Genomic DNA, 144,179 nt, shown 5'->3' on the forward strand with positions numbered 1-144,179 from the left:
TAATTGTTTTTGCCATTACATTATCCTTATGAGTCCTGAATGTTTAGTTGTTAGTTTGAGCATTAAACTTTAACTTGTAATTTTACCTAACTCTTTTGTTTTGAACCTGGAACTTTGCGGGACAGTTTTCTCTGTTCCGTAACATACATTTGGCGACCTCTTATCAGGATATTCAGGATATTATCATAAGGATATTGCTTGATATTTTGTGACTGTGATTTATTCATGATGTCTACTATTACTACGCTTGATGAAGCCAAAGATTTTTTTTGTCAAATATGCAAACAGTGTGTGATGTAGAAAACAGAACAAAGAATGAACTTAAGCTTGTTGCTCAACAATTGGGAATTGTTGTTCGCTCTCATCAGTCTAAAGATCAAATTGTTGACATGATTAATGAAAGCTTGTTTAATGTAACTCCTCCAAATGAGCAAACGCAGATTGAATTAGCTAAGTTACAGCTAGCCCTGCAGGAGGCTCGTGTTAAGGAGGCTGAGGCACAAGTTGAACTTGATAGGATTCAGGCAGACCATGAGTATCGCATGAAACAATGTGGAACTGGATCATCTAGCTCTGATGATTTTGATGTGGCTAAAAATGTTAAACTTGTCCCTCCTTTTAATGAATCTGATTTAACAAAGTATTTTCAGTTGTTTGAGAGGGTAGCTACAGGTTTTAATTGGCCCAAAAAGTATTGGCCAGTACTCCTTCAAACTGTTCTCACCGGTAAAGCTCAAGTAACTTATGCATCTTTGCCTCAGGATCAATCTGATAATTATGATGTAGTTAAGAGCTTGATTCTTAAGGCCTATGAGCTTGTTCCTGAAGCCTATAGAGTAACATTTAGGACAACTTATAAGCAAGATAAGCAATCCCATGTTGAGTATGCAAAAATCAAAGAAGATCTGTTAGAGCAGTGGTTAAATTCTAAGAATGTGGATTCTGATTTTGATAAATTTAAGCAGATGATTTTGCTGGAGGACTTCAAAAGGTGTATTAATAAAGATGTAAGCCTATATCTTGATGAGAGAAGAATAGATAATTTGTCTGATGCTGCAGTTTTAGCTGATGAATATGTTCTCACTCACAAGAGATATTCTAAAGAAAAAAGGAAAGCTGAGAGTGAGTACGTTGCCTCTCCTCAGAGTGCAGGTAACAGGAAAGAGAATAAAGATGATGTTTCTCAGGAAGTAAATACCAGCTTCACCTCTAGATTTCAGAAAAGTAAATGTACTTATTGTAGTAAGCTTGGTCATACTACGGAGAAATGTTTCCTGAGACAGCGTGATGTGAATAAAAAGGAGTCTTTAAATATTCAGTCAATTGGTCTAGTGTCCACCCTTGAGAGTTCCCAGAATTCTTTAACTGAGTTAACTGAACCTGCTTTGAGGGGTAAATTAAATTCTCATGAAGCTCCTCTTTTGAGCAGTAACGTGGGTGACACTCTCAAGAGTTCATGTGCTAATATCCTGTCTGATGGTTTTGTCAGTCCTCTGGACAGTAATGACAGGAAATCAGTTAAAATATATCGTGATACAGGTGCTTGCCAATCCCTTATGCTGACCAGTGTTCTAGGCTCTAATGTTAATTCCTCTGATGAAACTGTAATCTTAAAAGGTGTAGGGAATAATTACTTCTCTGTCCCTCTGTGCAGAGTGAATTTAGAGTCTGGTTTTGTTAATGGTTCCGTTATGGTTGGGTTGGTTGAGACACTCCCAATGTCAGGTGTAACTTTCTTACTTGGAAATGATATTGGTGGAAGTCAAGTGTGTCCAGCTCCTCAGTTGTCTAGTGAGCCAGTGGCTGCGACCCGGGATTGTGATGTCCCTGATGTGTTCTCTGCATATGCTGTCACTAGGGCTAAGTCTAAAGTTACTGGTGACTTAGAGGATAATGATGATGATGATGTTATCCTAGCTGACACTTTTCTTGCTAATTTGGACCACTCACCAGATGAGGCAGTACCCCGTAGTGTTGATAATTTGTCTCGTCAATAGTTGGTTGAGTTGCAGGTTGCTGACCCTGAGTTGAAAGGTCTAGCTAACTCTGCTTGCAGTGAGGAAGAGTCAGCTGGTGCTTCTACTTGTTATTATATAAAGTCAGGAGTACTTATGAGAAAGTGGAGACCCCCAACAGCATCAGCCGACTGTGAATGGGAGGTTGTACATCAAGCTGTCATCCCTCGTGTTTGTTGGCAGGAAATCATTAGAGTGGCTCATGATTCCAGTTTGGCAGGACACCTTGGAGTGAGGAAGACTGTGGCACGCATTTTGAAACACTTCTACTGGCCAGGCATCTTCAGAAATGTTTCCTGGTATTGTAAGTCTTGTCACACCTGTCAAGTTGTGGGGAAGTGTAATCATACTGAAAAGGTTGCACCTCAAGTTCTCATTCCTCCTTTTGAGGCGCCATTCACCCGTGTGTTGGTGGATATTGTGGGCCCTCTTCCTAAGACTTCTTCAGGATTTTCTTATGTGTTGACCCTGATTGATATGGCTACTCATTATCCTGAAGCCATTCCACTTAAAAATATCTCAGCAAAGAACGTGGTTAAGGAAATGCTAGGGTTCTTCACCAAGTTTGGTCTGCCCAAGGAGGTACAGTCAGACCGGGAAGTAATTTCATGTCAAATGTTTTCAAGCAGTCTCTGAAAGAGTTGGCCATCACCCAGATCACGTCTTCAGCTTACCATCCCCAGACCCAAGGAGCGTTGGAGAGATATCATCAAACACTCAAATCGATGCTCAAGAAATACTGTTTGGAACATCAGAAAGACTGGGATAAAGATCTTCCATTCGTTGTATTTGCCGGAAGAGAATCTCCAAATGAATCAGTGGGCTTCTCACCCTTTGAACTACTGTTTGGCCATGAAGTAAGAGGACCCCTTAAGCTACTCAAGGAATGCTGGCTGTCGGAGGAAGATGACGTCAACCTGCTGGAGTATGTGATGAAGTTCAAAGAACGGCTGTCCACTGCTTTACAGCTGGCGAGAGAGAATTTAGGAGCTGCTCAGGAGAAGATGAAGACTTGGTATGATAAGAAGTCCAGGTTACGCCACTTTCAGCCAGAAGATCAGGTTTTGATTCTGCTACCGGTGCATGGGCAACCTCTTCAAGCCAAGTTTAGTGGTCCTTATTTCGTGGAGAAGAAACTCAGTGATGTCAACTATGTCATCGCCACACCAGATCGTAGAAAGAACAAGCAACTTTGTCACATCAACATGCTAAAGTTATATCACAGGCGGGACGAAAATAACCCAGTCTGCACTGTAGCTGTTCCACCCGAGTCTGCAAGTGAAGTTCTCCCATGCAGCATGAGCCTGAGTGATAGTTTGGGGAAGAATCTTGATGTCATGAATGATCTCCAGACTAAGCTTTCTCATCTAGCTCCCGAGGAAAGGCAGGAGTTTTCGGCATTGCTGCAGGAGTACCCGCAAGTGTTCCGTGCCACTCCAGGAAGAACCACTGTGTTGATGCATGATGTCGATGTTGGAGACGCAAAGCCAATTAAACTGCCTCCTTACCGTGTGAACCCAGTGAAAGTTCCTCTCATCCAGAAGGAGCTTGGCTACCTGTTGGACCACAAGATGATTGAGCCCTGTCAGAGCGAGTGGAGTTCTCCTGTCACTCTAGTCCCTAAGCCAGGTGGGTCACAGCGGCTTTGCATCGACTACAGACGTGTTAATCAGATAACCAAAACAGACACTTACTCTCTCCCTCGCGTGGAAGATTGCATAGACAAGATCAGAAAGGCTAGGTACATAAGTAAGTTTGATTTGTTAAAGGGATACTGGCAAGTACCTATGACTGAACGTGCTAGGGAGATCTCATGTTTTGTAACACTATGAAAGACTTTTGCAAGTTCTGTAATGCCATATGGTATGAAGAATGCACCAGCCACTTTTCAGAAGCTCATGAATGTTGTAACAGAGGGTTTGGCAGGGTGTGTTGTTTATATTGATGATGTATTAATCTTCAGTGACAACTGGAAAGATCACTTATGCCATGTCACTAAATTTCTTGAGCGTATGGTTCAGGCTAATCTTGTAGCTAATTTATCAAAGTGTGAGTTTGGTCAAGCTAAAGTTCAGTACCTTGGGTACGTAATTGGTGATGGACATGTTGCACCACCAGGAGCTAAGGTTCAGGTTATAAGTGATCTTCCCAGACCTAAAAGTAGGAAAGAGCTACAAAGATTTTTGGGAATGGTAGGTTATTACAGGAGATTTGTTCTTAACTTTTCAATTCTTGTATCACCACTTACAGACCTACTGAAAAAGGGAGTTAAATTTGTCTGGACCGATGACTGTGAATCCTCTTTCAGCAAACTTAAAGCTATCCTATTAAGTCAGCCAGTGCTCGCTACTCCAAATTTTGCTAAGCCTTTTAAGATGGCTGTTGACGCAAGTGATACAGGAGCTGGGGCTGTTTTGCTGCAAGAGGATGATCAGGGTAATGAACACCCTTTATCTTACTACAGTAAGAAGTTCACTCCACCTCAAAAGAACTACTCAACTATTGAGAAAGAGCTTTTGGCCTTGATTTTGGGTTTACAGCATTTTTCATTTTATTTGTGTTCTGGTTTTGACCCCATAGTCATTTATACCGAGCATAACCCACTGAAATTCCTTAGTAAGTTTAAAGATAAAAATCAGAGATTGACAAGATGGAGTCTACTTCTTCAGGAGTATTCATTAGACATACAACATGTCAAGGGGAAAGAAAATGTTATTGTAGATTGCTTATCTAGACTTTAGACAGATTGTTTTAGAGTAATAAGAAATTTCCTTTGTAAATTTCTTTTTCTTTGTGGGGAGGTGTTACATAGCCTATGATTTCATCATCCTTTGTATAATTCTAACGTACAGTATGCTGTATGTTTGATCACGAGCGTGTTCTACCTCACTCCCCCCTTCTCCCCTTATAGTAGAGTAAGTCTTTCTTTCTGTTGTTCAGAGCAGGATTGTCAACTCTTTGTCCCCTATAGCTTCATTTGCGCGTCCTTCTTACAAGTTGTATCAAGCTCTGCCGGCGCCTATATAATGAGCTCAGTCTCTGCATTAATTGCCACTTAGATCTACTCCTCATTTTGTTCACATCTCTGTCCTCCCCTGTACAGTTGTTATTATTTTTGTGAGTGCTCAGGAAGTCTCCAACCATCTAGCTGCTGTGTAATTTGAGTATAAGTGTTATTACATTTTTTCTTGTACTGTATAACATAATGTGTTAATTCGTAGGCCTGGTGAGGTTTTTGTGATTAATGTGAAGTTTTTATGTCAGTCATTATTGATAATATTTTGTATCTGTAATAATATATCTTGCATTAACTGAGCATTATCCGGTTTTCTCATTTTATCAGGGCTGACTTAGATAAATTTACTCTTGCTAATTTCGTGTTAATAGAGGCTATTGCAGTTAACCATATTTAATTGTTTTTGCCATTACATTATCCTTATGAGTCCTGAATGTTTAGTTGTTAGTTTGAGCATTAAACTTTAACTTGTAATTTTACCTAACTCTTTTGTTTTGAACCTGGAACTTTGCGGGACAGTTTTCTCTGTTCCGTAACATACATTTGGCGACCTCTTATCAGGATATTCAGGATATTATCATAAGGATATTGCTTGATATTTTGTGACTGTGATTTATTCATGATGTCTACTATTACTACGCTTGATGAAGCCAAAGATTTTTTTGTCAAATATGCAAACAGTGTGTGATGTAGAAAACAGAACAAAGAATGAACTTAAGCTTGTTGCTCAACAATTGGGAATTGTTGTTCGCTCTCATCAGTCTAAAGATCAAATTGTTGACATGATTAATGAAAGCTTGTTTAATGTAACTCCTCCAAATGAGCAAACGCAGATTGAATTAGCTAAGTTACAGCTAGCCCTGCAGGAGGCTCGTGTTTAGGAGGCTGAGGCACAAGTTGAACTTGATAGGATTCAGGCAGACCATGAGTATCGCATGAAACAATGTGGAACTGGATCATCTAGCTCTGATGAATTTGATGTGGCTAAAAATGTTAAACTTGTCCCTCCTTTTAATGAATTTGATTTAACAAAGTATTTTCAGTTGTTTGAGAGGGTAGCTACAGGTTTTAATTGGCCCAAAAAGTATTGGCCAGTACTCCTTCAAACTGTTCTCACCGGTAAAGCTCAAGTAACTTATGCATCTTTGCCTCAGGATCAATCTGATAATTATGATGTAGTTAAGAGCTTGATTCTTAAGGCCTATGAGCTTGTTCCTGAAGCCTATAGAGTAACATTTAGGACAACTTATAAGCAAGATAAGCAATCCCATGTTGAGTATGCAAAAATCAAAGAAGATCTGTTAGAGCAGTGGTTAAATTCTAAGAATGTGGATTCTGATTTTGATAAATTTAAGCAGATGATTTTGCTGGAGGACTTCAAAAGGTGTATTAATAAAGATGTAAGCCTATATCTTGATGAGAGAAGAATAGATAATTTGTCTGATGCTGCAGTTTTAGCTGATGAATATGTTCTCACTCACAAGAGATATTCTAAAGAAAAAAGGAAAGCTGAGAGTGAGTACGTTGCCTCTCCTCAGAGTGCAGGTAACAGGAAAGAGAATAAAGATGATGTTTCTCAGGAAGTAAATACCAGCTTCACCTCTAGATTTCAGAAAAGTAAATGTACTTATTGTAGTAAGCTTGGTCATACTACGGAGAAATGTTTCCTGAGACAGCGTGATGTGAATAAAAAGGAGTCTTTAAATATTCAGTCAATTGGTCTAGTGTCCACCCTTGAGAGTTCCCAGAATTCTTTAACTGAGTTAACTGAACCTGCTTTGAGGGGTAAATTAAATTCTCATGAAGCTCCTCTTTTGAGCAGTAACGTGGGTGACACTCTCAAGAGTTCATGTGCTAATATCCTGTCTGATGGTTTTGTCAGTCCTCTGGACAGTAATGACAGGAAATCAGTTAAAATATATCGTGATACAGGTGCTTGCCAATCCCTTATGCTGACCAGTGTTCTAGGCTCTAATGTTAATTCCTCTGATGAAACTGTAATCTTAAAAGGTGTAGGGAATAATTACTTCTCTGTCCCTCTGTGCAGAGTGAATTTAGAGTCTGGTTTTGTTAATGGTTCCGTTATGGTTGGGTTGGTTGAGACACTCCCAATGTCAGGTGTAACTTTCTTACTTGGAAATGATATTGGTGGAAGTCAAGTGTGTCCAGCTCCTCAGTTGTCTAGTGAGCCAGTGGCTGCGACCCGGGATTGTGATGTCCCTGATGTGTTCTCTGCATATGCTGTCACTAGGGCTAAGTCTAAAGTTACTGGTGACTTAGAGGATAATGATGATGATGATGTTATCCTAGCTGACACTTTTCTTGCTAAATTGGACCACTCACCAGATGAGGCAGTACCCCGTAGTGTTGATAATTTGTCTCGTCAATAGTTGGTTGAGTTGCAGGTTGCTGACCCTGAGTTGAAAGGTCTAGCTAACTCTGCTTGCAGTGAGGAAGAGTCAGCTGGTGCTTCTACTTGTTATTATATAAAGTCAGGAGTACTTATGAGAAAGTGGAGACCCCCAACAGCATCAGCCGACTGTGAATGGGAGGATGTACATCAAGCTGTCATCCCTCGTGTTTGTAGGCAGGATATCATTAGAGTGGCTCATGATTCCGGTTTGGCAGGACACCTTGGAGTGAGGAAGACTGTGGCACGCATTTTGAAATACTTCTACTGGCCAGGCATCTTCAGAAATGTTTCCTGGTATTGTAAGTCTTGTCACACCTGTCAAGTTGTGGGGAAGTGTAATCATACTGAAAAGGTTGCACCTCAAGTTCTCATTCCTCCTTTTGAGGCGCCATTCACCCGTGTGTTGGTGGATATTGTGGGCCCTCTTCCTAAGACTTCTTCAGGATTTTCTTATGTGTTGACCCTGATTGATATGGCTACTCATTATCCTGAAGCCATTCCACTTAAAAATATCTCAGCAAAGAACGTGGTTAAGGAAATGCTAGGGTTCTTCACCAAGTTTGGTCTGCCCAAGGAGGTACAGTCAGACCGGGGAAGTAATTTCATGTCAAATGTTTTCAAGCAGTCTCTGAAAGAGTTGGCCATCACCCAGATCACGTCTTCAGCTTACCATCCCCAGACCCAAGGAGCGTTGGAGAGATATCATCAAACACTCAAATCGATGCTCAAGAAATACTGTTTGGAACATCAGAAAGACTGGGATAAAGATCTTCCATTCGTTGTATTTGCCGGAAGAGAATCTCCAAATGAATCAGTGGGCTTCTCACCCTTTGAACTACTGTTTGGCCATGAAGTAAGAGGACCCCTTAAGCTACTCAAGGAATGCTGGCTGTCGGAGGAAGATGACGTCAACCTGCTGGAGTATGTGATGAAGTTCAAAGAACGGCTGTCCACTGCTTTACAGCTGGCGAGAGAGAATTTAGGAGCTGCTCAGGAGAAGATGAAGACTTGGTATGATAAGAAGTCCAGGTTACGCCACTTTCAGCCAGAAGATCAGGTTTTGATTCTGCTACCGGTGCATGGGCAACCTCTTCAAGCCAAGTTTAGTGGTCCTTATTTCGTGGAGAAGAAACTCAGTGATGTCAACTATGTCATCGCCACACCAGATCGTAGAAAGAACAAGCAACTTTGTCACATCAACATGCTAAAGTTATATCACAGGCGGGACGAAAATAACCCAGTCTGCACTGTAGCTGTTCCACCCGAGTCTGCAAGTGAAGTTCTCCCATGCAGCATGAGCCTGAGTGATAGTTTGGGGAAGAATCTTGATGTCATGAATGATCTCCAGACTAAGCTTTCTCATCTAGCTCCCGAGGAAAGGCAGGAGTTTTCGGCATTGCTGCAGGAGTACCCGCAAGTGTTCCGTGCCACTCCAGGAAGAACCACTGTGTTGATGCATGATGTCGATGTTGGAGACGCAAAGCCAATTAAACTGCTTCCTTACCGTGTGAACCCAGTGAAAGTTCCTCTCATCCAGAAGGAGCTTGGCTACCTGTTGGACCACAAGATGATTGAGCCCTGTCAGAGCGAGTGGAGTTCTCCTGTCACTCTAGTCCCTAAGCCAGGTGGGTCACAGCGGCTTTGCATCGACTACAGACGTGTTAATCAGATAACCAAAACAGACACTTACTCTCTCCCTCGCGTGGAAGATTGCATAGACAAGATCGGAACGGCTAGGTACATAAGTAAGTTTGATTTGTTAAAGGGATACTGGCAAGTACCTATGACTGAACGTGCTAGGGAGATCTCATGTTTTGTAACACTATGAAAGACTTTTGCAAGTTCTGTAATGCCATATGGTATGAAGAATGCACCAGCCACTTTTCAGAAGCTCATGAATGTTGTAACAGAGGGTTTGGCAGGGTGTGTTGTTTATATTGATGATGTATTAATCTTCAGTGACAACTGGAAAGATCACTTATGCCATGTCACTAAATTTCTTGAGCGTATGGTTCAGGCTAATCTTGTAGCTAATTTATCAAAGTGTGAGTTTGGTCAAGCTAAAGTTCAGTACCTTGGGTACGTAATTGGTGATGGACATGTTGCACCACCAGAAGCTAAGGTTCAGGTTATAAGTGATCTTCCCAGACCTAAAAGTAGGAAAGAGCTACAAAGATTTTTGGGAATGGTAGGTTATTACAGGAGATTTGTTCTTAACTTTTCAATTCTTGTATCACCACTTACAGACCTACTGAAAAAGGGAGTTAAATTTGTCTGGACCGATGACTGTGAATCCTCTTTCAGCAAACTTAAAGCTATCCTATTAAGTCAGCCAGTGCTCGCTACTCCAAATTTTGCTAAGCCTTTTAAGATGGCTGTTGACGCAAGTGATACAGGAGCTGGGGCTGTTTTGCTGCAAGAGGATGATCAGGGTAATGAACACCCTTTATCTTACTACAGTAAGAAGTTCACTCCACCTCAAAAGAACTACTCAACTATTGAGAAAGAGCTTTTGGCCTTGATTTTGGGTTTACAGCATTTTTCATTTTATTTGTGTTCTGGTTTTGACCCCATAGTCATTTATACCGAGCATAACCCACTGAAATTCCTTAGTAAGTTTAAAGATAAAAATCAGAGATTGACAAGATGGAGTCTACTTCTTCAGGAGTATTCATTAGACATACAACATGTCAAGGGGAAAGAAAATGTTATTGTAGATTGCTTATCTAGACTTTAGACAGATTGTTTTAGAGTAATAAGAAATTTCCTTTGTAAATTTCTTTTTCTTTGTGGGGAGGTGTTACATAGCCTATGATTTCATCATCCTTTGTATAATTCTAACGTACAGTATGCTGTATGTTTGATCACGAGCGTGTTCTACCTCACTCCCCCCTTCTCCCCTTATAGTAGAGTAAGTCTTTCTTTCTGTTGTTCAGAGCAGGATTGTCAACTCTTTGTCCCCTATAGCTTCATTTGCGCGTCCTTCTTACAAGTTGTATCAAGCTCTGCCGGCGCCTATATAATGAGCTCAGTCTCTGCATTAATTGCCACTTAGATCTACTCCTCATTTTGTTCACATCTCTGTCCTCCCCTGTACAGTTGTTATTATTTTTGTGAGTGCTCAGGAAGTCTCCAACCATCTAGCTGCTGTGTAATTTGAGTATAAGTGTTATTACATTTTTTCTTGTACTGTATAACATAATGTGTTAATTCGTAGGCCTGGTGAGGTTTTTGTGATTAATGTGAAGTTTTTATGTCAGTCATTATTGATAATATTTTGTATCTGTAATAATATATCTTGCATTAACTGAGCATTATCCGGTTTTCTCATTTTATCAGGGCTGACTTAGATAAATTTACTCTTGCTAATTTCGTGTTAATAGAGGCTATTGCAGTTAACCATATATTTAACCTGTTTTTTGCCATTACATTATCCTTATGAGTCCTGAATGTTTAGTTGTTAGTTTGAGCATTAAACTTTAACTTGTTAATTTTACCTAACTCTTTTGTTTTGAACCTGGAACTTTGCGGGATAGTTTTCTCTGTTCCGTAACAATAGATATATACGTATATTCATGTGCATATGTTCCTCTCTGCATACGTATGTGTGTATCAATGAGTCCCTTAGCTCTTTCCTAACATTGTAATACTAATTACTGCAACAACTTTGTCCGATGTATATAATTGAATCACTTTGCTCATTACTGTGCTCGTAAAGATAATTGCTTCTATCCCATTTATACCATATATGTGTCAATGTAACCCTTGTTTTCACGCACCCTTCCCTATTGGGCCTTCAGCGACAATGTTTCCCATAATGTTGGGACTTGTACTGAATGGGAAACAAAAGAACATAAAAAAAATCTATTCATAAATATATTTACGCATAGTAATGGTTTGCTTCCTAGCATTTGTGTATATACTTGTGAATAGTAATAGCTTGTACATATTATTCGTGTCACCAAATCTATATTCCTCTACGCGTTTTACAATTTGTGTGTTGTCTTATATATATATATATATATATATATATATATATATATATATATATATATAATTGTGGCAGGTGGGAGCGCTCACCATCCACTCACTCAATGTAGTGCTGCTCTCGGGTGTCTGCCCTTTCCTCTCCTCCCTCCTTTCCTTAATTCCTCATGTATCTTCACGCCATTCTTTCCTCGTCCTGCTGCCTACGAGTGACTCTACCCTCCCTCCTTTGTCTTCCTCTCCTTCATTCTTTCCTGTTCCTTTTGCCTATGAGTGACTCTGCACTGACTGATAAGCCGAATGGTTTCCTGTACACCAGGAATCCATTTAGACCTTCCACGATGTGTGATAACCATATAACCAAATTATGGAGCCTGGTGATTTAGTGGGTAATAAACACGTTCCAGTCGGATTGAGCCGGTGAAGGTTTGTATCCAAGGGGTGATACGGGTTATTGCTCATGTAATGCAATTTAGGGATGAGTGAGGCTGGCCACTCTCATCTTAAATGTCAGGACCAACTTGCCAGGCCCCTGGCTCCTACGCTCATCATTGGGCGGCGTGGGATTGAATGATGGCTGGAGGGAATATATATATATATATATATATATATATATATATATATATATATATATATATATATATATATTGTTATGGGGCAGAGAGAGATAATGAACACTTCAAGTGAGAATACTAAAATCACTACTGTCCCGCAAAGTTCCAGGTTCAAAACAAAAGACTTAGGTAAAATTACAAGTTAAAGTTTAATGCACAAACTAACAACTAAACATTCAGGACTCATGAGGATAATGTAATGGCAAAAAAGGTTACATATATGGTTAACTGCAATAGCCTCTATTAACATGAATTTAGCAAGAGCAAATTTATCTAAGTCAGCCCTGATAAATGAGTAAACCGGATAATGCTCAGTTAAAGCAAGATATATTATTACAGATACAAAATATTATTAATATTGGCTGACATCAAAACTCTACACGAATCACAAAAACCTCACCAGGCCCACGAATTAACATCTTAGGCCATACAGTACAAGAAAAATGGTAACAACACTTATACTCAAATTATACAGCAACTAAATGGCTGCAGACTTCCTGAACACTCACAAAAATAATAATACACTATACAGGGGAGGACAGAGATGTGAACAAAATGAGAAGTAGATCTAAGTGGCAATTAATGCAGAGACTGAGCTCATTATATAGGGGCCGGCAGAGCTTGATACAACTTGTAAGAAGGACGCGCAAATGAAGCCATAGGGGACAAAGAGTTGACACTCCTGCTCTGAACAACAGAAAGAAAGACTTACTCTACCATAAGGGAGGAGAAGGGGGGAGTGAGGTAGAACACGCAAGCCTGGTCACTATGGAAGCCACGAGGCGAATCGAGATCAAACATGCAGCATACTGTACGTTAGAATTATACAATGGATGATGAAATCATAGGCTATGTAACACCTCCCCACAAAAAAAAAAGAAATTTACAAAGGAAATTTCTTATTACTCTCAAACAATCTGTCTAAAGTCCAGATAAGCAATCTGCAATAACATTTTCTTTCCCCTTGACATGTTCTATGTCTAATGAATACTCCTGAAGAAGTAGACTCCATCTTGCCAATCTCTGATTTTTATCTTTAAACTTAATAAGGAATTTCAGTGGGTTATGATCGGTGTAAATGACTATGGGGTCAAAACCAGAACACAAATAAAATGAAAAATGCTGTAAACCCAAAATCAAGGCCAAAAGCTCTTTCTCAATAGTTGAGTAGTTCTTTTGTGGAGTGAACTTCTTACTGTAATAAGATACAGGGTGTTCAATACCCTGATCATCCTCTTGCAGCAAAACAGCCCCAGCTCCTGTATCACTTGCGTCAACAACCATCTTAAAAGGCTTAGCAAAATTTGGAGTAGCGAGCACTGGCTGACTTAATAGGATAACTTTAAGTTTACTGAAAGAGGATTCACAGTTATCGGTCCAGACAAATTTAACTCCCTTTTTCAGTAGGTCTGTAAGTGATGATACAAGAAATGAAAAGTTAAGAACAAATCTCCTGTAATAACCTACCATTCCCAAAAATCTTTGTAGCTCTTTCCTACTTTTAGGTCTGGGAAGATCACTTATAACCTGAACCTTAGCTCCTGGTGGTGCAACGTGTCCATCACCAATTACGTACCCAAGGTACTGAACTTTAGCTTGACCAAATTCACACTTTGATAAATTAGCTACAAGATTAGCCTGAACCAAACGCTCAAGAAATTTACTGACATGGCATAGGTGATCTTTCAAGTTGTCACTGAAGATTAATACATCATCAATATAAACAACACACCCTGCCAAACCCTCTGTTACAACATTCATGAGCTTCTGAAAAGTGGTTGGTGCATTCTTCATACCATATGGTATTACATAACATGTGAAAGTCTCTCCTAGTGTTACAAAACATGAGATCTCCCTAGCACGTTCAGTCATAGGTACTTGCCAGTATCCCTCTAACAAATCAAACTTACTTATGTACCTAGCCTTTCCGATCTTGTCTATGCAATCTTCCACGCGAGGGAGAGAGTAAGTGTCTGTTTTGGTTATCTGATTAACACGTCTGTAGTCGATGCAAAGCCGCTGTGACCCACCTGGCTTAGGGACTAGAGTGACAGGAGAACTCCACTCGCTCTGACAGGGCTCAATCATCTTGTGGTCCAACAGGTAGCCAAGCTCCTTCTGGATGAGAGGAACTTTCACTGGGTTCACACGGTAAGGAGGCAGTTTAATTGGCTTTGCGTCTCCAAAATCGACATCATGCATCAACACAGTGGTTCTTCTTGGAGTGTCACGGAACACTTGCGGGTACTACTGCAGTAATGCCGAAAACTCCTGCCTTTCCTCGGGAGCTAGATGAGAAAGCTTAGTCTGGAGATCATTCATGATATCAGGATTCTTCCCCAAACTATCACTCAGGCTCATACTGCATGGGAGAACTTCACTTGCAGACTCGGGTGGAACAGCTACAGTGCAAACTGGGTTATTTTCGTCCCGCCTGTGATATAACTTTAGCTTGTTCTTTCTACGATCTGGTGTGGCGATGACATAGTTGACATCACTGAGTTTCTTCTCCACGAAATAAGGACCACTAAACTTGGCTTGAAGCGGTTGTCCATGCACCGGTAGCAGAATCAAAACTTGATCTCATGGCTGAAAGTGGCGTAACCTGGACTTCTTATCATACCAAGTCTTCATCTTTTCCTGAGCAGCTCCTAAATTCTCTCTCACCAGCTGTAAAGCAGTGGACAGCCGTTCTTTGAACTTCATCACATACTCCAGCAGGTTGACGTCATCTTCCTCCGACAGCCAGCATTCCTTGAGTAGCTTAAGGGGTCCTCTTACTTCATGGCCAAATAGTAGTTCAAAGAGTGAGAAGCCCAGTGATTCATTTGGAGATTCTCTTGCAGCAAATACAACGAATGGAAGACCTTTATCCCAGTCTTTCTGATGTTCGAAACAGTATTTCCTGAGCATCGATTTGAGTATTTGACGATATCTCTCCAACACTCCTTGGGTCTGGTGATGGTAAGCTGAAGACGTGATCTGGGTGATGCCCAACTCTTTCAGAGACTGCTTGAAAACATTTGACGTGAAAGTACTTCCCCGGTCTGACTGTACCTCCTTCGGCAGACCAAACTTGGTGAAGAACCCTAGCATTTCCTTAACCATGTTCTTTGCTGAGATATATCAAAGTGGAATGGCTTCTGGATAAGGAGTAGCCATATCAATCTGGGTCAATACATAAGAAAATCTTGAAGAAGTCATAGAAAGAGGGCCCACAATATCCACCAACACACGGGTGAATGGCGCCTCAAAAGGAGGAATGGGAACTAGAGGTGCAACCTTTTCGGTCTGATTACACTTCCCCACAACTTGACAGGTGTGACAAGACTTACAATACCAGGAAACATTTCTGAAGATACCTGGCCAGTAGAAGTGTTTCAAAATGCGTGCCACAGTCTCTTTTACTCCAAGGTGTCCTGCCAAACTGGAATCATGAGCCACTCTAATGATATCCTGCCTACAAACATGAGGGATGACAACTTGATGTACAACTTCCCATTCACAGTCGGCTGATGCTGTTGGGGGTCTCCACTTTCTCATAAGTACTCCTGACTTTATATGATAACAATTAGAAGCACTAGCTCACTGTTCCTCACTCCAAACAGAGTTAGTTAGACCTTTCAACTCAGGGTCAGCAACCTGCAACTCAACCAACTCTTGATGAGACAAATTATCAACACTACGCGGTACTGCCTCATCTGGTGAGTGGTCCAAATTAGCAAGAAAAGTGTCAGCTAGGATAACATCATCATCATCATTATCCTCTAAGTCACCAGTACCCTTAGACTTAGCCCTAGTGACAGCACATGCAACGAACACCTCAAGCACATCACAATCCTGGGTCGCAGTCACTGGATCACTAAACAACTGAGGAGCTGGACACACTTGACTTCCACCAATATCATTTCCAAGTAAGAAAGTTACACCTGACATTGGGAGTGTCTCAACCAACCCAACCATAACGGAACCATTAACAAAACCAGACTCTAAATTCACTCTGCACAGAGGGACAGAGAAGTAATTATTCCCTACACCTTTTAAGATTACAGTTTCATCAGAGGAATTAACATTAGAGCCTAGAACACTGGTCAGCATAAGGGATTGGCAAGCACCTGTATCACGATTTATTTTAACTGATTTCCTGTCATTACTGTCCACAGGACTGACAAAACCATCAGACAGGAAATTAGCACATGAACTCTTGAGAGTGTCACCCACGTTACTGCTCAAAAGAGGAGCTTCATCATGAGAATTTAATTTACCCCTCAAACAGATTCAGATAACTCGGTTAAAGAATTCTGGGAACTCTCAAGGGTGGACACTAGACCAATTGACTGAATATTTAAAGACTCCTTTTTGTTCACATCACGCTGTCTCCGGAAACATTTCTCCGTAGTATGAACAAGCTTACTACAATAAGTACATTTACTTTTCTGAAATCTAGAGGTGAAGCTGGTATTTACTTCCTGAGAAACATCATCTTTAGTCTCTTTCCTGTTACCTGTACTCTGAGTAGAGGCAACGTACTTAATCGCGGCTTTCCTTTTTTCTTTAGAATATCTCTTGTGAGTGAGAACATATTCATCAGCTAAAACTGCAGCATCAGACAAATTATCTATTCTTCTCTCATGAAGATATAGGCTTACATCTTTATTAATACACCTTTTGAAGTCCTCCAGCAACATCATCTGCTTAAATTTATCAAAATCAGAATTTACATTCTTAGAATTTAACCACTGCTCTAACAGATCTTCTTTGATTTTTGCATACTCAACATGGGATTGCTTATCTTGCTTATAAGTTGTCCTAAATTTTACTCTATAGGCTTCAGAAACAAGCTCACAGGCCTTAAGAATCAAGCTCTTAACTACATCATAACTATCAGATTGATCCTGAGGCAAAGATGCATAAGTTACTTGAGCTTTACCGGTGAGAACACTTTGTAGGAGTACTGGCCAATACTTTTTGGGCCAATTAAAACCTGTAGCTACCCTCTCAAACAACTGAAAATTCTTTGTTAAATCAGATTCATTAAAAGGAGGGACAAGTTTAACATTTTTAGCCACATCAAAATCATCAGAGCTAGATGATCTAGTTCCACCTTGTTTCATGCGATACTCATGGTCTGCCTGAATTCTAGCAATTTCAATTTGTGCCTGTGCCTCCTGAATACGAGCCTGAGACTCAGCCTCCTTAGCACGAGCCTCCTGCAGGGCTAGCTGTAACTTAGCTAATTCAATCTGCGTTTGCTCATCTGGAGGAGTTACATTAAACAAGCTTTTATTAATCATGTCAACAATTTGATCTTTAGACTGATGAGAGCGAACAACAATTCCCAATTGTTGAGCAACAAGCTTAAGTTCATTTTTTGTTCTGTTTTCTACATCACACACTGTTTGCACATTTGACAAAAAATCTTTGGCTTCATCAAGAGTAGTAATAGTAGACATCATGAATAAATCACAGTCACAAAATATCAAGCAATATCTTTATGATAATATCCTGAATATCCTGATAAGAGGTCGCCAAATTTATGTTACGGTAGAGAGAGAGATGATGAACACTTCAAGTGAGAATACTAAAATCACTACTGTCCCGCAAAGTTACAGATTCAAAACAAAAGACTTAGGTAAAATTACAAGTTAAATTTAATGCACAAACTAACAACTAAACATTGAGAACTCATAAGGATAATATAATGGCAAAACAGGTTACATATATGGTTAACTGAATAGCCTCTACTAACATGAATTTAGCAAGAGCAAATTTATCTAAGTCAGCCCTGATAAATGAGAAAACTGGATAATGCTCAGTTAAAGCAAGATATAATATTCCAGATATAAAATATTATTAATATTGGCTGACATCAAAACTCTACACGAATCACAAGAACCTCACCAGGTCCACGAATGAACACCTTGGGCCATGCAATACAAGAAAAATGGTAACAACACTTATACTCAAATTATACGGCTGCTAAATGGCTGAAGACTTCCTGAACACTCACAAATATAATAACTGTACAGGGGAGGACAGAGATGTGAACAAAATGAGGAGTAGATCTAAGTGGCAATTAATGCAGAGACTGAGCTCATTATATAGGGGTCGGCAGAGCTTGATACAACTTGTAAGAAGGACGAGCAAATGAAGCCATAGGGGACAAAGAGTTGACACTCCTGCTCTGAACAACAGAAAGAACGACTTACTCTACTATAAGGGGGAGAAGGGGGGAGTGAGGTATAACATGCAAGCCTGGTCACTATGGAAGCCACGAGGCGAATCGTGATCAAACATGCAGCATACTGTACATTACTGTAGAATTATACAAAGGATGATGAAATCATAGGCTATGTAACAATATCATAGGCTATGTAACAATATATATATATATATATATATATATATATATATATATATATATATATATATATATATATATTGCCAGACGCCTTAATCCCGTTTGGGATGGCCACAAACAAATCGCCTCGAAGTCGCCCTGTCCCCCATCATTTCACTGCCCTGCTCCCAACTCACACCCCCTTCTCTCATATACCTCTCCACCCCATCCCTCCATCTCATCCTCGGCCTCCCCCTCCCTCTTCCCTCCTCCACCTCACTCACATACACTCTCTTCGTCAGTCTTTCACCCTCCATCCTCTCTACATGGCCAAACAACCTCAGTGTGTTCCTCATAACGCTTCGTATCACATCCACATCCACACCACAACGCTCGTTTATATCCTCATTCGTCAGCCTGTCTCTCCATGTGACTCCACAGGCTCCTCTTAAATAACTCATTTCCACTGCTCTCACTCTTGACTTGTGTCTTTCCAACAACGTTCAAGCTTCACTTCCATACGTTAGAGTTGGTATCACATTACTGTCATGTAGTAACTTTTTCACTTCCATGCTCATTTCCCTGTTTCTTATCACTGCTTTCAAAGAACCAGCAACCTTTCATCCCTGCTGTACCCTTTCAAGCACTTCACCCTCCAAACCTCCATCCTTACTCATCACACTACCCAACTACTTAAACGTACTCACATTTTCCAATTCCTCACCATCCAACCTCGCTGTACATTCACTGACTTCACCTCTCTTAAAGATCATCATTTTACTCTTCCTTACATTCACCTTTAGATTCCGTTTCTTACACACTCTCCCAAACTCATCCACCAAGCCTTACAGCTCCCCTTCGTCTTCACTCAACAACACAGTATCATCTGCAAACAACAGTACAGGGAGTTTCCAAACACTATCCTCTCTCACCAGGGCCACTCCAACATTCACTACTCTACCTTGTATCTCTTTTATTACCCCATCCATGTACAGATTGAACAACCATGGGGACATGACACATCCCTGTTTCAACCCAACTTTCAAAGAGAAAAATTCACTTAGTTCACCATCCACACACACTGCAGCCTTCGCACCATCGTACATACTCTTCACAGCATTCAACAACTTCCCATCTACTCCATATATTTTTAACACTTTCCACAATCCTTGTCTATCCACCCTGTCATATGCTTTCTCCAAATCCATGAAAGCCGCATACAACTTCTTTCCTTTCTCTAGAAACTTTTCCACTAAAGATCTAAGAATGAATATCTGATCTACACAACCTCTTCCCTTCCTAAAGCCTCCCTGTTCTTCTCCAACTAATTCCTCTGTTCTTTCTCTAACTCTGTCAATAAGTATCCTACCATACACTTTTCCTATTATACTAAGAAGACAAATATATATATATATATATATATATATATATATATATATATATATATATATATATATATATATATATATACCCCTTGGGGGTAGGGGGGTTTCAAGAATACTCCCCCAGTATCCCAGCTTGTCGTATGAGGTGACTGAAAGGGTTGGTGGTGGGTTAGTGCCTCACCCCGTAAAAAGAACTAACCAAAAAAACGCACAAAGTGTCTCTGACCAGGACGGACTATACGTTGACGACTAAGGAACGGACAAAGGACATTCTAAGGGTGGGAACATGGAATGTGAGAGGAGTGAATGATGAAAGAGACAGAGATTGTTCAGGTGCTTGAGGATGCAAGAGAGGATTTATGTGGATTGACTGAAACCAAATGGCAAGGTGAGAGGGTGAGAGAATGGGAATACGGTTTAGGAATATGTGCGGGAGTTAATGAGAATGAGAGGGCAAGAAAGGGAGTATGTCTGATGATAAGCAAGAAGTGGAAGGAGAATATAAGAGAGTATGGAACAGTGGGTGCAAGGACTGTATGGGTAGGGATGAAAGTAGGTATACAAGCTTGGGCGATTGTATGTGCATATGCGCCGATAGAGGACCGAGTGGCACGAGTGAAAGATGAGTTTTGGGCAAGGGTAGAAGCATGTATGGACAAGTTTGAGAGGAGCGAGAGAGTGTTTTTGATTGGAGACATGAATGACAAAGTTGGGAATGCACGAGTGGATGGAGTGGTTGGTCAGTGGGATGTGCCAGCTGAAGTAGATGGGAATGGTAGTGTTTTGGTGGACATCTGTGCAGGTAAGAGGTTGGCAATAGCCAACACCTTCTTTCGGCTTGAGATGATCCACAGGTATACATGGAGAGCCATGAGGAAGATGGACGGTGAACCTGTTGAACGAAAGACAATGATAGATTACGTGTGTGTGGATGAGCAAACGAGAAGACAAGTGTTGGATGGAAGAGTGTGGAGAGGGTGGGGGAATGGAATCTCTGACCATCACTTAGTGATGGCCAAGGTAAAGCTGCAAAGGAAATGGGTGAAGAGACGAAGGGGAAGACAGGAGGAAACAGCTCCTGTGAAAAGAGTGAAGTTGCAGGAGAGTGAGAAAATGACAGAGTATAAGAGCATAATGGAAGAAAAATTGGGAAGGTATGAGTTAGAGCACATGGAAGGGGTGGAAGAAATATGAAAGATATTCATGGAAGAGATAGGTGCAGCATGTTAGGTGGTTTGTGGAGTGAGGAGGAGATGCAGGGGTGTGCAAGGGACAGCATGGTGGAATGATGAGGTGAAACGAGCTGTGGAACAAAAGAAAAAGGCACATAGTGAATGGCTAGCGAGTAGAGGTAAGGGAGAAGATGAGAGAGAGAAGAGAGGGGTATATGTGAGCAGGAGAAGGGAAGTGAAGCGCACTCCTAGCTCAGACTCTGTCGGGTGAGGAGGTCTGGCCGATTTCTCTCGAGCTCTGAACTCTGGTTCGTTTACTCATGGAGAGTTTCGCCTGTTTTCCTCGCTTTTTTGCCTGTTTGGACTTAGTCTCTGGCATAGAGGAAGAATTTTTTGCTGCTTTTCAGGTTTTTTCTGAGACTTAGTCTCCGATTGCCTGCGTGTGAGTGGGAGTGTGCGTGTGTTTGTGACTGTGTGTGTGTGTGTTTTTTTTTTTGGCCTGCCATTAGTGTCCCTCACCGTAGTACGACGCCGAACCCTGAAGGGGTGCCGTTAAGGCACTTCCATGAAGGGGGGCCTTTAGGGCCTGGTTATAGGAGGCTGTGAGGGCGGTTCTGTTAGAGTAGGGAAGACCCGAAAGGGGCAGTGGCGGGGCCTCCCATCGCCCTTTAGAGGGTGGGAAGCATAGGTTGCCCGTCACTGTAGGGACCTGGCCACTTTTGCTGTTTTTTGTTTGTTTGTGCTTTTTGAGTGGTTGTGTGTGTGAGGTGTATGTGTGTGTGTGTGTGTGTGTTTTGACTGAGTTCTTTGGCCTGCTTCGGTGAGCAGGATGAAGGGATCCAGCATCCCTAGGCCCCAGGGGCATTCCCGCCTCCCGCTTCCTCAGTCGAGGCCCTCCATCCCGTGTCCTGCCACAGGCACGAAACGGGAGCATCACTGCTCTGACTCGAGCTCCCACTCGTCAGCTCATGAGGTCGCTTGTGCTAACCCCTCTACACCTAAATCTACGGGAGTGGTACCTCGCTTGCGTGGTGACTCTACCCGCTCTGCTAAGGCAGCCCGCCGACATGAGGCTATGGAGGAGGTTGCACCTGCTCCACCATCTCTCTCTTCTACCAAGGACGCTTCAGCTTCCCTACGTGCAGATGCCAGCCCTAATCCACGGCAAGGCTCTCCCGTGAACCGAGCCCTCGATCCGCAGCCTTGCGCTCCCACCTGCACACCCTCTCATGAGCCTAGCCCGGCTAGTTCTCGTATTCTCAAGCGGCTGGAGGTCCCGTCGGAGACTCCTGCTACGACTCAGATCTCCCCCTCTGCTGATCATGCTCTGCACGATGATGAGGGTTTCACCCCCGTGGTACGCAAGGGATCGAGGCGTGCTCGCCAGGGAAACGACCCTTCTCTGGCAGTACGCACTGGGCCTCCCCTCAGGGGTCCCTCTGCTGCTCGTCCCTCCGTGTCAGTAGCTGTGCGTCCGCCTCCCCGCTCTGCATTCCCAGCTTTCCGTGTGCCGGTACAGGACGGGCATGCAACGAGTTACGACGCCGTGGCTGCACTAGAGCGTCACCTGCCAGGGCTACGCTGCTCCAACCTGATAGGTCGGGATGGAAGCTCGGTGTTGGTGCCGAAGGACGAGGGAGCCTACGACCTCTTGAGAACAGCTCTGCAGGACGAGGCCTGCCCTGTGAAGCTAGTCGAGCTGACGCCCGGCCAACAGTCTACGAAGGCAGTTGTCATGGTTATCCCTTGCGAATGCCCATGGAAATACTGCTTCACCACCCTCAGGTCGAGGAGGCAACCCGATGCCAGAAAGCGCGGACCAGGGAGGAGACTCGACAGGTCATTGTCACCCTGCTGGGTCCTCTGATCCCTGCAATCGACCTGGGGAACTGGGGAACGTATCACCTTCGCCCCTTCACCCCGGAGCCACTCCGTTGCTACCGCTGCCAGCGCTACGGGCACCACCGTGCCAACTGCAACCGCCCCATCATCTGCGACATGTGCAGTGCCGCCCACGACACGGACGAGTGCCTGCAGCGATTCAAGGCAAACCAACCAATTGCGGCCAAATGTCCCAACTGCTCAGGACGACACCACGCCTGGCACCCCAGTTGCCCCGTGAGGGTTCAAAGAGTGAACCAGGGTCGGGAGAGGCAGGTTGCTTTTGTGCAGGAGCACCAGGCCACCAGCGCCACTCCAGCTCCCCCAGGCACTTTCATCTGGGGTCAACAGCGCCGCCCTCTCACTCAGTGCCCACCACCTCTCAGCGACCAAGAGTTCCCTCCATTGCCCTCAGCTCTCACTGTGGTCCAGACCACAGCAGAGGTCCACCGCCAACAGCCGCCTGTCTCGCCACCACTTCCAAGTGTAGAGACCAGCCAGCCACTGACAATTCTGCCACCAGTGCCTGGCTCCACACCCAGTCCACCCCCCGCTCCTGCTCCTCCGGTGATCTCGTTCACAACGGAGGAGCTCAGGACCTTTGCCACAGAGCTGGCGATGACCCTAGCCAAGACAGTTGCCTTAACCCTAGACATCCCTCTCCCAACAGAGCCCCTTGCCGAAGCTGCCAATCGCCTTGTGGACCAGGCGATCGAAAGGAAGATGGCGAGCCTAGGTGCTCCTCTGTCCTCTCGCTGCCCAGCTCGTTCGGCAGGGCGGCCCCGTCCCACATCGCACAGGTCAGCTCGCCCGTCCAAGAGAGTCAAGCCACGACCTCCCAATGCTCTGCCTTCTGCCGCACAGCTGCCTCGTCATCGCCATCGTTTGGGGCAAACCCTAACACCATCTGGGTCCAAAGTGATGGACAGGGCCCCACCACTGCTGCAGGAGAACGACCGTCCACAACTGTCGCCGGACAGCCAGTAGACCGCTCTCTCAGGCTCCTCCAGTGGAATTGCTTGGGAGCACGGAGCAAGCTCCCCCTTTTGCAGGAAGCGGCCGCAAAGGACCGCCCTCATGTCATTCTCCTGCAGGAGACCCTGCTCCCAGGCAATTCCACTTTCCATCTCTCGGGATACACCACCCATCTCCTCCCGTATATTCGTGGCGTTACACGGGGATGTGCCGTTCTGGTCCAGGACCACATCGCGTGCACGGATTGTGAGCCCCCTCCTTTCTGTGGACCTGATGTGGAGGTTCAGGGCGTGGTTCTCCATCTGGCGACGTCGCCCCTGACGGTATACAATGTATACCGAAGCCAGAGGAGCACCCTGGAGTTGGGGGAACTTTTCTCCCAAGCTGCCAGGGGGGCCGTGTACATTGGGGGCGACTTCAATGCCCACCACGCCCTTCTATCATCGCCTCTTCAGTCCAATGAAGCAGGACGGCACATTTCTTTACTTCTGGAGGAGATGGGTGGTGTCTCCCTCCTAAACAACACGACAGAGCCCACCCATATTGGGGGAGGTCGCCTCGACCTCTCCTTTGTCTCAACCCCACTGTCAGGCTTGGCGTCATGGTCACTCCACCCACACCTTGCGAGTGACCACTTCGCTACTCTTGTTGGCTTGCCTCTCGCCCCCCTCCCCCCTCCCCCGCCTCCCACACCACGATGGGATCTACGCAAGGCGGATTGGGCGGCCTTTGACCGTGCTCTCACGGCGGCCTTTGCGATATCCTCTCCCTCCTCAGACCTCGAGAGCCGGGCAGATCAAGCAGCAAATATCTTTTCGCACGCTGCCTCTCTTGCCATTCCATTGCAGCGGTGCTTGGCGAGATGCTACCGGGACGGCTGGTTTTACTGCGACAGGGTCAGGGAATTGAACCAGAGGCTGAATGCAGCACGCAGGCAGTACCGGCGGCGCCGAACATCTCCGCACCGCCGGTACCTGGTTGCTGTGACTCGGCATGTGGTCGCTGAAAAGCGTCGCCTTAAAGAGGAGGCGTGGATCGGATGGTGTAGCACCCTAGATTCTCACTCCACACTCCGTGAGATGTGGGGGAGAATCAGGTCCATCTCCGACCCACGTCCTCCTCGTCCGCCCTCCCACCCTGACCCTGCCGCTGAGGCCAGCCATCTTGCCCAGCATTTCGCTGACCGCTCAGCCTCTTCCAATCTCCCGCAGTCTGTCCGAGCCTTACAAATGCAGCTGCCCGCCTCTCGCATTGCGGCCATTCAGACAGCGTGTGATACACCTGACCCCGTTGACTGTCCAATCACCAGCGGAGAGCTTCAAAAAGCGCTGAGGCGCCGGGAGGATACTGCACCGGGGCTTGACGGGGTCACGTACTCCATTTTAACTCACGCTGGAGATTGCGGTAGAGAGCGTCTGCTTGATTTGCTCAACCTCTCGTGGTCTGAGGGGCGTCTATCGAGGTCGTGGAAGATGGCGGTCATCCACCTGATTCCAAAACCTCGCGATCCCACTGCCATGCGCCCCATCTCCCTGCTCAGTTGCATTGCTAAGACAGCTGAGAGGGTTGTGCGGGCTCGTCTTGCTTGGCGGCTGGGACCGCTGCACCCAAGGATTTATGCCTATCATCCAGGCAGGAGTGCCACCCACTGCCTTGCATCATTCCTTGGGGAGCTGAGGGGCGGACGGGGGATGGCCATCTTCCTCGACCTCGAGAAGGCCTTCGAACTGGCGAACCCCACCGTTATCTTGGCAGCTCTTGCGGCCAGGGGAGTAGGGAGCAGGCTCATATCCTGGGTCCGGGACTTTTTTAGTGACCGCACTGCGGGGGTCTGCTTTCAGGGGCACCTCTCCCCTTTTCACCCTCATCCTAATGGCACCCCCCAGGGAAGCGTTTTGAGCCCTATCTTATTTAATGTCCTGATGGAGGAGCTCCTTTTTGTGGAATATGGGCCTGGCATAACTCTTCTTTGCTATGCTGACGATCTGGCCCTCGTCTTTACATGGAGAGACTGTTTTGCACAGGCGGACTTGACCCTTTCTCAGTTGCACGCCAAGTGCACCGAGCTAGGCCTTAAGATCAACTTCGCCAAGACGAAGTGTCTGCCTTTTGGCCTCCGCCCCCCCGACTTTCCACTGCTGCTTGGAGGTCATCAGCTCTCCCTGGTCACCGTCCACCAGTATCTGGGGGTCTGGCTAGATGGGGGTCTCACCTTTGCTTGCCATGTACGGTATTAGAGGGAACGTGCTTCCACCCGAATGGCTGCTCTCAGATACCTCTCCAGGCGGAGTTTGGGGGCATCATTTTCTGTCCTCCGGACTTTTTATATTCACGCCATCCGATCTCTGGTGGACTACAGTGCCATCTGTCTGACTGGCCTCACTCCACCAGTGTCTCGATCTCTGGAGGTCATCCAGAACGATGCACTCCGCATCATGCTGGGTGCTCCACGCTGGACCCAGATTGTTAATCTGCGTATGGAGGGCGGGGTGCCGTCTCTGGCCCATCGCATTATGTTACGAGCGGCAATCGTCACACTGAAGATGATCCAGTGCCTGCCTCACCTGCCCGTCACTGCCCTCCTAAAACGCCTTCTCGGCCGCCCACCCGAGCCGGCCCCTCAGCGTGACTGGGCCCGCACCACGGCCGCTGTCATCCATGGACTGGGAGCTGCAGCGAGTCTCTGTCAAGACCCCGACTCTCCCTTTTCCGGATATGTTGATCCACTGCCATGGGATCCTCCTCTTTTTAATATAATTTGTCCATCGGAGGCTAAACCTTGCTCCTCAATTCCAGCACTCCTTCGCCAGGAGGGTCTCAGTAGGGTGGCAGCTCTGGCCTTACCAGACTCAGCCATCTATTACACTGATGGCTCTGTTTCCCCTAATGGCACAGCTGGAGCGGCCTTTGTCTCTGGGCAAATAGTGGACACTTGGCAACTCTCCTCAGGTGTATCCGCTTTCCAGGCGGAACTTGCGGCCATCCTGGGTGCTTTGCGCCATGCTCACCACCATCGTCGCAACCGAGTCATAATCCACACAGACTCTCTTTCCTCGATTCAGAGATTACGATCTTTCTCGCTGCATGACAACGTCTTTCTCCTAACAGCGATCCATACATTCGCATCACTTCTTGTCCATAGGGGCGCAACAATTAACCTACACTGGCTCCCAGGACATGTGGGAATCAGTGGCAACGAGCGTGCTGATCACGCTGCGCGCTCAGCTTGTGATCTTCCAGACATCACATTCCCACTACGCCCTAGTCCCTCGCACCTCATCCACACTCTCACTGCCACCATAGGAAGACTATCCCTAGAGGACCATCAGGTCTGGGTCACGGAGGGCTCTTGCTCTGCAAAATGGTATGCTACTGCCACGTCCTATTCCCTCCTGCTGCCCCCCCCAGGTCTACCTAATTATATTGTAGTCCGGCTTCGAAGATTGCGTCTTGGGTTTCTCTGCTACAAGCAAATTGTGGGTATGGAGCCAGACCTGTGTGCCCATTGCTTGTCCAGCTGTGAGGAGCCCCTTCTTCATTATCTTCTGGACTGCCCAGCCACCACCATGCTCAGGTCTGAGCTAGACTCGGCCCTTGCCCGATCTGGTGACGTCTTTATGGACGCTGCAGCCGTTGTTGCCCGTGCTCCATTAAATATATTAATTACTACGGTAAAGGATTATCCTCCACCTCGCTAAAGCAAGTTCGCGCAAGTAGTGCGCACCTCTGACGGGCTCTCTGTTTGCCCGTGTCCTAGGAAACTGGGACAAATATCAAACAAACAAACAACAAACGGAGGTGAAGAGATTGGTGAAGGAGAGTCAGAAGAAAGTGGATGAAGAGTTTGGGAGGAATCTGAGCGTAAAATGGAGGGATAGTAAGAAATTGTTTTGGAAGGAGGTAAAGAAAGTAAGACAGTGTGAAAAGGGAAATAGTAGGGGAGTCAAAGATGGGAATAATAGATTGTTGGTGGAGAAGAGAGAGAAATCGAGGAGATGGAAGGAACACTTTGAGGACTTGTTGAATGTAGAGAGTGAGAGCAATGCGAGTATAAGTGGCTGGCGAATGGCTGGGAGAAGAAGAGATGAGGGGAGGGAGGAAGAGATCAGTAGGGTGGAAGTAGTGGAAGCAATGAAGATCAAGATGGGAAAGGCTCCAGGAAGTGATGGAGTGTGTGATGAAATGCTGAGGTATGGGGGTGAGATTGTTGTGGAATGGATATGGAAGTTGTGTAGATTGGCTTAGGAAGAGGGAAGGGTTCCAAAGGCCTGGAGATCAGGTATAACAGTTCCTTTATATAAAGGAAAAGGGGAGATAGAAGTATGTGGTAACCATAGGGGTATCTGCCTTCTGAGTGTGACTGGAAAAATATATGGTAGAATACTCATTGACAGGGTTAGGCATATAACAGGGGAGTTAGCTGGAGAAGAACAAGGGGATTTAGGAAGGGAAAAGGGTGTATATTTCAGATATTTGTTCTAAGATGTTTAGTGGAGAAGCATCCAGAGAAGGTTAAAAAAGTGTATGCTGCCTTCATGGACTTGGAGAAAGCATATGACAGAGTAGATAGGCAAGGTATGTGGAAGGTGTTATGAATATTTGGAGTAAAAGGGAAATTGTTGAGTGCTGTGAAGAGTACTGTATGTACGAAGGAGCTAGGGCTACGGTGCGAGTGAATGGTAAGCTGAGTGAGTTCTTTGATCTAAATGTGGGACTGAAACAGAGATGCGTGATGTCTCCATGGCTGTGTAATATATACATGGATGGGGTTGTAAAGGAGGTGATAGGCCGGGCAGTGGATGTGGGGGTGGCTCTAATGAATGAGGGTGAGATGTGGCAGATTCCAGTGTTGCTGTTTGCTGATGATGCAGTATTGTTGAGTGAAGATGAATGGAAGTTGCTAGGTTTGGTGAATGAATCTGGGACAGTGTGTAGGAAGAGGAATCTGAAAGTTAATGTAAACAAGAGTAAAGTTATGGTGTTTGAGAGGAATGAACTCACAGAATACACAGTGAGGTTGGATGGTAAGTATATGAAGAATGTTAGTGCATTCAAATACTTGGGTAGTGTGATGAGTAAGGATGGAAGTTTGGGGGATGAAGTGTTTGAAAGGGTACAGCGGGGAAGGAAGATTGTTGGTTCACTGAAAGCAGTGATGAGAAATAGGGAGGTGAGTATGGACATAACGAAGTCACTGCATGATAGTATTGTGATTCCTACTCTGACGTATGGAAGTGAGGCATGGACCTTGCTAGAGGGGAACAAGTCAAGAGTGAAAGCAGTGGAAATCAGTTACTTGAGAGGAGAATGTGGAGTGACATGGAGGGCCAGTTTGACGAATGAAGAAGTGAAGGAACGTTGTGGGGTGGATGTGGTTGAGAAAATTAGGAGAAATATGCTCAAGTGGTTTGGACATGTGGAGAGAATGGAGAATGAAAGACTAAGAGGGTGTATGTAGGTGAAGTGGAAGAAGGGAGAGGGAGGGGAAGACCGAGGATGAGGTGGAGGGATGGAGCTGAGAGGTATATGAGGGAGGGGGATGTGTGCTGGGGGGAGGGCAGTATAATGGTGGGTGACAGAGCGACTTAGAGGCGTTTTGTCTGCGGCCACCCTTTGCGTGATTAGGGCGTCGGGCTACATATATATATATATATATATATATATATATATATATATATATATATATATTGTTAGGTACGGCAATTTGCTGATCCTTTAAGAAACATATTAGTGTACCATAAATACGGACTGGGATCTCGATTTAGTTGAGTGAAGCCATGGGGAACTAGAAATATTCTCGTGAAGCAATTAGAAGGATCTAGAGTCAGTTTCAGGTGAAATTCTATATACTGGGATTTATTTAATAATTGTAAGTGTATTTTATGTAAATTGTGTTTGTATTGTTTGTTAAATACTTTGTTATCCAGAATCATGTATGATGCATAGTGTTTAGAGAAGTGATGCATGATGGGAGTGATTCCCGCCATTTCTGGCTTGGGCTGCCATATATAAGGTTGGGGTAGCTGTCCATAGTTAGGGACTTTGATGGATGGTTGCGAAGAGTGAAGACGTGTTTCTGAGCTCTCGTCTAGCTGCAGGGTTGCCTCACCGGCTTTAGCTTTGTTTTCTCCGCCACTAGGGCGTTTTCCAATAAAGTTAGGTTAGCTAGACCTCATTTTCCTCCCTGGCCTTAGTAGATATAGTAGGTGTCTATATCTAATTTCTGAGATTGCCTTTGCTTACTCACCTCTGGAGTGTACCCCCCACTGATCGCTCTGGGGTGTGAGTTACACACGGGCGCGTCCTCCCGAGAGTGGTTTGAGAGGGTAATCTCAGATTAGGTGTGTGATCCCCGGGCAGTTTCTCCCTTGGTCGTTTTTCTCTCTCTTCCCACTTCCCCCTCACGGGGGAAGTGGTAACTATGGCGGACGCCACTGCTGCCTCCCCCACCTTCAGGGGGGGAGGTACTCCTGACCGACCTCCGACTGTCTCACGGACTGACTACCCCCAGACTGAACGGCCCCAGACCCGTACCCGCCTTGACATTAATGTACATAACGCCGAGTTTGTTTTAATTCATGAGGTTGGTTCCACTCCCCTGTCCAGCCTCAATCCCTTCATCATCAAGAAGGTGATTGATGGGTGTGCAGGAGAGGTGGAACAAGTGAAAAAACTTGCGAGTGGAGACCTCCTCGTAAAAACCATGAATTCAGCTCAGGTCAAAGATTTGCTTAAACTGAGGAAGTTCCATTGTCACGATGTCCAGACAACGATCCCCCACTCCATGAATTCCTGCAAGGGTGTTATCACCTGCAGGGATCTTGTGCTAATGGAGGAAGAAGAAATTGTACAGGAACTTTCTCAGCAAGATGTCATAGAGGCAAGATTCATAACCCGTTACCAGGAAGGCATAAGGACGAAGACAGCCACAGTAGTTTTGACTTTTGGCAAAGTATCTCTCCCTACTAATGTGAAAGTAGGATATGAAATTATTAATGTGAGACCTTACATACCTAATCCCCTTCATTGTGGAAAATGTCAACTCTATGGACATCACGAAAAGGCTTGTTGAGCTTCAAACGTAGTATGTGGCAAGTGCGCGACTGTAGGACATTCTGCTGACCGCTGTACATCAGAGACTGAATGTTGCTTCCACTGTAAGGATGCTCACTCCACTTCCTCTAAGGCTTGTCCCAAGTGGAAGGAGGAGAAAGAGGTCTGCACAGTGAAAGCGACTGAGGGCATATCCTTTTACGATGCTAGGAAGGTGAAGGAGTTGCATGCAACTCCCAAACCTAATGTCTCCTATGCATCGGCGGTTGTGTCCCGTCCTGTGATGTGCACCGTGGAGACACAGACTGACCTTACATTCGCTCCACATGCCACTTGCCCTACCTCTAAGTCTAGACCCCCTGTACGTTCCAACTCTCTTACAGACATCCCCTGTCGCCAGTTCTTACTCTCAGGCTGCCGCTGCTCCTTCGCAGTCGGTGCGGTCAAAATCGAAGCCCGACAAGTCTGATAAGATTAATCTGACCACCCTCACAAAACAATCTCGTCCTCACGTTCTTCCAGTTCCCACTCCAGCGAGGGAGAGGAAGGTTAGCTCTTCCTTGGGGGAGTCTGGGAACCTCGTAATTGATGATAATATGGAGGTTTCCATGAACAAGCACCGGGATAGGTCCCCCGGTAGTCGCTCGCCTTCTGGCGGGCGACAAAAAAAGACGAAGCACACTGGCCCCCAACGAAAATCTTAAACCGCCGCATTCACCCTATTACAGTGGAATTGTAGAGGTATTGGGAATAAGTTACAAAATATAGCAATCTTGCTTTCACTACACAGGCCAGACGTTGTTTGTTTACAGGAGACGCGCCTGGAGGATCGTCCTGATCCTCCACAGTTCAAACACTACCACTCGTATAGAAGATATGAAGGTCACGGAGTTGCCATTTACACACACAAATCACACCCACAAACGGAAGTGATTCTAAATTCTACTCTGGAAGCTGTCGCGTGCAGAGTAAAATTTAATAACACGTATCTGTCTATTTGCTCTCTGTACTGTCCTCCACATGGCCCCATTGATAGTGATGCTTTAAATTCACTAGTGGAACATCTGCCTGGAAATAAGTTAGTGTTGGGCGATTTTAACGCCCATCACTATCAATGGGGTAGCTTGAGGATTGATGGTCGTGGGGAGCAAGTAGCCGACCTAATACTACAGTCCAACCTCTGTCTTCTGAACGATGGTAGAGCGACTCGTGTAGATGATCGAACTGGTAACTTTTCGGCCATTGACTTATCTTTGGCCTCCCCTGGTATACATCAAGATCTCTCATGGGACCCTTACGACGACTCCTTGGGATGTGATCATTTACCCATCTGTCTTTCTTATACACGCGACATCATTTCGGACCCTCCACCTCCAAAATTTAACTATAAGAAAGCAGATTGGGGATCCTTCTCAAGGATCGCCAATTTAGATATATCTGGGGAGACCATAGATGTTAAGGTCGAAAATATAACCCAATCCATATTACACACAGCTGAGGCTGCTAATCCCAAGACTTCTACAGTTCATGCGAAGCATAGAGCACATTGGTGGACACCGGATTGCCGACAAGCATTAAGAAAACGCAATAGGAGATACAGGATTTTTGATAGTCAGCCCAATGAGGAAAATTTTATTGCATACAAACAGGCACGGGCTGAGGCAAGGAGAATAATAAGAAGGGCCAAACGTGACTACTGGCGGTCCTTTGTGTCCACGGTGACTCGTACAACACCATTAAATAAAGTCTGGTCCACTATAAGATTATTAAATAATAAACGCCCATACTTCCCTGTCACCACCTTGCAGGTGAATAACACCACCTATGACGAGCCCGTGGACGTTGCTAACATCCTCGCCAGGAGTTTTTCTCATGTAAGTAGCTCAGCCAATTATGACCCGCGTTTCCAACATCATAAACGCACGGCTGAGCTACAGATATTAGACTTTGCCACAGAAGACGTAAACTCCCCGTACAACCAAGAGTTTACGCTGGATGAACTGCTCCTTGCCCTTAAATCCTGTAAAGACACCAGCCCTGGACCAGACACCATCACGTACGGTATGATCCAGCATCTTAATCAGGACAACCTGATTAAGATGTTAGCATTGTACAATGAGATTTGGGCGTCTCGAACGTTCCCAAACTCATGGCACTTTGCGCACGTCATACCGATACCCAAAGAGGCTGGTCGTCTTATGAATCCCACTTCATTTCGTCCTATTGTGTTGACTTCTTGTCTATGTAAGGTCATGGAACGTATGGTTAACAATAGGCTTCTTTTTGTTTTAGAGTCGAAAAATTTGTTAAATGATCAACAATGTGGCTTCCGTAAATACAGAAGTTCACTAGATCATTTAATGAATTTGGAGCATTGTATTGCAGAGGCATTTGCCAATAAAGAATTCATGATAGGGGTGTTCTTGGACATCCATAAAGCCTATGACATGACCTGGCAACACGGTGTACTAATGAAGCTCTATGCTTATGGTTTAAGAGGAAATTTGCCTGTTTTTATTTCAAATTTCTTAAGGGACAGAACTTTCTCTGTCAAATTGCCCCGTAACGTAACATCGGATATATTTATCCAGGAAAACGGGGTGCCGCAGGGAAGTGTGCTTAGTCCTACCTTATTTAGTATTATGATCAATGATATTCTGTCATCAGCTCCCATCCCGAGGAATCTTATATACTCACTCTATGCTGACGATTATGCAATATGGCACTCTTCCCGTAATGCACAATTTTCCGCTGGGCGGATTCAGGCAGCCCTTGACTCCGTCCACCAATGGGCCTTGCAGTGGGGATTTAAGTTTTCCGTCCGTAAGTGTGCCGCTATAGTTTTCACTAATCGTAACGTACCTAATTTGTGCTTAACTTTGGATAATCAGGCGGTACCTTTTCAAAATTCTGTAAAATTTTTAGGAATACATTTTGATCGTAGAATGAATTTTAAACTTCACGTTAATACTTTGCTTGCTCGTTGTGATAAACCGTTAAATGTCCTCAAGTACCTAGCGGGTACTACCTGGGGTGCCAACAGAAAATCTTTATTAATGGTGTATAAGTCCCTTATTCGATCGAAGTTAGACTATGGTGCACAGGTGTATGGCTCGGCATCCGATGCCACTCTGAAAGGATTGGATGTGTTGCAGAATAAATGTTTGCGAATGTGTCTTGGAGCTGTCCGGTGTACCCATGTAGCTCGTATGGAAGTGGAGGCGAATGTGCCTCCCCTCCGTATTCGCCGTGACCACCTGGCATTTTCGTATGGACTATGAACATTAAGGAAAAGTAATATTGGCAATGTGGCCTGTACCCCCCTGCGTCAATACCACCACCTACTGCGGGGGGTGCGTCGGCCACTTGCCGCTCGCCTCCACTTAATGACTCAGGAGCTTGGTGTGGACCCCAGTGACTGTGACAAGTTGGTGCTTAAAAATATAGCGCCTTGGGAGCCACCCAGCTTTACAGTGGATGTATCATGGCTCCCAGCACCAAAGGCCAAGGCGCCGGAGGCGGAGGTCCACCACTTGTTTCGTAACATCATTGTTCGTCACTTGGGGTCCCATCAATTGTACACCGACGGCTCGAAGTCGAGTGAATGTGTGGGTGCAAGTGTGTGGTCGACTGAATGTGCCCTCAGGTATCGGTTGCCGACTCATACATCTGTGTTTACTTCAGAACTCTTTGCTATTGACAAAGCCATAGACTATGCTCTCAATTCTAGGCATGACTCATTTGTCATATTTTCAGATTCAAAATCAGCCCTTCAGGCAATTGCATCTTGTACTACGGACTCTCACGAGATCCAGGGCCGCATCGTTAATAAGTTGCATTCATGCAACAAGTCATTCACGCTGATCTGGGTGCCTGGTCATTGTCGTATCTACGGCAATGAGCAGGCTGACTTACTTGCAAAGTCGGCTGGAGAACTCGAGGAGACTTGGGACGTTCCTCGTGATCTACGGTCGAGTCTCTCTCTCGGAAAGAAATCAATAAATCTTCTGTGGCAAGGTCAGTGGACCAGACTAAATATTCCAACTTGTAAGCCGTACCTGGGCGACTGGGACACTGCCAACCGTCCCAGTCGCCTAGAAGAAAAAGTGTTGGCACGGTTACGTCTCAATGCCACCATTTTAACCCACATAAAACCATATATGGAAAGACGCTTCCCACCGCACTGTGACATCTGTAATGCGGTGTTATCTATCAGTCATATCATCCTGCGCTGTCGGCGATTTATTCGTGAACGTGCTTCACTTATAAATTACTGCGGCGCAGTAGACGTACCCTTCACCCTTTCCACCATCCTGGGTGATGGGGACATTGTTATGACTGCTAAATTGATGGCTTTCTTGAGAGAGACCGGACTGATCAGAGTAATGTGACTTTTTTACTGCGTGGTTATGGTTTTTATGAAGAGTAAATATGTATATATTGTAATATTAATTAGGGTTGACAGTTGACATATTTTAAATAGTTCCTCCTCCCACCGATCTATTTCTAATATTGATGTCCCCTACATTAAGCCAAGTTCCTCGCCTGACAGTCACCAGCTGATGAGTGCAAGTGTGCAATATAGGAAGGTATTGGGCACTTGCAGTCGATGGTGGTCTGCTGGGCAAAGTTCTTCACTTTTTGTACAAATTATGTAAATACATTATATTATCTTGCTTAAGTTGTTCTAATTAGGGACGACAGCTGACGTATATGGAAATGTTCCTGACTCGTCTGGTTCCCTTTCATATATTGATGTCCCCTATATTAGGTTGTGCCTCGACTGACAGTTACCAGGTGATGAGTGCAGGTATGTAATGTAGAAAGGCATTACATATCTGCAGTCGATGGTGTTCTGTTAGTCGATGTATTTTTACCATTAGTGTAGGTCTAGCTATTTGTCTCTGTAGGATTTAGTATAGGTTAGCGATTTGTCTGTTAGGTGATTAGTTTTAGGGTCTTTAGATTAGTTTGTCTTTATATTACAAGGTATTACTTTATAATATAAGGTATAAAAAATATAAAACCAAGAAAAAATTAAAAAAATAAAAATACAAAAAAAATAAATAAATAAGATTAAAATTATTATATATATATGTACGTTTGCATGAAAATGTGTCTGTATGTATGCATGGAAGTGTGTGTGTGTGTGTGTGTGTGTGTGTGTGTGTGTGTGTGTATATATATATATATATGTTTGTATATATATGTATATATATTTAAATGTATATACATATATATATATATATATATATATATATATATATATAAATATATATATATATATATATATACATGGAATTAATAACCAGGGGCTTCGGCCCCAATGGTTGATAGGCCGGGGGAAAAAAAAAAAAAAAAAAAAAATAGTGTGAGGGAGACGGGGAAGACTACTGGTGCGCTCCAGCCTTGTTCTGACGAAGTCCAGGTATTGTAACAGACCTCACAAGGGGGTTCTGGTTATTTGTATGAGGTTAGTGAACCACCCTTAGACTAGAAGAGGCTGTTAGGGGACCGCAGACTAAGTGCAAGGATATTAGGACTTAAATCCTGTTATTTGTCATCCCCAGTCACACTAACTAGTATGTAATTTAAGGGTTCATTAAGTGAATTATATTGTATACATATTTAAGCCTCGTGTTTATTTTTCCATGTTTGTTTATCTTTAGTGTGGATATTAGAATGAACAATGTTTTTGTTCTTTTCTGTTAAGGTGTTCAACTAAAGCCATGAATACGTAACAGAAATTGGCGACCCTGACAGAACGTGATTGATCCCATTAATTCAATTTTATTTACTTACAAAATTTTTTGGTAATTTTCATTCATAGTTCATCATGGCTTCTGGAGATATTTCCGAATTCATAGACAATCCATCCCTTGATTATCTGAATAAAATTGTGCTGAGAAAGTGTGACTGGATAGCTATAGCCAAACATCACCAGATAGAATGTCCCCTGACTGTACGCAAGGCAGAGGTGAAGAATAAGGTAATTCCTGGGTTAGTGGGGCAGTGAAAACTACCCAGTCAGGCTCTTTCATTTTGCTCAGAGGTCACTCCCGAGCAGTCTCCACAAGTGTTAATTATAAAAATGGAACTTGAGGCTGAAGCATGGAGAGCGGAGAAAGAGAGGTAGAGCGGAGAAAGAGAGGGAATATTTGAGACAAAGAAGATAGGGAAAGAGAAGATAGGGAGAAAGAGAGGGAATATCTAAGAAAAAAAGAGAACGAGACAAGAAAGAGAGAAAGTGAGAGAATTCGAGCTTACAAAGTTAGAGATGCAGAGCAGAGCAGACTCTAAGCAATCTGGTGGCCCTCCTAGTGGCGGTGAAAAGTTCGAGTTGACCAGGTACTTAAAGATGGTACCTGCATTTGATGAGTCTGATCCTGATGAGTTCTTTCTGCAGTTTGAAAGGGTAGCAGAGTATGAAGTGGCCGGAGGAGTATAAAGTGATGTTAGCTCAGTCTTCTTTTAAGGGTAAAGCCCAGGCAGTGTTCAACTCCTTGACGAATGTAAGTGATTATAACAATGTTAAGGAGTCTATTCTCAAAGGATACGAGATGGTACCTGAGGCTTACAGAGTAAAATTTAGGAACTTCACGAAGACAGAGTCTATAACTTTCCTGGAGTTTGCCTATGCTAAAAAGAGATATTTCACAAGATGGTTGCAGTCACGTAATGTCAGTGATTACGAGGGACTAAAGGATTTGATTTTGTTGGAGGAGTTCAAGTGGCAGATGCCCCCTCCCATAAAGGCTTATTTGGAAGAGAAAAAACCCTCAGACACTCATAATGCAGCCATCTTGGCAGAAAATTATGCTTTAACTCATAAGGGTGGTTCACATCTTTCTGTAAACAAGGCTGGTGGTAAGTCTAACAGTAAACAGCCCAGTAGCACTGGTAAGCAGTACGAAGGTAACACTCCCACTGATAGTTCTGGTCAGACCAGGAAATAGGCTGAAAGTGCATCTAAGTTAGTTCAATGTTATAAGTGCTCTGGATATGGCCACATCGCTAAAAATTGTGCAACAAAAAGAAAAACTAATGTTGGTGGGGTAGTACAGTGCTTAACCGAAAATGGCGCTGTAGATGGTCAGAAGAAAAACAGCAGTACAAGTGAGAAGATTAACCCAGCTAGTGACACTTCGAGTGAAGAGGGTAGTTTTGAACCATATTTGTCATTAGGGTTTGTTTCAAAAGATGGTCCAGGGGGAATAGAGTACCCCATACGGGTTTTGCGTGACATTGCTGCCACAGGTAGAGGAGTGTTTAACAGGCCGGAAGAGAGTCCTTGATAGTCAAGGTGGGCTTTTCGAAGTTCCTGAAGCCAGAGTTTACCTCGAGTCTGCCTACTTTACTGGGTTTGTAACTGTTGCAGTTGATGAAAGGATAGCTGCAGCTGGTGTCACTTTCTTGTTAGGGAATGATATAGGTGGTAATCAGGTATATCCTAATTTGATAGTAACAAAGGTACCTTCTGCTGACAGTCCAACTAAGCAGCTTGAGAAGAAATATCCTGACCTGTTCCCTGTATGTGCAGTCACTCGGAGTATGGCTTCATCGCGTGCTAATTCAGGCAATACCCAAGACGCTGCAGATCCGATTTTCTCTGGGGATGCTGAGGAGGATCTTGGTGTTGGCAGGTTATTCGCCAGGTCCCCTGATCCTACAGTGAATAATCCTTCCCCTTCTGAAGCTGCAGTAAGTAATGTTTCTACGAGTGTGTCTTTGTCTAAAATAGAGAGCCTTCCAGTGACCAAAAAAAAGTTGATTCAGGAACAGAATCAAGACAAAACTTTGGTTCATTGCTTTAATGAAGCTGTTCCAGAAGAAGAGCTTGCAGATCATCGTTGTTGTTACTATCTTAAGAATGGAGTACTTATGAGGAAGTATAGGCCTAGTAATTTGTCATCTGAGGATAAATGGGCTGAGGTTCATCAGATTGTTGTACCATCTGCTTTGAGAAACTCAGTTTTAAGTCTTGCTCATGATAACATTGGAGGTCATCTAGGATGTAGTAAAACCAGCAACAAGGTACTGAATCACTTCTTTTGGCCCGGCTTAAGGAAAAATATAGCTAAGTTTTGCAGATCTTGTTGAGAGTGTCAATTAGCTGGGAAACCAAATCAAATATTAAAACCAGTGCCCCTCAAACCTATCCCTGTAGTTGATGAACCATTCTCAAAAATCATCATTGACTGTGTTGGTCCCCTGCCTAAAACCAAAAGAGGTAATAACTACTTTTTAACTATGATGTGTGCCACAACCAGATATCGAGAAGCCATTCCAATTAAGAAGATGAATGTAAAGATAATAGTAGATAAAACGATTAATTTCATCACTCGGTATGGGATTCCAAAGGTAGTACAGTCTGACCAGGGGACTAATTTTACTTCAGATTTGTTTAAAGACGCTATGAAGCAACTGGGAGTAAAACAATATCTAGCTACTGCCTACCACCCCGAATCCCAGGGTATGTTAGAAAGATTCCATCAGACCTTTAAGTCAATGTTGAGAAAATATTGCTTAGAAAGTGGAAGGGAATGGGATGATGGAATCAGTCTCTTATTGTTTGCCATAAGAGAAAGTAAACAAGAGTCACTTGGGTACAGTCCACATCAGTTAGTTTTTGGACATGATGTACGTGGACCGTTGAGGTTAATGAAAGACTCGTGGCTAGAAGAATCAGAGCAGGTTTCATTGTGCAAGTATGTGGAGAATTTTACCAATAAACTGAAAAAGATAAGGCAGTTTGCTAAAGATAATTTAAAAGAAAGTCAAAGCAGTATGAAGAACAATTTTGACAAGAAAGCTGAAAATAGGAAATTTGAGGTGGGAGAGCAGGTCTTACTTTTATTACCCACGTATAAAACACCCCTATAGGCAAAATATGAAGGACCATATGAGGTAAAAAGCAAGAGTGGTAGTGACAGATACGTAATAAAGACACCCGGAAGAAGGAAGACTGAGAGACAGGTCCATGCTAATAACATGAAGTTATTTAAACAACGACCAGTAGTTATGGCCTTACAGGTACGGAAAGAAAAGTCGTCTGGGGAGAAAACAGAAGAAAAATTGGAAGACAACTTTCATCCTATGGTGCCCGTCATGAATAATTCTGTCATCCTTGCTAATCCAGAACCTATATTACAGCATCTGGAGCCCGAAAAACCAGAAGAGCTAAGAGGTTTGCTGTCCAAGTTCCCCAGTCTGTTTCAGGACGTCCCTCAGCAGTGTGGTGGCGAGCCACGACGTGGTGTTGGTGAGCAACTGTGCACCCATCAAACAAGCTTCATACCGGATGAATCCACACAAGAGAGAAATTCTTCGGAAGGAGGTGGAATTCCTTGTGGACCACGGTTTGGCAGAACCTAGTTGCAGTGAGTGGGCATCTCCTTGCCTGCTTGTTCCCAAGTCCGACAACACTTACAGAATGTGCACGGATTACAGAAAGGTGAAATTGGTAACCCGTACTGACTCCTATCCACTACCTAGGATAGACGATATCTTGGATGACTTAGGAACTTCAAGCTACCTAACCAAACTAGATCTTTTAAAGGGTTATTATCAAGTTACTCTAACAGATAAAGCTAAAGAGGTATCTGCTTTTGTCACTCCTGATGGGCTTTATCAATACAAAGTTATGCCATTTGGCATGAAAAATGCCCCAGCCACTTTTCAAAGGTTAGTGAACAAAGTAGTAAGTGGATTACCTAAAGTAAGGGCCTACCTGGATGATCTAGTAATATTCGATAATAGCTGGGCAGACCATGTTTTTAATCTTTATGAAGTTTTCACCAGACTAGCTGATGCTCGGCTGACTGTGAACCTCGCCAAATCTTCATTTGGCCATGGTGCTATTGTTTATCTTGGACATCAGGTAGGACAAGGTCAGATGGCTCCTATTACGGCTAAGACAGAAGCCATAAATAACTTACCTCCACCCACAAACCGAAGGGAGCTAAGAAGATATCTAGGTATGGTAGGTTACTACCGCCGGTTTTGCCCTAACTTTGCAGAAGTGGCCGCCCCTTTGACAGACCTAGTAAGTCCTAAAGTAAAATTTCAGTGGTCTCCCAAGTGTCAGGAAGCTTTTAATAGTTTAAAACTCCTATTGACCAGTAAGCCTGTCCTTAAATCTCCAAATTTTAATAAACCTTTCCACTTAAAGGTAGATGGCAGTAACACAGGAGTGGGAGCAGTGCTATTACAGGAAGGTAATGGGGCGGATGCTGTGCTCCACCCGGTCAGCTACATGTCTCAAAGTTCAAGCCTCATCAGAAATCCTACAGCACTATTGACAAGGAGCTGCTGGCCCTGATACTAGCCCTGGAGAAGTGGGATGTGTATCTCGGCCATGGTGGACCCATTACTGTGCACAGTGACCATAGTCCACTGCAGTTCCTGAATAAAATGAAGAACAAAAACCAGCGACTAACTCGATGGGCTTTATTCCTACAGAAACACCATATGAATGTCCATCACATAAGAGGGAAGGAAAATGTAGTGGCAGATGTGCTCTCTCGAGTAATTTAGGGTACAACCTAAATTCTCTCTGGGTAGGGGGGCGTTAGGTACGGCAATTTGCTGATCCATTAAGAAACATATTAGCGTACCATAAATACGGACTGGGATTTCGATTTAGTTGAGTGAAGCCATGGGGAACTAGAAATATTCTCGTGAAGCAATTATAAGGATCTAGAGTCAGTTTCAGGTGAAATTCTGTATACTGGGATTTATTTAATAATTGTAAGTGTATTTTATGTAAATTGTGTTTGTATTGTTTGTTAATGTTTGTTAAATACTTTGTTATCCAGAATCATGTATGGTGCATAGTGTTTAGAGAAGTGATGCATGATGGGAGTGATTCCCGCCATTTCTGGCTTGGGCTGCCATATATAAGGTTGGGGTAGCTGTCCATAGTTAGTGTGAGGGAGACGGGGAAGACTACTGGTGCGCTCCAGCCTTGTTCTGACGAAGTCCAGGTATTGTAACAGACCTCACAAGGGGGTTCTGGTTATTTGTATGAGGTTAGTGAACCACCCTTAGACTAGAAGTCACAGGCTGTTAGGGGACCGCAGAATAAGTGCAAGGATATTAGGATTTAAATCCTGTTATTTGTCATCCCCAGTCACACTAACTAGTATGTAATTTAAGGGTTAATTAAGTGAATTATATTGCATACATATTTAAGCCTCGTGTTTATTTTTCCATGTTTGTTTATCTTTAGTGTGGATATTAGAATGAACAATGTTTTTGTTCTTTTCTTTTAAGGTGTTCAACTAAAGCCATGAATACGTAATATATATATATATATATATATATATATATATATATATATATATATATATGTGTGTGTATGTGTGTGTGTGTGTGTGTATTTTCTCCTTTGCTATTTTTCCTTATTTGTCATTGTGCCAGTGAGACGGATTTTTTTTTTTTTAGGCGTTTATGTGCAAAAACAAGAAGTATCAATTCGTCAACATCACAGTCATCTGCAGTGTCATATTTATCGGATTCTGATTAAAATCTTAGTTCAGTCTTTGATAACAAGCAACACTCAGATGAGTCATTACCAAACTGGCTCAAAGATGAATTAAAACCTGAGTGTGTTACTCCCCTTGTCAAGCCTCGTTGAACTTCAACTACACCCGTAAATAAAACTGAAACCAATTCTCAAACTAGCTTTCAGTCTCTCAAGGCTTTGGAAATGATTTTGAACACTTATCCTGTTTGTTCTGACGCTGGAAATTTACATTCTCGTAAACATCGTTCAAGAAGAACCTTTCCAACTCCTCATTCACTCAGTCACTATCCCTTCATCAAGCATGTCTTCACCTCAAGGTACAACAGTTAAGGTCTTGCCAGAAAGCCATACCACACACGAATTTTCTGGAGAGGATGAAAATTATAGCAGTTACATTCACCTCTCAGACTGTGATGATGTTATGCGCAATAGTAGCATTACGAGTGTAGAGGATATGATTTCTTTCATCTGTTTACATGTCAAGCCAGTTAGTCTCGTAGCAGATGTTCCTAATGCGTCAACTTTCGAAATTGCATCTCGAATAAAATACTATGATTAGTTTAAGTGTTATTTGATCACTACTTTTGGAAAAGGTACAGCTGCCTCTTTGGGCTGGATTGTGCGTATGTTCGACAGGACCATGAAAAATATTTGATATTGTGATTTTCTCAGAGCTCAGGCACGAGCTTGGGATACAGGTTTCGATGCTTTAGGGTGCTTAGAAAATTCTGGGTGGTATAATGATGACAATACAGACATGCCTTAATAGAATGTAATAAACCTGATTGAGTACATGCAATTTATTTTGTCTTCGTGACCAAGACAGAATGACAGCTGCTAGGTTTGAGTATAAACCCACAGACGGTTTGGTTGAACTAGCAGAGAAAATTATGTTGGGAGGCTCCTGTTCATACACAGTTGCCATTGCACCAATAACTACCAATGAAAATACTCCCGTTCTAGCCACGACAGGAACGAAGCCTAAGAAAAAGCCATTTTGTTCTGAGTGCAAGAAATATGGTCATACAATAGATAAATGTTTCTTAGGGAATGACCCGGCAAATTCGCTCTTTGCCTCGGCGTCGCTCATCACTCATCCTCAACGGGATTCATCTCGGTCATTCTCCCAATTGGTCTCTCAACGCAACCAACACCGTGCACTTCAAGACAACATGAGTCGCTCTCCACTACGTCGTGGTGGTACTAAGTGGTGTGTCGTCCAACAGTCATCTGGTCATAATACAGATCAGTGCTCCCTTGTTCTCCAACAACAGGCTGAGTATGCAAATCGTAAATTACGTCAGTCGGGGGAAGGTCATTGCGGTCAGTTAAATGATCAAGGGTAAACACTTCATAAAGGTACACTGCCGCATCACTCATAGCTGCACTACAAAAGATGGATATTTTGTCCGCCCCTTGGCAGGTCGGCAGATAAAAGTCATCACTTGCTATGGACACTGGGGCGTGCACTAACCTTATTTCTCAGTCGTCCTTAAATGGAATAATGAATCGAATGCCACACACACACTGGTCCATTCGTCCACCTGACACCCAGTTGTCCGGTGTTACTGGGGATCTCATAGATGTCGTTGGTCTGCTCAACCCACTGGTGCAAATTTTCACATTACTAAGAACTTCCCCTTACCTGCAGTTGGTCTGCTTGGTCTAGAAACTATAGACTGAAAGATGGCTGTTGTTTAGTTAGTTTCTTGCCTTATCATGTTAAAGTCCAAGGGGTGCAGAGTAACTTCCCTATTGCTTCAATTCAGTCTACCTCACAACAGCCCCTTGACAAGAAAGGGTTAATAGCTCCCCATATACTGATGACTCTCATGAAAGAGAAAGATTGCTGGATATTCTGAGTTCTCTGGCATTCTTGTTCTTCCAAGTGAGCCACTGGGTAAGACAGATTTAATACAGCATCATATTTCCCTTAAGCCAGGAACTCATCCAGTATATGTTCCTGCGTATCACCTCTCACATAAACAGACAAATAGTAGACGAGGAGTATCAAATATGTTGGAGCAGAGTATCACACATTCAACCTTCCCATGGAAATCTCTTTTTCTTGTTCCAAAAAAGATGGTGGTTTTTGTCCTGGTATTGACTTTCACCGTGTCAGTGAATTAACGGTCCCAGACTGCTACCCTCTGTCCATCCTTCATGACATACTGCAGGCTTTGGGTAAAGGACATTCCGTTTTCAGCAATCCTGACTTCCAAAGTGGACACTGGCAAATTCCGTCAGACGAAGCATCAAGACAAATAACAGCTTTCAGTACTAATCAGGGTCATTTTTAGTCCCTTCATATGCCTTTCAGGCTTCGCAATGCACTACTGATATTCTAGCACATTATTAATAGGCTACCTTGTTTGCTGGCATGGTTGATCATACTGTTCTTGCTTACCTAGATAATCTTATTATTGTCAGTAAAGACACTGAGAGTCATTTCTCCAAGCTTTGTAAGGAATTTCACATGCTCCAAACCGCTGGATCCTAGCTGTTGTTTGGGCTCTTAATTATTTTCGTGACATCATTATAGGCTATTATATAACTGTCTATATTGATCATGCTGCAGTTCCTGAACGTTTCAAGGGAAAAAATCTTATGAGCAAACTTGCTCAATGGTATTTAACAATCCAAGAATTTGAGCCTACATTAAAATTTCTTCCAGGCCGTGTTAATGTAGTTGCTGATGGGTTCAGTCACAATATTCCTATTTCTACTGTACAACATTTGTCTAATTTCCGTCCATAAAGAGTTAAAGAAGAACAACACAAGGGTCCCCTGTGGTCGAAAGTCATAAATGCTCTAGAGTCTGGAAATGAAACCGCTCTCCCCAGTTTACCTGTTCCACTCACACAGTTTCAGTTATACCAAGATATACATTATAAGTGAATCAGATTATCCAAGTCCAACTTGTGGTTCCTTCTACCCTTAATCCTTATCCGCTGGGTAACGTCTATACACGTCATAATCAGGGTGCTACCTGGCTGCCGGGTAGGAGCTCTACATGCAAGTGTCTTCCAGCCACCATTTGAACTGGCCGCCATTTCATCTCGCTACCAAAGGGTAGGGAGGGAGTGACTCCATAGCAAACTGGCGAGAGTCAGTCTGTCCCGTTCCTTTGCCAGGTGTACTGTACAATGATGTCTTCAGGTTCCTGTTTGTCTGATTCAGTCCTCACAGCCTGTAGCCAACTGCATCATCCACCCCTGCCAAGCCTCATTCCAAGGATACTAGAAAAGAGCTCAGTAATAGTGCCATAAGGCATGCCTTGGATGCAGAAGTTTCTAGTTTATCTTATAGTGGAGAAGTTATCACGTTGAGAGCACAGCCATAGTCGGTGCCATGTGCAGACGCATGAACACGTCCTGCTCTCACCCGAAAATTAGTTCACTTCCTCACGTCATCACTCATCAACGCAACGACCTAAAGACCTGTGGATTCCTTCCTCTGCAAAAGGAAGAGTTGATGAGTAAAATGGTAGTTAATTCGTTTCCGTGAGTGCTATAGTTTCCGATATATTAAGGTTTGAAAAAAAAAACAATTTTCAGCAGTTTCCGGGAAATTGCATGCAGTGAGGTGAAGACTGAGTTAAAAATAGACCGCCTTTTGCAGGTTAAGGAATTTGTTCTCTCTCTGGTGCCTGATGTTCCATATGTGAGGCATCCTGGGAGAGACTTGATTACGTGAGGCCAGAAAGAAATATTGTCTCACAATGAGGAAGGATATAGAGAATCATATTCTCCTCTGTCAGTCGTGTGCCCAACTTAAGGGTACTACTGGAAAGCCTGCTCCTATCCTAGAATATCGAAGTCCCGAGAAACCTTGGGATACTGTGGCTATTGATCTACTTTAGCTTCCACGAAACTATCAGGGATCTCAGTATCTACTCGTAGCCGTTGATCATTTCTCACGATTTGTTGTTTCGTGCCACTGGTCTCTGAGTCATCCAATGAAGTGACCCAAGCCATTGTTACACAGAGGTGCTCCACGGAGGAAAGGCTTAATTGCCAAAATGACGTTTTGAGAAAGCAGTGTTTGAAAATTTGGAAGATAATAACTCCGCAATACCCGCTTTGATTGTGTTGGTTTTAGTCTTAAAAAATAGCTCTAGTTAATGCCTACTTGGGTTTTTAAGTTCATGCTGCCATCATATATATATATATATATATATATATATATTGTTACATAGCCTATGATTTCATTATCCTTTGTGTAATTCTAACGTACAGTATGCTGCATGTTTGATCACGAGCGTGTTCTACCTCACTCCCCCACTCCTCCCTTATAGTAGACTAAGTCGTTCTTTCTGTTGTTCAGAGCAGGAGTGTCAACTCTTTGTCCCCTATGGCTTCATTTGCGCCTCCTTCTTACAAGTTGTATCAAGCTCTGCCGGCCCCTATATAATGAGTTCAGTCTCTACATTAATTGCCACTTAGATCTACTCCTCATTTTGTTCACATCTCTGTCCTCCCCTGTACAGTTGTTATTATTGTGAGTGCTCAGGAAGTCTCCAACCATCTAGCAGCTGTGTAATTTGAGTATGAGTGTTATTACATTTTTTCTTGTACTGTGTAGCGTAAGGTGTTAATTCTTAGGCCTAGTAGGGTTTTTGTGATTTATGTGTTTTGGGTGTCAGCCCTTATTATTAATATTTTGTATCTGTAATAATATATCTTGCATTCACTGAGTATTATCTGGTATTTCATTTTATCAGGGCTGACTTAGATAAATTTACTCTTGCTAATTTCGTTTTAATAGAGGCTATTGCAGTTAACCATATATTTAACCTGTTTTTTGCCATTACATTATCCTTATGAGTCCTGAATGTTTTGTTGTTAGTTTGAGCATTAAACTTTAACTTGTAATTTTACCTAACTCTTTTGTTTTGAACCTGGAACTTTACGGGACAGTAGTGATTTTTAGTATTCTCACTTAAAGTGTACATTATCTTTCTCTGTTCCGTAACATATATTTGGCGACCTCTTATCAGGATATTCAGGATATTATCATAAGGATATTGCTTGATATTTTGTGACTGTGATTTATTCATGATGTCTACTATTACTACGCTTGATGAAGCCAAAGATTTTTTGTCAAATGTGCAAACAGTGTGTGATGTAGAAAACAGAACAAAGAATGAACTTAAGCTTGTTGCTCAACAATTGGGAATTGCAGTTCACTCTCATCATTCTAAAGATCAAATTGTTGGCATGATTAATAAAAGCTTGTTTAATGTAACTAAGCTAAATGAGCAAACGCAGATTGAAATAGCTAAGTTACAGCTAGCTCTGCAGGAGACTCGTGTTAAGGAAGCTGAGTTTCAGGCTCGTGCTAAGGAGGCTGAGTCTCAGGCTAAGGAGGCGGAGTCTCAGGCTCGTATTCAGGAGGCTGAGTTTCAGGCACAAGTTGAACTTGCTAGGATTCAGGCAGACCATGAGTATCGCATGAAACAAGGTGGAACTGGATCATCTAGCTCTGATGATTTTGATGTGGCTACAAATGTTAAACTTGTCCCTCCTTTTAATGAATCTGATTTAACAAAGTATTTTCAGTTGTTTGAGAGGGTAGCTACAGGTTATAATTGGCCCAAAAAGAATTGGCCAGTACTCCTTCAAACTGTTCTCACCGGTAAAGCTCAAGTAACTTATGCATCTTTGCCTCAGGATCAATCTGATAATTATGATGTAGTTAAGAGCTTGATTCTTAAGGCCTATGAGCTTGTTCCTGAAGCCTATAGAGTAAAATTTAGGACAACTTATAAGCAAGATAAGCAATCCCATGTTGAGTATGCAAAAGTCAAAGAAGATCTGTTTGAGCAGTGGTTAAATTCTAAGAATGTGGATTCTGATTTTGATAAATTTAAGCAGATGATTTTGCTGGAGGACTTCAAGAGGTGTATTAGTAAAGATGTAAGCCTATATCTTGATGAGAAAGGAATAGATAATTTGTCTGATGCTGCAGTTTTAGCTGATGAATATGTTCTCACTCACAAGAGATATTATAAAGAAAAAAGGAAAGCTGAGAGTGAGAACGTTGCCTCTACTCAGAGTACAGGTAACAGGAAAGAGAATAAAGATGATGTTTCTCAGGAAGTAAATACCAGCTCCACCTCTAGATTTCAGAAAAGTAAATGTACTTATTGTAGTAAGCTTGGTCATACTACGGAGAAATGTTTCAGGAGACAGCGTGATGTGAACAAAAAGGAGTCATTAAATATTAAGTCAATTGGTCTAGTGTCCACCCTTGAGAGTTCCCAGAATTCTTTAACTGAGTTAACCGAACCTGCTTTGAGGGGTAAATTAAATTCTCATGATGAAGCTCCTCTTTTGAGCAGTAACATGGGTGACACTCTCAAGAGTTCATGTGCTAATTTCCTGTCTGATGGTTTTGTCAGTCCTCTGGACAGTAATGACAGGAAATCAGTTAAAATATCTCGTGATACAGGTGCTTGCCAATCCCTTATGCTGACCAGTGTTCTAGGCTCTAATGTTAATTCCTCTGATGAAACGGTAATCTTACAAGGTGTAGGGAATAATTACTTCTCTGTCCCTCTGTGCAGAGTGAATTTAGAGTCTGGTTTTGTTAATGGTTCCGTTATGGTTGGGTTGGTTGAGACACTCCCAATGTCAGGTGTAACTTTCTTACTTGGAAATGATATTGGTGGAAGTCGAGTGTGTCCAGCTCCTCAGTTGTCTAGTGAGCCAGTGGCTGCGGCTCAAGATTGTGATGTCCCTGATGTGTTCCCTGCATGTGCTGTCACTAGGGCTAAGTCTAAAGTTAATGGTGACTTAGAGGATAATGATGATGATGATGTTATCCTAGCTGACACTTTTCTTGCTAATTTGGACCACTCACCAGATGAGGCAGTACCCCGTAGTGTTGATAATTTGTCTCGTCAAGAGTTGGTTGAGTTGCAGGTTGCTGACCCTGAGTTGAAAGGTCTAGCTAACTCTGCTTGCAGTGAGGAAGAGTCAGCTGGTGCTTCTACTTGTTATTATATAAAGTCAGGAGTACTTATGAGGAAGTGGAGACCCCCAACAGCATCAGCTGACTGTGAATGGGAGGTTGTACATCAAGTTGTCATCCCTCGTGTTTGTAGGCAGGATATCATTAGAGTGGCTCATGATTCCAGTTTGGCAGGACACCTTGGATTGAGGAAGACTGTGGCACGCATTTTGAAACACTTCTACTGGCCAGGTATCTTCAGGGATGTTTCCTGGTATTGTAAGTCTTGTCACACCTGTCAAGTTGTGGGGAAGTGTAATCAGACCGAAAAGGTTGCACCTCTAGTTCCCATTCCTCCTTTTGAGGCGCCATTCACCCGTGTGTTGGTGGATATTGTGGGCCCTCTTCCTAAGACTTCTTCAGGATTTTCTTATGTGTTGACCCTGATTGATATGGCTACTCGTTATCCTGAAGCCATTCCACTTAGAAATATCTCAGCAAAGAACGTGGTTAAGGAAATGCTAGGGTTCTTCACAAAGTTTGGTCTGCCCAAGGAGGTACAGTCAGACCGGGAAGTAATTTCATGTCAAATGTTTTCAAGCAGTCTCTGAAAGAGTTGGGCATCACCCAGATCACGTCTTCAGCTTACCATCCCCAGACCCAAGGAGCGTTGGAGAGATATCATCAAACACTCAAATCGATGCTCAAGAAATACTGTTTGGAACATCAGAAAGACTGGGATAAAGGTCTTCCATTCGTTGTATTTGCCGCAAGAGAATCTCCAAATGAATCACTGGGCTTCTCACCTTTTGAACTACTGTTTGGCCATGAAGTAAGAGGACCCCTTAAGCTACTCAAGGAATGCTGGCTGTCGGAGGAAGATGACGTCAACCTGCTGGAGTATGTGATGAAGTTCAAAGAACGGCTGTCCACTGCTTTACAGCTGGCGAGAGAGAATTTAGGAGCTGCTCAGGAGAAGATGAAGACTTGGTATGATAAGAAGTCCAGGTTACGCCACTTTCAGCCAGATCAGGTTTTGATTCTGCTACCGGTGCATGGGCAACCTCTTCAAGCCAAGTTTAGTGGTCCTTATTTCGTGGAGAAGAAACTCAGTGATGTCAACTATGTCATCGCCACACCAGATCGTAGAAAGAACAAGCAACTTTGTCACATCAACATGCTAAAGTTATATCACAGGCGGGACGAAAATAACCCAGTCTGCACTGTAGCTGTTCCACCCGAGTCTGCAAGTGAAGTTCTCCCATGCAGCATGAGCCTGAGTGATAGTTTGGGGAAGAATCCTGATATCATGAACGATCTCCAGACTAAGCTTTCTCATCTAGCTCCCGAGGAAAGGCAGGAGTTTTCGGCATTACTGCAGGAGTACCCGCAAGTGTTCCATGCCACTCCAGGAAGAACCACTGTGGTGATGCATGATGTCGATGTTGGAGGCGCAAAGCCAATTAATCTGCCTCCTTACCCTGTGAACCCAGTGAAAGTTCCTCTCATCTAGAAGGAGCTTGGCTACCTGTTGGACCACAAGATGATTGAGCCCTGTCAGAGCGAGTGGAGTTCTCCTGTCACTCTAGTCCCTAAGCCAGGTGGGTCACAGCGGCTTTGCATTGACTACAGACGTGTTAATCAGATAACCAAAACAGACACTTACCCTCTCCCTCGTGTGGAAGATTGCATAGACAAGATCGGAAAGGCTAGGTACATAAGTAAGTTTGATTTGTTAAAGGGATACTGGCAAGTACCTATGACTGAACGTGCTAGGGAGATCTCATGTTTTGTAACACTAGGAAAGACTTTTGCATGTTCTGTAATGCCATATGGTATGAAGAATGCACCAGCCACATTTCAGAAGCTCATGAATGTTGTAACAGAGGGTTTGGCAGGGTGTGTTGTTTATATTGATGATGTATTAATCTTCAGTGACAACTGGAAAGATCACCTATGCCATGTCAGTAAATTTCTTGAGCGTTTGGTTCAGGCTAATCTTGTAGCTAATTTATCAAAGTGTGAGTTTGGTCAAGCTAAAGTTGAGTACCTTGGGTATGTAACTGGTGATAGACATGTTGCACCACCAGCAGCTAAGGTTCAGGTTATAAGTGATCTTCCCAGACCTAAAAGTAGGAAAGAGCTACAAAGATTTTTGGGAATGGTAGATTATTACCGGAGATTTGTTCTTAACTTTTCAATTCTTGTATCACCACTTACAGACCTACTGAAAAAGGGAGTTAAATTTGTCTGGACCGATAACTGTGAATCCTCTTTCACCAGACTTAAAGCTATCCTATTAAGTCAGCCAGTGCTCGCTACTCCAAATTTTGCTAAGCCTTTTAAGATGGCTGTTGATGCAAATGATACAGGAGCTGGGGCTGTTTTGCTGCAAGAGGATGATCAGGGTATTGAACCTCCTGTATCTTATTACAGTAAGAAGTTCACTTCACGTCAAAAGAACAACTCAACTATTGAGAAAGAGCTTTTGGCCTTGATTTTGGGTTTACAGCATTTTTCATTTTATTTGTGTTCTGGTTTTGACCCCATAGTCATTTATACCGATCATAACCCACTGAAATTCCTTAGTAAGTTTAAAGATAAAAATCAGAGATTGACAAGATGGAGTCTACTTCTTCAGGAGTATTCGTTAGACATACAACATGTCAAGGGGAAAGAAAATGTTATTGCAGATTGCTTATCTAGATTTTAGACAGATTGTTTGAGAGTAATAAGAAATTTCCTTTGTAAATTTCTTTTTCTTTGTGGGGAGGTGTTACATAGCCTATGATTTCATTATCCTTTGTGTAATTCTAACGTATAGTATGCTGCATGTTTGATCACGAGCGTGTTCTACCTCACTCCCCCCCTCCTCCCTTATAGTAGAGTAAGTCGTTCTTTCTGTTGTTCAGAGCGGGAGTGTCAACTCTTTGTCCCCTATGGCTTCATTTGCGCGTCCTTCTTACAAGTTGAATGAAGCTCTGCCGGCCCCTATATAATGAGTTCAGTCTCTACATTAATTCCCACTTAGATCTACTCCTCATTTTGTTCACATCTCTGCCCTCTCCTGTACAGTTGTTATTATTGTGAGTGCTCAGGAAGTCTCCAACCATCTAGCAGCTGTGTAATTTGAGTATGAGTGTTATTACATTTTTTCTTGTACTGTGTAGCGTAAGGTGTTAATTCTTAGGCCTAGTAGGGTTTTTGTGATTTATGTGTTTTGGGTGTCAGCCCTTATTATTAATATTTTGTATCTGTAATAATATATCTTGCATTAATTGAGCATTATCCGGCTTTCTCATTTTATCAGGGCTGACTTAGATAAATTTTCTCTTGCTAATTTCGTGTTAATAGAGGCTATTGCAGTTAACCATATATTTAACCTTTTTTTTGCCATTACATTATCCTTATAAGTCCTGAATGTTTTGTTGTTAGTTTGAGCATTAAACTTTAACTTGTAATTTTACCTAACTCTTTTGTTTTGAACCTGGAACTTTACGGGACAGTAGTGATTTTTAGTATTCTCACTTAAAGTGTACATTATCTTTCTCTGTTCCGTTATATATATATATATATATATATATATATATATATATATATATATATATATATATAATTTAATATAATAGTGTATGAAGGTGTTTCACCACAGAAAACATAAAAGTTGCCAAACTAGTCTAAATGAAAGATTGTTATGTGTATTGTTAAGATAATACCATGTTAGGTCTTAGTTATAATGATTGTACTAAAAAATAAAGAAAATTAAAATTATGGATGATGTCACTCTCTGCACAATCACGGCCGGATACAAGCTGTGAGGAAAGGAATATTATTAATCATATTATTAATTTTACAGTACTCACCAACATAGGAGTCCTGATGATGCTTGAGTGGATGGTTGGTGGGTGGGAGTGTGGTGTTAATAGTAGTCGAAGAGATTGTCATCTGGATCGATCTCCCCCCCACGAACTTTAGCTTAAGCTCGTTTCCAAGAGCTAGGATTGCACACATGCTTCTTAACACATCCTCGCCGTTGTGAAACATCAGGCGATGGGCTTGAACCCTCCATAATTGCAGAAAATAACAGTAATAATCTCCCAGACGTTAATTCCCTTAGGCAACAGTTGTTGTCGGTGGCGAGGTAACACAAACACTGCTGTGGGTTGGTGGATGTTTGGCCCTGCTACGCACTCATTGGCTGAATCTGGGGACCCAACTCGCACACAGCACTGATTGGTCACACGTACACCATCCCTCCTCTATAATTCTGGGCTGAGTGGAAGTGCGGTTTGGGTGTATGAGTATAGTGGTCGAGGTGGGGGTGTCTGTCTATGGGATTTTCAACCTTGTTTTCAAGGCATATATATCCATACGACTGGGGCAAGAAATTGAAGTTAAAGGCCAGGTAAACATGCTGGTGCATGTAACTAAAAATGCCCGATTTGGTTGATACGCCCTCCCTCCATGGAGCGACTTTATAATCTGCCCATTTACTACACTCAAGGTGTTGTTATCTGATAATGGCACAGAATTCCGTAACCCAATCCTAGGGGAAATTTGTCTCCAGTACAACACTGAGCAAACCTACTATAGTTTCTAAGATATTAAGGTTAGAAGTAAAGTTTTTTTTTTTTCCGTTCTGAGATGAGGCGCGAGCCAATTATAGCCCGGCGTCCATGGGTTAAAGTTAACCAAAGGTTATTATCTATTTCACATGCAGGACCTGAGTCCCAATCTTCTTCACTCCCTGATCTAACTCCTTCATCTCATGTTAATGACAACCGAAGCAAGCCTCGTTCAGCTTCCAAAGCAAACTGAGTCTCACTCTCTCAACAGAAATAGTTCTTTCCGTTTCTCCTCAGCATGATCAAGGCCACGTAGATAATACTCAGATAGCCAGATTAGACCAACTGCTATATTCAATTCAATATGCTCACAGTACATTGTATTAGACTTAATGATCCTCACTCACGCTCTAAGTTTCGACAGAAGAGTGGCCCTTTAGACCTTTAAGGAATTGCCTACATTTTATTATCTAACGTATGGTTATGGCTAGCGATGTTTCTGAACGAGATAAACACACACATGAATAACCCTTGCTGCTATAACCGGCTAAAAACAAGTCACTCTGAATTATAAGACTTTTAAAACTTTGTTGATTACATTAAATACTATTATCGCTACGTTCAGTCATTTATCACTAGTTGCTACCTGTCGATAAGCTTCAATTAGCAACCATATTAACGTAATCATAATGTAATGGGGTGTATAAAAGCCAGCGTTGCTCAGAGGTAAAGCGGGGATCCTCTCTTTGGCTCAGTGGTAACGTATGCACGTATGAAGCACGAGGGGCCGGGATCGAATCTCGGCCAGGACAGTGATTAATTTGTGAAGTTTTATTTCGGTTATTACACATTCGTTGGCAGCGGTGTGGGATGTGAGATGGGGCTTGGTTGGCAATTTGATGTTGATCCCTGACTAGCTGACAGCATCACTGTCCTTACATCCCGGGGATGGGCTGTTTCGGTATGGTCCGCAGCCTCCCCATGGTGGCCTCCGATGTTTACACTACCTTGTGTGTTCGAAACTCACCAAATTAATCACCAAGGGGAGAAAAGTGGGATGTAATGGGGTGTATAAAAGCCCGCGTTGCAATATGAGAAGCAGGGACCCTCTCTTTGGATCAGTGGTAACGTGCGCGCATATGAGGCGCGGGAGCCCGAGATCGAATCTCGGCCAAACCCGTGATTAATTTGTTAAGTTTCATTTCAGTCCTTTACAATAAGACATTGATATCGTAGACCACATGTTACTTCTCTTCCTCCTCTTCCCTTCTGTACATAGTGTCTAATTTCATCTTCTCTGACTAATGGAAAATTACATCAGTATGTCTGTCCGACATTTCTTGGCATTTGTCCTGACAGACCAGGCATCACGTGAGGTTTCCCATGCTAATAGTAATCATTCCTTGGTTAGTGTTTGCTAACACTCTTCAACTCATCTTCGTTTACTATTTCATGCGTCTGAGCAATCGGTTATTAATCATGGCAATCCCGAGTCGTCAACACACGCTATTACCGCCAATCAGCTACTCGTAATCTTCGTCCAATGACTACCTTGTTTGTATGTCTCCTTTAAAAACCTTAGTGTTGTCTCAGATCGTACAATATTTCTTTCCAATGGCAATGACAGTGAATTTACTTCTGTCTTTCATGTCTCACTCCCTCCTTACCTGTTCGGGTGCTCTCGTGCCTACCTTCTATTGCCCTTAGTGTGTGTGTGCTGGTCTTTGTATATTTCGTCCAGATATTGTATTAAGAAGAGGTCTTGGAAGTGGGCTCGATCTCAGTCAGCTCCGCAACAGACTTGCTTAGCTAGCTCCGCACACTACAGTGTAACATGTTTAGGCACACATTAGTCTAGTTTCATTTCAGTGTGCATAATCGAGAGAACTCGCTTGAGTGTTGGCCGAGCGATATACTGGCCCTACTATACATATACCCTCTACTAAATATTCATTCTTAATTATTATGATATTGGTAGATATTTTGTTAACTGTTCATACAACAAGGTGGCAACCCTATGTGCCAGTACCTCGTAGTGACAGATCTCCTAGCGTCAGCACTGAAGCACCTGGGATCCAACGCCACGTGTGCAGCAGATTCTCTTAGCCACCGTCAGGGCAGGCTGTCTCCTTACGCCGTCTTGGGCAAGACCTGTATTTCTCAAGCTGTACATAACTGTAAGAAATGTAGTCTACAAGCCTCACCTACAGTTTGAACTACCCTGAAGACGAAGTGGACTGAATAATCTTCAATATTAATACTGCTCGACCCTCTACAACGTGTCAGACTGCAGGAAGAAATTTAGTTCCTTTCCGCACTGCCACCATTTTGTAAAAGGCGTGGATAAAAGGACCGAGAGCAGGTGTGAAAGTGAAACTCCGTATACAAAGATTTCTTGATTTACTGAGCTTGGTCATACAGGCTCATGTGTCATGTTAATTTTTCTGCTACTAGCTTCTTGTGGGACAGCAACGAGAGCCGATCACTGGTCACGTTTCAATGAACTTACCAGTTTTCTGATCTAGCCACAACAGACTTCCCAATAGCTACTCTGTTCAATCTTACAACTGCACCATACAGTAAATTAAACATTGAGGCATATACATTATTCAACTAGCTATACATTAAGGAATATACATTACACCAGTGCTTAAAAAAGCAGTGGTCCGTAGTCTTGTGCCGGTACCGCGGGAAGATTCCAGAAACAACTGTTATAATTACTAGGATTTCACTAGAACTAATAATTATCAGTCGATAACATCGTCAATAATGAATATTACTTTATTTCAGATGCACATATTGTACTATTTATTATTATGTTATAGCACTGCGGTACGAATTATGGGATGATCTAAGGAAATTAAATTTAGCAAAACTTTCAAGGTTATTGAGTGGTGGTTTGTTGAAACAGATACTTATAAACAATGTTCTCAGCAAGGAAGTAAAAACTGTAAACCATGTAAAGGCAAATGCTTTAAATTCGGTAGTATTTGCAGCTTTGTGTGATGATATAGGAGTACGTCATAAACAGCTCCTATTGCATGCCGATATACGTTCGTTTTCAAGGTGAATAATCCTGTCAAGAGTATTTCAATCTGCGAAACGAGCTTGCCGAATTACTTCAGGACAGGGAAGCAGATTGGTCACAGTTGTTCCGAGATGTACATTGAATAGCCAGGCTGGTTATCTGGTTGATGTCTTTGCCATCTTGAATGATCTTAACATCTCTCTTCAGGAAAGGATGACTTCATGTATTACGATGACAGACAAGATCGTCCGATAGAAATGAAAGCTAGAAGTATGGAAGAGACGGGTGTCAAAAGATTGACATGAGAGGTTTCACCAAGTAGAACCAGTTATCACCAATATAAGCGAAGAACTTGATACTACATCTGTACGAAATGTTATCAGCGCGAACACTTGGCCAAACTAGTGGAACGCTTTAAGTTTTACTTGCCAATCGAAGATGATCCAGGGAAATTGGATGAATCTGAAACCCGTTTTTTCCTTTGAAAGATGACCTGCCTGTCACAATGGGGGCTAAATTGTTGGAGGTATCTGGTGATGAGGGACTGAATTTGAATTTCGAAACTGCATCACTTTCTTCTTCTTCTTCTTTTTTTTTTTTTTAAGCAAAGAAGAAGGACACAAGCCATGAGCCTGGAAATTGCTCCCTCCAAGAAAAAAGGAAAAATCAAAACGACAGAGCCAAATTCAAGACCCTTTCATTTCGAGATGCCTGGCCACACTGCGATTGATACACTGGAGATCATAGGCAGTGGAAATACAGACAGAGGGAGACAGTTCCAGAGCTGACCTGTTGCAAAAATGAAGAGCTGGGAGTAACGATTAACTCTTGCATTAGAGAGTTGGACAAAAAAAGGATGAGAATTTGTATCGTAGAGGTGGAGGGATGCAAGCAGACAGTTCAGAGGAGCAGTGACCATTCAAGTAGCGTTAGAACAGAGAAAACGATGCAACAGTGCGGCGAAGAGACAGAGGTTGAAGGGAATCAGTAAGAAGAGGAGAGTTAATGAGACGAAAAGCCTTTGACTCCACCTTGTTGAGATGAGCTGTTTGTGGGGAGCTTCCCTACACGGGAGAGTTGAACTCTACACGGGCGAATAAAATCCGCGTGTTAAGTCAAATACGGTGCAGTGGTAAAGAAGGAACGGAGTCGGCTTAGCACACATAATCTCTTGGAAGCAGATTCTACAGAAGAAGTGATATGATCTTTCCAAGATAAATCCCATGAGAATGAAATCACAAGTATATATAAAGATGAAACATGACTAAGTTGGATATTGTTAGAAATTAGAGGATACTCCTGTGGAAGATTTTGTCGGGTTTATAGATGTAAGAACTGAGTTTTTGATGCATTAAAAACAAGATTAATTTTACCCCAATCAGAGATATGAGCAAAGTCAGACTTTAGGCGTACCACAGCCTCATCCATTGTTTGTTGAAGCAACTGCTGAGATGGACGTTATTCGAAGCGCATGGGAACGTGAAGGGTGGAGTCATCAGCGCATGAGTGAATAGGGTTAGATGTACAGCTTAGAAGGTCACTGATGAATGAATGAAAGAGAGCTGTGATAGAACAGAGCCTTAAGGAACACCACTATTGATAGATCTAGGAGAGGAACAGTGGCCGTCTATTACAGCAGGTATAGAACGACCAGAAAGGAAGTTAGAGATGAAGTCACAGATAGAAGGACAGAAACAGTAAGAAGACAGTTTCATAATTAAAAATTTATACCAGACTCGAGTGGCTTTGAGATGTTAAGTGCAATTGCAAAGCTTTCGCCAAGTCCCTAAAGGAGGATGACCAGGAGTCTGAAAGGTAGGTGAGCAGATCGCCAGTGGAGAGTCCCTGGCGGATTCCATACTGACGATCAGACAGAAGGCTGTGATAGGAAGGATGCTTTATAAATTTTTTAATAGACTAGAATACTTTTGATACACAGGATGTTAATGCAATTGGGCGATAGTTAGAGGGATGGGAACGGCCACCCTTCTTTTGGACAGGCTGAATGAGAGCAAACTTCCAGCAAGAAGGAAGGGCAAAAGAGTTTATCTAGGCAGGGTGTAAGCACAGGAGGACAGTTACTGAGGACAGCAGGAGAGACCCCATCAAGCCCATATGCCTTATTAGTATTGAGGCCAGTGAGGGCAGAAAATACATCAATTGAAGAAATTTTAATGTCGGCCATGATAAAGTCAGATGGGGGAAGTGATGGAGGAACAGCACTGGAATCATTTAAGGTAGAATTGGAGGAGAAAGTCTGTGCAAAGAGTTCTGCTGTATCAGTAGAAGTAACTACAAAGTCATCACAGTGGAAGAGAGGAGGGAAGGATGATGAGGTTTAGTTAGAAAGACTCTTAGCAAGGTGCCAGAAGGAGCTGGAAGAATTTGAGTTGGAGAGTTCTGAGCATTTGGTACAAATGAAATTACTTTTAGCTGATCAAAGAACAGACTTACCATGATTTCGGACAGAAACATAAAAGAGTTGAGGTTCAGAGATGGTTTGGCTCCAGTATCTTTTGCAGACTTTCTCCTTGTTGTGGACAATATTAGAATAAGCGTGATTAAACCAAGGTATTTTTGCGTTAGTCATAGGCAAGGCTGGCATTACGATACTGTACGGTACGGTTCGGTTGATAGTTAAAATGTCTATCTATCTATATACCTAGGCTGCTTCCCCCAAGGAAAGGGAGGTAGCCGAGACAGGACGACACACTCCCCATTTACTCATCCATTCAAACACATTCATTCGCATCTTAGTCCCAAAGGGGAGAACTGACAGATCCTCACCGCACCACACCGCACAAGGGTCAATTGCGCAATGCAATCAGTGACATCCGCAGCAGGGCCCGACAGCAGAGCTGGTTTACCCCTGCCACATCATAACAGACCCATCCCCTTACCCGCACCTGAAATGTACGGTAAGGAATTACGGTATGATATTTTCCTCGAAATACGGTATAGTACGATCCAGATACGAAAGAAAGAGGCAAAATTCCGTACCGTAACGTACCCCAGGCTTAAAAACATGACCATGCAATTATTAATGCTTTTGTTGCTTCAGGGAGTGCACTAGTAGATCTCGAAGAGATAGCTAACCTTTCAGTTTTTCAGCAACTGACAGCAAACCCTTCTCTGTGGCCTCCTACTTTCTCTATACTCATTTCAAAGCCAAAGGTGGCTGCTGTGTATGTGTACGCAATGACTTATCTTGCTCTTGTGTTCCTGAACTTGATTCTCTGGCTTTGGCTTTCCAGTCATTCTCGGACTATATATATCTGCACTGTTTGCTTATCTCCTGATTCTACTGACTATGAAAAATTCTTCGACTGTCTTACTTCTACGATGGAACACATTCTATCTATTTCTCCTTTCTCTGATATCTTCTTTCTAGGAAATTTCAATGTTCACCACCATCTTTGGCTCCCCTCTCCTTTCACTGATCCACCTGGTGAACAAGCCTACATCTTTTCTATCCTTAATGACATAGAGCAGCTTGTACAGCACTTTATCCGTATCCCTGACCGCCTTGGAGAGAGCTCCAACATACTTGACCTCTTCCTTACAACTAATCCTTCTGCTTACATTTGTTAATCTTTCCTCTCTGTTGGGCTCCTCCAATCACATCCTTATTACCTTGACCTGTCCTATAGCTTCGGTACGGCCTGTGGACCCTCCAAAGAAACATCGACTGTGGCACTGTGGAGCTGCGGATTGGAAGCCCTCAGGCAGGAATTCATTGATTTTCGCTGGAATGATTATTGCTTTTATGGCCGGGAGCCATCTGACTGTGCTTTGCGCATTATGGAGGTTATTATCTCGGGCATGGAAGCATACATTCCCTTCTTTTATCCTTTGAATAATGCAAGTAAGCCTTGGTTTAATCACGCTTGTTCTAATGTTGTCCGCAACAAGGGGAGGGCCTATAAAAGGTACCTGAGCCAACCAACCTCTGAAACACATCTCGTTTATGTTTCTGGCCAGAACTGTCCTAAGTCTGTTCTTCACTCTGCTAAAAATAATTTCATCCGTACTAAATGCTCTCAACTCTCCAACTCGAATTCTTCCCGCTCCTTCTGGCACCTTGCCAAAAACCTTTCTAACAACTTTAATGTATCATCCTTCCCTCCTCTTTTCGACTCTGATGGCTCTGTAGCTATTTCTTCTACTGGTAAAGCAGATCTCTTCACTCAGACTTTCTTCTTCAATTCCACCTTAGACGATTCCGGTGCTTTTCCTCAATCACTTCCCCCCTCCCTCTGACTTCCTCATGGCTGACATTAAAATTTCTTCAGTTGATGTATTTTCTACCATCATTGGCCTCAATACTAACAAGGCATATGGGCCTCATGGAGTCCCTCCTGTTGTCCTCAAGAACTGTGCTTCTGTGCTTACACCCCGCCTATGTAAACTCTTTCGCCTTTGTCTGTCAACTTGTACCTTTCCTTCTTGCTGGAAGTTTGCTCTCATTCAACCAGTTCCAAAGAAGGGTGACCATTCCCAACCCTCTAACTATCGTCCAATTGCTTTATTATCCTGTGTCTCAAAAGTTTTCGAGTCAATGCTTAACAGAAAAATTATAAAGCATCTTTCCTATTACAACCTTCTTTCTGATCGTCAGTATGGGTTCCGTTAGGGACACTCCACTGGTCGTCTTCTCACCTACCTTTTAGACTCCTGGTCATCCTCCTTTCGGGACTTTGGCGAAAGCTTTGCCATTGCACTTGACATCTCAAAGGTTTTCAGTCAAGTCTGGCATAAATCTTTAATTTCCAAACTGCCTTTTTACGGTATCTATCATTCTATCTGTGCCTTCATCTATAGCTTCCTTTCTTGTCGTTCTATAGCCGCTGCTGTAGACGGCCATCATTCTTTTCCTGATATATCAACAGTGGTGTTCCTCAGGACTCTGTCCTATCACCACCTCTCTTTCTTTTAATCATCAATGATCTTCTAAACTGTTCATCTAATCCTATCCACTCGTATGCTGATGATTCCACTCTTCACCTGTCCATTCGGTTCCCGCAACGTCCATTTCAGCAGTTACTTTAACAAACAAAGGATTAGGCTATGGCACACCTAATGTCTGACTTGGCTCGTATCTCTGACTGGGGTACGAATAATCTTGTTTTTAATGCATCAAAAACTCAGTTTTTACACCTATCAACCAGACACAATCTTCCACAGGAGTACCCACTAATGTTTAATAATATCCAGCTCAATCCTGCATCACCCTTGAAAATGCTTGGGGTTTCATTCACTCGGGACTTATCTTGGAAAGCTCATATTGCATCTCATGTAAAAGTTGCTTCCAAGAGATTAGGTGTGCTTAGCCGACTCCGTACCTTGTTTACCCCTGTACAGTTGTTGACTTTATACACGAGTTGTATTCGCCCCTGTGTAGAGTACAACTCTCATGTGTGGGGAGGCTCCCCACATACAGCTCTTCTCAATAGGATGGAGTCAAAGGCTTTTCGTCTCATTAACTCTCCTCTTACTGGCTCCCTTCAACCTCCGTCTCTTCGCCGCACTGTTGCATCTTTATCTCTTATCTGTTGCTACTTCAATGGTCATTGCTCCTCTGAACTGTCTGCTTGCATCCCTCCACCTCTACGACGGGTACGTAGCTAACAGCAAACTCTCATCTCTTTTCTGTCCAACTCTCTAATGCAAGAGTTAACAGTTACTCCCAGTCCATCATTTATGCAACGGGTCAACTCTGGAAGTGTCTCCCCCTTTTTGTATTTCTTACTTCCTATGATCTCCAGGCTTTCTAACGCAGTGTGTCCAGGCATCTCGAAATGAACGGATCTTGAATTTGGCTCTCTTTTGCATTGCTTTTGTTTTGTTGTTTTTGAAGGAACGGTTTGCGAGCTCCTGGCCCTTGATTCGTTCTTTTTTGGATATATATATTGTTACATAGCCTATGATTTCATCATCCTTAGTATAATTCTAACGTACAGTATCCTGCATGTTTGATCACGAGCGTGTTCTACCTCACTCCCCCCTTCTCCCCTTATAGTAGAGTAAGTCGTTCTTTCTATTGTTTAGAGCAGGAGTGTCAACTCTTTGTCCCCTATGGCTTCATTTGCGCGTCCTTCTTACAAGTTGTATCAAGCTCTGCCGGCCTCTATATAATGAGCTCAGTCTCTGCATTAATTGCCACTTACATCTGCTCCTCATTTTGCTCACATCTCTGTCCTCCCCTGTACAGTTGTTATTATTTTTGTGAGTGCTCAGAAAGTCTCCAACCATATAGCTGCTGTGTAATTTGACTATAAGTGTTATTAGATTTTTTCTTGTACTGTATAGCATAAGGTGTTGATTCGTAGGCCTGGTGAGGTTTTTGTGATTAGTGTGGTGTTTATGCTGTCAGCCAGTAGTAATAATATTTTGTATCTGTAATAATATATCTTGCATTAATTGAGCATTATCCGGCTTTCTCATTTTATCAGGGCTGACTTAGATAAATTTACTCTTGCTAATTTCGTGTTAATAGAGGCTATCGCAGTTAACCATATATTTAACCTGTTTTTGCCATTACATTATCCTTATGAGTCCTGAATGTTTAGTTGTTAGTTTGAGCATTAAACTTTAACTTGTAATTTTACCTAACTCTTTTGATTTGAACCTGGAACTTTGCGGGACAGTTTTCTCTGTTCCGTAAAATAAATTTGGCGACCTCTTATCACGATATTCAGGATATTATCATAAGGATATTGCTTGATATTTTGTGACTGTGATTTATTCATGATGTCTACTATTACTACGCTTGATGAAGCCAAAGATTTTTTGTCAAACGTGCAAACAGTGTGTGATGTAGAAAACAGAACAAAGAATGAACTTAAGCTTGTTGCTCAACAATTGGGAATTGCTGTTCGCTCTCATCAGTCTAAAGATCAAATTGTTGGCATGATTAATGAAAGCTTGTTTAATGCAACTCCTCCAAATGAGTAAACGCAGATTGAAATAGCTAAGTTACAGCTAACCTTGCAGGAGGCTCGTGCTAAGAAGGCTCAGTTTCAGGCAAATGCCAAGGAGGCTGAGTTTCAGGCAAAAGCTAAGGAGGCTGAGTTTCAGGCTCGTGCTAAGGAGGCTGAGGCACAAGTTGAAATTGCAAGGATTCAGGCAGACCATGAGTATCGCATGAAACAAGGTGGAACTGGATCATCTAGCTCTGATGATTTTGATGTGGCTAAAAATGTTAAACTTGTCCCTCCTTTTAATGAATTTGATTTAATAAAGTATTTTCAGTTGTTTGAGAGGGTAGCCACAGGTTTTAATGGGCCCAAAAAGTATTGGCCAGTACTCCTTCAAACTGTACCCACCGATAAAGCTCAAGTAACTTATGCATCTTTGCCTCAGGAACAATCTGATAATTATGATGTAGTTAAGAGCTTGATTCTTAAGGCCTATGAGCTTGTTCCTGAAGCCTATAGAGTAAAATTTAGGACAACTTATAAGCAAGATAAGCAATCCCATGTTGAGTATGCAAAAATCAAAGAAGATCTGTTAGAGCAGTGGTTAAATTCTAAGAATGTTAATTCTGATTTTGATAAATTTAAGCAGATGATTTTGCTGGAGGACTTCAAAAGGTGTATTAATAAAGATGTAAGCCTATATCTTCATGAGAGAAGAATAGATAATTTGTCTGATGCTGCAGTTTTAGCTGATGAATATGTTCTCACTCACAAGAGATATTCTAGAGAAAAAAGGAAATCTGAGAGTAGGTACGTTGCCTCTACTCAGAGTACAGGTAACAGGAAAGAGACTAAAGATGATGTTTCTAAGGAAGTAAATACCAGCTTCACCTCTAGATTTCAGAAAAGTAAATGTACTTATTGTTGTAAGCTTGGTCATACTACGGAGAAATGTTTCAGGAGACAGCGTGATGTGAACAAAAAGGAGTCTTTAAATATTCAGTCAATTGGTCTATTGTCCACCCTTGAGAGTTCCCAGAATTCTTTAACTGAGTTAACTGAACCTGCTTTGAGGGGTAAATTAAGTTGTCATGATGAAGCTCCTCTTTTGAGAAGTAACGTGGGTGACACTCTCAAGAATTCATGTGCTAATTTCCTGTCTGATGGTCTTGTCAGTCCTCTGGACAGTAATAACAGGAAATCAGTTAAAATATATCGTGATACAGGTGCTTGCCAATCCCTTATGCTTACCAGTGTTCTAGGCTCTAATGTTAATTCCTCTGATGAAACTGTAATCTTAAAAGGTGTAGGGAATAATTACTTCTCTGTCCCTCTGTGCAGAGTGAATTTAGAGTCTGGTTTTGTTAATGGTTCCGTTATGGTTGGTTGGTTGAGACACTCCCAATGTCAGGTGTAACTTTCTTACTTGGAAATGATATTGGTGGAAGTCAAGTGTGTCCAGCTCCTCAGTTGTCTAGTGAGCTAGTGGCTGCGACCCAGGATTGTGATGTCCCTGATGTGTTCTCTGCATGTGCTGTCACTAGGGCTAAGTCTAAAGTTACTGGTGACTTAGAGGATAATGATGATGATGATGTTATCCTAGCTGACACTTTTCTTGCTAATTTGGACCACTCACCAGATGAGGCAGTACCCCGTAGTGTTGATAATTTGTCTCGTCAAGAGTTGGTTGAGTTGCAGGTTGCTGACCCTGAGTTGAAAGGTCTAGCTAACTCTGCTTGCAGTGAGGAAGAGTCAGCCGGTGCTTCTACTTGTTATTATATAAAGTCAGGAATACGTATGAGGAAGTGGAGACCCCCAACAGCATCAGGCGACTGTGAATGGGAGGTTGTACATCAAGTTGTCATCCCTCGTGTTTGTAGGCAGGATGGCTCATGATTCCAGTTTAGCAGGACACCTTGGAGTAAGGAAGACTGTGGCACGCATTTTGAAACACTTGTACTTGCCAGGTATCTTCAGGGATGTTTCCTGGTATTGTAAGTCTTGTCACACCTGTCAAGTTGTGGGGAAGTGTAATCAGACCGAAAAGGTTGCACCTCTAGTTCCCATTCCTCCTTTTGAGGCGCCATTCACCCTTGTGTTGGTGGATATTGTGGGCCCTCTTTCTAAGACTTCTTCAGGATTTTCTTATGTGTTGACCCTGATTGATATGGCTACTCGTTATCCTGAAGCCATTCCACCTAGAAATATTTCAGCAAAGAACGTGGTTAATTAAATGCTAGGGTTCTTCACCAAGTTTGGTCTGCCCAAGGAGGTACAGTCAGACCGGGGAAGTAATTTCATGTCAAATGTTTTCAAGCAGTCTCTGAAAGAGTTGGGCATCACCCAGATCACGTCTTCAGCTTACCGTCCCCAGACCCAAGGAGCGTTGGGGAGATATCATCAAACACTCAAATCGATGCTCAAGAAATACTGTTTGGAACATCAGAAAGACTAGGATAAAGGTCTTCCATTCGTTGTATTTGGCGCAAGATTATCTCCAAATGAATCACTGGGCTTCTCACCTTTTGAACTACTGTTTGGCCATGAAGTAAGGGGACCCCTTAAGTTACTCAAGGAATGCTGGCTGTCGGAGGAAGATGACGTCAACCTGCTGGAGTATGTGATGAATTTCAAAGAACGGCTGTCCACTGCTTTACAGCTGGCGAGAGAGAATTTAGGAGCTGCTCAGGTGGGGATGAAGATTTGGTATGATAAGAAGTCCAGGTTACGCCACTTTCAGCCAGGAGATCAGGTTTTGATTCTGCTACCGGTGCATGGGCAACCTCTTCAAGCCAAGTTTAGTGGTCCTTATTTCGTGGAGAAGAAACTCAGTGATGTCAACTATGTCATCGCCACACCAGATCGTAGAAAGAACAAGCAACTTTGTCACATCAACATGCTAAAGTTATATCACAGGCGGGACGAAAATAACCCAGTCGCAGCTGTTCCACCCGAGTCTGCAAGTGAAGTTCTCCCATGCAGCATGAGCCTGAGTGATAGTTTGGGGAAGAATCCTGATATCATGAATGATCTCCAGACTAAGCTTTCTCTTCTAGCTCCCGAGGAAAGGCAGGAGTTTTCGGCATTACTGCAGGAGTACCCGCAAGTGTTCCGTGCCACTCCAGGAAGAACCACTCTGTTGATGCATGATGTCGATTTTGGAGACGCAAAGCCAATTAAACTGCCTCCTTACCGTGTGAACCCAGTGAAAGTTCCTCTCATCTAGAAGGAGCTTGGCTACCTGTTGGATCTCAAGATGATTGAGCCCTGTCAGAGCGAGTGGAGTTCTCCTGTCACTCTAGTCCCTAAGCCAGGTGGGTCACAGCGGCTTTGCATCGACTACAGACGTGTTAATCAGATAACCAAAACAGACACTTACCTCTCCCTCGCGTGGAAGATTGCATAGACAAGATCGTAAAGGCTAGGTACATAAGTAAGTTTGATTTGTTAAAGGGATACTGGCAAGTGGCTGAATCGGTAGAGAGGCGGCTTGCAGCCCTGATGGACCCAGGTTCGAATCCTGGCTGGGGCAGGGGACAGTTTAAGGATTTGAATTTCATAAAAAGCAGACTTTCCTGATCTACCAGATAACCCGCCGACATGTCGTAAAAATACCCCCGCTAATACCAATACACCAGTCCTGTATGAGACAGCCCTAGCATGTATTCAATATGGACGGTGGGTGTTAGCGCCGAAGTGGTGACATGTGGAGGTGTTGGAGGACTACTGGGCCTTGGGATAGGCTACTGCCCCCAAGATATAGGCCCTGAAGCCTTTGCCCAGAGTCGGACACATTAAAAAAAAAAAAAAAAAAAAAGTACCTATGACTGAACGTGCTAGGGAGATCTCATGTTTTGTAACACTAGGAAAGACTTTTGCATGTTCTGTAATGCCATATGGTAGGAAGAATGCACCAGCCACATTTCAGAAGCTCATGAATGTTGTAACAGAGGGTTTGGCAGGGTATGTTGTTTATATTGATGATGTATTAATCTTCAGTGACAACTGGAAAGATCACCTATGCCATGTCAGTAAATTTCTTGAGTGTTTGGTTCAGGCTAATCTTGTAGCTAATTTATCAAAGTGTGAGTTTGGTCAAGCTAAAGTTCAGTACCTTGGGTACGTAATTGGTGATGGACATGTTGCACCACCAGGAGCTAAGGTTCAGGTTATAAGTGTTCTTCCCAGACCTAAAAGTAGGAAAGAGTTACAAAGATTTTTGGGAATGGTAGGTTATTACAGGAGATTTGTTCTTAACTTTTCAATTCTTGTATCACCACTTACAGACCTACTGAAAAAGGGAGTTAAATTTGTCTGGACCGATAACTGTGAATCCTCTTTCAGCAAACTTAAAGCTATCCTATTAAGTCAGCCAGTGCTCGCTACTCCAAATTTTGCTAAGCCTTTTAAGATGGCTGTTGACGCAAGTGATACAGGAGCTGGGGCTGTTTTCCTGCAAGAGGATGATCAGGGTATTGAACACCCTGTATCTTATTACAGTAAGATGTTCACTCCACCTCAAAAGAACAACTCAACTATTGAGAAAGAGCTTTTGGCCTTGATTTTGGGTTTACAGCATTTTTCATTTTATTTGTGTTCTGGTTTTTTACCCCATAGTCATTTATACCGAGCATAACCCACTGAAATTCCTTAGTAAGTTTAAAGATAAAAATCAGAGATTGACAAGATGGAGTCTACTTCGTCAGGAGTATTCATTAGACATACAATATGTCAAGGGGAAAGAAAATGTTATTGCAGATTGCTTATCTAGACTTTAGACAGATTGTTTGAGATTAATAAGAAATTTCCTTTATAAATTTCTTTTTCTTTGTGGGGAGGTGTTACATAGCCTATGATTTCATCATCCTTTGTATAATTCTAACGTACAGTATGCTGCATGTTTGATCACGAGAGTGTTCTACCTCACTCCCTTCTCCCCTTATAGTAGAGTAAGTCGTTCTTTCTGTTGTTTAGAGCAGGAGTGTCAACTCTTTGTCTCCTATGGCTTCATTTGCGCGTCCTTCTTACAAGTTGTATCAAGCTCTGCCGGCTCCTATATAATGAGCTCAGTCTCTGCATTAATTGCCACTTAGATCTGCTCCTCATTTTGTTCACATCTCTGTCCTCCCCTGTACAGTTGGTATTATTTTTGTGAGTGCTCAGGAAGTCTCCAACCATCTAGCTGCTGTGTAATTTGAGTATAAGTGTTATTACATTTTTTCTCTTACTGTATAGCATAAAGTGTTGATTCGTAGGCCTGGTGAGGTTTTTGTGATTAGTGTGGAGTTTTTGCTGTCAGCCAGTAGTAATAATATTTTGTATCTGTAATAATATATCTTGCATTAACTAAGCATTATCCGGTTGTCTCATTTTATCAGGGGTGACTTAGATAAATTTACTCTTGCTAATTTCGTGTTAATAGAGGCTATAGCAATTAACCATATATTTAACCTGTTTTTGCCATTACATTATCCTTATGAGTCCTGAATGTTTAGTTGTTAGTTTGAGCATTAAACTTTAATTTGTAATTTTACCTAACTCTTTTTTTTTTTTTAACCTGGAACTTTGCGGGACAGTTTTCTGTGTTCCGTAACAATATATATATATATATATATATATATATATATATATATATATATATATATATATATATATATATATATATATCGCGCTCCAGGCTTAAAAACATGACCATGCAATTATTAATGCTTTTGTTGCTTCAATGAGTGCACTAGTAGATCCTGGAGAGATAGCTAACATTTCAGTTTTTAGGATACCATTTTATATATATATATATATATATATATATATATATATATATATATATATATATATATATATATATATATATATAATTCCTTTAATTAACAGCTATACTGTCCAGGCGGGCCAGCCCTTCCTCCCTCTTGGCTTGGCTGTGACCTGTACCGTCTGCCGATCGGCACTGGCCACGTTGCGTCACGCGAACTATTCATGTATTAATTGTGAGAACACTTAGTGGTGACCGGTGGGACTGGTGGCTACTCATCTACACTCCTTCCACTGTCGTTGTCGGGACAGGGAGCAGTCATTCGAGGCAGTGGCATTTAAATCTGTTATAGCCAATGTTTTTTTTGTTTTTTTTACGACTTACAGTGGGTCGACTAAACAGTTAAGTGCCATAGCTAAAAGTCATCAATGTTTTGTGGGCACGTCTGTGAGTCTGTGATTCTCGTATTTACAAAAATCATACTTATGCCATTTTTCTTCACTAATGTTACGACTTTTTATTTCATTTTTTTTTTTTAATATGTGAAAATTAGGCCTACTGTTGAAAAGAAGAAATGTAACTTATCATTTAGGCTATGTTATTACTATTGTTGTTATTTGGGCTGTTTTAACTTTTTATGTATCACCAGAAGTAGATTAAAATTTGTTGACTGTTAAAGCTCACTGGTTAGGATACAACGTAGTAGTTTAATTCCTGTTGGACCAAGTATTTTATTTGACTATAGGCTAAAATATACATTTTGTTCAAGGATCTGAAACAGCGGTTGTGTACCTTTTTCGTGTAATTTACCCTTCTCCACTAGTTCAGTTATCCAGATTACCCCCTTCCCTGAAACAGGTGAAGAGCAAACAGTCAATAACCAACTTTATTAATAAAATTAGCAAGCATTTAGTGTGATGGCTGAACCTGTTATTTTAAACGAGCTCATCAGTGTCAGTGGAAGTAGCGGACAGCGAGCAACGAATTTTATATATTGGAATGTGTAGTTGCTACTTCGTCCATGGCAAAATTTACCCCTTACAGTCAAGAAATTTATCCCCTGCGGGTATATTTACCCCAGGTTAAGAAGTACTGATCTAGAACCTCACCTCCTAAATTATCACCTAGTAATTTATGTTGGTAACTTGGTGTTAGTATTGGACATTTTCTGTAGTTTTAAAATAGACCTGCAGACAGTGTTGTAATGCTTTTTTCTTGACCATACGCGATACGCTGCGCTCTCGCCTCTAGTCAGTGAATGCAATGTCCATATATTACAATGTCTTCTCACGGGCCGGCAGGGAGCGAAAGCAAACCCGCCAGCTCCTGGGTGATTACGTCACACTCTCCTCTCTCCCGTCTCCCACGTCCCAGCGTATACCTTACATTGTTACACACTAAAATTTCTCTTTCTTTCTTCTATCTATCTATATCTATATACCTAGGCTGCTTCCCCCAGGGAAAGGGAGGTAGTCGAGACAGGACGACTCACTCTCCATTTACTCATCCATTCAAACACATTCATTCGCATCTTAGCCCCAAAGAGGAGAACGGACAGATCCTCACCGCACCACACCGCACAAGGGTCAACTGCGCAATGCAATCAGTGACATCCGCAGCAGGGCCCGACAGCAGAACTGGTTTACCCCTGTCACATCATAATAGACCCATCCCCTTACCTGCACCTGACCTGACTAGCTGATCAGACCAAATGCGGGAGAATATCCCCTCAGGGCTGCGTCATCACTTATTCATTCACAATTTCTCTCCATTTATTTCTGTCACGCACAGCCACTATTCCTTGCTCAACAGACATCCCTCTCGCATCCAGCGCTCTCTTCACACTGTTCATCCATCCTGTTCGTGGTCTTCCTCTCAGCCTTACACCTCTCACATCAGATCTAGTTATCTTTTTCACCAATCGCTCATTATCCATTCTCTCCATATGCCCAAACCATTGCAACACCCTCTGCTCAACTCTACCAGCCGTCTCCCGAACAACTCCAGTTCTCCTTCGCACTTCATCATTTCGCACTCGATCCATATGCGTCACTCCACACATACTCCTCAGACATCTCATCTCCATTACATTCAAACTTTTCCTCTCTGCTACACCCATATTCCATGTTTGAGCCCCATATAATGCAGTCGGTACCACAACACCCTCATACAGCCTTCTCTTTACATCCATTCTAAGCGAACGACATTTAAACACTTTTTTCATTCCTCCCAGCACCTTTCCTACTTCATTTATTCTAAACTTCACTTCTGCATCTATTCTTCCATCCACAGCAACATGTGACCCTAGATATTTAAAACAATCTACCTCCTCAAGCAACTCACCATTCAAAACTATATTCATCCCCCTACCATCTATCAACCTCGTACACTTCATCACTTTACTCTTATTCTCATTTACTTTCAATTTCCTCCTTTCACACACCCTTCCAAACTCCTCTACCAACTGTCTCAATCTCTCCTCTGAATCAGTCACCAGTGCAGTATCATCTGCAAACAGCAGCTGCTTCAGATTCCACTCTCCTCCATCAACATTTACCAGACTCAGACCACCTAAAACTCTTGCATTCACCTCCCTTACAACACCATCCATGTAAATATTAAACAACCAAAGGCGACATCACACATCCCTGTCGCAGCCCCACTCTCGCGGGAAACCAATCACTCACAGCATTTCCCACTCTTACACACGCTTTACTATTTACATAAAAACTTTTCACCCCTTTTAGTAACCTACCATCAAGTCCATACAATCTTAAAACAGTCCACAAAGCCTCCCTATCAATTCTATCATACGCTTTCTCTAAATCCATAAATGCCCAAAACACATCCTTGCCTTTCGCTAAATACTTTTCACACACTTGTCTCACAGCAAACACCTGATCAACGCATCCCCTCCCTTTCCTAAAGCCACACTGCTCATCACTAATCACTCCCTCTGTACCCTCTCTAACTCTCATAATTAACACTCTACCATACACCTTACCTACAACACTCAACAGACTTATACCCCTAAGGCTAGTACATTCATACTTATCACCCTTGCCTTTATACAACGGGACCACACAAGCACTTGCCCAGTCAATTGGCACCATACCTTTCTCAAAGCACACATTCAACAATCTTACTAACCAGTCAACAATAATCACTCCACCACCCTTCAGGCATTCCACAGCACACCCACCCATACCTGCAGCTTTCCCTGTTTTCATCTCCTTTACTGCCTTCTCCACTTCCTCCTGCGTGATCAAAGAATCATTCAACTCTCCCAGCACATTTATTCCTTGCACCCTTCCATCCGCCACAATCTCAGCCACCCTTTCCTCCTCTACATTTAACAATCTTTCAAAATACTCTGCCCATCTCTTCCTTACTGCATCCATCTCAATTAACATCCTTCCATCCTCAGCTTTTACTCGTTCTTCCTTCCCAGACTCTCCCTTTCGCACCCTTTTCACCTCCTTCCAAAACATTTTCTTATTCTCTTGAAAATTCTCTGTCAGCCGCCTACCCCACCTCTCATCTGCTGCCACTTTAGCTTCACGCACAGCCCTTCTCGCTCTATTCACATTATGTCAAAAATGACGCAGATAAATAATATAGAAATCTCTAGCCAAACAATTTATTGGTTTTAGTCATTGTATGATCATCATTTATAAACTTTGAAACAGTATTTAGGCATATGGGCCGGAAAATTGTCGCATGGCATACTTAAATGTCATTGAATATGAATTTCTTTGTCTCTCTGTCACTCTCAGTCAGAATATCTATACATCTTTTTCTATTGCCAGTTTACTCATTTTGTTTACAGTTTTTCTGGATGAAATGATTTTTTTTTTTTTTATTTTGCACTCGCATTCTAAAAACCATATGACAGTGAACAAAATAATTACTTCATAAGGCAGATAAACAAATTTAGCACTTTTTCCGGCTAGATTCTGGGCAGTGGCTTTTCCAGGTTGCAGGGCTTTAGCTCCATGATGATAAATGAATAACTTTTCCATTGTTTTTAATTTTTCTAGGAATTCAAAGTTAAGTTTCATCAATTTTTAATTTCCCCTGCTAATTGCCCCAATCCGTGTGTCCTCTTAGTTTCATGGCTTTGAACCGAGGTAGCCATATTAAGAAAATTTTTGAACTAAGAATCCACCAAAATATGCTAGGCCCTCTTCCTCAATAACCTCTTTTATCCCTTTAACTTCTAAATCCAGATTGTCTGAAATATTTTCCTTGTCCGTACCCTCTGCCTCTGGTTCACCGTGTTCGTCTGACAAGCAGAACACCACTGCAGACAGGGTCTGTTCACGCTGGAGATTTTATTAATTATCTTCAGACAGTGGACCATGCTTATCATTGAAGCTGGAAAATGATCCTGCTGGCATGTTCACATCATCATTTTTTCTTCCTCCACATTGTACTTTGACCCCGCATGTGAACTATTTTTTCTGAGATGTGACCTAACCCATCGTTTAACAGCAACAGGAGATGGATGCTGATAACATGCTCTCATTTGTCTGAGGCAAGTGTCACGAATCAAATTCGCGACATTTCCCTTTTGTGAGAAGCCACAAACTCTTAGTGGAAAACTCACTGTGTATCACTCAGTTAACCGTTTCTCTCTCCATTTCGGTGGTATACTTTTCAAAACATTCGTCACTGTTTCAAAAGTGACCGATTTAATGCACGTCACTAAGTGCTCTACTGAGCGATACTATTGTTTCTTTATTGTTCGCCCCTGCTTGCCTCAACCGTTAGAAAAATGCGGCCTAGTGCTCCGCTTTTGTTTCCCACGACTTAGTCAGTCGAGTGTTTGCTCTGACGGAGAGAGGTCCTGTGCTCCAGAAGTGTGAGAGGAGAGGTCAGCTAGCACCCAAGCTCCACTAGTACAGTTCCCCAGAGATCCCACCCTTGAATTGGGTGATACACAGCATTCATCGTCCAGTATTTCTTTTCGTTTTCCTAGTCTTAAGAGTTTAATTAAGGTGTTTTTCCTAGGCGTAAGAATTTAGCTCTTGTGTGAGTGAGTGAGTGCGATCTCATTAATTTGATTTGAAATGTAACGTTAAATTTATTTTGTAATCAATAAATTTAACAGTTCTTTTTCTTGAGCTTAATGTAATGTAAACTCTTGTTTCATTTCTCCATAATTAAGCTTATTTTCCATATAGCTCCTAGCTTGCATAAACGTTTTGCTATTCATAACTGGTACTTAGGCCAGTCTTTGTATTAAACTTAAAATCCGTTGTGCCTCCTAGGAGTTAAGCACCAGCAAGAACCTGATACTGTTATTAGTATTAGTTATTTATTGTCAGAAGTGAAGTAACTTTCTCCAGAGGCTACAGTACAAATAAACAGCAATTGAGTGATTAGTCTCTGCTGTGTACTGTCGAGAAAGTTTATAAATTCTCGTTCTTAGAGACTCGTGCGAAGCAGGCCAGCGTAAAGTAATCGTTGCTTGATTTAGCAAGACACTCATTGTCCCTGCTCTTCAATGTTATTGAATATTATTATCAATTAAATAATATTTAGCATTTATTTTAAAAACCCCGTGATATTTTTAAAAACCCCGTGACAGCAAGCAAAGAAGTGCTCCAGCCCGTCTTGATTCAATCTGTATGTTAATATGTAGGAGATATTGTACAAACCCTTTACCATTTCCTTTAACTTAGGCAAAGACTTTGATGATATGATCATTCCTAGCTGAAACTGGTAAAGACCTTTACTCCCATATACTCTCATCGATTTTGGTGTGTTTATCATGTACTTCAGTGTTTTGTCATGGGTTTCTAAATCTAACCCATAAGCATTTCTAGAAGACTTTACATTTCGAGGAATACGGAAATTGAGTATATCAAACCAAGTGTCATGCAGATAAATGAACTTACTTGTACTTTCGCAATATTTGTCCTGTAGCGGTCCTTTTTTTTTTTTTTTTTTTTTTTTTACCATCTCATTTCTTCATTTTTCGGGAAATTGTGAAATGTGACGTTTCGTCTCTGTGTGGCACGAGAAACATCCATTTACTGAAAGTAATTGGGCATTATTCTCCTCCTTGTGTATGGAAACAATCGTTGGAAGGTGGCAGATAAAATGTCAGTTTCAAATGGGCACACCACACTTCATGAATGTTGACTGGCTGAGGAGCTGAGTGAAGGCCGCAGCGGAAAAGGAGAATGTGACGTCATCACCCAGGAGCGGTCGCGTTTTCTTCCGCTCTCGGCCAGCCCACTAGTAGACGAAATCTATGGATAACGAGTGAATGAAGGTGGTTGGGGAGGGAGGGACGGGCTTTAGAGGATTGTTAGTTTCTATATAGGTCCATGTACACTACTTTTCATCAGCAATTTATACGCACAATGCAATTCTGTGTCCATTGTACTTAAATTCAGGAAAATCTTCATTCTCATCTTAATTTCAAGATACTCCTGCTTCTTGAATGTTATTTTTTTATTGTCATCCTTTTCTACTTTCTCCGCAGTCCCCACTTTCGTTTTTACTGTTATTTTTAATAGCTCATGTATTACCAAGCAGTATATAAACTGATGTCATTATGTAAACATTCTGTCCTGATCGAGTTCTGGATGAATCAGTTTTTTTTTTTTTTTTTTTTTTTCAAGCAGGCGATAGAACTTATAGAATGTGACGTGACATTGTGTTACAGAAGGAAAAAAAGCCACACTGATGCAGATTATTGTAAGAGATGATTCTCAACCCCTTCATAGTAAAGGGTTGCGTAAGGTGGAAAAGAAAAATCGTCTGCCATTAACCAAAATAAGTAGAGAAAATCTTCATGGGGCTGGGGGGATTAGGAGACAGTTTCTTAACTAGAACATTCGGTAATGTGCTGTTTTCTACCATGATGTGCAGTTCTTCGGCATTTTGTAGAAAAAGAACATCTCATTCATATTCAAAAATGAAAAGTCCCCATACGCAGTGTACCTGCGTATACCCAGATATATATTTTTGGTCGTACGGCATGCCTGAAATTAAAAAGTGAGCATACGCCGTATGGCCGTGTATACCCCACATTACAGCACTACCTGCACAAGGTGTAAGAAGTACTCTACAGTATTTAATGTGCTTTATGCATAGTAACTACTGGATACTTGTATACTGTATATATGTATACATGTGATGTGAGTGCCAATGTTTATGTATGCACTATACACACAATTACATGATGTTTAATGAAAGATGCTGTAATGAAGTGGAAGTCTGCAGGACTGCAATGGAGATTAAACACTGCTCTACATGTGTTAAACGGGCATCACAGCGCACGTTTCCTTTGTTCTCAATTGTACTGCTTGGCTACTTTCGACTGTCTCTACTGCCGTCTGCCAACTTGTGCCAAGTATGGGGAAGAAGCGTGAATTTATAGGCTGCAATTTCTTCATTTTCACGAAAACTACTGCAAAATGCACACTTTGTGATTATTTGTATAAACCAAAAACGGGATCTGATCTGCATAGTAAGCCCTTAATGGATCATCTGAAACAAGAGCATTACGAGGAATTAAAAAAAAAAAAAAAAAAGCTGTTGAGGAAGCAGAGCAGAGCACATCTCGAAGACAAAAGAGCGGGCAAATAACGAATTTCCTTAGTAATACCGATTCAGATTCTTCACGAAAAGTGCCTTGACGTAACAATATAACCTTTCATGCTAGCAACGATTATATTCAAGAGCTTGCAGTAGAAGCTGTTACAGTGGGTGGGCCACCTCTGTCTGTTACTGAAAAATGTGCATTCTCCAAGTTGATGGACCTTGGCATTTCGCTTCATCGGAAGGCAACACGCTCACTACCTATACAAGCTGCTGAAAAGAAAATATGAGAACTGAAGCCTCATTTTCACTGTCGTATGGTAAACATCAAGACTCACTTGTTCACTTGTCGAGGACGACATTCCGTAGGGATAAATATTCAAACTGTAATTGAGGGTACAGCTAATATACACTGACCACGGGTAATGGATCCAATGTTGTGGAAGCAGATGAAATTATGAGGCAGCATTCAGATACAGTAAATGACTATTCTAACGAAGCACAGGGTAATAACGAGGAAGAGATTACCTGGCAAAATGAAGAATCTGCTCGCACTGACATACGAGTAGAACCGTTAGAAGAGGCTTTAGTCATTTACAACAGCACATGATGGTGTTGTTTCTCTTAGATGTGCTGCTCATACCTCACAACTATGTGCACATGATATGATCAACAAAAAGCAAGACGAAGTCTTTGCTAACTAATATCTAGAAAGTAGTCAACAAAACCCATGCGCAGAAAACAAGACTAGTATTTAGACAAAATGATAAGCCACTGTCAAAATTAGATTGCGAAACTCGATGTGGTTCATCCTATGAAATGCTGCAGAGTGTCCTGGCGAGCAAAACCTTTTCATGCCATATAGGACTTGCCAATGAATCTCTCTTGCTACCACAAGATGACTTGAAAAACCACTAAAGACGTTCTTCTGTGCCTCAAGTCTATCTGTGATACCACAGTTGTCAATACATGCGGAAACTTACTGCTAGAATGTTCCTTGATGAGTGGTTAAAATGCACAGTAGTTCCGTCAAAATCCTCTGGGAAATTTTCATCTGAACTCTTTGCTGCAATGGAGAATCGAGAGCCTGCTCTACTCAAAAATGCAGCATTCCTGGCAGCCATTTATCTTGACCTTAGGTTTCAGTGCCTTTTAATTGAATCACAAAAAGATCTTGCAAAGCTACATCTCACTGCACTGTGGAAGAGAATTATGGCATTGCACAGCTGTGATACTTTTCGGGATGATTCTCTAAATCATGTTGAAGACAAAATCTTGGGTGACAGCCACAATGAAGATGAAGGCAGCTCAAAAGATATAACTGATCAAATACTAACTGCTACTGTTAACATATGAAAGAAGGAAAGAGAGATAGTGGATAATGATGCTTTGCGACTAACTGACATAAAAACAAACCTTTGCACAATTCAACAATTGTACTCGGACTGAAAGAAATGAAGATATATTCAAATGGTGGCTCAAACATCCACACCAAGATATGATGATCCTTGCCGAGGTAGCCCTTGCACTTCCTGTTACGCAAGTGAGCGTGGAACGCATATTTTCAAGATTAAGGTACGTTCTGGATTAATTAAAACTAGACATGAAAGATGGTATAATAGGTGCATTTATGCTTCTCAGATGTATACGTCATTAACTTGAAATTGAATGTTTGAACAGAAATAATTCATTAGTGGAAAGTTCCCTTTTCCATATAAATATTCATTAGAAATTTTGAGAAGAGAGAGAGAGAGAGAGAGAGAGAGAGAGAGAGAGAGAGAGAGAGAATAAAAGATTTTCAGGTATAAGATTCATTATACGGTAACGCTAGGTATGGGGTCTAAGTATTGTTGAAAAGCAGGATTTGCTAGTTAGATAGTCTGGAGGGTTCTCAATACGTCTCGTATTTTTCCGTTACGTGTCAGAGTTGCCAGTTAGCCTGCTATTGTAAGGGAAGTTATTTTGTAAAGTTATACATTAATTTTTTTGCTCTTTCTCTCTATAAAGTTTTATATATGTGACTGTTTATTCAATAATGTAATTTTATTTCAGTCTGTATGCTGAAGTATTTGGAGTGTTACCGGTATGTGGTGTGGGAAAGCTCTGGCATGTTTTGGATGTCTCTGATTTGACAGCTGTTGTAGCTAGAGTAAACTAGAAGATTGGAGTATAATGCAAGATTATAATTATATGGATGAAGGAGATAACAGAGGAGTTTAAGTTTAGTTTGATTTGTGGCCTTGCAAAGTTACTGTAGCTCTGGAACTAATAATATCTGTGAAGTGTAGCTGGCGAGTATATCGTGTAATTATTTGGTAAATAAAGACAACGAATGTGAAAAGCTTGTTTACATTCAACACCTGTGCTGATCTGTGTTGTTGTACACTGAAAGACTGCTCTAGGAAGAACAATTCACTGGGGAACGTCCTTCCTATACTGACCTACTGCTGTTGGAGCCTGTGGCAGTGTAGGACGTAGACGTAACAGTGGTGTCAGGAGTGTGGATCATTTGAAAAGTGCTGCAGTGAGCCAAACCTTCGACATGGAGGCAGAAGGTGTACAGACGAGAAGCCAGGCTAGGCAGGACGAGGTGTCATTGGCTGCAATTATGAAGTTACTACAAAATGAGAAATCAAAGAACAATTGCAAGCACAGAGTGAACAATTGGAGGCACAAAGTGAAGAACAGAAAGAGCTTAGGACATAATCAAAGAACAATTATCACAAGTGCAAAGTGAACAGCTAGAGGCATTACACGAGCAACAGAGTTACAACAGAGGATGCAAGGGCAGCCAGATGCCTTCATGGGGGAAATGAAGAAAGGACAACAATAGTTGAAAAAGGAAGTATACGCTGAACTACAGCAGCAGAAGTGTGAGGTAAGCAATAATGTGACGGAGTGCAGACAGCACGTAGACGACCAGTTGAAGTATTCAGATGACCAGTTGAAGAATGTACGGTAGATGGCCATATGAAGATAATTCGTGACAGAATTGAGGCTGTAGAGAATATTGCACTGCTAAGCCTCAGGTTAGTGTACAGGGAGCATATGAAAAAAAATAGACAGTGTACTGTATGGTGGATCTTGACGAATCCCAAGCATCTAAAGGTAGCATTACAGGGTTGAATAATCAGAATGCAGAAGTTTCAAGTCCTGGACTTAATTATGATACCCCAGTTTTTAGACCCAAAACCAGTGAAGTACACCCGAAAGCACTAGTTTCTCTCCCCCCCCCCCTAGTAGCCGGAGTCGCGGCCAGTGAGCGACCGGGCGATCGAACAACCCACACCTACCACTCCTACCCCAACCTCAGTGTAAGCATTGTTGAACAGATGTGGAATGGCCAAAGCTGGTGATGTTACAATGTTATGACTGTTTTAATAGACAATCAGAACCAGTAGGGGTAAGTATAAAAAGATATTTAATGTGGAATACTTTGCTGTAATCCACAACAAATGAGAAAGGCACGAAAATGAAAGAAGACCTACAATGTATTGTCTAAATACTTACATGCTACCGGTATATTATAATGTTACCAATAAGTATAGTATAGTGAACAACATCTGTTGAAAGATATGATGTCTTTTCTCATCCATCCTCGCTCTCACCTCCACCACCATACTCTCTGGGTTCCTGTCTCCACAAAACGTCTCTTTTACCTTCTCGTCCCCAAGTCCCGCCCTTTGTCAACCAACATAAACTATGATATTGACGGAATGATCTATCAGGTATTGATCATATTAATATTATCATACACCTCTGTATTAAGCACCAACAAATCAATAACATACATTACCTAGGTATTCCTGCCAACTATTTCATCCCAGTGTAAGGTGTTACGTGACGCACACTTCAAGTTGGACCTTGTGTTACAAAGTCTTACTGTTGTTTATCGTTAATACAGGTTATGTGTGGTTTTGAACGTCCATTAATTCATATTAACGTGGCAGTTTAAACTTTATATTATAAACACGTAAGGTTTGTGTTCCTGTCATTATTGGATGAACGAAACGAACTAGGAATCGGCTGTGACGAACCACAAACCCTCTGCCTTTACGAAAATATGCCGACCACTTGTCAAAACAGTGACACAATGTCATTATGTATAGGATTAACCCACATTCAGTCTTATACATAATGACAATGTGTCACTGTTGTGACAAAAGTCCGGCATATTTTTGTTTAAGCAGACAGTTTGTGGTTCGTCATAGCCGTTTCGTTCCTCCAACAGTGACAGGAACATAAACCTTACATGTTTATAATGTAAGGCTTAAATTGCCACGTTAATATGAATTAATCGACGTCCAGAAAAAACCACACAGGCTGTGTTAACAATAAACAACCGTATGTCCTTGTAACGGAAGGTCTAACTTGCAGTGTGTATGTCACGTAATACCTTACAACAGGATAAAGTAGTTGGAAGGTATACCTATGTAGTGTATGTTATTGATATGTTGGTGCTAATTTCAGTGTATGATGTTATTAATATGATCAATACCTGACGGATTATTTCATTTTCTTAATTTATGTTCGTTAACAAAGGGCGGAACTGGGGGACGAGAGGGTAAAAGATACATTCTGTGGAGACGTGAACCCAGAGAGTAGGTTGGTGGAGATGGGAGCCACAGTGGATGAGGAAAGACATCACATCTTTCGACAGATGTTCATTATACTATATTTATTTGTAACATTATAATACAGGACGTAAGTATATGGACAATAACATAATACATTGTAGGTTTTCTTTCATTTTCATACCTTTGTCATATGTTGTGGATAGCAGCACTGTATTACACATTAAATACCTTTATATACTTACCGCTACTGGATCTGATTGTCAATAAAAAAAACAAAAATTAAACTGTAACATCATCTTTGGCCGTTCTACATCTATTCAACAACGCTAACACTGGGGCTGGGGTAGAGGCGGTGGTTGTGGGTTGTTCGATCGCCTGGTTGCTTACTGGCCGCGACTCCGGTTACTAGGGGGGAGGGGGAGAAATTAGTGCTTTCAGGTGTACATGGCTATAATGGGGGTCCAATTAAAAAGAAACCTCAGGAATCTGACGGTAGAGTATCATGGGAAGCTTACCGTGCGAAGTCTGAGTTCCTTGCTTATCAGAATGATTGGGATGATAGGCAAAGAGCAGTGCAGCTTACTACTTGCCTCAGTTCATCGATGCTCTTGATAGTGCAGAATTGAGTGTGCAAGTGAAACAGGTACAACCAAGAAGAATGCAAGAAACACTAGCCAGGGCTCTAGAATTTGAGTCCTACATCAGGTCCAGTAGGTCCACTTTCCAGGCAGGTCATATTGAGGGATTCAAGGCAAGAAAGGGGCAGGTACATGAAGAGGAAAAATTTGAAGGCAGTTGCTGGTACTGTGAAAAGCCAGGACATAGGAAAGCAGACTGCTACAAGTGGAAGAGGGAACAAGAGAAGATCGGAGGAGGTTGCAGGTTCTGCAGGAAACCGGGACACAAGGAGGAGGATTGTTACAAAATGAAGAAGGAACAAGAACAGAACTGTGCAAGGAATAACATGAAAGTGTGGTGAGATGGGACACTCCAGTTCTGAGTGTCCAAAGAAGCAAAAGGAGGATAAGAAAAGGGCTGCAGAAGATCAGAAAGAATCAGAAAACTAGTGGAGGATGGTGTGAAGGTGCAACCAACAGCCGGCTTTTCCCAAGTAGCCTCGCCACCAAGAAAGTGCAAGAGAACTGCGATCGACAGTGTGCAAGTAGACAGAATAGACAGCAAGAAGTGTACCCTGGAGATTGACTCAGCTTCAAAGCAGACTTTTGTGAGGCCTGATGTGTTACATCATCGGTATCTGAGTCATCAGAACAAACGTGTGGCATAACTGGGCACTGCACAAAACTGAGGGGACCTCTGGATGTCAAGACTGAAGTGGGAGGGCAAGAGGCTATGCTGCCAGTCTACGTGGCTGACATGGAGGATCCTTGCCTTCTTGGCCTGGACTTTCTACTGTCTATGTGAGTTGGTCCATGAAGCTGAAGGTCCAAGGAAAGTCAGTTCCCGTCACGGCCTTGAGACATATCAGTTCTGGTGGCGAGGTTAGGTTGCTGCTCACTAGCGATACCCCTAAGATCAGAACTACTACTCCAGTGTAAGGCGTGGCTAATTTGACAGCTCTCCAGGGTAGTGGAGCCTGCTGTATGGTGCAAGACAAAGGTCTGAGTGATGATGGGGAGAACTTTGGTGGACACAGGTGCAGGTGAAGTGCCAGTTGTGGTGGCCAGTTTCTCCCATGAGACACAGAAGATCGACGAGGGAGAAATTGTGGGACTGTGCCAGGGAGTAACCCTGAGTGGCATCAGAGGAGGGCATGTAAAAAGAGTGTAGTCAATGAAGATGTGCATCTGCCAGACCACTTAGAAGACTTATTTTCAAGGGCTTGCCAATGCCTGTATGACTCAAAAGTGCTGAAGTTGAGGCAGCATCGTGCACTGATCTGTTGGAGCATTGTATAGACACCAGGGATTACTTCCCAATTAAACAGCCAGTGCAGAGGATGGCGACAGCCTAATGGCAAGAAATGGAAAGGGTGATGGAGAATCTCCAAAGTCAAGGAGTGATAGAAATGTCCAGCAGTCCTTGGGCATCAGCAGTGGTTCTGGTAAGGTAAAAGGATGGCTCAGTAAGGTGCTGTGTGGATTATTGAGCCCTGAATGAAGTGACAATGAAGGATGCATACCCCTTGCCAAGGATTGTTGACATGCTGGATGCTCTGTCAGGTGCCAAGTGGTTCTCCACCCTAGACATGAAGGCAGGGTATCACCAGGTCAAGCACATCAAGGTTGCAGAAAAGGACAAGGAGAAAACAGCCTTTTCATACAGGTGGGGTTTATGGCAGTTTAAAGTGATGCCATTTGGACTATGCAGTGCTCCAGCTGTTTTTGAGCATCTCATGGATTGTGTACTGGAATGCTTGCACTGGCAGACAGCTCTCATCTCTTTGGACGATGTAAGTGTGTTTGGATGGACATTTGACCAGGAATTGGAAAGGTTGTCAGAGGTGTTCAACAGGATCTGTGCAGTGCACCTCAAGCTGAACCTCAAGAAGTGCTACCTGTCCCAAAAGGAAGTGAAGTACCTGGGACACACTGTAGGCTAGTGCAGCTTCCATACTGATCCAGAGAAGGTGTCAGCTGTGGAAAACTGGCCGGTTACAACTTGTGTGAAGAAGCTATGGAGTTTCCTGGGCTTGTGCACCTACTATCACTGTTTTGTCAAGGACTTTGCAATGATAGCTGCACCTCTGTACAAGTTGTTCGGGAAGAGGCAGAAGTTTACGTGGACTGCAGTGACTCAGAAGACCTTCTATGAGCTCAAGCATGCATTGACAACCTCTCTTGTGTTGCCAGACCCAGATCAGACTCAGCCATCCATCCTGGGCTGTGATGCTAGTGACCAATGTATTCGTGGTCCTGTCGCAGGAGAGGGATGACAAAGAGTATGTGGCGGTGTATTACGGCAAGAAGCTAAGCCCATTGGAGGGGAACAACTGTGTGACCCGTAAGAAGCTACTGGCAGTGATGAAGAGCCTTGATTTCTTCCATCCCTATGTGCGTAGGTCCTACTTCATCATCAGGACGGACCATGCAGCACTAAAGTGGCTGAAGACGTTAAGGATTCTGGAAGGACAACTGGCATGCTGGAATGGGAAGCTGGACCAGCACAGCTGTGAGATGCAGCACCGTCCTGGGTGGGTACATGGCAGTGCTGACAGCCTGAGTCATCGGCCTTGTGACCCAAAGTGTTGGCAGTGTAGTAAAAAAGATCATAGCAAGAAATGCAGCTCTACTGCAGTGACAGGGCCAGCATTAGATGAAGACCTGAAAAAGATGCAGATTTACAACCAGTGCTGGAGTGGCTGGAGTGGAGTACAGCATGACCATCTTGGGAAGAGGTTTCTAGATTCAGCCCTGTGCCCAAGAGCTACTGAAATCAGTGGGACCTTCTTCATTAGATCAATGGACTGCTGAAGCATCAGTGGGAGTCACCCGATGGCCTCAGCAAGTATTGACAACTGGCAGTTCCGAAGAAGATGAGGTCCAAGATCTTGGATCAGTCCCATAACCAGATAACTAGTGGGCACTTGGGATTGAAGAAAACTCCAAGTCATCTGCAACAGGGGTTCTAGTGGACTATGTGGTAATACGTTGAAGAATGGTGTCAGGCCTGTGATGTATGCTGTGCCAAGAAGGGACCCAAGAAACGTGGTTGCACCCCTCATCAGCTGTACCAGGTGGGTGCACCAATGGAAAGAGTCGTGGTGGACATTGATGGACCTCTGCCACTCACTGAAAACGGAAACCGGTGTATATGTGTTGCTATGGACTACTTCACAAACTGGCCAGAAGCCTATGTCATCCCCGATCAAGAGGCTGTGACTGTTGCTCAGGTGTTGGTTGACCAGTTCTGTTGGTTTGCGATGCCACAGGAGCTACATTCAGACCAGGGTAGAAACTTCGAGTCTGCTGTATTGTGTGTGCTGCAAGTTACTGGTGATCAAGAAGATGGCATTTTGGTCTGCATCCCATGAGTCTACCGACTATACCCCTGCAAAACTGATGCTGGGCCACGAGTTACGTTTACCCGTTGACTTGTAATGGGAATACCACCTGGTGAAGAGCTGCCTACAGACACCTCCAGCTATGTGAAGCATCTTCAGGAAAGGCTTGTTGAGATACATCAAGTGCGAGAAACTCTAAAGTTTTCAGACGATGTGATAAAATGCCAGTATGATACCAAGACAAGTGATGTGAGCTTCAGGAATGGTGAAAAGGTTTGGTTATACAATCCTCAGCAGAAGAACAGACAGTCACCGAAGCTACAGAGCCTGTGGGACGGGCCATACACAACCTATCAGACGTAATGTACTGGATACAGGGATGCAGGAAGTCTTGCCCAAAGGTGGTACACATGAATCGTCTGCAGGATAGTACAGCTGAGATGTCTCTGAGAAATCTTGCTCTCCTGCAGCTGAGGACGTTGGAGAGAACCAAGGAGCTGAAGTACAAGAGGATAGTGACAGTTTTCCAAGAAGTGCATTAGGAAGAGGACCAAGACATTCCAGGAGGAGTGGACTGTGCGAAGGAGCAGGGACATCGTCAGAAGCAGCATAGGAGAAGACCTGATAAATTGATGGATTATTTTGTGTATAATTAATGTTTAGTTTGGATTAAGGATTATGTTTGTATACATTGTGTAGCTTTGTCGGGACGACAAACGACTGGAAGGGGGTAATGTTGAGAAGTAGGACTTGCTAATAAGGTAGTCTGGAGGGTTCTCAGTACTTCTCGTATTTTTCCATTATGTGTCAAGAGTTTCCAGTTAGCCTGCTGTTGTAAGGGGAGTTATTTTGTAAAGTTATACATTAAGTTTTGTGCTCATTTTCTCTACAGTGTTTTATTTACATGACTGTTTATCAAATTGTTTAATTTTATTTCTGTATGCTGAAGCATTTGCGGTATTATGTCGTGTGGCAAAGCTCTGGCATGTTTTGGATGTCTCTGATTTGGCAACTGTTGTAGATAGGATAAGCTAGAAGATTCAAGTGTAATGCAAGACTATATATGGATGGAGGAGAGAATAGAGGAGTTTGAGTTTAGTTTGACTTGTGGCCTTGCGAAGTAAGTGTAGCTCTGGTACTACAGTAGTTATATTTATGAAATGTAGTTGGCAAGCATACTTGGTAAATAAAGACAACGAACGTGAGAAGCTTATTTACATTCAACACCTGTGCTGATTCGTGTTGTTATACACTGAAAGGCTGCCTCTAGGAAGATCAGTTCACTGGGCAACGCCCTTCCTATACCGAACTACTGCTGTTGGAGCCTGTGGCAGTGTGGGTCGTTGATGTAACAGTATCATGGATGGTTAGACTCACCTGTAATTTGTTTTTACTTACATAATTTTCCTTAAAACAGGAAGTCATATTCTACACAATTATTATGCATCATAATACTTTGAAGAATTGGTATATAGTATTACGTATCTTTATATAAAAATAGAATATTTCATTTTTAAGGAAGCTATAATTGCAAGCTTCTACGAGTGTATGAGGGTCAGAATTACATTTTTACCTCATATTATTTAATCAGTTATATATTTCAAATTAATGTCGGTCTAATTTGAAAATAATGAGTTCAGATATGTATGGATAGATTATTTTATATATTTCAAATTAATGTCGGTCTAATTTGAAAATAATGAGTTCAGATATGTATGGATAGATTATTTTCCTCATTTGGTAATAGTAGTTTATAAAATTGTTTCATGCTTAAAATGCAAATCCGATGCCAAACACAATTATTAGTAACACGGTATGAATACTTTCTTTTCATTATGAATAATATGAAGTTTGATGAATAGTAGTTTATATATTTTTGCCCTTCTCTACTTAGCCAAATCATCTTGCATGGCTATAATCAATAGAATTTCCTAGTAAAATATGTTTTATTGATCACATGAATTAAATATCTTAGGCCTATCTCGTACAGAAGGTGAAAAATAATTGTTACGATTATTATTTTTTATCATTATATTTACTGATCATCATCATCATTATTATTATTATTATTATTATTATTATTATTATTATAATTGAAAATTTTTCAGGCTATAGGCTAATTTTAATTTCTTTTCTAGTCAGCATTGCACATTTACAGTACAACTGCAGTCACCTCTTATATGTTCCTTCGCAAATCCACACATGTCTGTCTATCTATCTATTGCCAGACGCCTCAATCCCGTTTGGGGTGGCCACAAACAAATCGCCTCCAAGTCGCCCTGTCCCCCGCCATTTCACTGCCCTGCTCCCAACTCACACCCCCCTCTCTCATATACCTCTCCACCCCATCCCTCCATCTCATCCTCGGCCTCCCCCTCCCTCTTCCCCCCTCCACCTCACTCACATACACTCTCTTCGTCAGTCTTTCACCCTCCATCCTCTCCACATGGCCAAACCACCTCAGTGTGTTCCTCATAACGCTTCCTATCACATCCATATCCACACTACAACGCTCCTTTATATCCACACATGTACTCTAATAAAATGTTCATAAATAGAGGATTATATTGATGTAAATTATTTTGCTTCTTGTACGATAAAAGTACGGAATTACGGTTCGGTATTCTTTCAGTACTGTACGGCACGGAAAATAATTGAGGGTACGTATGAAATTAAAGGTATTGCAGACAGGTACGAAGAACGGAACAACATTCCGAACCGTACCATACTACCAGCCTTGGTCATAGGATAAGAGAAAAGAATGTATGTTTCTATGCCCGAGAGAAAAACCTTCGTAAAGCGCAGGGCACACTAAGATGGCTCTCGGCCATGGAAGCTGTTACGCTAGGCGTTTTTGGGTCTGCTTTCCGTCCTTAGAAAGCCCAGAGTGTAGCTGGGTTCCCTTTCTTGATCGGAGCTTAGTCACAGCATGAGAGGAACAGGGCATAAAAACACAGGGCAACAATCTTACACGTATATTGACAAATTCTTTGCTATGGAACAGGAAGACAGTTTACACAATATTCTTAACAAAATTAATACATAGGCTGGCAGGTGAGTTTTGAGTATCACACAGGATACTAGACAGACAGGATTCGTAGTCTGGGTCGGGAGGCAATACACAACTTTTACAGTCCCTGCACGGGAGGCTTGTTTCCAGTGGGAAGGCAAATTATAGGTTTTACTAGTTCAGGGATATTTACTTTGACGCTGACTCTGGTTCCAGTTTCACGATAGTTAAATATGCGTGATGTCACTGATTTCTGTTTCTTGATTCACACAGGGTGGATGTGCACTGATACAGAGTTATAATAATGACACTGAGTTTTGCCTCTCGTCTTACACAGAATGGATATGCACTGTCTCAGGTGTTTTTCCTCACTTTACTGAATCCCACTATTTACTTACACCGCACAGTCCTTGCTTCTCACTGCTGGTCTGTAGGAGCCATGTATCACCGTCACTATTAGGTAATGTCACTGATCGGGCAAAGGGGAAGAGGGAGGCCTAGGGACTCACAGTCGTCAGCCTGGGGTAGGTGGAGTCCCTTCAGGAGTCCCTTCGTCCCGCGGCCACGGGACCACTCGCAGGAGCGTCGTCTCTCGTCGAGGGTTTGGGCTGGGCGTGGTAAAGGGCCCCTCACCGTCAGGGCTGGGAAATGGGGTCTGGCCTTAAGGACTCGGGCCAAACAGATCCTGGAAGCGCTCCCTTAGGCGCCTGGTGGAAGGGCATCGCCTTCGTTGGGGAGGGGTGAGGTCTTACCCCGGGGTGATGGGGATGCCCTCAGAGGCCTGTTGGCTGCGGTCTCCTTCCTGTGGTGTTGCCATCAGGTTGGGTCTATGGCTTCACTCCCGGCTGGAATCCGTCAGGTGGAGGTCTTCCTCGGGGGCCGACTGGATGGAGAAGAGCCCCAGAGATAATACCGGGCCTCTCCACCAGTCCTCGGGTCAGAAGTCCTCCTCGTGGAGGTTGCCTTGGTCTGGGTGAACAGAGGGGTGGCCTGCACTCCTTCCAGTAGGCAGGGCTGACCGCAGGTCGCTCTCACGCTGCGGAGTCACAGGGGACAAGGGTCTTTGGTGTCCCTCCCAGGCGCGGCTATGGGCCGTTGCTGGGTTCCCTTGGGCAACAGATGGAGGGCGGCTATGGGCAGTCCCTTCACTGTTGGTGAAGCTTTGGGCTGTCTCTGGGGCCTGACTCCCTGATGGGAATGCAGGCACAATGTGGCTATGGGCTGTCGCTTGCCTGTTGGCGTGACAGTAGGCTGTCGCCAAAGTCCTGTGTGGAGCGCAACGTGCAGACGAGGAGCGGCTATGGGCCGTCTCCTGCCTACGGGCATGGCTATGGGCCGTTGCCTGTGTCGTGCCCTCCGAGGCAACTGCAGAAGGAGAGGGGGCATACCTGTCTCTCTCCTCGTGTAGTTTTGGGCTGTCACGGATTCTGTACGGGGTGTAGGCAGCACCTGATGAAGTGGCTATGGGGTGTCTCCTCTTTGGTGGCCTGGTTATAGGCCATGGCCTTTTTTGTTTGCAGCTTTTGGCCATCACTGGGGCCCAGCTATAGGCCGTGGCCCTTTGGTCGGAACGGCTATGGGCCATCTCCTTATTTGCAGAATGGCTTTGGGCCATCTCTTGGTTTGCGTGGCTTTTGGCAGTTGCTGGGGTGCTGCCTGGATCTGAAGGGTCAGCTCCACCCCGATCCTGACGAGGGCTAGCTCACCCGAAAGGAAGTGCACTCAGAACGGGGCGCACTCTGGGGAACAGGGGCACGCGGTGAACTTATGTCTGTATTGACCGGACATGCCATGCGCACCATCTACCACTCCGTAGATGTGGTGTAGTGGCGACCTGAGTTCCCATGGCCAGTATTTCAGAAGCAATAGTCATTCCAGGGAAAATCAAAGAAGTACTGTCTGAGGACATCCCAATTAACAGCTCGAAAGTGCCACAGCTACCGCTTCTTGGGAAGGTCCACAGAACTTACTGGAGCAATAGGACGGGTTAAGTTGATAAAGCTGTGATCAGAAGCCCAGAGTAGAGAAAAGAATAACAGCATAAGCAGAAGGATTAGTTGTAATGAAGAGATCAAGTATGTTGGAACTATCCAAGGCGGTCAGGGGTACTGGTAGAGTGCTATACAAGCTGTTCTAGGTCATTAAAGATAGAAAAGATGTAGGCTTGTTCACCAGACGGATAAACGTGAGAGCAGAATATCCTGAACCCACCAAAATTTATATGAAAATTCTTCTCCCAGTCCCTTCAACATACCTTTGTGGAAAGTGTTTCTCAGCCATGAGTGTCATGAAAACAAAGTCCAGGAATACTGTACAATATTCCATAAGTCCAGCATCATAGGAAATTTTATAGAATCTGTTCATAATGACCCCCATTATTTGCAACACAGATCCAGTCGGTGCTGCCACTCCAATAACACTCGTTTGATGACGGTAGGATCAATCTGGCGACAAGCGTGACTGGTGCTTTCTTCCAGGTTCTGCAGAGTAGTAATCTTCTCGGCATAAAGTAACCCCACAGGTAAAAGTCAACTGGTGTCAGGTATAGGCTTCATGGGAGCCACTAAACATTCTCTCTGTGACGTATTCAGTGTCCTGGAAGCTGGCGATCAAGGTACTCTCGCACAACAGTGGCATAATGCACTGGTGCACCGTCCTGTTGGAACCAGACCGGGTACTTGGCTTGTGGGTTCAGCAGGCTGGGTAGTATTTCTGAATCCAACATGTTAAGGTAATCTTCAGCTGTGACTGTGCCTGTGAAGAAGAATGGACCAACAATCCGGTTCTTCCACATTCCACACCAGGCCATCAGCCGTTCTGCACCTTGCTGCCTTCTTGGCTCAAACCAGTGTGGATTTGTGGAACACCAGTAATGTGTGTTCTGACGATTCACTTCAGCTGACATAAACATTGGTCTCGTCGGAAAAAAAGGATTTGGGATGGGAACGTCTCATCTGCCTGACACATCCCCAGTGCCCATTCACAGAATTCCATGCGCCTGTCAGGATCATCCTCATTTAACTTCTGGTGTAGCTACAGATTGAACGGATGCCACTTATGCAACTTCTGGATGTGGTGAATGCTACTCCTGGACACGACTGTTTGCAGGGACATGCGGTGAATGGACTTCTTAGGGATTCATATGTACGCCACTAAAACTCCAGTGCTGTTGGTACGTAGCACGCCTTGGCCGACCACTCCGAGGATTGTCGTCCACGCTCCCCATGTCTTGGAACTTTCTCACAAGTCTGCTCACACTGCTTTGGGTGATTGGTTCCCTCTCTGGATGTAAACGACTGAATTCATCAGCCACTTCTCGTTGACCTCGGCTGCCAACCAGCAGAATGACCTATATGCGTTTCTCCTTGCTCAGCGTCATATTCATGTATCTGGAAAGAAACGAAATATGCATTAATCCCGATGATGCCAGACTTATGGGACACCGTGTAGAATGAGTATTCATTCACCATTGCACATTGTACTGTCCACAATTGATCCACGACTGGATAAGCTAATAAACAAGAAGCAAGCTCACCTTTCACATAAATAATGGTGTTAACCTGTACTGTATTAATAAAATAAATCTTTAGTTTCTTGGTATAACAACATGTTCAAAATTAGGGTAGAATGGGTATTCATTCACCTTTGCACGTGGGACTGTCCGCAATTGATCCACGTCTGGATAAGCTAATAAACAAGAAGCAAGCTCACCCTTCACAAGTAATGGTGTTAACCTGTACTGTGTTAATAAAATAAATCTTTAGTTTCTTGGTAGAACAACATGTTTCATAATTATTACTTTCAGTTTTGTAATATGATTTCGTTTAATAATGCCTTAATTCATTAGTCTAAAATGTCTCAAATATGTAACATTTTTGTCCCTCCTTTATTCGTTTTGTTTTTTTATCAGTAGTTTTTTTTTTTTAATACTTTTCTGGGGAGACAGCCAATTTGATTTGATATTTTTGATTATGTTGTAACTGAAGAATGCCCGCAAAAATTTGTGGGAGTCTCGCCTTCCTGCTGATTAAGAAGTTGAACTAGAATTTTTTAATCCGATCGTGAGTGCCTTCACCTATACCCCAGCTATCAACCAGTCCAAAAGTTTGTGAAATTTTTAAAAATCTCAGCTGTGCCTCGTGATTCAGATCAGAGCAAACGATTAATCTACGACATTCAGTATCATCTGGATAATACCATTATAAAACCCACAATGACCAATTTTGATCAAAGAGTCAAAAATATTTTTGCATTTTTTTGCAAGCCACGATTTCCGACTATTTCGTGCCGTCGCGTAGCACGCGATCGCCATTTTCTTATTCGTATTTCCTGACAGTCCCAAGCATCACCTCGACCCAAGTCAAATAGAATTAGGTCGTTATCCATTATCATTCTCGTGAAAGAAAAGAACAAACTCAAAGGCAGACACACACATACACAGCTTGGCTTTATTTTTTAGATATTCTTTACTTTTGTACCCAATACAGTGCCAGTTTTTTTCGTTAAATTATTTCTAACAAACTAATGATGCAACGTACAATATGGCGCAAATATGGTACCGGTCCCTGACACATTGGAAGAAAATTGCCGGTCCACCATGTTAAATAGTTTGAGAAACACTGCATTTCACAACAAGCACAACAATTAATGAAAAATATAGAAAACCTCAGAGAAGTGGATCCTGAGCAGTATTCGAACAATTTATTCCCCAGAGCAATTTACCTCCTTATTGAAATTTTCAATTTCTGGATTCACACCTAAATCCCCGATATATGGAGAAAAGGCAACCATTGTCCCCATATTAAAACTAAGAAAACCCTCAACAATCCTGCGTCATATAGACTAATGGCTCTCAACCTGGTGGGCGCGTCACCTTAACCCTATTCGGTGCACCCCGTATCATTTTTGATACGCCCTAACTAATTTTTGCCAACAAACTCTAGTTTGTAAGCAATGCATGGTCTCACGATTATTTTCTTGTTAAATTACTGGAAACACAACAAAATAGTGATTCTGAGCGAAAAAACTGGGTTGAAACGAGCGTTTTCTCTAAAATTAACGATTTTTCCCCGTGGAGAGCGCTAAACAAAAAGAAAACGCTCGAAGATGAGTGAAATATCTGGGACCTTAGCCTACGCTAGCCTAACGGGCATCAACACAGCTTCCAGACGTACGATACGTTTCCTATTTTCATTAAAACTACTTTATTTTCTATGTATTATTCATTGTTCATACTTTATGACTCCTCATACCTAGTGAAATAGTTATTTCATTCACTAATTTTATTATCTATGTATTATTCATTGTTTTTTCTCTATGACTCCTCATACCCAATGAAATGGTTGTTCGTACACATACACACAGATACACACATGTGCATTGTATTGTGCACACAGATACACACACGTGCATTGTAATGTGCACACACACACACACACACACACAAACCTCGCGGCTCTCGTGTAGGCGTGCTGGACGACGGTTAGTTAGGCATTAATTAGGGGACGGGGTGGATGTGCCGACGGACGTAGTCATTGCTTTTATTTTCGACTATGTTGACGACCCAGTCGAAGATTACTTGGAAGAGGTAGTTGGCGATGATGATGATGATGACCTTGCCTTGGATAGAGTAGCTGAGGGCGACGATGTAGATGATGATCAGAATGTTGACAAAATGAAGAAGAGTGGGTACCACTCAGAAACAGAAAGCCACTGGTGAAAAATAGATTAATCAGTTCTTTGGACCAGTGCTTGAACAAACATAATTATGACGAATTTGTCCTGCCACACGAGCTCAGGGAATATACCTGCATTTTAGAGAAACCCCAGAGAAAATTAGATATCGGTAAGTCAATAATATGGACCAATCATACAGAAGGTAGGCCTGTTGAGAAGGTATTGCCTAGTGAAGGATGTTTTGTTAGGAGAGGCAAGGTCAGCTAATACAGAAATAATGGCATGGGAGTTGTTTATAACATCTAATATGATTGATGGTATTGTAACCCATGCTAACACAAGGCATAATTACCGAAATTTCTAATACTGACTGCTGAAATACCAACACACGTCAAGATGACTGATGCCATAGAATTGAAAAGCTTTTTTGGCCTGCTCTATCCAAGAGGTTTGTTGGGACAAAATAAATATTGCTATAATCGTCTCTTCATGGAAGGGTTTGGTCACCCAATATTTGAAGCCGTCATGTCGGTAAAACGATTTGGTTTCTTACATGCCGACATAACTTTTAACAACATTGATACCAGACACCAGAGATGGGTACACGATCAACATTGATACCAGACACCAGAGATGGGTACACGATCAACATTGATACCAGACACCAGAGATGGGTACACGATCGGTTTGCAGCAATCAGGGAGCTTTTTGAACAGTTCAGTAATTGTTGTTGCTCAGTGTTAGAGCCAGGTGCCTTCTTGACCACTGATGAAACGTTGTATGGGTGCAGAACACAAATAGGGTTCAGACTACAATAAGAGCAAACCCGTACTCTACGGCCTCCAATATAAATCTATTAATGCTGTTAGATATCCATTTACCTTTAGGACAGCTGTATATTCAGGTAAACCTGGAGAGCCAGGACCACACTACATACGCGGTACAGTCCCAACAGTGAAAGCTCTGGTAAGTCAGTTACAAGACTCAGTCGACCTTAGAGGTAGGATTATTAGCCTGGATAGATTGTACACCAGTATAGAGTTGCTGGAGTGGCTTCAAATACAAGGTATCTCAGCCTTAGGTACTATAGATTCTACTAGGAAAGGCATACCACCAGAGATAGTCACAGAAAGGGAAGATAGGTCATACCAAGTTTACTGGAAGAAACACGGGGAGGAAATGACACTGAATCCTATGTAACACCCACCAAAAACAAAGGTAAGAAAGATGTGTTACTTCTGAGCACAGTTTCCCCTATATTAGGCATTCCAAGGATGATGATTTGAAATATATATATATATATATATATATATATTGTATGATTTCACTAAAGGAGGCACTGACATTATGGATCAGAGAATAAGTTTTCATACAGTACACACTAAATCTAGAAGATGGACAGTGAATGCCCTTGGCTACATTGTCAACACTGCCAGAGTAAATTCACAGACAATTTATTCGTTATATAATAATCAGGACCCAAGAAAAATTGCTTCAATCTCCTATGGCTGGCAGTTAGTGAAGGCATTGTGTAATCTGCAAATTGAAAGAAGAAAAGTTCAGGCTTGTGGTCTGACCAGGAATACAATAGCTAAGATGAATCTGATGCTCGGACAGGGAGATGTAGAGGAGGCCGTCCCAGAAGTAACACATGAGAATAGGTCAGGCAAGCAGCACAAGTGTCATTCATGCCTGGAGTCTCTTTATGGTCCAGGATACACTCAGAATCGCCCCAAAGCAAAATCGTCCACGAAACAATGTCAAGTATGTCACAAGCACACCTGTGATCAGAATTGAAATAAAGTATGTATGAAATGCTATAGTAACATGCCCAATCAGTGAAAGTCTTGTTTTGGAAATTAAGAATGAATATGCATGTCTGTGAATATAGATTATGACTGAGTTTACGTTATATACGGATTATATTTTTGTTTAAAAATTTCCTTATATGATAGATGTAAATAGAGATACGGAAGGTGAGGATCTTGCAGCATAAGAATCCTCCGGCTTACTTATATTAGTTGTAAGTGTAGAGTAAAAAGGATGTTCGAGTGCGTAGGATCAAATACCGCCGGAAAATACATAGGAGCATAGGCATGGATAGCCCCAAGTTAACGGTTACTACTCTTTCGACCTGTGACGGGCTGTGGGTCACTGAGGGCCCTGTTAGTTAATTGGCACCCGGGATCTTTTTTACTTACCAGGGGTCGATGCAACAGGGGGTGGATCAGCTGAAATGAAGCATGGTCTCGCAGTGTAGAGAAGGAGCTGGGGCCTGATTGCTGTCTCCCTTGAAAGCGCCAGGCAAGGCTCTGGACCTAACCCCTCATATCCACACTGTGCCTGTGCATTACCCAGGGAACAGCTTGTTCTCCGGTTACAAGAGATATAGGGTTTAACAAGGAAGCTACAGGCTGCTCTAAGCGATTCAGTAATCCAAAGACTGGCACGTTTCCTGGTTAACAGTCTACTCGTAAGAATTTAATGGTGATCCCGCATGTACGGAGCTTTGGCTGGCAGCTGCATTTTCTCGTGGTGACTACTAACAGAGGATCAAGGGACTGACTTCTGGATAGACTGACTGGCTGACCGACAAAGGTCTCAGTGATAGGCTAGTGATTGACCAGTGGGAAATTACTAATAAACTGACATCAGAAGGACAGTCTACTGACTAATTTGTCGGTATTTTGGGATTGACTGCCCCACTGAATAACCATTGATTTATACTGTATACTGATGATGTTTTGGGTATAACTATTCATAATTGAATATTTGTTATTGCATTGCTCTGAATACTCCTTGGGGCGTAGCATGAGCAGATAGAGCTACCGTGCCCTTTGAATAATTGGTTATAACTAAATATTTCTCTGTGCCCTTCAATTTTAATTTGCAGTACTCAGATTTAGAAATACCTATATAATATATTGGTGACAACAGATTCAGCCTTCTCAAGGACCTCCTTCAGCTGTAAGGAGTGAGAAGCAGGTAGACCTTTATTATAGAACAGAGGGGCAGGCAGAATAGGAGGTAGGTAAGGCACAAGGCTGTTGATGTGGAATTTTGCAATTATTATGCAATATGTATGCCTTTTCAAGCATTTATCTCCCGTACATCTACCGCCTTCTGCCTTATCTACCTCCTGTACTCCCCGGCCCTTTCTCACTCGCCATCCATTTGTATGATAAAGGTCTACCTGTTTCTCACTCCTTAGTTATACGTGAAGTGGGTCCATGAGAAGGTCGAGTCTGTTTTGTTCTCACGAATAGATTATATTTCACACACCAACACAATCCTCACAAACCACCACAGACCTCACACACGAGCACAGTCCTCACTCACCAACCCAGTCCTCACACACCAACGCAATCGTCACACACCAACACAGTCCTCACACACCACCAGTCCTCACACCACCACTGTCCTCACTCATCAACACAATCCTCACACACCACCACAGTCCTCACACACCAACACAGTCCTCACGCACCAACTCAGTCCTCACCCCACACGTGTAAAATTAATAAGAATAATCTTTTACTTCTATAAATTCATTATTATATAGTTGTAATGACATTTGAAAAATAAATAACTACTTTCTAAAGGGAGGAGGTTGGGGGAAAGTGGTTGGTGGGATACATGGCGAGTTGGGTCCTCGTCCCGTATCCAGGTTACACACTTTTGAGTGTGGCTGAAACTCGCGTAGCTAAATATTATATTCAGTCATTAGAAAGAAATATATGGTAGTATTCTCATCATCATCATTATGAACTTTCCATTTTTAGTCCACAGCAGGACTGGACTCTTCACTTAGGGAGGTTTTAGTCAGGAAGCCCTAACCCACGGCCCTGCACAGTTGTTGACTTTATACACGGGTTTTATTCGCTCCTGTGTAGAGCACAGTTGTCATGTGTGGGGAGGCTTCACACACAGTTCTTCTCAACAGGATGGAGTCGGAGACTTTTCGTCTCATTAACTTTCCTCTTACTGGCTCCCTTCAACCTCTGTCTCTTCGCGGCACTGTTGCATCAGTCTCTTTTCTATCGCCACTTCAATGGTCACTGCTCCTCTGAACTGTCTGCTTGCATCCCTCCACCACCACAGCAGGCACGCAGCACCCGTCTTAGCAACAAACTCAGCCCTTTTCTGTCCAACTCTTTAATGCAAGAGTTAACCGTTGCTCCAGTCATTCATGTATGCAACAGGTCAACTCTGGAATTGTCTCCATCTCTGTTTTTTTTTTTTTTTACTGCCTACGGTCTCCAGTCTTTCATACACAGTGTGTCTAGGCATCTCGAAATGAACTGATCTTGAATTTGGCTCTGCTGTCGTTTTTTTCTTGGAGGGAGCAATTTGCAGGTCCTGCCCTTTGGTTCCTTCTTTCTTGCATAAAAAAAAATACTCGCATGTATAACCAGGTATTATTTACATGCTTACATTATTAGATTTCCTTGACTAATAGCTACCTCTCCATCAACTAGTCTACCTAGTAGTAAATCCACTGAAAGTGGGTTTAGGAGTTATGAAGGTGAGGAAGAAAGAGAGTATTAGCGGTGGCGAGTGAGAGAGAGATGGTGGTGAGAAAAAAGCGGTGGTAGTGAGACGGAGAGTATGGTAGAAGGGAATATAGTGGTGTGTGTGAGGGTGATGGAGGAGGGAAGGTGGTGGTGAGGAAGATGGGAGGTGGTGAGTGTGAGGAGGAAGGGTGGTGATGATGATGAGGAAGATGTGTAAGCTATCAACTTCCATGTTATGGACGGTGTGTGTGTGAGAGACAACAGTAAACGGTTTATTGATACTGCAGCCCTCAGACTGAAAATATAGCCTACGGCTTTGATATATGGCGAACATGATAAGCGTTGGTGAATGGTAAAATATTTTATCATTTGATATTTACATTAATTTTAAATTTGATAATAGTTAAACGTGTGTATGTGTGTGTGTGTGTGTGTGTGTTTCAGTGCGCGCGGGTGCGGTACGATATGTTTGGCGGCGCTTGCCTTGCAACGGCGCCGACGTGTTCGAATGCGTTCCTTTCACTTCGTCAAACCAATAATATTACTCAAGATTCTTTTCTCGATACTAGGGTCGTAAGTGTGGGAAATCGCCAAGGGTTGCACCGAATAGGGTTAAGAGGCAGGTGAGCAATTTCCTTTGAGGGCGCGAGGACCCAGAGGAGTAAATCTGAATGGCCTGAACAAGTGTGTGTGTGTGTGTGTGTGTGTGTGTGTGTCACGATGAACCATTGATTTATATTCAGTATCCAAATTCTGTCTGTTGCAGCCCTCAACGTTCATATTCTCTCTCTCTCTCTCTCTCTCTCTCTGTATATATATATATATATATATATATATATATATATATATATATATATTTATATTTATATATATATATATATATATATATATATATATATATATATATATATATATATATATATATATATATATATATATATATATATATATATATATATATATATATATATATATATATATATTTATATATGTGTGTGTGTGTGTGTATGTATAATCTGGCAGTTTTGAGTTAATGATACCAAGAAGTCTTTTACTGTATGTTGGACAGCGCTCCCATTGTTCAAGATCTATCTATCTATCTATCTACTTATTGCCAGATGCCATAACCCTATAAGGGGTGGCCATTTGACTTTGAGTTTTTTGTTTTACGGGGAGAGGCACCAACCCACTTGCTGACACGTAGGGAGCACGTTCAAGATGGAACATCAAAATGATGGTTTTCGTTCTTAGTCTGTACATAAATCTGTACTGTCATATTCACTGTATATTTAAAATTTCACATCCATCAAGCGCCAGCTGCTCGTCGCGTCCGTAGCTGACAGCCTCCAATCTCTCGCAATCACATGTTTGTTTTTTCGACTGACTGATTCTTAATAATATGAACCAAACAATAATAACTATAGGTACGTCTGTAAACTGAGAGAAAACAAACTTGTTTGTTTCTTAACAAGAAGAAAATTTGACAGATCGAAAAACAGATGATGAACATACATATGTTGGTTTAATACTTGTCAATGTGAGGTCCAGTTTTATGATCATGTCACGGTGTGTATGATAAGGAACAAGCATGTTTTATTTGATGTTTGTGACATTGTAGTGCTATTTTATGACAAAGGGGAGGTGTACATGACCAAGTAGTGATGCTTTATGGCCATTTAGTAACGTTTATGAGTATGACCGTGCTGTTGATGACCATGACCGTGTGGTGATGCCAGTGACTCTGTAGCAGTATTATCATGAGGTGGTGTTCATAAAGAGGTGGTGTTTATGACCATGTTTGTGTTTGTAAACTTATGACTGTGTCCACTACCATAAGGTATGGTTTATGACCATATGATGATGTGTATGACCATGACCATTCTGTGGTGCTGACAATAATTTGGTGGCGTTCATGAGTATGTGGTGGGGTTACTGCCGAGGTCGTAATTATGACTGTGACTGTGATGATTCTGTGGTGCTGACAATAATTTGGTGGCGTTCATGAGTATGTGGTGGGGTTACTGCCGAGGTCGTAATTATGACTGTGACTGTGATGATTTTTATAATAATGAGTCGGCGCTTATCACCAAGCTATGGTGTTTATGACTACTGTATCATATGATATTTATTACCAAATGACAGTGTTTGTGACCATGACTAAGTGGTGTTGTATGATCAAGAGGCGGTGTTCATGAATTTGGCGATATTGTGGTGTTTATGACCTTTTACGGTGCTTTATGATTATGTGGTGGTTTTTTATGACAATGGGGTGATGCTTTATCATCATCAGATGGAGGTTAATGGCTGTGTGGTGTGTATATGAGCATGCTGCGGTGTCAGTCCTATTGTTGTATCCATGACTGTGGTGGTGTTTATGACCATACCCATGTGGCGGGGTTTAATGCCAATGTAGTGTTTTATGACCATGTTGTGGTGTGTATGACCAAGATCATGTGGTGGGGGTTTATGACACTGTGGTGTTGTTTATGATCATGTGGCGGTATTTATAAACATGTGATGATGATATTTTTCACCATTTGGTGATGTTTGTCACCTCTCTTGTCGTTATGTTATTCTGGTGTTTTTAGCGATCTAACGATGTTCATAAACAATTATCTCTGTAAAAAAAAAAAACTTTTTCTGTGTTGCTCGCTCTTAAGACTTAAAACAGAAATAGAGGAATACTAACGTGATTCGCACTGAACTCTGACACGGCCTTGTATTCAAAATCAGCAGCAAAGCATGTACTATGTACTATTGAGTTGCTTATGTACTTGTTTAGTTATAATCAATTAAAAACAAAATAGGATTCTTAATACTCCATTTTCAACGATGAAAGAGCAGGAGAGGGACGCCATCCAGTGGTGGCACCAAACCTCATGGCTCCAGTGCATGGTTATATAATTATACGTCTCTGAACTCCTTCCCATCCTTCAGTAAAGGGGATAGTGGATTGGAGGAGAAGGGTTGACCTGTATTCAACTTTATTAATGCCCACTTGAACCTGCAGCAACAGTAATGACAAAAAAAATAAAAGAAAATTTTTATAGTCGGGTGATGGTAGGAAGTTGCGGGGAGGGACGTGGATCTGTGAACCGAGAATAAGGGACACGAACCGAGAATGGTTGAGAACCGTTGAGACAGAGCCATATTCTTACTTCGCACACGGTCTAAAATCATGGAAAGGTTAATCTTATAGTACATTACTCCCACCCCCTCACATACTGCTATCCGATTCCCAACATGGATTCCGACCTAGGAACTCAACCACGACCCACTCTTCTAAGCAACTCTTTCTTGATTGCTTCAGGAAGAAGCAGCCACCATTAAGGAACATCCTTGTTGCTATAGACATAAGAAAGCCATTGACAGCACCAAAACACATCCTAACAAATAAATCTTGAACACAGACACGGAAGTAAATGATAAGACATAGCTGGTAGTCGGTTTGTCATTTTCTGAATCTAGAAATGTTGTTTCCTATGAAGTTTTTCTCTTGATTTGGTCTCAGATGGGGACCTAGAACATTTTTAGCTTGGTTGCCCAAATAGCAGCGTTGGGCAACTCTAGCAATTTGCATAACCCAAGATGGCCGCCGAACGCCATCTGGAAACTTAAACTTTATTCCCGCCTGTCCTCTTATCAAGGGTTTTCTTGTATGTATAATCCATTTTTTGATGTTGTTTTTTCAACTGTAGTTCGATGTTATATGCTAAAAGGTCTGAACACCTTTGGCTGAACAAATATTGTATACTTCAACAGAACGTCACTAAAATATATTGTAAGATAAAGTTGCGATGAATTTGAATAATTTTTTATAATTATAGTGTTTCTTTTGCAGGATTCAAGATGACTGAAGCAACACTTGATGCTGAGAAGTGCCTCCTCTCGACCTGCACCAAGTCTGGACGACTGCGAGGATTCAAGCTACAACCATAAAAAGATATGTTGAATGTGCAGCAGAGCGGCATGATAATGAAACCCCTACCAGAATGCAGAATATTTTGGATTCTCAGGGAGAGGAAGCATCAGTAGAACTTCATCAAGGCTGTTACTGTTCGTTTACCTCCAAGGATTATATATATATATATATATATAAACTGTATCTAAAAAGAGGAAGACTGATTCAGTAAACAGTGATGAAAGACCAGCTGCCAGAACCAATCACAAGTGCATGAGTTACATGTCAAAAAACAGTGTTTGTTTTGTGTTGCATCTTGTGAACCTGTAAATCCAAAACATCCTGATAGGTGGGAGAGAGTGGTACAGTGTGAAAGAAAGGGTGTCAAGTGTGCTCAGCCTTTCAAGGCTGTTGTACTACAGTACTGTGCAGATCGAAATGATGTGTGGAGTCGGGAAGTTGCTATGCGTTGTCACGGTGTACATGACTTAGCAGCAGCTAAAGCACAGTATCATGTTCGCTGTTATGATGAATTCAGGAAAGTTCCTGTGCTTGCTAACCAGAGCCCCACGATTGACGACACAGCTTTGATACTGCTTGTTGATGAGATGTACACAAATAGAAAACTAAGTACTTGGACATCCATTGAATTGTATGATAAGTATGTGAGTTATGGTGGTCAGCTGACACGAGACCAAATGTTTACCACACTGGTTACTTATTTTGGTGATGCTATGGTGGTACTTCATGCTGAGGGTTGTTCATCCATTGTTGGCTTCAGGGAGTTTGTAGGCAAAATCTTGAAGTTTGTCAAAGTAGACACTGTGGATGAGGAAAATGAAGATGCTTTGGTGCGAGATCACAACCGAGGCACGTGATATTCCATTCAACAACAACAAAAATTATGACCTTGGTGATTTTACCTATGCCAAAATAAAGCAACACACTAGTGCAACACTGCTTAGGTTTGTCTCAAAGCTTATATCGCACGGTGAAATCACAAAGGCGTCATAAGTTTGTCAGTCTATACAATATCACATTACCAATACACTGAACCAAACAACACTTGGGTTACGTGTCAAACTACATCACAGGTTTGGAAGTAGTGATCTCATTCGTATTTTACATGACCATGGATACACTGTATCATATGATGAGGTGTTGCGGTTCCGCAAGTCGGCAGCAAAGTATGTTGGTGCTAATGCTGCCATGCTGCATAGGATGATGGGGTTCACTCGAACAGTTGGACTCATATTTGGCTGGTATGACAACTTTGACTTGCTGGTCTCAAACCCCAAATGGTCACCGGGAGACACACGCCATGGCAACAGAATTTCAGATGCATCCAGCTGGAATAATCGAGACTGGAAACACCCAGACTGGCATCAGTACGCTTGTAATCCCTCGTCTTACATCCAAGCAGGTCAAGTCAGTGGGCAATACAAAAGCCATAGCACTTTTGCACTACACTGGCCCTAAGAAGGTAATTCCCCCCGCAGTACCAACTGCCAACACCACCAGGATAAGCTTTAACGAGAAATGTGCTCGGCAGGCCAGTCTGGTAGCTGCACAAGAGAAGGACACACAGTGGCTCAACAGTTTGACCCAAGGGCAAGATGCTTTGGAGTGGAATGGTTTCAACAATCAGCTAGCCAGGAGCCATGGCATACTAAGACCTGCCAGCACATATATGTTTGGTCCTTTGATTGATGCACCTCCTTCTCATCCAGACACAATACTCACAACCCTAACATACATGCATAGGTCATTGATTGGCATGGGAATGCAATATGTTCACCTCACCATTGACATGCAGCTATTTGTCGTTACCAAGCACATTTGCTGGAACCAGACGGTGCAGTTCAAGAATGTAATTCCCTATCCAGGTGGGATGCATATTATACAGTCTTTCCTCAGCTGTACAGGAAAAATAGTGCAAAGTTCTGGTCTGGAAGTATATGTGGCTGCAGCATATGGAGGGGTGACAGGTATCTTCAATGGGAAGTCCTGGGTGAAAACAATGAGGGCCTTTCAGGGAGTATCAGCGTCACTCTAGAAGCGTCTGCGATCAGCTGGGCCAAAGACATTTGAACAAATAGAGCATTACCTGGACACTGCTCGCCTCCATCCTACTGGCCAACACTGGGTAGACAACTTCATTCTTCCTACACTTCTCATCCACCAGTTTGTACGTGCAACTGGCTATGGAGCGCATGATGAAGTACTTCTTCCTTGCTGGTCATGTACAGTATACTCGATACTTAACCCAATACCTGCTGGAAATGCGTGCACTCCATGCCCCAGATACTAAGCCAAATCTTGTCTGTCGGCGCCATGATGGATACTGGAACGCTGTCTCTGCTGACCAGTTTGGCGAGCAGACTGCCATAAAGATTGGAAAAGGAGCTCTCATGGGCATGACACTGTCTGCTGAGCTTGTGCGTGAGTGGATTGATGCCTTCCCCATCAATGTACATATATCAGACTGTGTGAATCATATGAACTCTGCTTATTCACCTGACCAAAATGCACAAAAACTGCACAAAGATGAGTTGTAGCACAGGCATGTATTGGACGCAGAAGATCGGGGTCTCATTGAGGCAGAGGTTGAGAAGTATCCACATCCACTGGAAGACCACTGCCCTCAGTTGTACAGTCCTGTCACGGGCCAAATCGCCTCCCCTGTCGTAAATGTGGCTGACTCGATTGTGATTGGAAAAAAGACGGAAAGAAAATATATTACCAGTCTGCCTAAGTAGCCTTATCAAGACAATGTCATTTCTCAAGAAACAGGTGAAGGGAAGTAAAGTCAGGCCAGTAGCAGACCCAGAGAATATTTTTCTCCGACTATTGGTGATAGGTCAGCGGCGGCAGATGGAGCTTGAACCTCTCTTTGCCTATGAACTGCGTGCCGTCCCTGCATCGTTCATTGATGAACATGGTATCCGTAAATGTAGCAAGTCAGAGCTGGTCAAACGTCTTGGTGTGCCTGAGACATTGCCAGCACCTGCAAATATTGTCATAGTGGATGTTTCACAACTGTTCTACCATATTGTGTGACCACACGGGGGCAGTTTATCAGATCTAATTGCCTCCATCCAGGGTCGTTTGAGTCACTACCCAGCTGGCACTGAGAAAATCATCGTCTTTGACAAGTACCAAGATGTTTCTGCGAAGGATCATGAGAGAAAACGCCGGGCTGGTGATATGATCATGTACTATGAGCTCTTCACTAGCAGCCGTTTACCAAAACGAGATGTCATCCTGAAGGGCAAGAGCAACAATCGAAGGCCGGCAAGCATGTTGTACACTTTCACACTTGATGAAAATGTGACAATGGAAACTCACGAAAATGGTTCATTTACCATGATTTCCTATGACCTTGAGGCAGCCAAGAATGGAAAGGCTGTGATACGCGTGCTTAGTGATGTCTCTGATGGGTTTGTCCATATGGTGTATTGGGTATATTGGGCGGACATACAGTGCAAAGTACAGATGGAGCGTTGGGATGGGACAGTCCTCGACATCAATGCAACCTGTGCTGACCTAGGGCCAAAATGGCTGCAACTCCTTGGCATGTATGCCCTCAGTGGGTGTGACACAACCTCATATCCCTATGGCACTAAATATTTTTTGGCTGAGAGGGGACTTCCCAGGCTTGGCTGATGTACTGGGTGAAGTGGATGCTACAGAAGCTGATTTACTGATGCAGCAAAACTCTTCCTTCTTGCTCTATATATACAGCAACCAGGAACTTCTATGGAATCTGCCCGCTTTATGCTGTTCACCAAAAAGAAGAAAAGCCCAGAATTGATTACCCTTCCTCCAACACCCAACCTGTTGCATCACGTGTTGAGGGCGCAATTGCAAGTGATGTTGTGGAAAGGCAGACCACCGAGCACCACCTGGCGAGTCAACTGATATCACAAAATTTGGATGGGAGATCCAGGATAGCATCCCTGTTCCTGTCATTGATAAGGGTGACCCTGCACCACCAGGGCTAATACACGTGATCCGGTGTCACTGTAGGACGCAGAGTAAGAAGTGTATCACTGAGGTGTGTGGCTACCACAAAGAACATCTTTCATGCACGTCATACTGTAACTGCTATGGTGAAGATGATTGTTGCAATCCATACACAAAGAGAAGAGATGTTCAAGCTATACATGAGAAGGATGCTGACATGGAGGATGGTGAGAGGGTTTTGAAGATGATGTAGACCAAGAAAGTGTCGATGTACAGGATGATGGAGAGCAGAAATATGAGGAGGGTGCCAGTCAGGAGGGTGAGGGCCAGGAAGATATGGAGGATTGTCTTCTTGATCCCAATTATGAATGGGAAAATAAAAATATTTAATTTAGCTGTTAGATAAAAGTAATCTTTTATGTGTTTGGAGGAGACAAAAGACAAATTTGCCTATCCTCTAATTGTATGATTTTGCACTAACTGTATGTAATTATTCTACAATTTTTTGTGGCATCCTTACAAGTTTCACATGTAATTTCTTAATAATAGCTTTCACACAAAGAAAACATAAAGTGAATCATGAATGTTGTTATTTCCATTAAATTTTGTTGTCCACCCAAGTCCAATTTAGCCTTTACCTAACTTTTAGCACAGGAGATTAAAGTGCAACTGAAAAAATAACATCAAAAATAGATTCTACACACAAGAAAACCCCTGATAAGAGGTATTACATATCATTCTAGGACAAGCAGGCGGGTAGTTCAGTTTTCGAGCTGGCGTTCGGTGGCCATCTTGGATTATGCAAATTCCTCAAATTGCCCAACGTTGCCATTTGGGCAACCAAGCTAAAATTGTTCTAGGTCCCCATCTGAGACCAAATCAAGAAAATAACTTCATGGGAAACAACATTTCTAGGTTGGCTGTGGAAGAGATAGGAACGTCAAATCCACTATGGCCAGCCCTCTCTCAAGCAGACATGCCCAGGTGCTCTATCAAAGTCAGCCGTGTTCCGCAAGGTTCAGTCCTTTCACCTTCATTCTTCATGACCTGCCAGGCCCTCCCTGTTCGGTAACAGTACTGTCCCGTGCCGACGACTTGGCAATGGTTTCACAACACTTCAAAACTAATCAAACAGCAGTCAACCGCAGAGTGTACCAGTACTTACTAGAAAATTGACTTAAACAAAATAGAATGACTGCCTCGCCAACCAAATCAACCATTACCCTCTTCACCCCAGACAGACATGAATATCAAACATGCTCTCAATGGAAAGATACCCCAGAATTCTAGAACATACTCTGAACTCTCTCTCTCACACACACACACACACACACACACACACACACACACACACACACGACCTTTTCTCAGCACACAAGTAACATCAGTGCAAAGACATTTTGTAAAGTTGATTCCACGAAGACATTCACATGTACTACTTCTGAACAACAACAACAACAACAAATACTTGAAAACTGTCTAAAAACATTTCATTAGAACTTGTGTGAATTATGAATTATGCAAGTTCATGCTGGGTCCTCACCTTAGCAAAAAAAACAAGCATGAATAAGCTTCAGATACAGGAAATAAACTTAAAGAATAATAACAGGATGCACACAGACTTTAATCATAGATCACTTACCTGAAGAAACGAAAATACTTCCACTCGAAGACCGCATGAATTATGAAAGGCAAGCATTCTACTGTTTCAGCTAAATACCCATCTTACCTTTGTAACGTCATGTTAAATCACGCCTCTCCACAAAGAAAGAAGAAACAAACAACTGCCCAATGATAAAGGGGTTCTCAGGAATATCCCCCTCCCCCACCCAACACTGTATTTCACAAATACATTCATAAACACGTATAATAAGAGAAGACTTTTGAAAGAGAAGGAGTTAGATACAACCATAATATTATCTCCTTCACTGTTAGAAAGCTTTTCTAAGTCAAATATAATCGTCGGTTTACTTTAACTTGGAGTAAAAGTACAATCTACGCATCTTGAATGAAGAGTTTAACAAATTAACACTAAATTATGGTGCTAGTCCCGAAGAAGTGATGTGGAAAGGCTGTATTGTCTTATACTACCTCTGAGCTGAGGGAAATAGGCTGCAAAATGACAAATATCTCTACAAGTCAAAATAATAAAAATGAAAATAGAATAAGATCTCTAAGTTGAAGTCTTTAGCCTACTACCGCCAGACATCTCTTGAGCTGAATAAAAGGGTTTGGTGGTAGTAAAATTAATCTGAAAGCGAAACATGTTAGAGAGCATCCTATGCTAACGAAAATTCTGCTTACACAATAAATTTTACACACGACAGGTCCCGCTTAAGTTTGATAAAAATGCTCCATTAGTAGTATGAATTACGCATAAAAATGGGAAAGTCTTCAAAGTTATGGAGCTAATGGAGATTGCTGGGAGGGTTCAGGGGCTGGCCTATGGATGGCGTTCGTTCGTTCGTTGAAAGATTCCCTGCACATATAGTGCAGGCCGGGCCATGTATTAGCCCGGTCAGTGGTGTATGGGCTGATTAAAAAACAGTAAGTGGGGAGGACAGGACCTGGGGATTGCCCAGCACACACGTCCTGTCTCCTGACTGGCTTTGTGGTGTGTGTGTATGGATGGCTCTGAGTCACTTAAATTAACCAGAGGTATCGCTGACTTCGACTTACGACAGCCAGCTCCATGCTGCACCATTAGAGCAGTTTGCATTGTCGTACTGTAGTACTACATCTTTCAAGTAAACATTGTGCTTAGAGTTTCTATAGATTTGAAATATGAGAAGAATATATTGTAAACATGTAAAAACATGGTTAAAAAGACAAGTAAATAAAAGCAAACAAATGCAAATAATTTGTCAGCTTTAGACCACTAGCATCCAACAGTACAATCGGCCAAACATTCTATCTCTCTCTGTACACACACACACACACACACACGCACACACACACACACACACATATATATATATATATATATATATATATATATATATATATATATATATATATTGTTACGGAACAGAGAAAGATAATGTACACTTTAAGTGAGAATACTAAAAATCACTACAGTCCCGTAAAGTTCCAGGTTCAAAACAAAAGAGTTAGGTAAAATTACAAGTTAAAGTTTAATGCTCAAACTAACAACTAAACATTCAGGACTCATAAGGATAATGTAATGGCAAAAAACAGGTTAAATATATGGTTAACTGCAATAGCCTCTATTAACACGAAATTAGCATGAGTAAATTTATCTAAGTCAGCCCTGATAAATGAGAATACCAGATAATACTCAGTGAATGCAAGATATATTATTACAGATACAAAATATTATTAACAATGACTGACATAAAACCTTACATTAATCACAAAAATCTTACCAGGCCTAAGAATTAACACCCCATGCTACACAGTACAAGACAAATGCAACAACAGTCATACTCAAATTACACAGCTGCTAGATGGTTGGAGACTTCCTGAGCATTCACAATAATAACAACTGTACAGGGGAGGACAGAGATGTGAACAAAATGAGGAGTAGATCTAAGTGGCAATAATGCAGAGACTGAGCTCATTATACAGGGGCCGGCAGATCTTGATACAACTTGTAAGAAGGACGCGCAAATGAAGCCAGAGGGGACAAAGAGTTGACACTCCTGCTCTGAACAACAGAAAGAACGACTTACTCTACTATAAGGGAGGAGGGGGGGAGTGAGGTAGAACACGCTCGTGATCAAACATGCAGCATACTGTACGTTAGAATTACACAAAGGATGATGAAATCATAGGCTATGTAACACCTCCCCACAAAGAAAAAGAAATTTACAAAGGAAATTTCTTATTATTCTAAAACAATCTTTCTAAAGTCTAGATAAGCAATCTGCAATAACATTTTCTTTCCCCTTGACATGTTGTATGTCTAATGAATACTCCTGAAGAAGTAGACTCCATCTTGTCAATCTCTGATTTTTATCTTTAAACTTACTAAGGAATTTCAGTGGGTTATGATCGGTATAAATGACTATGGGGTCAAAACCAGAACACAAATAAAATGAAAAATGCTGTAAACCCAAAATCAAGGCCAAAAGCTCTTTCTCAATAGTTGAGTAGTTCTTTTGAGGTGGAGTGAACTTCTTACTGTAATAAGATACAGGATGTTCAATACCCTGATCATCCCCTTGCAGCAAAACAGCCCCAGCTCCTGTATCACTTGCGTCAACAGCCATCTTAAAAGGCTTAGCAAAATTTGGAGTAGCGAGCACTGGCTGACTTAATAGGATAGCTTTAAGTTTGCTGAAAGAGGATTCACAGTTATCGGTCCAGACAAATGTAACTCTCTTTTTCAGTAGGTCTGTAAGTGGTGATACAAGAATTGAAAAGTTAAGAACAAATCTCCTGTAATAACCTACCATTCCCAAAAATCGTTGTAGCTCTTTCCTACTTTTAGGTCTGGGAAAATCACTTATAACCTGAACCTTAGCTCCTGGTGGTGCAACATGTCCATCACCAATTATGTACCCAAGGTACTGAACTTTAGCTTGACCAAACTCACACTTTGATAAATTAGCTACAAGATTAGCTTGAATCAAACGCTCAAGAAATATACTGACATGGCATAGGTGATCTTTCCAGTTGTCACTGAAGATTAATACATCATCAATATAAACAACACACCCTGCCAAACCCTCTGTTACAACATTCATGAGCTTCTGAAATGTGGCTGGTGCATTCTTCATACCATATGGCATTACAGAACATGCAAAAGTCTTTCCTAGTGTTGCAAAACATGAGATCTCCTAGCACGTTCAGTCATAGGTACTTCCCAGTATCCCTTTAACAAATCAAACTTACTTATAGACCTAGCCTTTCCGATCTTGTCTATGCAATCTTCCACGCGAGGGAGAGGGTAAGTGTCTGTTTTTATTATCTGATTAACACGTCTGTAGTCATTGCAAAGCCGCTGTGACCCAACTGGCTTAGGAACTAGAGTGACAGGAGAACTCCACGTGCTCTGATAGGGCTCAATCATCTTGTGGTCCAATGGGTAGCCAAGCTCCTTCTGGATGAGAGGAACTTTCACTGGGTTCACACGGTAAGGAGGCAATTTAATTGGCTTTACGTCTCCAACATCGACATCATGCATCAAAACAGTGGTTCTTCCTGGAGTGGCACGGAACACTTGCGGGTACTCCTGCAGTAATGCCGAAAACTCCTGCCTTTCCTCGGGAGCTAGATGAGAAAGCTTAGTATGGAAATCATTCATGATATCAGGATTCTTCCCCAAACTCAGGCTCATGCTGCATGGGAAAACTTCACTTGCAGACTCGGGTGGAACAGCTACGACTGGGTTATTTTCGTCCCGCCTGTGATATAACTTTAGCATGTTGATGTGACAAAGTTGCTTTTTCTTTCTACGATCTGGACGTCATCTTCCTCCGACAGCCAGCATTCCTTGAGTAACTTAAGGGGTCCTCTTACTTCATGGCCAAACAGTAGTTCAAAAGGTGAGAAGCTCAGTGATTCATTTGGAGATTCTCTTCCGGCAAATACAACGAATGGAAGACCTTTATCCCAGTCTTTCTGATGTTCCAAACAGTATTTCTTGAGCATCGATTTCAGTGTTTGATGATATCTCTCCAACAATCCTTGGGTCTGGGGATAGTAAGCTGAAGACGTGATTTGGGTGATGCCCAACTCTTTCAGAGACTGCTTGAAAATATTTGACATGAAATTACTTCCCCGGTCTGACTGTACCTCCTTGGGCAGACCAAACTTGGTAAAGAACCCCAGCATTTCCTTAACCACGCTCATTGCTGAGATATTTCTAAGTGGAATGACTTCAGGATAACGAGTAGGCATATCAATCAGGGTCAACACATAAGAAAATCCTGAAGAAGTCTTAGGAAGAGGGCCCACAATATCCACCAACACACGGGTGAATGGCGCCTCAAAAGGAGGAATGGGAACTAGAGGTGCAACCTTTTCGGTCTGATTACACTTCCCCACAACTTGACAGGTGTGACAAGACTTACAATACCAGGAAACATCCCTGAAGATACCTGGCCAGTAGAAGTGTTTCAAAATGCGTGCCACAGTCTTCCTCACTCCAAGGTGTCCTGCCAAACTGGAATCATGAGCCACTCTAATGATATCCTGCCTACAAACACGAGGGATGACAACTTGATGTACAACCTCCCATTCACAGTCGGCTGATGCTGTTGGGGGTCTCCACTTCCTCATAAGTACTCCTGACTTTATATAATAACAAGTAGAAGCACCAGCTGACTCTTCCTCACTGCAAGCAGAGTTAGCTAGACCTTTCAACTCAGGGTCAGCAACCTGCAACTCAACCAACTCTTGACGAGGCAAATTATCAACACTACGGGGTACTGCCTCATCTGGTGAGTGGTCCAAATTAGCAAGAAAAGTGTCAGCTAGGATAACATCATCATCATCATTATCCTCTAAGTCACCAGTAACTTTAGACTTAGCCCTAATGACAGCACATGCAGAGAACACATCAGGGACATCACAATCTTGGGTCGCAGCCACTGGCTCACTAGACAACTGAGGAGCTGGACACACTTGACTTCCACCAATATCATTTCCAAGTAAGAAAGTTACACCTGACATTGGGATTGTCTCAACTAACCCAACCATAACGGAACCATTAACAAAACCAGACTCTAAATTCACTCTGCACAGAGGGACAGAGAAGTAATTATTCCCTACACCTTGTAAGATCACAGTTTCATCAGAGGAATTAACATTAGAGCCTAGAACACTGGTCAGCATAAGGGATTGGCAAGCACCTGTATCACGATATATTTTAACTGATTTCCTGTCATTACTGTCCAGAGGACTGACAAAACCATCAGACAGGAAATTAGCACATGAACTCTTGAGAGTGTCACCCATGTTACTGCTCAAAAGAGGAGCTTCATGATGAGGATTTAATTTACCCCTCAAAGCAGGTTCAGGTAACTCAGTTAAAGAATTCTGGGAACTCCCAAGGGAGGACACTAGACCAATTGACTGAATATTTAAGGACTCCTTTTTGTTCACATCACGCTGTCTCCTGAAACATTTCTCCGTAGTTTGACCAAGCTTACTACAATAAGTACATTTACTTTTCTGAAATCTAGAGGTGGAGCTGGTATTTACTTCCTGAGAAACATCATCTTTATTCTCTTTCCTGTTACCTGTACTCTGAGTAGAGGCAACGTACTTACTCTCAGCTTTCCCTTTTTCTTTAGAATATCTCTTGTGAGTGAGAACATATTCATCAGCTAAAACTGCAGCATCAGACAAATTATCTATTCTTTTCTCATCAAGATATAGGCTTACATCTTTATAAATACACCTCTTGAAGTCCTCCAGCAAAATCATCTGCTTAAATTTGTCAAAATCAGAATCCACATTCTTAGAATTTAACCACTGCTCTAACAGATCTTCTTTGATTTTTGCATACTCAACATGGGATTGCTTATCTTGCTTATAGGTTGTCCTAAATTTTACTCTATAGGCTTCAGGAACAAGCTCATAGGCCTTAAGAATCAAGCTGTTGACTACATCATAATTATCAGATTGATCCTGAGGCAAAGATGCATAAGTTACTTGAGCTTTACCGGTATGAACAGTTTGAAGGAGTACTGGCCAATACTTTTTGGGCCAATTAAAACCTTTAGCTACCCTCTCAAACAACTGAAAATATTTTGTTAAATCAGATTCATTAAAAGGAGGGACAAGTTTAACATTTTTAGCCACATCAAAATCATCAGAGCTAGATGATCTAGTTCCACCTTGTTTCATGCGATACTCATGGTCTGCCTGAATCCTAGCAAGTTCAACTTGTGCCTGAAACTGAGCCTCCTGAATACGAGCCGGAGACTCCGCCTCCTTAGCCTGAGACTGAGCGTCCTTAGCCTTTGCCTGAATTTCAGCCTCCTTAACACGAGCCTCCTGCAGGGCTAGCTGTAACTTAGCTAATTGAATCTGCGTTTGCTCATTTGGAGGAGTTACATTAAACAAGCTTTCATTAATCATGTCAACAATTTGATCTTGAGAGTGATGAGAGTGAACTGCAATCCCCAATTGTTGAGCAACAAGCTTAAGTTCATTCTTTGTTCTGTTTTCTACATCACACACTGTTTGCACATTTGACAAAAAATCAATGGCTTCATCAAGAGTAGTAATAGTAGACATCATGAATAAATCACAGTCACAAAATATCAAGCAATATCCTTATGATAATATCCAGAATATCCTGATAAGAGGTCGCCAAATTTATGTTACGGAACAGAGAAAGATAATGTACACTTTAAGTGAGAATACTAAAAATCACTACTGTTCCGTAAAGTTCCAGGTTCAAAACAAAAGAGTTAGGTAAAATTACAAGTTAAGTTTAACCCGCCCCGTCCCGACCACTTTTTGACCACTGGTACCCCCCAATCCCGACCATTTTTCGACCCTTTTTTTTTTTTTGCTAAAACTTTCGCTTTTGGTGAGAAACATCGAAAATTCATAGAGAAATCGCTCACCTGAGGTTTAAAATACTCATTACAGGTAGAAGAGCCTCCTTACCTTACTGGGTTTTCTATCAGGCTGGTACCAAAGCAAACGAGTTCTATGGGAGGATAACTATTTCACACCACTCATAAACGGTATTTATTTATTCATTGTTACGAATTTATATGTAGTACAAGAGTATATTGGTTTTCAAGCAGTAATATAGGCATTATAAGCATTGTTTCACTCACTAATACCTGACCTTTTTTTGCCACATTACCTGATCATCATTTCTAACTGTTTCTTCCTCTAATGCTATGTAAAGTTTGTCCTCCACATTGTCATTGATTGGGGAATCACTCTGGCCCTGAATTTCGTACCGTGGCATGACATGGCTATACTGGCCAGGTCACTGATAACAGGTGAATTGCTGAGAAAAGGGCCTGCAGGGGGGGGAGGAGGTCATGCTGGGTAAGGCATTGTCTCTGCCTGGCATCTTGTTGAGGAAGGTGTCCCGTGTATATGTACCAAAAATGACTCGCGAAAAATGAAAATTGTGGAAATTATGAACCTTGCAATTGCAGGATGTTGAAGTACGTCCTCGGGATTAGCTGTGACAAAACGTGAGGACGTGGAAGTACGTCCTCGGGACGGCGCGGGTTGCTCAAACTAACAACAAAACATTCAGGACTCATAAGGATAATGTAATGGCAAAAAACAGGTTAAATATATGGGTAACTGCAATAGCCTCTATTAACACGAAATTAGCATGAGTAAATTTATCTAAGTCAGCCTTGATAAATGAGAATACCAGATAATACTCAGTGAATGCAAGATATATTATTACAGATACAAAATAATATTAACAATGACTGACATAAAACCTTACATTAATCACAAAAATCTTACCAGGCCTAAGAATTAACACCCCATGCTACACAGTACAAGAAAAAATGCAACAACAGTCATACTCAAATTACACAGCTGCTAGATGGTTGGAGACTTCCTGAGCACTCACAATAATAACAACTGTACAGGGGAGGACAGAGATGTGAACAAAATGAGGAGTAGATCTAAGTGGCAATAATGCAGAGACTGAGCTCATTATACAGGGGCCGGCAGATCTTGATACAACTTGTAAGAAGGACGCGCAATGAAGCCAGAGGGGACAAAGAGTTGACACTCCTGCTCTGAACAATAGAAAGAACGACTTACTCTACTATAAGAGAGGAGGGGGGGAGTGAGGTAGAACACGCTCGTGATCAAACATGCAGCATACTGTACGTTAGAATTACACAAAGGATGATGAAATCATAGGCTATGTAACAATATATATATATATATATATATATATATATATATATATATATATATATATATATATGTATGTGTGGTCCAGTTAAACCTCTGATCTCCAGCATGACCTCTGACCTGCTCAGGTGAAAAGGTATTATTGGCAACATATGAACCTGGTACAGTATAACAATGTGGCTTGGGTCAGGCAGTTGGTACGCCTGCAGGCCGTAACGTATTCACACATTAGTTGTGTCTAGGAGGATAAATGATTGGGTTGCCAATCTCTGTATAAAACTGATACGTAGGTATGAATCATGTTTTAGAAGACTAGTAAAAATAGCCAGAGGAATGAGTGTTTTTTCATTATTGTCATAGCTCATTTCGTTGATAGATAAACTTCAACTGTAATGATAACCAAATGATATAAAGAGATCTTCTTATCTTAGACTAATCTAGCCGTTATTCACACACCTTAAAATTGCTCCTGTCTTGCCTTGCCAGATGGTGGAGCACACTCTTTATCAATTATTTATTTGATACAAAAATCACATCGTTTCCACGAACTATATAATGACATTTTCTGTCTGTAGAATTAATAAATCATACGAAGATGTGGTTACTGACTGCAACTGTCGTCATAAAACATACTCCTCTCTTCCCATTCTGCTAACTCTTTCATTGCTGGAAACTCACTCGCACCTTCCCCTCTCCCCACTCCCTCCCTCGAACCCTTTGCCTGTCTCACTTTCCCCTTCCCCCTCTAAACAGCCAGTTCCTCTACCCCCTACCACCTGGCTCAGGGAGTAAGGTCGCAGAATCTACTCTTCATACATCTTAAACCTATAGTGGTTATCTGCCTTAATGACCCCACTGCTGTCATTTAGTCATTCCTATTGACAGTGTCTCTTTCTCTCTCTCTCTCTCTCTCTGTCTCTCTCTCTCTCTCTCTCTCTCTCTCTCTCTCTCTCTCTCTCTCTCTCTCACACACACACACACACACATCAGATCTTACCCGAACTGTGTGTTGGCAGTTCGCAGTGCCACAGGGCGCTCAGACGGCAGGCGAGGATAGTGTGGAAGTCACTAACCTACAAGTCGCTGTCTCTTTTATACGTATTAGCTTGCGTGCATAATACGATTAATACAATGCATTGGATGTGAGCGCCTAGTGAGCACTGGAGTGATGTAGTGACTTCGTGTTATTTGCATTAGTGACTTTTGGAGCAATTAAATAAGTCGCCCTGCGTCCTACTGGGTAGGCATGGGAGCTATCAAAGAAAACAGTGACGTCACTGACCGCTATTGATTCATAATGGATCGTGAAGCCATCAAGATATCAATTGAAATGCAAGACCAGGCCTACAGGAGTTCGTTGAAATTATTAATGGATTAAGTGATTACCAGATTTGATAATTTAACCACGACAATTGAATATCTGAAAACAAGCTTAGCGTTCAGTCAGGCTGAAGTTAACGATTTAATAGCCACTATAAAGAATCTGCAACAAAATCGTTCCGAAGATCAGCACCAGATTCGAACGCATCAAGAAGAGATAACTGCTATACAAAATCAGTCAAACCATCTCACTACACGATGCGACGAAATAGATGATAATTCTAGGCGAAACAATTTTAAAATTGATGGTATGCCAGAAAATGTGTGGGAGACGTGGGAGAAAACCTGCGTAAGTGTAAAGAACTTCCTAAATGGGAAAATGGAACCTGATGTGTTCCTGGAACAAGCTCATAGCATGGGGTCCCGTCGAGTAGGTCGACCTAGATCCATTCTGATGCACTTCACCCGCTATAGTGATAGGAATGCTGTCCTGAAAAATGTAGGCAGCTTGCGTGGAACACAAATATATATCAATGAAGACCTCTGCCCAAATTCTCAGCAAACAAAGAGGAACCGAATCCCAGAATTTACGGAGGTGAGAGCAACTGGCAAGTTGGCCAACGTTATTGGATCGAAACTGGTAGTGCGAGAGAAAGGTTAAACCACACAGCACCCAGGAAGGATGCTGCAGGATCTTCTCGGCAAACTCGCTTCAACTCGGCTGCTGTTATATTTGTCCACTCAAAGCTGCTACAACTACTACTACTGCAACTACTACTCCTATCATAGTGACGGAAGTGGAATCATTCGGCATCACAGCAGAAAGCACAGCTATAGTTTCATCTTCTTTTTCATCCTTGGCCATCACCACTGCTTCAGACATGGATGCAATAACTGCTGCCACCTCAACCAGCGCCTCGACCTTGACTACCAATGCTGCCCATGCCCCCACCACCACCTCTGTGGGTAACATCTACCAGCACTCTACTCTCGCCACCACTTCTCCCGCCCCCGCCACGGCATCTTAGGGTTACATCAGCACACTGTCACGCCAAGAATATTTCGCTACTAACCAAGTTACACCTAAAGCACATAATAATGCAGGCAAGATGACTCTCCGCCCTCGAGACACTCGTAAATAATTCCACTGTCCACTAATGATGTCTTTATTCTAATTCCCTCTTATTTTATTCTATCTCAGTTCTAATTAACCGCAATGATATTTACTCAATTATGTCAATATTTTTCCATTCCGTGTATTAAATGATGATGAGCTTCATTATCATTTGTGGTCCAATGAGTTTTGTCTCATATATGAATAACATATGATTTTCCATGATCAGTAATGATAATGACAACACTGATAAAGATTATGATCCGGGTTTTATTTTGAACCTTTTAACGTCTATTCCTGAATCTCAGTACTATTTTTGTCAGTCGGGCGGGCTCTCATATGAACCACACGTCCAAGGTTCCTTATTATCAGCCTTATTTATGAACATTCGAAGTATTCCATCCAACCTTAACAACTTTTTAGTGCAAGATGTTGACTGCATAAATATAAAATTTAATATAATGGGCTTCTCTGAAACCAGATTAGATCATCTACCACAATTGTATAATATATCAAACTACACTATGTACTCTCAATGTAGGAACACAAGTAGTGGTGGAGTGTGTGTGTACGTCTGTAGCTCGATGAATAGCACTTACCCACCGCAGGTTTCGTTCACTGAATCTTGTCAAGAATGTCAGGGTCGACCTGAACAGTAATAATGGTAAAATATTTGTTGCTTCTTTATATCGCCCTCCCAGTGATAAGAAACACGAGTTTTTGTGATGAGATTTCAGACAAAGTTTGTATTGATATGATTAAATGAATTAAAAAAAAAAAAAAAAAGACATCTTGTTGCCATTACAAGGAGAGGTTCAAGGTGTCGTACTGGTGTATTAGTATGACCTATATATTCATTCTGCAATTATGACGACAATTCAACCATACATTTCATTCATAAGATGACTCCAATGTGTAATAACATACTGTAACAACAACTCATACTGGCACTGCTGTTTCATCAGATCGATCTAGACTGCGTATGTCTCTTGCTTGTCGTAATCTGCAGCAGCAGTGTCCCACTGGAAAGAGGCACACCATTTACAGGGAAACAAGAGCCTCCCACTTACGCTCCACCTCTCCGTGGCTCATAGCTGCGTGACGCAGTTTTCAAAAGAGGCCTGTCCATCGCACCCCAGTTGACATGGGACCGATATCTCTGTGGTCTAGAACGGAAGTTGAAGTTTTGGCCTCCATTCTTGCGCTGGGGATCGAATCTCCTCAGGAGATGAAGTGTTCGACTGTATAAAAGGAAACCAGCATAGGTGTCGTTTATGTGTTCATGATTATGATAAAAAGACTATTGTTCTATACGTTTAGATAACAGATGTTCCTGTATAACACATACGAAGACATACTGGCTAATCGTCTCCAGGCCAAATGGGCCATTATCATCAACAGCAGCGGACTACTGCAAGCAGGAGGGCTCTCCTAACTTACTGATTTTGTGTGTGTGTGTGTGTGTGTGTGTGTGTGTGCTTGACCAAGGCCGTCATGATTTGAACAGGCCCGGGACTCCCGCCAATATCTGACTGTGACGTCACAATCGGTGGCCATTGTATTATTCCGCCAGCCCTCCCGCCACGTTATAAAGAGTGAGGCACGCCAACAATTCATCCACTTATTTCTAATTTTTCCTCTCTCCCATCTGGATTTCGTTCACGGTAAGCCATACACGAATTATTAGATATGTATAGCCATACTAGAATGCATGAAAAGCATCATTACTATTATTGAAAGCATTTTAAATGAGAAATTAGAGGTATCGGACTGTCAACAATGGATATCTTCTATACTCATTTTTTTTTTTTTTTAAATAGAGGCGAAGATGCACTTGACAGATTGGTGATGATTGGCTGAATGCAACGTTACTTCATAATCTCTTTATTATTATTGACAACATATATCTGATGGGGAAATTTGGGTTAGTAAATGTTATTCGGACATGTTGCATTCAGCCAATCGTCACCAACCTATCAAGCGCATCTTCGCCTCAGTAAAAAAAACTGAGTATAGTAAAGTAGTTTTCGTAATACGTTAGGCAACGAAATTACAACACAGCCTAAGTTTCTCAGTGTTCTTTATTAACTGTGCATATTATATTTTGGTGGATCACTGTCGTATTGAGATGTTAATTTGGTTACTGATGCCTTACTTCATTCCATGCAAAAGAACCTAGGCTACTCAATGGTAGCTTGATTTATTCCTTTAATTCTATGTATTCCTTGAAATATTTAGGTAACAAGGATATCAACCGAAAAGTATAGGCCTAGCCTAGGGTAAGGAAAACATTTATACGCCCAGCCCAGGCCAAGCAAAAACATTTATGGGCCTTGCTAGGCAGGAAGAAACGTATAGACCTAGCTCAAGAAAAATGTGCATAGGCCAAGCCCAGGCCAGGAAAAATGTGCATAGGCCTATCCTAGGCCTAGAAGAAATGTGTATGGGTCTGCCCAAAGCCAAATGCAATGCCATTGCCTAAATCTTATGCCTAAATGATGACAAGAATTGTTAGTTAAATATGAATTTTAGCCAGGCCGGGGTCTATTTTATTGATACTCATGTTTCCTATAGTTTGAAGAAAGGGACTTAAAAAGAGATTTGCGCAGGTTAGGGCATAAAAAGAAATGGAAATATGATACAATAAACCTATTGTTTAAATGACAAATATCAATTCGGTAAAATTGCTGTTGAGCAAGACCCTATACTAATACCCATTATTTTGTATTGAATTAGTTTAGTCCTCATTACAGTTAGGTAAAGTTGTTGCACTGTTTTATGGTAGAAGCTATTAGATGGATAATAAACTAATCTGACCTTACCTAACAAGGAGAGGAGGAAAAAAAAATCATTACCGATGATTGGAGTATAGTTATATAGCAATATGCTTATATAATTATATAGCTATATTTACCTATACCTAGCCTAAGAAAATAAGGCACATTATTTATGCGATACAATGCAATGGTAGTCAGAAGCTTAACCTATACAATATTGGTTGATTATGTATATACATATAGTGTCTATAGTTTCATCCTCTGGTGTACTGTTTCTGCTTTCTTCAGCAATTCAGTTTTTTCCTGCGTGGAGGTTACTTGCACCTTATTTTTCAAATTCCACGGGAATTCATGCAGATTTTATGTTAATAGATGCATTAAAAACAGTAAAATGGACATAATATTGGGTTTATTCAAGTGGGCTTATTCAAAATCCAGGTGCACAAAAGGTGGGCCAACGACGTTGCCAACCCGGATTTGTGTGTATTTTTTTTACCGTGCAAGTAAAACAGTTATTTTCAGTTTGAACAGTGATAAATAATCTTTACACAGACAGGTATCCTAATATCGTATAAAATTTACATCTGAACACATCTATTCATTACAATGTTTTAGGCCTTAAATTCGGGAATCGTAATTTTTAATGTTTATCATAATAATAATAAATAATAACTAATATTAGTATTAACACTAATAATCAAAAATAATAATAGTCATATATAAGTAAGCAGATATTAAATGTGTACGCATGAGAGGCAAAGGCAAAGGGAATTTGTGGCCACCGCCTGTGTCGTCATCAGTCTCTCCTCCGGCCCTGTATATCAAGACGGCTTTGGCTTGACTCTGAACATAGGGTTAAGGGCCCATTCCCTGAGGCCTAGTAATCTTCCTGTAAGCCAAGGACGGGCAACCTCCAGCCAGCGAAGGTCTACCGTCCGGCCCGCCAACCTGCTTGGCATGAGCATAGCAATCAGGCCCCCGCTAAACCCCAGGCAAAACAATTGCGGCCGGCAGATGCTATTTGGCAACTCGGCACTCCCCTCTCCGCGAATGATACAATCTTTCCGCCATCCTGGCTGCTAGACGCCAGTCACCAGTGTCCGTAGGACTTCCACAGTGAGAGAAGGTATGTGTCATTCTTAAGGCGGGTACACACTTGTTGCGTATCCATGTATGTACTGTATGTAGTACTTTTCAAGTTCATAGATATTTTGAGACCTTAACCTGCGAGCTCAAAATACGTTCCACCCCTTCAAGTGTGGAAGTCTGTATCCTGATATAGATTTAATTTGCATGCTTTCCAATAAAATTCATGTTTATAGTCACTTTCGTGTTCTCATTTGTCACTCCGGCCCACGGGCTGCTCCCGAAAGTCTCATCTGGCCCTCGCTCTGAAAAGGTTGCCCGCCCCAACTGTAAACCATTCACCTTCATATGACACCACTTCGGCACTAACACCCACTGTCCGTTTTAGGATGTTTCATACAGGTGTATTAGTATTAGTTTGGGTGTTTTTGTGACGTCAGCATGTCTTATGGTAAGTCATTAAAATCTGTTTTTAACGAAATCCATACTCATAATGCTCCCTACCTCAACCAAGATACAAACCTGCGTCCATTGGAACAACAGACCTATTGACTTTGCCATCGCCTCCCCCATTCAGAGTAAACATGATATTAATTTCCCTACCACGTTCTCTCGTCTCTTCCTCTCATTTCGTCTGGAGGTTTGAACACAGACCTTCAGTGTGCTCTCTTAAAAAAAAAAAAAAAAAAAGTCAATTTCACCCTTATAATTCTGATGATTATATCGCTCACTATTTGTGATAATTCCATTCCATCATATACAAACAAATTAGTAGTAGGATAAATTTATCTAGGCTATGTATAACTGCATGACACCGTATAAGCAATATATGAGGCGTTTTTTTTTTTTTTTTTAACGAAAAAACGTAAAAATTTTGTTGATTATCCCACCATCATACACCATAGATGGATGATAACCGTTTTCGTGTGTCATTTATATCTAACAATACCTTGTATTGATATTCACCCTCTTCTTCACTAGTACAGATATGTTGTTAAGGAATCTGCATAGATAAGGTATAATTAATGACAATATTTCAACCTAGAAAATATATTTCACATTATGCAGCCTAACTGCATATGAATATAATGACCTTGTAGCAGAAACAGTAATTATGACAGTTATCTTACAAGATAAATTCAGTGCTTTCTAAGTTTGCTGTAGACAACTTGTTTACGAATATAATATATAGTTATAAACCATCTTGTATCTAATATATATTTAGTCCACACATCATTGCAACAATCACAGCCTGCTGTGTCGTTCGTTCCCCATCTTCCCATGTGTACGAGTACATCATGTTGCCCCACAGGCTTTCAGTGGGGCTCATATCACAACTCCGACTCGTCAAGTCCAGTAGTCCCAGGTTGGGGTGTTCGTCAAACCATCTCTGGGAGATGTGGGATGTGTGCACAGGGCATTTGTCATGGACAAACAGTATCCGCCCGGGAAAAGGGTAGTCCTGCAGAAATTCCTCTTCAAGAATTTCAAGATACTTTGTTGCTGTAAAGAGTCCGTCAGTGGGAGAGAGACAACCCACCCCATGGAGACATACCATCCCCACACGTTGCGCAAGACATGCCCACTACTTTTTTTTTGTTAAAGGTGCTTTGACCTTTGTATCTGTTATTGGGAAAATAGGGCAAGTATTACTTGGTGCGTTGTTACACCCGTCAGCGTTACGCAAGGGGGTATGTGCTTAGTTAATTTTGGTTCGCCTGTCAGTCCTTCCGTTTGTGAGAATATTAGGAAATCCTACTCTACAAAATATCACAAATTATTGAATTATGGCCGAATTAGGTCATATCTCAGGTGCATGGTCAATTAACTTTTTTTTTTTTTTTTCAACCAGATTGAGACCAAGTGTAATAAAGTTGAGGAAGAGCATAGGATGATGTGAATAATATTTTAGAACCACTGGACAGAGGTAATGGCTATGATTCAGTCCTTTGTCACAGCTAGCTACTCGATTTGGACAGAGCCTGGAAGGGGTTAAGGTCAGAGAAGGATGAAGTGATTGTATTTCGAGGACAATAATTAAAAGGTCAGTATCAGAAATAATGTCAACCTAGACATCTCTAATCAAATTCTTACCAATATTCGTCGAATGTCTGAGGGTCCATACATACAGTAACTGGCTTTTACGATACTCAGTCGAAGGTAAAGGCTACAGGATAGGCTCAAAAGTTACAACCATAGACAAATTGTATGGCACGGATGTTGCATTCTGAGGTCTCCTTATTGATTACTTTAAAACCAATTTTGCGTGCATATGGAATATGTTCTGATTTACACAGCAGGCCTAGAAGTCACGTTTAATACCTAAGTGGAATATGCTCATTAAATTTACTTGCATATAAAATGGCATGTGTGATTCCTTTTGCAATATTCAACCTGCTGTTATTCTCCTCCAGCAATGTGTCTTCCTGCATGCTTTTGAGGGGAATGATTTTTGTCGGTTAACATAAAATGAGCCCAGTAAATAATATATTCCTGCACAAGGTTCTCTGCGAATGCCTAGGTGTTAGTTGCTGTTTTTTCGCCGGTGTCCTGTGGCGAAGCCATCGACAACTCGCGCAGTCTGAACGGTCGCATCTAGCTGAAGTTGTTCTCGTATTGCCGTCTCGTTGGTAAAACGATTATTTCTGCAGCTTCTCGTATCTGTCGATCATCTTTGGCCGTCGTCTTCCATGGTGGTCATTCCCTCGGTTTGTTGTTCAGGTTTCCACTTCATATCCAAAGCGTCAGCCAGTGTTGCCAGGTCTAGGGAAATTTCCCTTTTCTAGGGAAAAACTTACCCTTATCTGGAAAAAGGGAAGAAAAGTGAAAACTGGTCAAAACATAGGGAAAATCGACATGAAGTATTATATATAATTATATGATTTACAACCAAGTCATATGAGTTTTGTCAACCATCTTAGAATGTTACATCAAGCCAGACTACCGTAGAGGCACTTCGGTATGTAATGTACGCTTCTGAGATCCAGCCAACTTTCTCCCACTGGAGGATATGTACCTTGGTGGTCGAGTAACAACCTCATTTTACACCAACTCTGACCTTGACAGGCAGCTAGTCCACAACTTCATATTAAGATCCCTTGATTTCTGGCTGGGAGAAGGAGGGAGGTGAAAAGAGAACAAGAAATCAGAAGGATAGAAGTTGTGGAAGTAATGAGAAAAGTCAAATTGGGGAAAGCCCCAGAAATTGGTGGAGCGTGTGGTGAAATGCTGAAGCATGGGGGAGAGATAGTAGTAGAATGGATGTCGAAGATGTGCAGATTGGCCTGGGAGGAAGGTAGAGTCCCGGAGGATTGGAAGTCAGGTATAATTATTCCCTTGTACAAAGGAAAAGGGGAAAAAGAAGTGTGTGGTAATCATAGGGGCATTTGTCTTATTGTAATTGGAAAAGTGTATGGTAGGATACTTATTGACATAGTTAGGGATATAACAGATGAATTAGTTGGAGAACAGGGAGGCTTTAGCAAGAGAAGAGATTGTGTAGATCAGATACTTATTCTTAGATCTTTAGTGGAAAAGTTTCTAGAAAAGGGAAAGAAGTTGCATGCGGCTTTCATGGATTTGGAGAAAGTTTATGACAGGGTGGATAGACAAGGATTGTGGAGTAGATGGGAAGTTGTTGAATGTTGTGAAGTGTATGTATGATGGTGCTAAGGCTGCAGTGCGTGTGGATGGTGAACTGAGTGAATTTTTCTATTTGAAGGTTGGGTTGAAACAGGGATGTGTCATGTCTCCATGGTTGTTCATTCTGTACATGGATGGGGTAATAAAAGAGATACAAGGTAGGGCAGTGGATGTTGGAGTGGCCCTGGTGAAAGAGGGTAGTGTTTGGAAACCCCGTGTACTGTTGTTTACAAATGATACTGTGTTGTTAAATGAAGACGAAGGGGAGCTGCAAGGCTTGGTGGATGAGTTTGGGAGAGTGTGTAAAAAACGGAATCTAAAGGTGAATGTAAGGAAGAGAAAAGTGATGGTCCTTGAGAGAGGTGAAGTCAGTGAATGTACAGTGAGGTTGGATCGTGAGGAAATGGAAATGTGAGTACGTTTAAGTACTTGGGGAGTGTGATGAGTAAGGATGGAAGTTTGGAGGGTGAAGTGCTTGAAAGGGTACAGCAAGGAAGAAAGGTTGCTGGCTCCTTGAAAGCAGTGATAAGAAACAGGGAAGTGAGCATGGAAGTGAAAAAGATTCTACATGACTGTATTGTGATACCAACTCTGACGTATGGAAGTGAAGCTTGGACGTTGTTGGAAGGACACAAGTAAAGAGTGAGAGCAGTGGAAATGAGTTATGTAAGAGCAGTCTGTGGAGTCACATGGAGAGACAGGCTGACAAATGAGAAAGTGAAGGAGCGTTGTGGTGTGGATGTGGATGTGATAGGAAGCGTTAGGAGGAACACACTGAGGTGGTTTGGCCATGTGGAGATGATGGAGGGTGAGAGACTGACGAGGAGAGTGTATGTAAGTGAGGTGGAGGGGGGGAGAGGGAGGGGGAGGCCGAGGATGAGATGGAGGGATGGAGTGAAGAGATATATGAGGGAAGGGGGTGTGAGCTGGGAGCAGAGCAGTGAAATGGCGTAGGACAGGGCGACGTGGAGGCGATTTGTTTGTGGCCACCCCGTACTGGATTAAGGCGTCTGGCAATAGACAGATAGATAGATTTCTGTATTGAAGGTGTGTCTCAAATAATGAAGAGATTTAAGCTATCTGACCCAGTTCTGCCAAATCTCGATGCCATGGACCCTCAAAGTGTCCTGAAGAAAACTGTTATGTCTGTCGTTCCACTAGCATCTCGCTTTCCTAACATGGTTCCTATGGGGGATATAAATGGACTTGACACTGAATGGGTTTGCTGTGCAACACAAACCTGGGAGTGGAAAGTGATATAAGTATGTGCAAGTTTTGTATGAAAGTAAACAAGAAGACAGGAGATAATTCACCACTGTTTCCCCTGCTTGGAAGTTTCATGATGAGACTGATGTGCTTGCCTCACTCAAGTGCTGCTGTTGAGAATTTTTTCTCAGATTAACTTAATGAAAACAAAAACAAGGAACCAGTTAAACACATCAACCCTCAATGGGCTGCTTCATGCAAAAGCAACCTTCAAACCTGCTCCACGTTACAGTTTCAAGACTCTTCCTAGCCATCTTAAGAGGATGACAGAAGAAATCTACAAAACTGAAGACCCTAAACACTAAATTATAAGTACTGTACTCCGCTGTGACTATTTTAATACTCTAGAAATTCATGCACTACTGTAGTATACCACCATAATTTTTGTATAGTAAAGCAACCTAGGGAAATTTAATGGCAAAAAAGGAAATTTTGGGGGTGGATATAGGGAAATATGACTGAGTATACCTGGCAACAGCCGTCAGCCATAATGAAACTGTTGTCTTTGATATTCCTAGGTTGTTGCCAATCTCCCTTATAGACTTTCTACATTCTCGCTTGCCAGCAGGACGAGAGTATCTTCCTGCCGGTTCATAATTTATATTTCTGCTCTGTGCTAGTTTTGTGATAAATATTGGCAAGGTCCTAAAATTGTAATACAACTTTAAACGTCATGAACCATAAAATATCCATCAAAGAGACAGCGACTTAGAAATTAGTGGCTTTTCCGTTATCCCCGCATCCCCTTGGAGCGCTCTGTGGCAATACGGAATGGTGACATACAGCTTGGGTAGGATCTGGGATGAATTGGTCTGGGTGACGATGAGAGAGAGAGAGAGAGAGAGAGAGAGAGAGAGAGAGAGAGAGAGAGAGACTGTCAACAGGAATGACTAAATGACAGCTGTGGGGTCATTAAGGCAGATAACCACTATAGGTTTAAGATGTAAGAAGAGTAGATTCTGCGACCTTACTCCCTGAGCCAGGTGGTAGGGGGTAGAGGAACCGGCTGTTTAGAGGGGAAGGGGAAAGTGAGACAGGCAAAGGGTTCGAGGGAGGGAGTGGGGAGAGGGGAAGGTGCGAGTGAGTTTCCAGCAATGAAAGAGTTGGCAGAATGGGAAAAGAGGAGCATGTTTTATATGACGACAGTTGCAGGCAGTAACCACATCTTCGTATGATTTATTAATTTTACAGACAGAAAATGTCATTATATAGTTCGTGGAAACGATGTGATTTTTGTATCAAATAAATAATTGATAAAGAGTGTGCTCCACCATCTGGCAAGGCAAGACAGGAGCAATTTTAAGGTGTGTGAGCAAAGGCTAGATTAGTCTATGATGAGGAAATCTCTTTATATCATTTGGTTATCATTACAGTTGAAGTTTATCTATTAACGAAATGAGCTATGACAATAATGAAAAACACCCATTCCTCTGGTTATTTTTACTAGTCTTCTAAAATATGATTCATAGCTACGTATCAGTTTTATACGGAGATTGGCAACCCAATCACTTATCCTCCTAGACACAACTAATGTGTAAATACGTTACGGGTTGCAGGCATACCAACTGCCTGACCCAAGCCACATTGTTATACTGTACCAGGTTCATATGTTGCTAACAGTACATCCACCTACCCTCCCATGACCCCGTAAGATGGCACCTGTACAACGATTCTCCTTGTCCTCCTGCTTAAATTTATTCATCAGAGACTTCGTGGTGAATAAAAAGGTAAGAATACATGTTTGTTTTGCGAGTTAGCGAGTAGGCTTAGTCTAGAAATTAGGAAAATCAGTGAGGCAATGCACGAGTTAAGTGAAAGGTTGGGAAAATGAGACCTTGAACAGTGAGCGCTAAGGCAGCATATGTAGAGGAAGTGGAAGCAAAGGTACTATGCAAGACAGGTAACTTAGAAACTAGCAATGGTCAGAGTTGAGACCAGGCTAAATAATAGTGATGGCTTCCACCTAGTAAAGGAAGGGTAAGCTAAGTAAAAATGATAGGATTGTAACTATTAGGAATAAGTTTCGGGTTCTAGAAGATGAAGCACAGGATAACCCTACCCCATACTTATCCAAAATTCACTGATTAGGCATCAGGAGATGGATCTTTGTGCTATGGGTTCTTAGAGGAAGTGTTTTTGCTTTCCTGGGTGTAGGATACAGGACGTGATTGAAAGAGTTGATAACTTAGCAACACCTCAGAGGACTCGGCCTTGGTAATTAATAATGTAGCTTCCGGCAGGTCAGAGGAGATACAGGAAGTATAAGGATAGTATTGGGAAATTCGTGGAAAGCCGTAGGAAATTAGTTATCTGTGGCCTGTTACCAAGATTTTACATTGGTTCTATGATCCTCTTTATAATTACCGGAATTTGCAGTAGACAAGAAGGCTTGTGCTGAAGAAATAATGTGATGTTTGTTGATGTTTAGGATAATTTTAGTCATGACCAAAGCTTATATAATAGAGGTGGCTTTCACCTCAATAGGGTAGGAAAATCTAGGCTGGATTTCTTGATGAATGAGTTAGGCATAATTTGCTTAGTTCTAAAGTGGTGGAGAGAGGGACAGTTAACTACGTACCTGTTAGCAACCCATTTCGTGAGGCCAATGGCGGTAGGGTAAGTTAGGCGAGATCAGATCACCGGGAGAGTCAGGTAAATCTAACCTCACCTCAGGTACAGGCAGACAATCATGGATTTCTGGGGAGGGAGGGAGGGTCAGATCAGTGGTTCATAGGAGTGTTGCCATCTCATCTGAGGATTTGCGCACGATTAAACAGAGCTGATTTTAGTGTCTCCCAACCATCTACATCCACTTGTACTACGCATATTATGTATATTAATGCGAGAAGTATTATTTCAAAGCGATACAAAATAATTACTTAACTGCCAAAAACCACGACATAATGATGATTACAAAATCAAAGGCTAAACCTTCGTGACAAGCACCTTAATGCAGAAATATTGTTACGAAACTATAAAGTACATGAAAAATCTTGACTGAACAAAACCAGCAAGGGAGTTCTAATAAATATTAAAAATCGCATAAATGCAATACAGATCAGTAAACTGGATGGTGATACAGACGATTATTTGTATGCCAAAACCTTTACAGAGAGTAGCAGACGCATTCTGTTCGGTGTAGTATACAGACTGCCCAAGTTAGATGAGGAAAACAATAAATTACAAAACAACAAATTAAACTCATAGAAAAAAAGGCGGAGTTAATGGGAGGGACTTTAACAATCCACATATTGACTGGGAAAATCCATATGCAGACAAAGAAAGGAACAGGTTGGTAAAACTGGTAGACGATGCATTTTTTACATGAGGCAGTGAATACGCTACTGCGTGGTAATAATATACTGAACTTTGCCCTAGCAATAGACAGTTATCTAATAAGTTTGTGTGATGTTGGAGAAAATTCTTGCAACAGCGATCATATCATGAGACTTGAAATCGACAAAAACTGTTAATATTAATATATTGTACATTGCCTTGTAGTTCCTAACTTTTGAAAAAGTTAATTTCGATATGAGAAAATTTCCAACACTAACTGGATTAAGTTACTGCAGGTGGATAACGTGATGAAATGTGGAAAATATTCAATAGTCGATTGAGGTCTGTCTAACGAAAGGTATACTAAGCATTGCCCGAAGAAATAATGACCAATAAACAAGCCTGGATGTCGAAGAATACTGAATATATCATCGACTGAAAGAGAAGAGCATATAAAAAAGATTAACGTACAGGAAAACCTGAAGGCATTACCCTATTTATTAAATTACTGGGGAGTTGTACGAAAACCATCTGGAAACTAAACGAGAGTATGGGGCAAATATTTTTCGTGAGGCAAAGTCAGACTCTAAGAAATTCTATTTTTATAATTTTAGGAGTAAGAAACATGCAAAGGATACCATAGGCCTTCTGTTAAACTCGGAAGATGATCTTGATCATGACATAAAAAATAGCAACAATACTGATCGACTCCTTGCACAGTGTTTTCACAAAAGAAAATGGGATAAATATCTCCATCCCACACTCAGTTTTCTCAGGACTAGATAATAATTTAGTAATCAACGAAATTACAGGACTTGATGTATTAGATAACGAGTATCTTCAGAAAATCGACTCAAATATATGACCAGATCCCAGACCAGATATATCATACTTGCGATGTAGCGCTGCTGCTCTCGGGTGTCTGCCCTTTCCTCTCCATCCTTCTTTCCTTCGATTCTCTTCTGTCTTTCTTCCCTTCATTCTTTCCTTGTCCTTCTGCCTACGGGTGACTTTACACTCCCTCTCCTGTCATTCTTTCCTTCATTCTTTCCACTTCCTTCAGCCTGTGGGTGACTCTACACTGAGTGACAAGCCAAATGGTTTCCTGTGCACCAGGAAACCATTTACTACGCTGGGTGGTAACCATATAACCAAATTTTGGCGCCTGGTGGTTTAGTAGGTAATTATTGCGCTTCAATCGGATTGAGCCGGTGAAGTTTTATATCTAAGGGTTGGTTGGGGTTGATTCCTCATGTAATTCCACTCAGGGATGAGTGAGGCTGGTCACTCTCATCTTAAATGTCGGGACCAACTGCCTAGTCCCGGGCTCCTACGCTCCTCATGGGGCAATGTAGGATTGGATGATGGATATATATATATATATATATATATATATATATATATATATATATATATATATATATATATATATAACGTACAGAGAGAGAGAGAGAGAATGCTAATTGCAAGCAGCCCGTACAATCGTCCCTTGCGCCACGCAGGGAGTACTTGGCCTGTGATCTACTTTATTAAATACTCAGGGATGTAGTTACCAAATATCAACCCCTATAAAATGAAAACGTTGTTTTTACTTTAATTTTCGAATCTGTAAGAACATTATGTAACAGAGATTTCAAATTGAAACCCATTCATTATACTGTATTCAGACTAGTACTCGAAACCCTTTCTTAAGTTGAATAGAATCGTCTGGAAGTAGCAAGATTTTGTATATTGTTATCTCTTTGAAGGGGTTATGTCTTTAAGTGCACTTTTTCCTCTACTTTCCCTCCCTCCCATCCTCTCTCTCTCTCTCTCTCTCTCTCTCTCTCTCTCTCTCTCTCTCTCTCTCTCTCTCTCTCTCTCTCTCTCTCTCTCTCTCTCTCTCATCATTCCTCCTCCTTAACTTCATTCTCCTCTCCTCTCCTATCTCTTTCTTTCAGTTGCTTCACTCAGTTTATTTCCTCTCCTCTTCTCTTCATTTTTGCCTCCCTTCTTTCTTGCTGCCTTCTCGCCCTCCTCTCCTTCTCCTCCCCCGTATTCTCTTTCCTCTCCTCTTCCCCTTTCCCTCTCTTCCTTTCCTCTCATTATCTAGTGGTAGCATGAATAGCGTTAGCCAGTTCAGCTAGAGGATTTAACATATATTATTTCTTTGCAACATCCAGATGATCTTAATAAATTAAAGAGACTTTTCGAACTGAATGCGCTAAAGCCTTCACCAACACCTTCACTAATACGGTGGTTGGTGAAGCTGAATATAATGAAGGTGGTAGCAAGAATGAAAGGAAAATGACATCATCCTATAAGTGGCCCTCATGTGACCATTTCGCCCAGCTAAGCCAAAAAGTTTGCCTTGTATTGGTAAGGACTTGTAGTAACGCAACCTTCTCATGGATAGGGCAGCTCTAATATATTCTATTGCAGCTCACTCTAGGCGACTTTAAGTGTCATAGGAGCCCATGTGCTAGTACTGCTACTGCAATCCTCTTATGGTTCGGTTGTTCGATTCCAGCCCTCCCCCCCAAAAAAAAATAAATAAATAAATAAATACTATTCAGCTGAATATGAACACAGGAGCATGAGAGTGTAATACTGATACCATTTACGTTTTCATAGGCGAACAACTCTACCACTCTAGCACAGGTAACGACAGACGATTTTATTAATCTGAGAGTATACCATTGGAGCTTAAAAGTTAACATTGTCATGATTACCCTGTGTCAAAGCTTGCAGCCAAAGGAAGTTATGCATGTTTTATTCTTGCTGCTGCTGGACGATTTGCTCGTATTTGCCTCAGGAAAGGTCGCTCAAACTGAAGAGGTTACTGAAGGCTATATCTAATTTTTCAAGTTCTTAAGGTCTCTCCTAAGCTCAATAAAATCCTCCGAAAGTAGCAAAGCCAGAGAAAATCACGAAAAGATGCCACTGGAGAGAAATGGTTAAGATCTATGGTAGGCTGATTTTCTGAGTAATTCAATTTGTTTTCAAAACACCCCTAACACTCAGCCTTCTATGTTCAATCTCTGCTAAATAAAATTGTCTGGAGATAGATGAAAAAGAATACTAGAGTTATTCCTTCCCTGCCATGGTTAACAAGAATAGAGTACATGCCGTTCCGACTATGAGAGGGTTAATACCAATTCGTTATTATATGATACAAAATATTTAGTGTGATTTTGTTAATGGAATTGTAATTTGACAACTTTTAAAAGGGGATATTCCATATGTCGCGATAATCGTTTTCTTATACAACGTGGTTTATCGAATTTAGAAGTAAACAACCACGCCCACCTACAAGTAGGCCTACTATAGCCGGTGACGTGTTTAAGATCTTCTGGGACACAAGTGTACTGGTTTACGATTCATGTGTATTTTGTTAAAACAACCCCGTGATAGTGGTCAGACCTCTGTAAAAGGACGACAGAAGTAAGGTTCCTAACATAACACCCCATCGTACCAATTCGTGTAATACTTTAAAAGCTAGCAGCACATTGTGTCAAAAGCGGCTAACAGGTTGGAAGTTTTTGCGGTTCGATAGCAAAAGCGACCAACAGTTAGAGAGATTTCGCATTCGAGGAGAAATATATAAAATTGGCCTGCTGTTTATGTCAGCAATTAGTACTCAAGTGAGATGAATGCCGTTTCAATTTTATAACAGCTCAAAAAAAAAAAAAAAAAAAAAAAAAAACTGTTCGAGCACGAGACAGTAATAATTAAAAGCAGTATTGCTGAAACAAAGTTTGGATCTGGTACTTGACAATCTATCTATCTATTGCCAGACGCCTTTATCCCATACGGGGTGGCCACAAACAAATCGCCTCCACGTCACCCTGTCCCCCGCCGTTTCACTGCCCTGCTCCCAGTTCACACCCCCCTCTCTCATATATCTCTCCACTCCATCCCTCCATCTCATCCTTGGCCTTCCCCTCCCTCTCTCCCCCTCCACCTCATTCACATACACTCTCCTCGTCAGTTTCTTACTCTCCATCCTCTCCATATAGCCAAACCACCTCAGTGTGTTTCTCCTAACGCTTCTTAACACATCCACATCCACACCACAATGCTCCTTCACTTCCTCATTTGGCAGTCTGTCTCTTCATGTGACTCCACAGGCTCCTCTCAAATTACTTGTTAATCATTCCTATTTATTTTCTTATCGTCCGCCTAGCGAGGCGATAATGTAATCGCTCGTGCCTGTGTATTTGTCCGTCTGTTCCCAAAATATCTAAAAACCGAGTGAGCAAATTGTATCCAAACTTTCTCGGGAGTGTCCGGGAATACATGACTTGTTCGTTAATATTTCTGGAAAAGCTGCAATGATATGATTCGATTGTTCAAGGATTTTACAAGGAAATGAAAAGTACTTTTTATGTTGTTTTTTTATTCAGGTTCTTTATTTGCAATTCAGTACAAGCCCCAACACTCTGGGAAACAATGTCCCTGAAAGCCAAGCAGGGAAGGATGCATGAGAGCAGGGGGAAAAAAAAAAATCGGTATCTGAAGGCATAGAAGGTACAGAAGTACAGAAATTATCATTACAAGAACAATAATGAACAAAGACATACAATGATACATACATGATACAAAGTTATTACAATAATTGTCATTACGTGTTCTGAGATGAGTAACGTGGTACATAAATACACAAGTATGTACATACGTATGCAGAGAGTGGCACATATTTACACATACATATACGAATATACCACTATACAGATGTATATATTCACGCACATGTAGCCATAGACATAGTGCAGGTACAGGATAGGTACACATGTATAAACATATGGGTATGTGTACAGGCGGTGCATACATACCGGTACTGTATACATATGCAACATGCACACATATATATATATATATATATATATATATATATATATATATATATATATATATATATATATATATATATATATATATATATTGTTACATAGCCTATGATTTCATCATCCTTTGTGTAATTCTAAAGTACAGTATGCAGCATGTTTGATCACGAGCGTGTTCTACCTCACTCCCCCCCTCCTCCCTTATAGTAGAGTAAGTCGTTCTTTCTGTTGTTCAAAGCAGGATTGTCAACTCTTTGTCCCCATGGCTTCATTTGCGCGTCCTTCTTACAAGTTGTATCAAGCTCTGCTGGCCCCTATATAATGAGCTCAGTCTCTGCATTATTGCCACTTAGATCTACTCCTCATTTTGTTCACATCTCTGTCCTCCCCTGTACGGTTATTATTGTGAGTGCTCAGGAAGTCTCCAACCATCTAGCAGCTGTGTAATTTGAGTATAAGTGTTGTTGCATTTTTTCTTGTACTGTGTAGCATAAGTTGTTAATTCTTAGGCCTAGTGAGGTTTTTATGATTCATGTGTTTTTGTCAGTCATTTTTAATAATATGTTGTATCTGTAATAATATATCTTGCATTCACTGAGTATTATCCGGTATTCTCATTTAACAGGGCTGACTTAGATAAATTTACTCTTGCTAATTGTGTTAATAGAGGCTATTGCAGTTAACCATATATTTAACCTGTTTTTTGCCATGACATTATCCTTATGAGTCCTGAATGTTTTGTTGTTAGTTTGAGCATTAAACTTTAACTTGTAATTTTACCTCTTTTGTTTTGAACATGGAACTTTTCTGGACAGTAGTGATTTTTAGTATTCTCACTTAAAGTGTACATTATCTTTCTCTGTTCCGTAACATAAATTTGGCGACCTCTTATCAGGATATTTAGGATATTATCATAAGGATATTGCTTGATATTTTGTGACTGTTATTTATTCATGATGTCTACTATTACTACGCTTGACGAAGCCAAAGATTTTTTGTCAAATGTGCAAACAGTGTGTGATGTAGAAAACAGAACAAAGAATGAACTTAAGCTTGTTGCTCAACAATTGGGAATTGCTGTTCGCTATCATCATTCTAAAGATCAAATTGTTGACATGATTAATGAAAGCTTGTTTAATGTAACTCCTCCAAATGAGCAAACGCAGATTGAATTAGCTAAGATACAGGTAGCCCTGCAGGAGGCTCGTGTTAAGGAGGCTGAATTTCACGCACAAGTTGAACTTGCTAGGATTCAGGCAGACCATGAGTATCGCATGAAACAAGGTGGAACTGGATCATCTAGCTCTGATGATTTTGATGTGACTAAAAATTTTAAACTTGTCCCTCCTTTTAATGAATCTGATTTAGCAAAGTATTTTCAGTTGTTTGAGAGGGTAGCTACAGGTTTTAATTGGCCCAAAAAGTATTGGCCAGTACTCCTTCAAACTGTTCATACCGGTAAAGCTCAAGTAACTTATGCATCTTTGCCTCAGGATCAATCTGATAATTATGATGTAGTTAAGAGCTTGATTCTTAAGGCCTATGAGCTTGTTCCTGAAGCCTATAGAGTAAAATTTAGGACAACTTATAAGCAAGATAAGCAATCCCATGTTGAGTATGCAAAAATCAAAGAAGATCTGTTAGAGCAGTGGTTAAATTCTAAGAATGTGGATTCTGATTTTGGTAAATTTAAGCAGATGATTTTGCTGGAGGACTTCAAAAGGTGTATTTATAAAGATGTAAGCCTATATCTTGATGAGAAAAGGATAGATAATTTGTCTGATGCTGCAGTTTTAGCTGATGAATATGTTCTCACTCACAAGAGATATTCTAGAGAAAAAAGGAAAGCTGAGAGTAAGTACGTTGCCTCTACTCAGAGTACAGGTAACAGGAAAGAAAATAAAGATGATGTTTCTCAGGAAGTAAATACCAGCTTCACCTCTTAGATTTCAGAAAAGTAAATGTACTTATTGTAGTAAGCTTGGTCATACTACGGAAGAAATGTTTCAGGAGACAGCGTGATGTGAATAAAAAGGAGTCTATAAATATTCAGTCAATTGGTCTAGTGTCCACCCTTGAGAGTTCCCAGATTTCTTTAACTGAGTTAACTGAACCTGCTTTGAGGGGTAAATTAAATCCTCATCATGAAGCTCCTCTTTTGAGCAGTAACGTAGGTAACACTCTCAAAAGTTCATGTGCTAATTTCCTGTCTGATGGTTTTGTCAGTCCTCTGGACAGTAATGACAGGAAATCAGTTAAAATATATCGTGATACAGGTGCTTGCCAATCCCTTATGCTGACCAGTGTTCTAGGCTCTAATGTTAATTCCTCTGATGAAACGGTAATCTTAAAAGGTGTAGGGAATAATTACTTCTCTGTCCCTCTGTGCAGAGTGAATTTAGAGTCTGGTTTTGTTAATGGTTCCGTTATGGTTGGGTTGGTTGAGACACTCCCAATGTCAGGTGTAACTTTCTTACTTGGAAATGATATTGGTGGAAGTCAAGTGTGTCCAGCTCCTCAGTTGTCTAGTGAACCAGTGGCTGCAACCCAGGATTGTGATGTCCCTGATGTGTTCCCTGCATGTGCTGTCACTAGGGCTAAGTCTAAAGTTACTGGTGACTTAGAGGATAATGATGATGATGATGTTATCCTAGCTGACACTTTTCTTGCTAATTTGGACCACTCACCAGATGAGGCAGTACCCCGTAGTGTTGATAATTTGTCTCGTCAAGAGTTGGTTGAGTTGCAAGTTGCTGACCCTGAGTTGAAAGGTCTTGCTAACTCTGGTTGCAGTGAGGAAGAGTCAGCTGGTGCTTCTACTTGTTATTATATAAAGTCAGGAGTACTTATCAGGAAGTGGAGACCCCCAACAGCATCAGCCGACTGTGAATGGGAGGTTGTACATCAAGTTGTCATCCCTCGTGTTTGTAGGCAGGATATCATTAGAGTGGCTCATGATTCCAGTTTGGCAGGACACCTTGGAGTGAGGAAGACTGTGGCACGCATTTTGAAACACTTCTACTGGCCAGGTATCTTCAGGGATGTTTCCTGGTATTGTAAGTGTTGTCACACCTGTCAAGTTGTGGGGAAGTGTAATCAGACCGAAAAGGTTGCACCTCTAGTTCCCATTCCTCCTTTTGAGGCGCCATTCACCCGTGTGTTGGTGGATATTGTGGGCCCTCTTTCTAAGACTTCTTCAGGATTTTCTTATGTGTTGACCCTGATTGATATGGCTACTCGTTATCCTGAAGCCATTCCACTTAGAAATATCTCAGCAAAGAACGTGGTTAAGGAAATGCTAGGGTTCTTCACAAAGTTTAGTCTGCCCAAGGAGGTACAGTCAGACCGGGGAAGTAATTTCTTGTCAAACGTTTTCAAGCAGTCTCTGAAAGAGTTGGGCATCACCCAGATGACGTCTTCAGTTTACCATCCCCAGACCCAAGGAGCGTTGGAGAGATAGCATCAAACACTCAAATCGATGCTCAAGAAATACTGTTTGGAACATCAGAAAGACTGGGATAAAGGTCTTCCATTCGTTGTATTTGCCGCAAGAGAATCTCCAAATGAATCACTGCGCTTCTCACCTTTTGAACTACTGTTTGGCCATGAAGTAAGAGGACCCCTTAAGCTACTCAAGGAATGCTGGCTGTCGGAGGAAGATGACGTCAACCTGTTGGAGTATGTGATGAAGTTCAAAGAACGGCTGTCTACTGCTTTACAGCTGGCGAGAGAGAATTTAGGAGCTGCTCAGGAGAAGATGAAGACTTGGTATGATAAGAAGTCCAGGTTACGCCACTTTCAGCCAGGAGATCAGGTTTTGATTCTGCTACCGGTTCATGGGCAATCTCTTCAAGCCAAGTTTAGTGGTCCTTATTTGGTGGAGAAGAAACTTAGTGATGTCAACTATGTCATCGCCACACCAGATCGTAGAAAGAACAAGCAACTATGTCTCATCAACATGCTAAAGTTGTATCACAGGCGGGACGAAAATAATCCAGTCTGCACTGTAGCTGTTCCACCCGAGTCTGCAAGTGAAGCTCTCCCATGCAGTATGTGCCTGAGAGATAGTTTGGGGAAGAATCCTAATATCATAAATGATCTCCAGACTATGCTTTCTCATCTACCTCCCGAGGAAAGGCAGGAGTTTTTGGCATTACTGCAGGAGTACCCGCAAGTGTTCCGTGCTACTCCAGGAAGAACCACTGTGTTGATGCATGATGTCGATATTGGAGACGCAAGGCCACTTAAACTGCCTTCTTGCCTTGTGAACCCAGTGAAAGTTCCTCTCATCCAGAAGGAGCTTGGCTACATGTTGGACCACAAGATGATTGAGCCCTGTCAGAGAGAGTGGAGTTCTTCCTGTCACTTTAGTCCCTAAGCCAGGTGGGTCACAGCGGCTTTGCATTGACTACAGACGTGTTAATCAGATAACCAAAACAGACACTTACCCTCTCCCTCGCGTGGAAGATTGCATAGACAAGATCGGAAAGGCTAGGTACATAAGTAAGTTTCATTTGTTAAAGGGATACTGGCAAGTACCTATGACTGAACGTGCTAATGAGATCTCATGTTTTGTAACACTAGGAAAGGCTTTTGCATGTTCTGTAATGCCATATGGTATGAAGAATGCACCAGCCACATTTCAGAAGCTCATGAATGTTGTAACAGAGGGTTTGGCAGGGTGTGTTGTTTATATTGATGATGTATTAATCTTCAGTGACAACTGGAAAGATCACCTATTCCATGTCAGTAAATTTCTTGAGCGTTTGGTTCAGGCTAATCTTGTAGCTAATTTATCAAAGTGTGAGTTTGGTTAAGCTAAAGTTCAGTACCTTGGGTACGTAATTGGTGATGGACATGTTGCACCACCAGGAGCTAAGGTTCAGGTTATAAGTGATCTTCCCAGACCTAAAAGTAGGAAAGAGCTACAAAGATTTTTGGGAATGGTAGGTTATTACAGGAGATTTGTTCTTAACTTTTCAATTCTTGTATCACCACTTACAGACCTACTGAAAAAGGGAGTTGAATTTTTATGGACCGATAACTGTGAATCCTCTTTCAACAAACTTAAAGCTATCCTATTAAGTCAGCCAGTGCTCGCTACTCCAAATTTTGCTAAGCCTTTTAAGATGGCTGTTGATGCAAGTGATACAGGAGCTGGGGCTGTTTTGCTGCAAGAGGATGATCAGGGTATTAAACACCCTGTATCTTATTACAGTAAGAAGTTCACTCCACCTCAAAAGAACTACTCAACTATTGAGAAAGAGCTTTTGGCCTTGATTTTGGGTTTACAGCATTTTTCATTTTATTTGTGTTCTGGTTTTGACCCCATAGTCATTTATACCGATCATAACCCACTGAAATTCCTTAGTAAGTTTAAAGATAAGAATCAGAGATTGACAAGATGGAGTCTACTTCTTCAGGAGTATTCATTAGACATATAACACGTCAAGGGGAAAGAAAATGTTATTGCAGATTGCTTATCTAGACTTTAGACAGATTGTTTTAGAGTAATAAGAAATTTCCTTTGTCAATTTCTTTTTCTTTGTGGGGAGGTGTTACATAGCCTATGATTTCATCATCCTTTGTGTAATTCTAACGTACAGTATGCTGCATGTTTGATCACGAGCGTGTTCTACCACACTCCCCCCCTCCTCCCTTATAGTAGAGTAAGTCGTTCTTTCTGTTGTTCAGAGCAGGATTGTCAACTCTTTGTCCCCATGGCTTCATTTGCGCGTCCTTCTTACAAGTTGTATCAAGCTCTGCTGGCCCCTATATAATGAGCTCAGTCTCTGCATTATTGCCACTTAGATCTACTCCTCATTTTGTTCACATTTCTGTCCTCCCGTGTACGGGTATTATTGTGAGTGCTCAGGAAGTCTCCAACCATCTAGCAGCTGTGTAATTTGAGTATAAGTGTTGTTGCATTTTTCCTTGTACTGTGTAGCATAAGTTGTTAATTCTTAGGCCTAGTGAGGTTTTTATGATTCATGTGTTTTTGTCAGTCATTTTTAATAATATGTTGTATCTGTAATAATATATCTTGCATTCACTGAGTATTATCCGGTATTCTCATTTAACAGGGCTGACTTAGATAAATTTACTCTTGCTAATTGTGTTAATAGAGGCTATTGCAGTTAACCATATATTTAACCTGTTTTTTGCCATTACATTTTCCTTATGAGTCCTGAATGTTTTGTTGTTAGTTTGAGCATTAAACTTTAACTTGTAATTTTACCTCTTTTGTTTTGAACATGGAACTTTACTGGACAGTAGTGATTTTTAGTATTCTCACTTAAGGTGTACATTATCTTTCTCTGTTCCGTAACATAAATTTGGCGACCTCTTATCAGGATATTCAGGATATTATCATAAGGATATTGCTTGATATTTTGTGACTGTTATTTATTCATGATGTCTACTATTACTACGCTTGATGAAGCCAAAGATTTTTTGTCAAATGTGCAAACAGTGTGTGATGTAGAAAACAGAACAAGGAATGAACTTAAGCTTGTTGCTCAACAATTGGGAATTGCTGTTCGCTCTCATCATTCTAAAGATCAAATTGTTGACATGATTAATGAAAGCTTGTTTAATGTAACTCCTCCAAATGAGCAAACGCAGATTGAATTAGCTAAGTTACAGCTAGCCCTGCAGGAGGCTCGTGTTAAGCAGGCTGAATTTCACGCACAAGTTGAACTTGCTAGGATTCAGGCAGACCATGAGTATCGCATGAAACAAGGTGGAACTGGATCATCTAGCTCTGATGATTTTGATGTGGCTAAAAATGTTAAACTTGTCCCTCCTTTTAATGAATCTGATTTAGCAAAGTTTTTTCAGTTGTTTGAGAGGGTAGCTACAGGTTTTAATTGGCCCAAAAAGTATTGGCCAGTACTCCTTCAAACTGTTCATACCGGTAAAGCTCAAGTAACTTATGCATCTTTGCCTCAGGATCAATCTGATAATTATGATGTAGTTAAGAGCTTGATTCTTAAGGCCTATGAGCTTGTTCCTGAAGCCTATAGAGTAAAATTTAGGACAACTTATAAGCAAGATAAGCAATCCCATGTTGAGTATGCAAAAATCAAAGAAGATCTGTTAGAGCAGTGGTTAAATTCTAAGAATGTGGATTCTGATTTTGGTAAATTTAAGCAGATGATTTTGCTGGAGGACTTCAAAAGGTGTATTTATAAAGATGTAAGCCTATATCTTGATGAGAAAAGGATAGATAATTTGTCTGATGCTGCAGTTTTAGCTGATGAATATGTTCTCACTCACAAGAGATATTCTAGAGAAAAAAGGAAAGCTGAGAGTAAGTACGTTGCCTCTACTCAGAGTACAGGTAACAGGAAAGAAAATAAAGATGATGTTTCTCAGGAAGTAAATACCAGCTTCACCTCTTAGATTTCAGAAAAGTAAATGTACTTATTGTAGTAAGCTTGGTCATACTACGGAAGAAATGTTTCAGGAGACAGCGTGATGTGAATAAAAAGGAGTCTATAAATATTCAGTCAATTGGTCTAGTGTCCACCCTTGAGAGTTCCCAGATTTCTTTAACTGAGTTAACTGAACCTGCTTTGAGGGGTAAATTAAATCCTCATCATGAAGCTCCTCTTTTGAGCAGTAACGTAGGTGACACTCTCAAGAGTTCATGTGCTAATTTCCTGTCTGATGGTTTTGTCAGTCCTCTGGACAGTAATGACAGGAAATCAGTTAAAATATATCGTGATACAGGTGCTTGCCAATCCCTTATGCTGACCAGTGTTCTAGGCTCTAATGTTAATTCCTCTGATGAAACGGTAATCTTAAAAGGTGTAGGGAATAATTACTTCTCTGTCCCTCTGTGCAGAGTGAATTTAGAGTCTGGTTTTGTTAATGGTTCCGTTATGGTTGGATTGGTTGAGACACTCCCAATGTCAGGTGTAACTTTCTTACTTGGAAATGATATTGGTGGAAGTCAAGTGTGTCCAGCTCCTCAATTGTCTAGTGAACCAGTGGCTGCGACCCAGGATTGTGATGTCCCTGATGTGTTCCCTGCATGTGCTGTCACTAGGGCTAAGTCTCAAGTTACTGGTGACTTAGAGGATAATGATGATGATGATGTTATCCTAGCTGACACTTTTCTTGCTAATTTGGACCACTCACCAGATGAGGCAGTACCCCGTAGTGTTGATAATTTGTCTCGTCAAGAGTTGGTTGAGTTGCAAGTTGCTGACCCTGAGTTGAAAGGTCTAGCTAACTCTGCTTGCAGTGAGGAAGAGTCAGCTGGTGCTTCTACTTGTTATTATATAAAG

Source organism: Coenobita brevimanus, chromosome 1 (genome assembly GCF_032717465.1).
Source record: "Coenobita brevimanus isolate Jiangsu-jjx chromosome 1, ASM3271746v2, whole genome shotgun sequence".
In the NCBI taxonomy this organism is placed as follows: domain Eukaryota; kingdom Metazoa; phylum Arthropoda; class Malacostraca; order Decapoda; family Coenobitidae; genus Coenobita; species Coenobita brevimanus.